The sequence below is a fragment of the Loxodonta africana genome, chromosome 18 (genome assembly GCF_030014295.1).
Source record: "Loxodonta africana isolate mLoxAfr1 chromosome 18, mLoxAfr1.hap2, whole genome shotgun sequence".
Classification (NCBI taxonomy): Eukaryota; Metazoa; Chordata; class Mammalia; order Proboscidea; family Elephantidae; genus Loxodonta; species Loxodonta africana.
The window spans coordinates 38707573-38829677 of record NC_087359.1 but is presented as its reverse complement, the minus strand read 5'-3'; the positions used below and the strand labels follow the sequence as shown (position 1 = coordinate 38829677).

The window sequence follows — 122105 nt, the reverse complement described above, 5'->3', positions numbered from 1 at the left end:
GCACAATTAAGTGTTCTGGAATTCCCATTCTTCGCAGTGTTATCCATAGTTTGTTATGATCCACACAGTCGAATGCCTTTGCATAGTCAGACACAGGTAAACATCCTTCTGGTATTCTCTGCTTTCAGCCAGGATCCATCTGACATCAGCAATGATATCCCTGGTTCCACGTCCTCTTCTGAAACCAGCCTGAATTTCTGGCAGTTCCCTGTCAATATACTGCTGCAGCCGTTTTTGAATGATCTTCAGCAAAATTTTGCTTGCGTGTGATATTAATGATATTGTTCTATAATTTCCACATCCGGTTGGATCACCTTTCTTGGGAATCGGCATAAATATGGATCTCTTCCAGTCAGTTGGCCAGGAAGCTGTCTTCCATATTTCTTGGCATAGACGAGTGAGCACCTCCAGAGTTGCATCTGTTTGTTGAACCATCTCAGTAGGTATTCCATCAATTCCTGGAGCCTTGTTTTTCGCCAATGCCTTCAGAGCAGCTTGGACTTTTTCCTTTAGTACCATCGGTTCCTGATCATATGCCACCTCTTGAAATGGTTGAATATCGACTAATTCTTTTTGGTATAATGACTCTGTGTATTCCTTCAATCTTCTTTTGATGCTTCCTGCATCATTTAATATTTTCCCCATGGAATCCTTCACTATTGCAACTCGAGGCTTGAATTTTTTCTTCAGTTCTTTCAGCTTGAGAAATGCTGAGCGTATTCTTCCTTTTTGGTTTTCCATCTCCAGCTCTTTGCACATGTCATTATAATACTTTATTTTGTCTTCTCAAGAGGCCCTTTGAAATCTTCTGTTCAGTTCTTTTACTTGATCAATTCTTCCTTTTGCTTTAGCTGCTCGACGCTCAAGAGCAAGTTTCAGAGTCTTCTCTGACATCCATCTTGGTCTTTTCTTTCCTGTCTTTTCAGTGACCTCTTGCTTTCTTCATGGATGATGTCCTTGATGTCATTCCACAACTCGTCTGGTCTTTGGTCACTAGTGTTCAATGCATCAAATCTGTTTTTGAGATGGTCTCTAAATTCAGGTGGGATATACTCAAGGTCATATTTTGGCTCTCGTGGACTTGCTCTGATTTTCTTCAGTTTCAGCTTGAACTTGCATATGAGCAATTGATGGTCTGTTCCACAGTCGGCCCCTGGCCTTGTTCTGACTGATGATATCGAGCTTTTCCGTCGTCTCTTTCCACCGATGTAGTCAATTTGATTTCTGTGTGTTCCATCTGGCGAGGTCCAATGTGTATAAAAAAAAAAAAAAAAATGTGTATAGTCGCCGTTTATGTTGGTGAAAGAAGGTATTTGCAATGAAGAAGTCGTTGGTCTTGCAAAATTCTATCATTCAATCTCTGGCATTGTTTCTGTCACCAAGGCCATATTTTCCAACTACTGATCCTTCTTCTTTGTTTCCAACTTTCGCATTCCACTCACCAGTAATTATCAATGCATCTTGATTGCATGTTTGATCAATTTCAGACTGCAGCAGCTGATAAAAATCTTCTATTTCTTCATCTTTGGCCCTAGTGGTTGGCGCATAAATTTGAATAATAGTCATATTAACTGTTCTTCCTTGTAGGCGTATGGATATTATCCTATCCCTGACAGCATTGTACTTCAGGATAGATCTCGAAACGTTCTTTTTGACAATGAATGCAACACCATTCCTCTTCGAGCTGTCATTCTCAACATAGTAGACTATATGATTGTCTGATTCAAAATGGCCAATACCAGTCCATTTCAGCTCACTAATGCCTAGGATATCAATGTTTATGCGTTCCATTTCATTTTTGACAATTTCCAATTTTCCTAGATTCATACCTTGTACATTCCCGGTTCCGATTATTAATGGATGTTTGCAGCTGTTTCTTCTCATTTTGAGTCATGCCACATCAGCAAATGAAGGTCCCAAAAGCTTTACTCCATCCACATCATTAAGGTCGACTCTACTTTGAGAAGGCAGCTCTTCCCTAGTCATCTTTTGAGTGCCTTCCAACCTGGGGAGCTCATCTTCCAGCACTATATCAGACAATGTTCCGCTGCTATTCATAAAGTTTTCACTGGCTAATGCTTTTCAGAAGTAGACTGCCGGGTCCTTCTTCCTCGTCTGTCTTAGTCTGGAAGCTGAGCTGAAACCTGTCCTCCTTGGGTGACCCTGTTGGTATCTGAATACTGGTGGCATAGCTTCCAGCATCAAAGCAACACAGAAGCCACCACAGTACAACAAACTGACAGACACGTGGGGGTATGTTCAGTTGGTTTCCTTTATCCATTCCAAAGCTACTCACAGTTAGCTGGATAGAATCTGCCTTGCTTTGTGTCCTCACACCCAGGCTAGGTGATGATAAAAAAAAAAAAAATTTTTTTTTTTTTGATACCTACTACAAATCCCCTACATTGCCTTGGGCACCCCAGTTGTGCCAGACAAGCTGTCAGCTCCTTCTTGTGTGAGGTGACAAGTGACTCCTTGAGTCTTTGAACTTGCCTCACTCAACCCCTACTGCCCAGCCCCCTGCTCTGGGCCTGGCATTTCCCACCTATGGTGGAGAAAGTGACCATTTATTATTATTATTTTTGGACAAAGTAGCATCCATGGTTTATTCTTTTCTTGAATATATTCACTTTCTTTTTTTCAAATAGTTATTTTATCCTTACAGATTATAAAGATAAAATATTTCTTACAGTAAATGTGGAAAATGCAGTAAAGTAGACAGATTTAAAAAGAACCACAATTCCGTTATCCATTTACAAGCACTTTTAGCTTTTGATGTGCTTCATTTCCTTTTTTTAAATATATTTTTACATAGCCTGTGTCACTGTATTTATAATTTTAAGTTCTGCTCTTGCACTTAACATAATAACAATATATTGCTTAAACTTTTTTTTAAAAACAGTTTTAAAAATATTTAAATGGGTAATACATGAACATAATATGAAGTTCAAAAGGTATAAAAAGCATTCACAGATAAATAAAACTTTGTGACTACCATTTTCTGTTCTTAGAGGCAACTTCTCATACTCTCCTCCTAGGGATATTTTATTCTTAAACAAATATTCATGTATATGCATACTCTGAAAAAAATCAAAACACTGTTCTGCACCTCGTTTTATTTACTTAGCGCCATTTCTTGAGAGTTGTTCCATAACAGTATGTATAAAATGTATCTCATTTTAAAATGGTATTTTATTGAAATATTATTTACATAAAGTAAAATGTACAGATCGTAACTGGAGAAATCAATGATTTTTTACAAAGGAATATATGGCTTGGCTATACCTGTATGGGAGCCCTGGTGGTACAGTGGCTAAGAGCTTGGCTACTAACTAAAAGGTCAGCAGTTCAAATCCATCAGCTGCTCATTTGAAACCCTGTGGGGCATTTCTACTCTGTCCTATAGGATGAGTTGGAACCGGCTTGGTGGCAACAGATTTGGTTTTGTGGTTTATACCTGTATAACCATCACCTAGATCAAGACTTAGGGCATTTCCATCACCCTAGAAAGTTTCCTGGTGTCCTTTTCCAGTCATTACCTACCTCTATACCTTGGAATCACTATTCTGGTTTCTATCACTATTAATTAGTTTTGCCTATTCTTCGACTTCATAAATGTAAATATATATATATATTTCACTTATATCATACAGTGTCTTTTGTGTCTGGCTTCTTTTACTCAACATAATGTTTTTGAGATTCATCCATGCCATTTTGTGTATCAGTAGTGCATTCTTTCTATTGCTGAGAAGTAGTCCACTGTATGACACACAGCTTTCCTGATTTTAAACCCTGCAGTATCCTCTTGTTCTGTTTGAACAACTGTCTCTTGTTCTATGAACAGATTCCACGTGAGCACAATGAAGTGTTCTGGAATTCCCATCGTTCATAGTCTTATCCATAATTTTTTATGATCCAAACAGTCGAATGCCTTTGCATAGTCAATGAAACACAGGTAAACATCTTTCTGGTCTTTTCTGCTTTCAGCCAGGATCCATCTGACATCAACAATGATAACTTTCATTCCACATCTTCTTTAGGTTTGTATCCTTTCACCATACTTATTCAATCTGTATGCTGAGCAGATAATCCGAGAAGCTGGACTATATGAAGAGGAGCAGAGCATCAGGATTGGAGGAAGACTCAATAGCAACCTTCATTATGCAGATGACACAACCTTGCTTACTGGAAGTGAAGAGGACTTGAAGTACTTATCGATGAAGATCGAAGACTACAGCTTTCAGTATGGGTTACACCTTAACGTAAATAAAGCAAAAATCCTCACAACTGGGCCAATAGGCAACATCATGATAAACGGAGAAAATATTGAGGTTGTCAAGGATTTCATTTTACTTGGATCCACAAGCAACGCTCATGGAAGCAGCAGTCAAGAAATCAAATGAGACAATGCATTGGGCAAATCCGTTGCAAAAGAACTTTTTAAAGTGTTAAAAAGCAAAGATGTCACTTTAAAGACTAAGGTGTGACTGACAAAAGCCATCGTGCTTCCAATTGCCTCATATGAATGTGAAAGCTGGACAATGCATACAGAAGGCAGAAGAATAATTGATGCCTTTCAGTTACGGTGTTGGCGAAGAATACTGAACATACCCATGGACTGCCAGAAGAAGGGAAACCCTGGTGGCGTAGTGGCTAAGTGCTACAGCTGCTAACCAAAGGGTTGGCAGTTCAAATCCACCAGGCGCTCCTTGGAAACTCTATGGGGCAGTTCTACTCTGTCCTGTAGGGTCGCTATGAGTCGGAATCTATGAGTTGGAATCGACTCGACAGCACTGGGTGGACCAGAAGAAGGGACAAATCTGTCTTGGAAGTACAGCCAGAATGCTCCTTAGAAATGAGGAAGTAAAGATGGCAAGACTTAGTCTCATATATTTAGATATATTATCAGTAGGGCCAGTTCCTGGTGAAGGACATCATACTTGGTAAGGCAGACCGTCAACGAAAAAGAGGAAGATCCTTAACGAGACGGACTGACAGTGGCTGCAACAATGGGCTCCAGCATAACAACAATTGTGAAGATGGTGCAGGACCAGGCAGTGTTTTGTTCTGTTGTATATCGGGTTGCTATGAGTCAGAACTGACTCTCTGGCACCTAACAGTAACAACATTCCACTGTATGAATATACCACAATGTGTTATTCCTTCTCCAATTTGGATTGTTTCCAGTTTGGGACTAATATAAATATGACAATTTTTGTACAAGCCTATTTTTGGTTTGGGGTATATACCTAAGAATGGAATTTCTGGGTCATGGGGTAAGTGTATATTTGTTTATTAGAAATTGCCAAACAGTTTTCCAGATTGGTTGTTTTCAATCCTAGCAGCATATGATTTCTTATCAGTCTGCAACGAGATGAGGAGCTTGTGCCAGAATCAAAATCAATTACATCACTAAGCAGACTGTTTTAGTTTAGCTGATATTTTTTCATGGCAAGACTTTCTCAATAAAGGAAGCAGTATGTTGATTTACGTGCTGAAGCAAAATCCTTATCTCATTGCAGATTGATAAGACATCATATACTGCTGGACCACTGTATCATACATTGTTGACCAGCACACAGAATAATAATAATCTAAGGAATTAAAAAATAAAATTTAACTGTGTTCAAAGTGTAAATATTTTACCTCAAGGGAAAATTGAAGTGAACGTAATGAATTAATAATTTTTCGTATCTTAGTTTTTCTTCTAAAATATTAAAATTAAGTCAAAATAAATTATAATTAATAAATATCACATTAAAAATCATTTAAATAATAAAAAGTTATTTAAATACAGCTATTTTAAATTTAATTTTACAAAAAAATGTTTTTATTGTGCTTTAAGTGAAAGGAAAGGTGTGTATCATACAGTGCACAACTCCTCAGCAATAGAAAGAATGTACTATTGATACACAAAATGACATGGATGAATCTCAAAGATATTATGTTGAGTAAAACTCAGTCTCTCCTACAAAAGTTTATATAAACCAAAACCAAACCAGTTGCTGTCGAGTTGATTCTGACTCATAGCAACCTTGTTATATACTCCTAGTTGTTCTCCCCCTAATGAGACAGCACACTCCTCTCCACCCTGTATTTCTGTGTCCATTCAGCCAGCTTCTGTCCCCCTCTGCCTTCTTATTTCCCCTCCAGGCAGGGGCTGCCCACATAGTCTCATGTGTCTACTTGATCCAAGAAGCTCACTTCTCACCAGTGTCATTTTCCATCTCATAGTCCAGTCCAATCCCTGTCTGAAGAGTTGACTTTGGGAATGGTTCCAGTCTTGGGCTAACAGAAGGTCTGGGGACCATGGCCTCTGAGGTCCTTCTAGTCACAGTCAGACCATTAAGTCTGATCTTTTTCCAAGAATTTGAGGTCTGCATCCCACTGCTCTTCTGCTCCATCAGGGATTGTTGTGTTCCTTGTCGGGGGAGTCATCAGTTGTAGCTCGGTACCATCCAGTTCTTCTGGTCTCAGTCTGATGTAGTCTCTGATTTATGTGGCCCCTTCTGTCTCTTGGGCTCAAAATTACCTTGTGTCTTTCGTGTTCTTCATTCTCCTTTTGCTCCAGGTGAGGTGAGACCAATTGATGCATCTTACATCGCCCTTTGCTAGCGTTTAGGACCCCAGACGCCACACTCCAAAGTGGGACGCAGAATGTTTTCTTAATAAATTTTATTATGCCAATTGACCTAGATGTCCTCTGAAACCATGGTCCCCAAATGCCTGCCCCTGCTACACTGGCCTTAGAAGCATTCGGTTTATTCAGGAAACTTTTTTGGTTTTGGTTTAGTCCAGTTGTGCTGACCACTCCTGTATTGTATGTAGTCTTTCCCTTCACCTAAAATAGTTCTTCTCTACTATCTAATTAGTGAATAGACCTCTCCCTCCCTCTAAATTTAATTTTTTTAATTAATTTTTGTTGTGCTTTAAGTGAAAGTTTACAAATCAGGTCAGTCTCTCATACAAAAATTGACATACACCTTGCCATACACTTCTAATTGCTCTCCCTCTAATGAGATAGCACAGTTTTTCCCTCCACTCTCTCTTCTCTTGTCCATTTGGGTAGCTTCTGGCCCCCTCTGCCCTCTCATCTCCCCTCCAGACAGGAGATGACAACATAGTCTCATGTGTCTACTTGATCCAAGAAGCTCGTTCTTCACCAGTATCATTTTCCATCCCATATTCCAGTCCAATACCTGTCTGAAGAGTTGGCTTTGGGAATGGTTGCTGTCTTGGGCTAACAGAAGGTCTGGGGACCATGGCCTCTGGGGTCCTTCTAGTCCCAGTCTGACCATTAAGTCTGATCTTTTTACGAGAGCTTGGGGTCTGCATCCCACTGCTCTCCTGTTCCCTCAGGGGTTCTCTGTTGTGTTCCCTGTCAGGGCAGTCATCGGTTGTGGCTGGGCATCATCTAGTTCTTCTAGTCTCTGCCTAATGTAGTCTCTGGTTTATGTGGTCCTTTCTGTCTCTTGGGCTCATAATTACCCTGTATCTTTGGTGTTCTTCATTCTCCTTTGCTCCAGGTGGGTTGAGACCAATTGATGCATTTTAGATGGCCACTTGCTAGAGTTTAAGACCCCAGACACCACTCTCCAAAGTGAGATGCAGAATGTTTTCTTAATAGATTTTATTATGCCAATTGACTTAGATCTCGCCTAAAACCATGGTCCTCAAACCCCCACCCCTGCTACGCTGGCCTTGGAAGTGTTGTTTATTCAGGAAACTTTGCTTTTGGTTTAGTCCAGTTGTGTTGACCTCTCCTGTATTGTGTATTGTCTTTCCCTTCACCTAAAATAAAATTGATACACTACCTAATTAGTGAATACCCCTCTCTCTCCCTCCCTCCCCCCCTCACAACCATCAAAGAATATTTTCTTCTCTGTTTAAACTATTTCTCGAGTTCTTATAATAGTGGTCTTTTTGCAACTGACTAATTTCACTCAGCATAATGTCTTCCAGATTTCACCATGTTATGAAATGTTTCATGGATTCATCATTGTTGTTTATCAATATGTAGTATTCCATTGAGTGAATATACCATAATTTCTTTATCCATTCATCCGCTGATGGGCACCTTGATTGGTTCCAACTTTTTGCTATTTTAAACAGTGCTGCAACGAACATGGATGTGCATATATCTGTTCATGTAAAGGCTCTTATTTCTCTAGGATATATTCCAAGGAGTGGGATTGCTGAATGGTATGGTAGTTCTATTTCTAATTTTTATTGTGCTTTAAGTGAAAGTTTACAAATCAAGCCAGTCTCTCACACAAAAACTTATATACACCTTGCTACATACTCGGAATCGACTCGAAGGCACTGGGTTTACATACTCCCAATTGCTCTCTCCTTAATAAGACAGCCCACTCCTTGCCTCCACTCTCTTTTTTCGTGTCCATTTCGCCAGTTTCTAACCCCCTCTACCCTCTCATATCCCCTCCAGGCAGGAGATGCCAGTATAGTCTCAAGTGTCCACCTGATTGAAGAAGCTCATTCCTCACCAGCATCCCTCTCCAACCCATTGTCCAGTCCAATCCCTGTCTGAAGAGTTGGCTTTGGGAATAATTCCTATCCTGGGCCAATAGAAGGTCTGGGGGCCATGAGCACCGGGGTCCTTCTAGTCTCAGTCAGACCATTAAGTCCAGTCTTTTCATGAGAATTTGGGGTCTGCATCCCACTGCTGTCCTGCTCCCTCAGGGGTTCTCTGTTGTGTTCCCTATCAGGGCAGTCATCGGTTGTAGCCAGGCACCATCTAGTTCTTCTGGTCTCAGGCTAATGTAGTCTCTGGTTTATGGGGCCCTTTCTGTCTCCTGGGCTTGTAATTACCTTGTGTCCTTGGTGTTCTTCATCCTCATTTGCTCCACATGGGTTGAGACTCATTGATGCATCTTAGATGGCCGCTTGCTAGTGTTTAAGGCCCCAGATGCCGCTCTCCAAAGTGGGATGCAGAATGTTTTCATAATAGATTTTATTATGCCAATTGACTTAGATGTCCCCTGAAACCATGGTCCCCAAACCCGTGCCCCTGCTATGCTGGCCTTCGAAGCATTCAGTTTATTCAAGAAACTTCTTTGCTTTTGGTTTAGTCCAGTTGTGCTGACCTCTCCTGTATTGTGTGTTGTCTTTCTGGTCACCTAAAGTAGTTCTTATCTACTATCTGATTCGTGAATACCCCTCTCCCACCCTCCCTCCCTTCCCACTCTCCTAACCATCAAAGAATATTTTCTTCTCTGTTTAAACTATTTCTGGAGTTATTGTAATAGTGGTCTTATACAATATTTGTCCTTTTGAAATTGACTGATTTCACTCAGCATAATGTCATCCAGATTCCTCCATGTTATGAAATATTTCACAGATTCATCACTGTTCTTTATCAATGCATAGTATTCCATTGTGTGAATATACCATAATTTATTTATCTATTCATCTGGTGAGGGGCACCTTGGTTGCTTTCATCTTTTTGCTATTGTAAACAGTGCTGCAATAAACATGGGTGTGCATATATCTGTTCATGTAAAGGCTCTTATTTCTCTAGGATATATTCCAAGGAGTGGGATTGCTGAATCGTATGGTAGTTGTATTTCTAGTTTTTTAAGGAAGCGCCAGATTGATTTCAAAAGTGATTGTGCCATTTTACATTCCCACCTTCAGTGTATAAGTGTTTCAGTCTCTCCACAACCTCGCCAACATTTATTATTATGTGTTTTTTGTATTAATGCCAGCCTTGTTGGAGTGACATGGAATCTCATTGTAGTTTTGACTTCCGTTTCTCTAATGGCTAATGATTGTGAGCATTTCCTCATGTATCTGTTAGTGGCCTGAATGTCTTCTTTAATGAAGTGCCTATTCATATTCTTTGCCCATTTTTTAATTGGGTTATTTGTCTTTTTGTGGTTGATTTTTAGCAGAATCATGTAGATTTTAGAGATCAGGCGCTAATCAGAAATGTCATAGCTAAAAACTTTTTCCCAGTCTGTAGGTATTTTATGGAAACCCTGGTGGTGTAGTGGTTAAGTGCTACAGCTGCAAACCAAAGTGTTGGCAGTTTGAATCTGCTACATGCTCCTTGGAAACTCTATGGGGCAGTTCTACCCTGTCCTATGGGATCGCTATGAGTCGGAATCAACTCGATGGCACTGGGTTTGGTTTTTTTTTTTTTTTTTGGTAGGTATTTTTACGCTTTTGGTGAAGTCTTTGGGTGAGCATAGGTGTTTGATTTTTAGGAGCTCCCAGTTACCTGGTTCCTCTTCTGCATTTTTAGTAATGTTTTGTATACTGTTTATGCCATGTATTAGGGCTCCTAGCCTTGTCCCTATTTTTTTCTTCCATGATCTTTACTGTTTTAGACTTTATGTTTAGGTCTTTGATCCATTTTGAGTTAGTTTTTGTGCACGGTGTGATGTACGGGTCTTGTTTCATTTTTTTGCAGATGGATATCCAGTTATGCCAGCACCATTTGTTAAAAAGACCATCTTTTCCCCCAGTTAACTGACTTTGGGCCCTTGTCAAATATCAGGTGTTCATATGTGGATGGATTTATGTCTGGATTCTCAATTCTGTTCCATTGGTCTATGTATCTCTTGTTGTACCAGTACCAGGCTGTTTTGACTACTGTGGCGGTATAATAGATTCTAAAATCAGGTAGAGTGAGGCCTCCCACTTTGTTCTTCTTGTTCCGTAATGCTTTACTTATCTGGGGTCTCTTGGCCTTCCATATGAAGTTGGTGATTTGTTTCTCCATATCATTAAAAAATGTTGTTGGAATTTGGATCGGAATTGCATTGTATCTATAGATGGCTTTTGGTAGAATAGACATCTTTACAATGTTAAGTCTTCCTATCCATGAGCAAGGTATGTTTTTCCACTTATGTAAGTCTCTTTTGGTTTCTTGCAGTAGTGTCTCATAGTTATCTTTGTATAGGTCTTTTATGTCTCTGGTAAGATTTATTCCTGAGTATTTTATCTTCTTGGGGGCTATTGTAAATGGTATTGATTTGGTGATTTCCTCTTCAATGTTCTTTTTGTTGGTGTAGAGGAATCCAACTGATTTTTGCATGTTTATTTTGTATCCCAATATTCTGCTGAACTCTTCTATTAGTTTCAGTAGTTTTTTTGAGGATTCTTTAGGGTTTTCTGTGTATAAGATCATGTCATCTGCAAATAGAGATACTTTTACTTCTTCCTTACCAATCTGGATGCCCTTTATTTCTTTATCTAGCCTAATTGCTCTGGCTAGGACCTCCAGTACAATGTTGAATAAGAGTGGTGATAAGGGGCATCCTTGTATGGTTCCCGTTCTCAAGGGGAATGCTTTCAGAATCCCTCCACTGAGGATAATGTTGGCTGTTGGCTTTGTATAAATGCCCTTTATTATGCTGAGGAACTGTACTTCTATTCCTATTTTGCTGAGAGTTTTTATCATGAATGGATGTTGCACTTCGTCAAATGCTTTTTCTGAATCAATTGATAAAATCATGTGGTTCTTGTCTTTTGTTTTATTTATATGGTGGATTACGTTAGTTGTTTTTCTAATGTTGAACCATCCCTGCATACCTGGCATAAATCCCACTTGGTCATGGTGAATTATTTTTTTTTGATATGTTGGTGAATTCTACTGGCTAGAATTTTGTTGAGGATATTCGCATCTAAGTTTATCCGGGATATAGGTCTGTAATTTTCTTTTTTTGTGTGGTATCTTTAGCTAGTTTTGGTATCAGGGATATGCTGGCTTCGTAGAATGAGTTAGGGAGTATTCCATCCTTTTCTATGCTCTGAAATACCTTTAGTAGTAGCGGTGTTACCTCTTCTCTGAAATCTGGTAGAACTCTGCAGTGAAGACATCAGGGCCAGGGCTTTTTTTTTTTTTGTTGAGAGTTTTTTGATTACCTTTTCAATCTCTTTTTTTTGTTATGGGTCTATTTGTGTTACTTTAGGTAAGCAGTATGTTTCTAGGAATTCGTCCAATTCTTCTAGGTTTTCAAATTTGTTAGAGTACAATTTTTTTGTAGTAATCTGATATGATTCTTTTAATTTCAGTTGGGTCTGTTGTGATATCGCCCATCTCATTTCTTATTTGGGTTATTTGTTTCCTTTCCTGTTTTTCTTTTGTCAGTGTGGCCAATAGTTTATCAATTTTGTTAATTTTTTCAAAGAACCAGCTTTTGGTCTTGTTAACTCTTTTAATTGTTTTTCTGTTCTCTAATTAATTTAATTCTGCTCTAATTTGTATTATTTGTTTTCTTCAGGTTCTGAGGGTTTCTTTTGTTGATGTTTCTATTTGTTCAAGTTGTAGGGACAGTTCTTTGATTTTGGCCCTTTCTTCTTTTTGTATGTGTGCATTTATTGATATAAATTGACCTCTGAGCACTGCTTCCGCTGTGTCCCAAAAGTTCTGATAGGAAGTGTTTTCATTCTCATTGGATTCTATCAATTTCTTTATTCCCTTCTTAATGTCTTCTGTAACCCAGTCTTTTCTGAGCAGGGTATTGTTAAGTTTCCAAGTAGTTGATTTCTTTTCCCTGGTTTTTCTGTTATTGATTTCTACTTTTATGGCCTTATGGTCTGAGAAGATGCTTTGTAATATTTCGATGTTTTGGATTCTGCAAAGACTTGCTTTATGACCTAATATGTGGTCTATACTAGAAAATGTTCCATGAGCACTAGAAAAGTATACTTTGCAGCTGTTGGGTGGAGTGTCTGTATATGTCCATGAGGTCAAGTTGGTTGATTGTGGCTTTTAGATCTTCCGTGTCTTTATTGAGCTTCTTACTGGATGTCCTGTCCTCCACCAAAAGTGGTGTGTTGAAGTCCCCTGCTATAATTGTAGAGCTGTCTATCTCACTTTTCAGTGCTGTTAGTGTTTGTTTTATATATCTTGCAGCCCTGTCATGGGGTGCATAAATATTTAATATGGTTATATCTTCCTGGTAAATTGTCCCTTTAATCATTATATAGTATCCTTCTTTATCCTTTGTGGTGGATTTAACTTTAAAGTCTTTTTTTTTTTTTTTATTAACTTTTATTGAGGTTCAAGTGAACGCTTACAAATCAAGTCAGACTGTCACAATAAGTTTATATACACCTTACTCCGTACTCCCATTTGCTCTCCCCCTAATGAGTCAGCCCTTCCAGTCTCTCCTTTCGTGACAATTATGCCAGCTTCCAACTCTCTCTATCCTCCCATCCCCCCTCCAGACAGGAGATGCCAACACAGTCTCAAGTGTCCACCTGATATAATTAGCTCACTCTTCATCAGCATCTCTCTCCTACCCACTGTCCAGTCCCTTTCATGTCTGATGAGTTGTCTTCGGGAATGGTTCCTGTCCTGTGCCAACAGAAGGTTTGGGGACCATGACCGCCAGGATTCCTCTAGTCTCAGTCAGACCACTAAGTATGGTCTTTTTATGAGAATTTGGGGTCTGCATCCCACTGATTTCCTGCTCCCTCAGGGGTTCTCTGTTGTGCTTCCTGTCCGGGCAGTCATCGATTGTGGCCGGGCACCAACTAGTTCTTCTGGTCTCAGGATGATGTAGGTCTCTGGGCTCTTAGTTATCATGTGACCTTGGTGTTCTTCATTCTCCTTTCATCCAGGTGGGTTGAGACCAATTGATGCATCTTAGATGGCCGCTTGTTAGCATTTAAGACCCCAGACACCACATTTCAAAGTGGGATGCAGAATGTTTTCATAATAGAATTATTTTGCCAATTGACTTAGAAGTCCCCTAAACCATGGTCCCCAAACCTCCGCCCTTGCTCCGCTGACCTTTGAAGCATTCCGTTTATCCCGGAAACTTCTTTGCTTTTGGTCCAGTCCAGTTGAGCTGACCTTCCATGTACTGAATATTGTCCTTCCCTTCACCTAAAGCAGTTCTTATCTACTAATTAATCAGTAAAAAACCCTCTCCCACCCTCCCTCTCTCCCCACCTCGTAACCACAAAAATATGTGTTCTTCTCAGTTTATACTATTTCTCAAGATCTTATAATAGTGGTCTTATACAATCTTTGTCCTTTTGCCTGTGACTAATTTCGCTCAGCATAATGCCTTCCAGGTTCCTCCATGTTATGAAATGTTTCACAGATTCGTCACTGTTCTTTATCGATGCGTAGTATTCCATTGTGTGAATATACCACAATTATTTACCCATTCATCCTTTGATGGACACCTTGGTTGCTTCCAGCTTTTTGCTATTGTAAACAGAGCTGCAATAAACATGGGTGTGCATATATTTGTTTGTGTGAAGGCTCTTCTTTCTCTAGGGTATATTCCGAGGAGTGGGATTTCTGGGTTGTATGGTAGTTCTATTTCTAACTGTTTAAGATAACGCCAGATAGATTTCCAAAGTGGTTGTACCATTTTACATTCCCACCAGCAGTGTATAAGAGTTCCAATCTCTCCGCAGCCTCTCCAACATTTATTATTTTGTGTTTTTTGGATTAATGCCAGCCTTGTTGGGGTGAGATGGAATCTCCTCGTAGTTTTAATTTGCATTTCTCTAATGGGTAATGATCGAGAGCATTTTCTCATGTATCTGTTAGCTGCCTGAATATCTTCTTTAGTGAAGTGTGTGTTCATATCCTTTGCCCACTTCTTGATTGGGTTGTTTGTCTTTTTGTGGTTGAGTTTTGACAGAATCATATAGATTTTAGAGATCAGGCGCTGGTCGGAGATGTCATAGCTGAAAATTCTTTCCCAATCTGTAGGTGGTCTTTTAACTCTTTTGGTGAAGTCTTTAGATGAGCATAGGTGTCTGATTTTTAGGAGCTCCCAGTTATTTGGTTTCTCTTCGTCATTTTTGGTAATGTTTTGTATTCTGTTTATGCCTTGTATTAGGGTTCTAACGTTGTCCCTATTTTTTCTTCCATGATCTTTATCGTTTTAGTCTTTATGTTTAGGTCTTTGATCCACTTGGAGTTAGTTTTTGTGCATGGTGTGAGGTATGGGTCCTGTTTCATTTTTTTGCAAATGGATATCCAGTTATGCCAGCACCATTTGTTAAAAAGACTATCTTTTCCCCAATTAACTGACACTGGGCCTTTGTCAAATATCAGCTGCTCATATGTGGATGGATTTATATCTGCGTTCTCAGTTCTGTTCCACTGGTCTATGTGTCTGTTGTTGTACCAGTACCAGGCTGTTTTGACTACTGTGGCTGTATAACAGGTTCCGAAATCAGGTAGAGTGAGGCCTCCCACTTTCTTCTTCTTTTTCAGTAATGCTTTGCTTATCCGAGGCTTCTTTCCCTTCCATATGAAGTTAGTGATTTGTTTCTCTATCACCTTAAAAAATGACATTGGAATTTGGATTGGAAGTGCATTGTATGTATAGATGGCTTTTGGTAGAATAGACATTTTTACTATGTTAAGTCTTCCTATCCATGAGCAAAGTATGTTTTTCCACTTAAGTATGTCCTTTTTAATTTCTTGTAGTAGAGCTTTGTAGTTTTCTTTGTATAGGTCTTTTCCATCCTTGGTAAGATTTATTCCTAAGTATTTTATCTTCTTGGGGGCTACTGTGAATGGTATTGATTTGGTTATTTCCTCTTCGATGTTCTTTTTGTTGATGTAGAGGGATCCAAGTGATTTTTGTATGTTTATCTTATAACCCGAGACTCTGCCAAACTCTTCTATTAGTTTCAGTAGTTTTCTGGAGGATTCTTTGGGGTTTTCTGTGTATAAAATCATATCATCTGCAAATTGAGATAATTTTACTTCCTCTTTGCCAATCCGGATGCCCTTTATTTCTTTGTCTAGCCTAATTGCCCTGGCTAGGACTTCTAGCACAATGTTGAATAAGAGTGGTGATAAAGGGCATCCTTGTCTGGTTCCTGTTCTCAAGGGAAATGCTTTCAGGCTCTCTCCATTTAGAGTGATGTTGGCTGTTGGTTTTGCATAGATGCCCTTTATTATGCTGAGGAATTTTCCTTCAATTCCTATTTTGCTGAGAGTTTTTATCATAAATGGGTGTTGGACTTTGTCAAATGCCTTTTCTGCATCAATTGATAAGATCATGTGGTTTTTGTCTTTTGTTTTATTTATATGGTGGATTACATTAATGGTGTTTCTAATATTAAACCAGCCTTGCATACCTGGTATAAATCCCACTTGGTCGTGGTGAATTATTTTTTTTATATGTTGTTGAATTCTATTGGCTAGAATTTTGTTGAGGATTTTTGCATCTATGTTCATGAGGGATATAGGTCTGTAATTTTTTTTTGTGATGTCTTTACCTGGTTTTGGTGTCAGGGAGATGGTGGCTTCATAGAATGAGTTGGGTAGTATTCTGTCATTTTCTATGCTTTGAAATACATTTAGTAGTAGTGGTGTTATCTCTTCTCTGAAAGTTTGGTAGAACTCTGCAGTATAGCCATCCGGGCCAGGGCTTTTTTTTGTTGGGAGTTTTTGGATTACCGTTTCAATCTCTTTTTTTGTTATGGGTCTATTTAGTTGTTCTACTTCTGATTGTGGTAGTTTAGGTAGGTAGTGTTTTTCTAGGAATTCATCCATTTCTTCTAGGTTTGCAAATTTGTTAGAGTACAATTTTTCGTAATAATCTGATATGATTCTTTTAATTTCAGTTGGGTCTGTTGTGATGTGGCCCTTCTCGTTTCTTATTCGGGTTATTTGTTTCCTTTCCTGTATTTCTTTAGTCAGTCTAGCCAATGGTTTATCAATTTTGTTAATTTTTTCAAAGAACTAGCTTTTGGCATTCTTAATTGTTTTTATCCAACCTGCAACTCTCTCTTTATTGGTGCATTTAGTCCATTTACATCCGCATAATTATAGATAGGTATGAGTTTAGTGCTATCATTTTGATGCCCTTTTTTTTTGCGTGTTATTGACAATTTCATTTTTCCACTTACTTTTTTGTACTGAGATGTTTTTCTTTGTAAATTGTGTGTTCCTCTTTTTCATTGTAGTTGAACTTGTTTTTGCTGAGTCTTTATGTTTATCTTGGTTTTTATTTTGAAGTGTGGGATTGTTAGTCTTCTTTGTGGTCATCTTAATATTTACCCCTATTTTTCTAAGTATAAACATAACTTGTATCGCCCTATATTGCCTTGATTTCCTCTCCATATGGAAGATCTATGCCTCCCGTATTTAGTCCCTCTTTATTATTTTCTTCTTTTACATAATGACATCAGTGATTCCCTGTTTTGAGCTTTTTTTTTTAATTAATCTTATTTTATTTTTGTGATTTCTTTATCTGAGTTGATATCAGGATGCTTTGTTCTGTGTCCTTGTGTTGTGCTGATATCTGATATTATTGATTTTCTGACCAAAGAATTTCCTTTAGTAATTTTTGTAGCTTTGGTTTGGTTTTTGCAAATTCTCTAAGCTTGTGTTTATCTGTAAATGACTTAATTTTGCCTTCATATTTGAGAGAGAGTTTTGCTGGATATATGATTCTTGGCTGGCAATTTTTCTCCTTCAATGCTCTGTATGTGTCATTCCATTGCCTTCTTGCCTGCATGGTTTCTGCCGAGTAGTCGGAACTTACTGATTCTCCTTTGTAGATGACTTTTCGTTTATCCCTGGCTGCTTTTAAAATTTTCTCTTTGTCTTTGGTTTTGGCAAGTTTGATGATAATATGTGTGGGTGATTTTCTTTTGGGACCTACCTTGTATGGGGTTCGATGAGCACCTTGGATAGATATCCTTTCATCTTTCATGATGTCAGTGAAGTTTTCTGCCAGCAAATCTTCAATAATTCTCTCTGTGTTTTCTGTTATCCCTCCCTGTTCTGGAATTCCAATCACACACAAGTTATTCTTCTTGATAGAGTCCCACATGATTCTTAGGGTTTCTTCATTTTTTTAATTCTTTTATCTGATTTTTCTTCAGATATATTGGTGCCAATTGCCTTATCCTCCATCTCCCCAATTCTGCATTCCAATTCCTCAATTCTGCTCCTCTGACTTCCTACTGAGTTTAGTTCTGTAATTTTATTGTTAATCTTTTGAATTTCTGAATGCTGTCTCTCTGTGGGGAAACCCTGGTGGCACAGCGGTTAAGTTCTACAGCTGCTAACCAAAGGGTCAGCCATTCGAATCCACCAGGTGCTCCTTGAAAACACTATGGGGCAGTTCTATTCTGTCCTGTAGGGTTGCTATGAGTCGGAATTGACTTGACAGCACTGGTTGTTTTTTTTTTTTTTTTTTTTGTCTCTCTATTTTTTATGGTTTCTTGCAGCTTATTAAATTTTTCATTATGTTCTTGAATAATCTTTTTAATTTCTTCAACTGCTTTATCTGTGTGTTCCTTGGCTTTTTTTGTACATTGCCTGATTTCTGATGTCATCCCTGATGTCTTGAAGCATTCTGTATATTAATCTTTTGTAGTCTACATCTAGCAATTCCTGGAATATATCTTCATCTGGGAGAGATCTTGATTCTCTAGGGGTTTGTAGAAGCAATCATGGTCTGCTTCTTTATGTGATTTGATAGCGACTGCTGTCTCTAAGCCATCTATAAGTTACTGTAATAATTTATTTAATATTTGCTCACTGAGGCTTATCTTCTTGTTTTGTTCTGTTTCAGTATACCCAGATGGGATACTAGAGTGAGGTAACTCGATTTTTGGATACTTTGAAGCACTAATGTCCTGTTACCAGGTGGTTAGAGCTGTTACCATGTATATGAGCCTATGAGTCCATTCACTATTTTTGAATAGAATCAGCTCAGGTGTCCTGAGTTTGTGGTGTAGACTCTCACCTACTATCTTAGAGGAGTAGTGGTGATGATTGTATGCACTAGCTTCTGGTAGCAGCAGTGGGTCGCACTCTGAGGAGGGCAGGGTGCTGACAGCCTTCCCCCAAGTGCCAGTGAGGAAGGAGCATCTGTGTTCTCTAGAGTGCTCTGGTTGGTGGGCTCTGTAGCTGTACCTAGGCACCCAATGCTTGTACCGGTAAAGACTGGTAGGCACCACTATCCTCAGACCCCTTTCACAGGTGGCTAGGTGGTGTGGATGGAGCCTCATCCCTCAGGTGCCTGCTGGGGGTAGGTGAGGGCTCTGTTTAATAGGCAGAGAGGTATCAGGCCTCCAAAACCTGACTCTCCACCACTCAGCTGAAACAATTGTAGTCAGACCTCTAACAGATATGCCTTTGCATTATAATATCCCCCTGGTCCCATGTACGGTGAAAGCCAAAGTCTGGGGATCTCTTATGCCTGGTCTGGAGCTGCTTCTGCTCTGATCTTCCAGTTTAGGGGAGTTGGGAAAGTATTTTTCCCCTGATTGTTAATTTACAGCTTTTCCCAGTCCAGGAGAATGGGTGAGAAAAAAGCAGGGCACTTCTATCTCAGGCCCAGGGAATTTGAATGTTAATGAAGCCAGCTGGGGCAGAGAGGGGAGGGATAAGGTAGATAGGAGAGAGTAGCCCGGTAAAATAGACAAAATCACCTATCTTGTGTTGTGAGCGCTGTTTTATCTGAGATTCCAGAGGCATGTGTAGCCTGTGTGCACTGGCTGGGCTACGTCCCATGCTTGCCATGTCCCAGGAAAATCCATCAGCCCCACTGCATTCGCACCAAAGAACAGCACCAAGGAATCGGTGCTGGGGTGCTGCGCTGGCTTGGCAACTAGTTGCTGCTTCTGCATGGTCTCTCATGCCCCTGTCACTCAGGTCTATTCCTTAGTTCTGTGTTTGATGGTCAGGGTTTGTAGATTGTCATACATGTAATCGATTCCCTTGTTTTTTTAGGTCTTTGTTGTGAGAGGGTTCAGCGGAAGCTTCTGCCTAGTCAGCCATCTTGGCCCTGCCCTCCAAGGCCATGCTTCTTAGTCTCCAAATTTAATTTTTGAAAATTTAATTAAATCTTCATTTTTTTTTTATGGAAACCCTGGTGGCATAGTGGCTAAGAGCTACAGCTGCTAACCAAAATGTCTGCAGTTAAAACTGGAATCGATTCGATGGCAGTGGGTTTGGTTTTTTTGGTTTAAATACTTTTTATAAAGATAACATTTACGATTTTAGCATTCAATGCCCATCTAGTTGCTAATGTAAAGAAAGAGCATCATACTTCATGCATAATATGCTTAGACCTACATATATAAAAATTAAAGAGTAATACAAATTGTTTACTATTTTTTAAATGTCCTTAAGCTACCATGGGCAATTATTGTGAATACCATGCTCAGTTTTTAGTACTTTTGGAACCATGAATTGAAATAGGAAGAAAAGCAAGAAAACACCTAATAAGTACTAGGCAAGACTCTACTGCTTTATCCTATTGGAGTGGAAGAATTTGACAAATTAAATAATTCATCTCTTCTCTTACCTAAGCACTTCTGCAGTTAAAATTTTACCTGTACTTCAAAGCTGTTCACAGACTTTACAGGTTACAGGTCATGCTGTGCTAGCATTGGGTCCTGAGTGACAGAGAGACACATCAGTGTCATTATGCGAAATGATTTTGCCTGTTAATTAAAGCTGTAAAAGCCTTTGCAATAGAATCTTTATGACATACACAATGCAGTGAGGTTACTAACAAATAATGATTGTTATGAATACAGTGTCCATTACCCTGGTTAGTGATTGGTCCATTTCTAATGACCCTTAATCTCCCATACATAATTCTATTTGAGGAGAATAAAGCATAATTGCCAGTTTATATCCATATTTGAGAAATACTGAATTAAACAAAGTTAAACAGATTTCTTTACTGCGGGATTCTCGGAACCTTTAATATGCTAATGTGAATTGTTACTTTCCAAGAGGAAGATGAAGTACGAAGTATTTCCCAAAATTATTTGACCACCAAAACATTTTTCATGAAGTTTTATTAATATCTCACAGAACACATTTTCAGAAATCCTGAACTACCCTAGGCCATCTTCAGTACGCGTCTCCAGGGACAGCCATGGTAAGTGGAAACCGTAAAGGTAAGACTAGAGGAGTTTTTGTAAAACTCACTGACTACCCGTAAACCAGAAAGTGCCTTCCTCAACAACATGTGGCAGCTCCACACTATAGATGACATGGTTCCTGAGTGGTCAGAAACTGGTGTCACGTCTCTGGAATTTTGTGACTTGCCACTGTACTTACACTGTGACTTAAGCATCAGTAATGTCTGCTCATCAAGACACCTTAGCACAGGTTCCAAGTTTAATCCGTGGCATTCTGGAATGTGTTTTTTGTTAGTCATTTACAAGAAAGCAATACAACTCAAAGTGTGCTCTGAGGTCTGGTTTTTGAGGTCTGGCCTATCACACATTTGCCCCTACCCACCAACTGGTTCAATTATGATGTTCCCCTTATCAGTAGTCCATTTTATGGCAGCCCTAACACCAGTTCCACTATTCTAGATACCCACAACCAGTCAGTCTAGTGCTTTTCCTACCTATCCCCCTGAACCTTTATGTGGAGCACTGTAGATGGTTCTTGAAGTAGTGGAGAGCCAATTTGAAATGGATCTGGTCTTCAGTGTTGTGCCGGTATGTGCTGTAGGTCTTCTCCAGGGCAGACAGCTCTGAGTCCACTTGAGAATGGGGCTGGTGACCTATAATCACTTCTGGGCAAGACCCCACAAACAGGCTCCCTAGCCCATCAATAAAAAACTCTGCAAGGAGAGGGAGAGAAGGAGAAGGAACTGTGAGTTTCTGTCAGATATCTAGATCAGCCCCGTGCAGGATCCACACCCTTAGCTCTTGGAACTTGCCAATGAGTTGAAAGGAAATAAATAAGCTCATTCAGAGATACGGGCACAGAATCAAAGAGACACAGATGAAATTTCCAAGTGGACAGAACTATGGACTCCAGGACTAGGGAAATGAGAGGGGAAAAGAGAGGACAGTTAAACAACTGCATTTAAATGGCAAAAGATTTCTGGAAAAAGAGAACATGAAGCAGGGTAGGTAAAGACAGAAGAGATAGAGGTGTAGGGAGAGGAAAGAGAAGCGTGTCTCAGACAGAGACAGTTTATGGGAGATAGAGAAGTCAAAGAGAGGGTGATGAAGGAAGCAAGAGAGACTATGAGCTCCCTAGTTTGGGGTGAAAAAGGGAACCCACTGTTGCTGGGCAAGAGACCATGATCAGTGGGGCATGGCCCTTAGAAAGAACAAATTTTTAAGATTAATTCACAGCTCAGCTCTCTTCCTCACTCTTCCAAACTCACCTGAGTGAGCCACTCGTTGCAGGCGGGGATCAAAGCCAACTCTTTGGAGTTGCTCAGTGTGGGCCAGGAAGAAGTTGACAACGCCACTTGTCACCATGCAGTTGGGGAAGCCATCCAAGCGCTGGAAAAATCCTGGTCTCCGATGAATACAATCCCCATTCTTACTCTGTTCCAGCAACAGCTTAAACTGGAACACATTTCCAAACACACTGCCGCCTACCTACCCGGTGGGTAGAGAAATCCACGTTAGAGAATGCAGACTCAATATTCTCTTGCCTCTTCCAGAAAGGCTGGACTGTACCTTAGTTATAATAAGTTATAATAAGAATTACTTATAATTCTTATTATAACTTACTCTATGGGGCAGTTCTACTCCGCCCTATACGGTCGCTATGAGTCAGAATCGACTCGACAGCACTGCGTAGTGAGAATTACACCCTTTCTGTACCTACCATTCAAATTATCCCTCAGTTACTCTCTTTTTGCTGTTGCAGCCGCAGCTTTCACCATACTAGTGAGTCCTTTGGATTTTTATTTTCTGCCTATTGCAGAAAATTTCCCTTACCACGTCTAGTTCTGTTTTTTCCAGGATATCCACCAGCACCTCGATCTTGGTCTTGTTGATGAAGAGAAAGTCATCGTCCACCCAGAGAACGTATTTGGTGGTGACCTGAGATATGGCCAGGTTCCTACCAGCAAACCAACCCTGTAGATGGGAATGAGGTTAGATCAGTACTTACCAGCCCTGGCTACATATTAGAATCACCTGAGGAGCTTTCAGAATTCCCAACACCGGGGCTGCGCCCAGGCCCATTAAATTACATCTATGGGGGGCGATGGAAGCATCAGGACTTTTTAAAGCTCCCATGTGATCCCAGTGTTCAGTGAGGTTGAGAAGCACTGGGTTAAAGGAATCCATTTCTCAATGGAAATCTGGAAGAAGGGACAGTGACTCTCTGGAAAAAAGACAGAGACAAAGAAAGGCTAGAAAGTCCTTGCCTTTATGGCCAATATGAATTGATTTAAGTCCTTTCTCAACTGACATCATTCCTGTGGCTCTCCTTCCATCTCCCTTTATGTTGCCTGGAAGATGTTGGGGTGAGCCCTCTGATATGTTTATCCATTTCCTCCTGTTTCCTTGAAGGAAGGTGTGTGTGTGTGAGAGAGTAAAACGAAGGGAGGAAGAGATACGAAGAGAAGGAAAAAATGTAAGGAGGAATGGAGGGAGGCAGGGAGAGAGAGAGAGAGAAATACTCCCCAGCTTCAGCTTGGGTGGAGTCACAGGGATGCAAGATTTCTGTGCTGCTGGATCTGATTTGTCAGGAAACTTAGAATGTCAGATACCTCAAGTCACTTACTAGGACCCCAATCAATTTCTAAACAGCAAATACGAGAGAAGCCTGAATTAACCACCCCATTAATGCAGAAATTTGAGGGTGACCTGATTTGTCTGTGAATCCGGAGACTCAGAGGGGCGCCTCACTACCTCCAGCTCCAAAACCCTGCCTTTTGGGGAAAGAGCTGAAGCGACCCCACCCAGGATAAGACCTGACTCTGTGACCCGCTTGTCCTGGGACCCAGATGTGTCCTACTCTTGGAGGAATGTACCTTCCCAAACGGCATGGTATAATACTCCACGTGGTTATCGTTAATCTTCAGGGGTTCCTTGCCGTCATCAGCCACAATCACAGTCAAGTCTGGGTAATACTCGCGTATACTGTGGAGCAGGGTCATCAGCTTATGGGGGCGGAGGAAAGTCTTGGTGGCAATGGTCACCAGGTCTTTGAGCTTTCTCTCTGGGCAAGAAAGGGGTGGATGTCAGAGTCTGTCTTGCAGGAAACTTCACTGTCTTGACTTGTTTTGGTCTGATAGCTTCTTTATGCTACAACATTTCAGAGTTTGTGGGCCTCATGCCCCTAATACACCAACCCCACCAAACCAAACCCATTGCCATTGAGTCGATTCCAATTCCTATTGGCCCTATAGGACAGGGTAGAATTGCCCCATAGGGTTTCCAAGGCTGTACTCTTTACAGGAGCCGACCAGCACACGTTTCTCCTTCGGAGTGGCTGTTGCGTTCAAACTGCCGATCTTTCAGTTAGCAGCCGAGTGATTTTAACCACTGCATCACCAGGACTCCCTCCTTGTAGGTGCTTAATAAGAGTTTGTTAGTTGGATTAGAAAATCAATATATTTAAGATGTACCCCACTGATTGAAATTTTATGTTGTTATCTCCTGAAGTTCCCTTCCCTGATTCTGTGACATTTTCCTCCTGTCTATTTGAATGTTTCATTTTACATGAGTCTGTCGGCACATTGCTTCCATTTTGCTTTCATTTTAATAGTAGGAGTTGGGACAGGCAGGGCTTTGTCCATCAAGGGGTTCAAACCTGAGCGTCACAAGGCCCAAGAAGAGGAGAAAGTTCTAAAGGACTTGAGATCTGCCCCTGCCATCACCTGCACCTCCTAGGGAGAAATCTATCTGGTCTTTATCCCCAGGAAGACGTGGTTGGAAATCAGTCTACTTGGAGACCGGAAGATCCGGATCAGATTGTCCATCTTAATGCATGTGACTTGTATAAAAGGTTGGGGAAAGAACAGCTTTTCTTTGGAAAAGACCCCATGATGAAATACCTGGAACTGCTGGTGCGTGTTTGGGATTCAGCCACCTTTTGTGGAGCCCCAGTCACTAATGGAGCCTGTGTGAAGCTTGGGTGATTATGTGGTCAGCTGGAGCCAACAGATTCTGAAAGCCACACCTTACCTATGGTTTGTGACTGAGTGCTCCATAATCTCACTGCAGAACCAATTTTTCGGAATGACAGAAATCAGAAGTCATTCCAGAACTCCCTTTTTAATACGTGTTGCCCCATAACCACAACTCCTCCTGAGTCTGAGGGAGGGAGGGGAAAAGAATCAAATAAGTTGTGTTCAAGATCTTGCCAAATGAATCCTCTCCTTCCTCTCTTTTCTTAGGTCACTGAACAAAGTGTTTGGTTCTTTTATTATAGTTAAGAGAGAAACGGGGATGAATTACCATACAACATGGTCAAGGTGGGGGACTTCTGGCCAGCTGGAGCTGGAACTTCTGCTTTGAGATTTCTTTCTTTTCCAAATACATACAATGACAGTTATAAAACATAAAAATATAAAGATATAGCCATGCCCCAAAATAGAATACATTTCTCCCAGAAAAGGAAATAAGCAGCAAGCAGAGTTGAAGCTTTGGCTTGCTGTATTCTGGCGTCAGAAGCAGGCACAAGAGGCTGGGAGGCTGATTCAGAGGGGTAACAGGAGATAAGTGTCTCATCAGGTATGTGGGTGCAGAGTTGGGTCTTTGTTAGAAACCATGGACTGGTGCAAGGCTGCACTCCCTCCATCTTCTGCCACACATTCCCCGCTATGCAAAGAGCCCCCAAATAGCTATCATATCTGCACACAGCCCTAAGTGCAAGCACAGTTGACACCACTTCACAGCCAGGGCCTGTGCCAAGCCACCCTCAGGCCCAACAACTGGATCTTCAATAACTCCAATATCACCATGGGACAGGAACCCCAAAAGTCCAGTATAAAATGGTAGATTCAGCATCCGAGAATACTGAGGGTAGCAGCAACTCTAAAGCTATGAGGTGGGAAGGAGTCAGCTGACAGCAAAAGTAAGTGAGCAAGCAAGAGAGAAGAAAACAAATGCTGCTTACTCAGGATGAGTTGAGTATTCCAAAACATTTTAAAAAACTAGTATGAAGAGCAACAGCTAGCAAATCTACCACGTGCAGATGAACCCACTCCAGATAATAGATGGAAAATAATAGAGGAATCCGAAAATGGTTTAAAACAAGAATGCTGGAGATCTTTCATTAGATACATAAAAGAATCACATACATGCAAAAGAGAAAATATGAAATGAAAACAGGCATAAACGGAACAAGAATATTTGGATATTAAAATAACAAAATTATTGAAGATAAATGTTAAGAACCAAAAAGGGGCATAACTTTAGATGTATTAAAAATTTTTTTAAAGCATAAGAGAATGCTATGAAAAACTTTATGATAATAAATTAGAAAATTTAGGTCAAATAAATAATTTTATAGAAACATTTCTAAAATTGACTTAATGTACATATAGATCAATAACCATTAAAGACATGGAGTTCATGTTTAAAAATTTTTTTCCCCTTTCTCTTGCTCCTTCTATTCACATTCTCACTTCTAGTCTCCCACTTGGACAAGAAAGAAGAAACAAGGACCACATAAGTTTTAACAAGCCTCCAACCCAGACAACCAAGGGACATACAATTCCTACCATTACAATCCATTTCAGGAAATAGTAAAAAAGGGAAAAGTACCTAAGTCATTTTATGAGACTTGTACAATAGTGATAACAACGCTGGGCAAGGATATTACAGGAAAAGGTAATCTCAATTTTAAATACAGAAACAAGGATAAATAAAATACTAGCAAATTTAATTCCTCTTTTAATCAAATAATGCATCATAAGATGGTTTATCTAGAAATGCAAGGATATTTCAATAGCAGAAAATCTACCACTGTAAATCACCACATGAACCCAATTAAAGGAGAAAAATTATTCAATAGAAGCAGGTACATTATCTGATAAAATTCAATACACATTTATAATACAAACTCTTAGCAAAGAAATAGAAAAGAGAAAGTAGAAATAGAAAGAAATTATTAGCAATAGAAATAGAAGCAAAGAAAGAAACTTTTTTACCCTAACACATCTACAGCACTTCTAGGCAGCAAACATTAATGGTGAAACATTAGAATATGCTTATTAAAGCCAGGAACAAGCAAAACTGCCTACTATAACCGCTACTACGAAGTGCTGTACCGGAGGTTCCAGCCAATGCAGTAAGAAAAAGAAACAAATTATAAGAATTGGAAGGGAAGAGACAAAAATTATCATTATTTGCCTAAGAAATTCTGTATGTTAAAAAATAGTAACCATTGATAAATGAGCCCAGCAAAGTGCTGTTTATAAGTGCAACACTCAAAAAGCACCCATATTCCTATATACCAACTATAACCAATTGCAGTAAAACCTGTGAAAGCTGGAACCTGTGTAAGGCAGAAACCTGTCAGAGAAGGAAACCTAAAATATTTTCCGCTAAAACGAGTGACAGAAAAGTGGTAAGACTGTACCCTGTCAAAGGCAGAAAATTTGTGAGACCCAGAAAAACAAGGCAGTCCCATTGAGTTCCATGTCTCACAGGTTTCTCACTAATGTGGAAGAAAAGATCCAATTCGCAATAACAATAAAAATATAAGGTACCTGAGACTAAATCCAGTAAAATATGTGCAAATCCTTTACAAATAAAATTACCAAAAAAAAAAAAAAATTATTGAGGAAACTAAAAAGAGACCAAAACATATAGAGAGGTATACAAGATTCATACCAAAAAACCTGTTGCCATCAAGTCTATTCTGACTCATAGTGACCCTACAGGACAGAGTAGAACTGCCCCTTGGGTTTCCAATGAGTGCCTGGTGGATTCGAACTGCCGACCTTTTGGTTAGCAGCCGTAGCTCTTAACCACTACGTGACCAAGGTTTCCACAAGATTCATGGCTGGGGAATATTCAATTTTATAAAGTTGTCGATTCATCTCTAATTAGTCTATAAATTCAATGCAGTTCCAATCAAAATCTTAAGGGATTTTAGAGGATCTTAACAAGCTGATCCTAAAATTCTGGTGGCAAAGAAAGAGACCAAAAAGATTTAAGAAAATTTTGCAAAGTACATAGTGAGATAGGATTTGTCCCCACCAGATATCAAAATCTGTCATAAAGCCTGGGTAATTAAAACATTATGGGATTAGTCCAAGGGTACACAAACAGATCTATGGACTCTAACAAAGCCCAAATTCAGACCCCTGCAAAAATGGGAACTTGGTATGTGACGGAAGTGGCAAGATAAGCCAGGGAGGAGGAAACGGATGGGCTATGCAATAAATGGCGTTGGGACACCCCACATGATTATCTCATGTGATTTCTTGATTAATCTAGCTTTCTCTATCTGCCCCCGCCTCCCACCCTGATTTGGACAGTACCTTTATCACAGTGAAGTTCCAACATGTATTGGATCTATTTCTGGATTTTCAATTTGATTTCATTGATATATATCTATTCATGCTCCAGTACCACTCTGTTTTTCTTACAATTCTTTATTAAAATGTTTTAATTCATTAGTTTTTTTTTCAAAAACAAGCATAAACCATATAAGTATAATTAAGCAATATTGGGGGAGTGTGTCCTAGAACTTTTTTTCCCTCCAAAGCTTGTCAGTTTAGCAATCATATCAGAACTGATATTTTTAACAACTCTCACCCCTTCATCTCTGAGATGATCCCTTCTGAATTTCACCAACAGCTCTACAGGGTCCCACCATGGAGCTCCAGGAACAAGGGCCTTACCTGGTCCAGGATCATGTAATTTGGGGATGATAGGGTGGCGGATAGTCACTGGAAACTTGGCCACCGAGGACTCAGACTCCAGACTCACTGGAAAGAGAAAGGAGATCAGAGTCTGGGCGTCATCAAACCTGGATCACCTTCCATACTGCCCCAGGAGGCTGACTTGACGGAGGAGTGAAGGTTTGGTAGATAAAGTCCTGGCTGGAATGAGATTGAGGGGCCCAGAGAGTCTGTGGATTAGACTCTAATCTCATTCTGGCTCCTGATTTGCTGTGTGTCCCTGGGGCAATCTGCTGAATGCCTCCTACACCCACATTTTTTTTTCCCTAGGAAAATCTGGTGGAGTGGAGTGAGCACTGAGCTTGGAGTCAGAGGATCTGAATTAAGTTCTGAGTTTGCTGTTTACTATCTGAAATAAATCAAATCAGTTTCTGTCAAATCCATTCCGGCTCATGGCGACCCCATGTGTTTCAGAGTAGAACTGTGCTCCACAGGGTTTTCAGTGGAAGATTCTTTGGAAGCAGATCACTAGGACTTTCTTTCAAAGTGGCTGTGAAGATTTCAGTTAGCCAAACTGCACCACCCACACGTTGCCATTGAGTGGATTTCGACTCATAGTGACCCCCTAGGAGTAGAACTGTCCCACAGGGTTTCTAAGGCTGTAATCTTTATGGAAGCAGACTGCTACATCTTTCTCCAATGGAGTGGTTGGTGGGTTCAAACCACCTTTCGGTTAGCAGCCAGGCGCTTAACCACTGCACCACTAGCACTCTTTGCTTGTACCACCCAGGGACTCAAGTATTGGGTACAACAATTGGGAAGTTAGGTGTCTGGGATTAGAGACAGGAGCAAGGGGAGAAGTTTAAATACAAGTAGGTTTCCTGGAGGAGGAAGACTTCGAGATGGCCCGTTGCTGTTTTCTGGTTCCCTAAGCATTTTGCAACCCAAAGACAGGATCTCACCTGTGTCCACCTTGTGGTGCTGGTACACTGTGCTGGTGTAAGTCACATGCTGGAGGATGAAATTCAAAAGCACCCGGCTACTGGTTGAAATGAACAGCTGCTTCTGGCCTCTGCCCTGCACCACATTGTCTGGAGTGTCAGCAAGTGTGTTCAGTGTCCCCAGAGAAGCTGTCAGGGTGACCTAAAGAGGATGAGGTAGAAAGATTTTAAATGCAGGGGCCAGAAAATGTCTGTCCTTCAGAAAAGGCACATACCGAGGATGGCCAGCAGGGACAGAACACACAGGTGAGAGGAGAAGCATCAGATACGGTGTTCCAAGAGTGGTTGTTGTCAGGTGCCCTCCAGTCAGTTCCAGCTCATGGCAACCCTATGTACAACAGAATGAAACATTGCATGGTCCTGTACCATTCTCACAATCATTGTTATGCTTGAGCCCATTGTTGCAGCCACTCAGCCACCTCACTGAGGGTCATCCTCTTTTTCGATGACCCTCTACTTTACCAAGCAAGATGTCCTTCTCCAGGGACTGATCCCTCCTGGTAACATGGCCAAAATATGTGAGACCAAATTATTGCTTCCAAGGAGCATTCTGACAAATACAGATTTGTTTTTTTTCTTTTGGCAGTCCATGGTATATTCAACAATCTTCACCAACACCATTATTCAAAGGCATCAATTCTTCTTAGGTCTTCCTTTTTCATTCTCTAGCTTTCACATGCATATGAGGCAACTGAAAACACCATGGCTTGGGTCAGGTGCAGCTCAGTCATCAAGATGACATATTTGATCTTCTTCAATAAGTGCTTTAAGTCCTCTTCATTTTCAGCAAGATCGTGTCATCTGCATAACACAGGCTGTTAATGAGTCTTCCTCCAATCCTGATACCACGTTCTTCTTCATATAGTCCAGCTTCTCGGATTATTTGCTCAGCATACAGATTGAATAAGTATGGTGAAAGGATACAACCCTGACGCACACCTTTCCTGATTTTAAACCACTCAGTATCTGCTTATTCTGTTTGAATGACTGCTTCTTGGTCTATGTACAGGTTCTGCATGAGCACAATTAAGTGTTCTGCAATTCCCACTCTTCGCAATGTTATCCATAATTTATTATGATCCATACAGTCCAGTGCCTTTGCATAGCCAATAAAACACAAGTAAACATCTTTCTGGTATTCTTTGCTTTCAGCCAAGATCCATTTGACATCAGCAATGATATCCCTCATTCCACATCTTCTGAATCTGGCTTGAATTTCTGGCAGTTTGCTGTTGATGTACTGCTGCAGCTGTTTTTGAATGATCTTCAGCAAAGTTTTACTTGTGTGTGATATTAATGATATTGTTCGATAATTTCTGCATTCTGTTGGATCACCTTTCTTTGGAATAGGCATAGATATGGATCTCTTTCAGTCAGTTGGCCAGGTAGCTGTCTTCCAAATTTCTTGACATAGGCAAATGAGCACTTCTAGCGCTGCATCCCTTTGTTGAAACATTTCAATTGATATTCCATCTATTCCTGGGGCCTTGTTTTTCGCCAATATCTTCAGTGCAGCTTTGACTTCTTCCTTCAGTACCATAGGTTCTTGACCATATGCTACCTCCTGAAATGGATGAACCAATTCTTTTTGGTACAGTGACTCCGTGTATTCCTTCCGTCTTTTCATGCTCCCTGCAACTCCAGGCTTGAATTTTTTCTTCAGTTCTTTCATCTTGAAAAATACTGATGTGTTCTTCCCTTTTGGTTTTCTACCTCCAGGTCTTTGCACATGCCATTATGATACTTTACTTTGTCTCCTTGAGCCTCCCTTTGAAATCTTCTGTTTAGCTCTTTTATTTCATCATTTCCTCCACTTGCTTTAGCTACTCGACATTCAAGACCAAGTTTCAGAGTCTCTTCTGACATCCATTTTGGTCTTTTCTTTCTTTCCTGTCTTTTTAATTACCTCTTACTTTCTTCATGCATGATGTCCTTGATGTCATTCCACAACTTGTCTGGTCTTTGGTCTTCAGTGTTCAACGCATCAAATCTATTCTTGAGATGGTCTCTAAATTCAGGTAGGATATACTCAAGGTTGTACTTTGGCTCTCATGAACTTGTTCTAATTTTCTTCAGCTTCAACTTCAAGGGTGGGGCTTCTCAAACCACTAGTATTCTTTGCTTGTAGGGCACCATTCTTCTAGATTTCTTCTTATTCTGCCAACTTCTCCCTTTGTCTTCTCTTTGCACACCTCTCCTCCTTCTCTATCCAACCCCCAAATGGAATTTTTCAGGGCTTAGTGCTGGGCACTTTCCCTTCTTACTCAACACCTTCATGCTAGGGTATTTCATCCATTCCCAGGGCTTTAAATGCTGTGTATATGCTGATAGTTTCCAAATACGCCTACTACTCACTTATTGACTATCTTGTTATCCAACATTTTGGATTTACAATAGTAAAAAATTTACTACCTGACTATTTTGCAGTATAATGACGTACGTCTGGCAGTAAGTCTTTTATGACCATTAGGACATAGAGTACCCACCTACCTTTTTCACCTCTTGGGTCCAGAAAGACATATGTGTCCCATATAATATTTTATAATCTGATGTAGTCATCCTCCATTTTCACATAATATCAATTTTTACATAATAACCTCATCTTTGGAACCTAATGAAAGAGGGGCTAGGAAGGGGACTCTTACCTCATAGAGGGAGGCATCTGGCCCTTCAAACTGGAGACCTGGAGGACACAGGGAAAAAGAGAAAAAAAAAAAAAAACCACCTTCTGAGAGGATGCCATGGGATCCTTGATCCTCTCACCTACCTGGTTAACTCCTACTCATCCTTCGAGAGTCCCTTCAAGTGTCACCTCCTAACCAGAGTGCTTGCTCACACATCCCCTCTCCCTAGGGTTCCATTAGATGTCTTCCATAGTCCTTCCCAAGCCCCAATGGTCCAAAAACCTCTGATTCCCATCCTCAGCTTCAGATGGGTGCTATGAATTCACTCTCTGCTACCAAAGGAAGCAGGCAATGGATAAATAATGAATCATCCAAAATGGCAAATCATTTAAAACTGGCTATTCAAAAACACTAACAACTCACTCCAAGTGTATTTACTTTAGAGCATATCTTTGTTCTTACAATATGACTAATTTAAGTTCTAATTCAAATACATACTCCTTTTGTGGCCTATAGATAACCTGCTAAACTATCACCTTCTGTGAAAATGGCAAAGTAATATATACCTCACGGGGTTGTTGTAAGTGTGAGGTCAGCTTAAAAGGAAGGATGCTCAGAGTGGAACCAAAGCGAGCCAGGCTCCAGTGGCAACACTAGGAGGGTGTGGGGGGTGCAAACTGCACCAGGTGACACTGTCAGAGAAGGTGACACCAAAATGATTGTCTATAAAATTTTTGTGCAGTGTTTCAGCGGGAATTTATTATTTTTTATAAAATATCCCTGTAGGGGAGGTCAGCACAACTGGACTGGACCAAAAGCAAAGAAGTTTCCTGAATAAACTGAATGCTTCAAAGGTCAGCAGAGCAGGGGCAAGGGTTTGGGGACTTTGGCTTCAGGGGACATCTAAGTCAATTGGTAAAATAAATTCTATTAAGAAAACATTTTGCATCCCACTTTGAAGTGTGGCATCTGGGGTCTTAAACACTAGCAAGCGGCCATCAAAGATGCATCGAGTCTCAACCCACCTGGATCAAAGGAGAATGAAGAACACCAAGGTCACACGATAACTATGAGCCCAAGAGACAGAAAGGGCTACATGAACTAGACACTACATCATCCTGAAAGCAGAAGAACTAGATGGTGCCCGGCCAAAACCAATGACTGCCCTGTCAGGGAACATAACAGAGAACCCCTGAGGGAGCAGGAGAACAGTGGGATGCAGACCCCAAATTCTCATAAAAAGACCAGACTTAATGGTCTAAGACTAGAAGAATCCCGGCGGTCACGGTCCCCAAACCTTCTGTTGGCCCAGGACAGGAACCATTCCTGAAGCCAACTCATCAAACATGGATTGGACTGGGCAATGGGTTGGAAACAGATGCTGATGAGGAGTGAGCTGCTTGCATCAGGTGGACCCTTGAGACTATGTTGGCATCTCCCGTCTGGAGGGGAGATGGGAGGGCAGAGGGGGTTAGAAACTGGCAAAATGGTCACGAAAGGAGAGACTGGAAAGAGGGAGCGGGCTGACTCATTAGGGGGAGAGTAAGTGGGAGTATGTAGTAAGGTGTATACAAGTTTATATGTGAGAGACTGACTTGATTTGTGAACTTTCACTTAAAGCACAATAAAAATTTTTTTTTTTTAAATCCCCGTAGTTAGTATAACACCAAAAATTTTTTTGTAAGCACAGCTTACATGTATCAATATACCTACAAGGCTAAAACTCTGTGCTAATTTACTTTTTGAACCTTTGAATGCACTGGTGGTCAGAGCTGTCATTATTACCCAAAACAACGACGCTTTGAATCACGTGATTTTGGCTGCACCTGCTACAAGCACACGCTATTGTTTTCCATTGCTGTGTGTGTTTTTATAGTCACTGATTTTGTCAAATTTTCTGGTGTTTTAGCTACAATAGTGTGGTAATTAGCATGGGGGGGTGACACCACGAGTTACTGTACTGGGTGACATCAATCCTAGTGACGCCCCTGCCAGGCTCACCCAGCTTCCTTCTACCTTCTGTCCCCTGTCTGGAATGGCCCAGCCACAGCTCTGACACTTGGATTTCCTTCTCTGTAGGTAGGGCTATCCATTGACATCCTGCATCCCTGCCTGTCTCAGGGCACGCACGCTCATCTTCACCCCATCTCACGTGTGGGTTTGTGTAATTTGGGTGTCTGTCTTGATCACTGATGCTGGACCTGAACAGAGCTCAGCTAGATCCAGGAAGTATGTCAGAGCCCCAGGCGTCACCACTGCCCAGACCCTCCTGGGTCTTTTCTGGCCCATGGCGGGGCCGTTTGTCTCAAGATGCCGTGAGCTCACAGCAGAAAAAGAGTTCACTGAACGGGTCCCCAGAGTTCCCCCTCTCAAAATTGGAGGGGAGACATTTATATCTGTGAGCTAACACCTCTGGTCTGTCTTTCCTGATAATATTCTACTTCCCTTTGATATGGGAAACAAACAAACAAAAAACAAACGAGTTGTTATAGAATCGATTTCGACTCATGGTGACCCTGTGTGTGTCAGACTAGAACTGCGCTCCACAGGGTTTTCACGGCTGATTTTTCAGGCCTCTCGCTGAGGTACCTCTGAGTGGATTTGAATGTCAACTTTTCTGTTAGTAGCCAAGTGCTTAACTATTTGTGCCACCCTTTGATATGGGAGGTGATGCTGAACTAGAGCAGTGTGTACAACTGCACCATGGAGAGGAGTGTCAGCTGATGTAAATATTCTTTTCAGAATGCACTCTCTGGAGATAGGCTTGCACTTTGCTGGCTCCCATTACGCTAGGTGACAATAAAAAGCCAATTATGTCCTAGCATTTTTTGAGGTACACAGATTTCTGTCCTTTTCTATGTTATCTCGGAACAACAGGGAGGTCGTAGCTACTAAGGGAAATTCCCAGTTGTGGAAACAGTGGGGTTAACATTCAATGAGACCATGTCAAGCTTCTTGCATTGTGCTGGATGCAGCAGGTGCTCATGAATGATTGCTGCCTTCAGCTCCATCCTTTTGCCCTGAAAGAAAATACCTGACTAAGAAGGAATAAGAAGGCTGCCTCGGCTCTCCCAGGATGGGAATGTACCTACCTGGGATGGGAACTGTGTGCAGGGGCATCACCTCCACCCCGTGGACAGGGTACCCAAAGGGAAGGTTGGGCTGAGCCAGCAAGGGCGGTGGGCGGGGCAGCCCTTCTCTGCAGGGAAACAAACACCACGTTAGCAGCCGCCCTGGTGCCAGGCCCTGGGTAGTTCTTGAAGTGGTACAGAGCCTTGACCTGCCGATAAGGAGAAAGTGAAAACACATTGCCCCTGCCTCCCCTCCCTTCCCTTTCCACTTCCTTTATTCCCATTTCCCCTACTTCAACCTCTAATTCCATAAAGGTACTAAGGCAGCTCATGACAAAGTACATAAAAAGTAAAAATCAGCACCAGCAAAAAAAGAAGAGAGGGGCCAATAAACACATGAAAAGATGTTCAGTGCCATTAGTCATTAGAGAAATGCAAATCAAAACCACAATGAGAACCTTGAGAGTATGGCCCCTGATGCCCTTTTAACTCAGTACTGAAGTCACTCCTGGGGTTTACCCTTCAGCCAAAGATTAGATAGGCCCATAAACAAAACAAGACTAAATGGGCACACCAGCCCAGGGGCAAGAACAAGAAGGCAGGAGGGAACAGGAAAGTTGGTAATGGGGAATCCAAGGTCGAGAAGGGGAATGTGTTGCCATGTTGTGGGGTTGGCAACCAATGTCAGAAAACAATATGTGTATTAATTTTTTAATCAGAAACTAATTTGCTCTGTAAACCTTCATCTAAAGTACAATTAAAAAAAAAACCACAATGAGAGACAACTTCACACCTACTAGGGTGGTTATTATCAAATAAATGGAAAATAACCATACTGGGGAGAATGTAGAGAAATTGGAACCCTCGTGCTTTGCTGGTGGAATTGTAAAATGGTGCAGCCACCGTGGAAAACACTTTTGCAGCTCCTCAAAAAGTGAAATAGAGCTACCACATGACTTAGCATTTCCATTCTCAGGTATATAAAAAGACTTGAAAGCAGGAACTCAAACAGATATGTGTACACCAATGTTCATTGTAGCACTATTCACAATAGTCAAAAGGTGAAAAAAGCCCGAGTATCCCTCAATAGATTAACGGATAAACAAAATGCAGTCTATCCATACAATGGAATATTATTCAGCCATAAAGAGAAATGAATTTCTGATACATGTTATAACATGGATGAACTTTGAAAATACTACGCTGAGTGAAATAAGTCAGGCAAAAGGACAAATATTGTATTATTACACTTACTTGAAATATCTAGAATAGGCAAATTCATAAAGACCGAAGGCTACCAGGAGCTGAGGGAGGGAAAAAGCAGAAGTTATTATTTAAGGGATACAGAGTTTCTGTTTGAGGTAATAAAAAAAAGTTGAGGAAATAGAAGTCATGGTGGTTGCACAACATCGTGGACATAATTAATGCCATTGAATTGCACACTTAAAAATAGTTGAAATTGCAAATTTTATGTTACATATATTTTACCACAATAAAACACAAATTTAAAAGAAGATGAAGGAGCAGAAAGGAAATAATCAGGCCTAGGAGCAGTAGCTGAACACCAAAGGTACATCTGAACTTCCAGATAAAGTGATTTACAATTAATACACTGTTCTTGAAGTTCTCAAGGATTTCAGTTTACTTGGATCCACAATCAACACCCATGGAAGCAGGATTCAAGAAATCAAAAGACGCGTTACATCGGGCAAATCTGCTGCAGAAGACCTCTTTAAAGTGTTAAAAAGCAAAGACGTCACCTTAAAGACTAAGGTGTGCCCAAGTCAAGCCATGGTGTTTTCAGTCGCCTCACGTTCATGTGAAAGCTGGACAATGAATAAGGAAGACTGAAGAATTGATGCCTTTGAGTGGTGGTGCTGGCGAAGAATATTGAATATACCATGAACTGCCAAAAGAACAAACAAACCCGTCTGGGAAGAAGTACAATCAGAATCCTCCTTAGAAGCAAGAATTGTGAGACTTTGTCTCATGTACTTTGGACACATTATCAGGAGGGATCTGTCCCTGGAGAAGGATATCATGCTCGGTAAAGGGCCATGAAAAAGAGGAAGACCCTCAACCAGATGGATCAGCACAGTGGCTGCAACAATGGGCTCAAAGTATAACAACGATTGTGAAGATGCCGCAGAGCCGGGCAGGGTTTTGTTCTTTTGCACATAGGGTCGCTATGAGTTGGAACTGATTCGAAGGCACCTAACAACAATACACCGTTCTTATTATCTAAAGGAGGAAACAGACCAATTCCTAAAGAGAAGTAAAACTTTTCCTAGCAATGAACTAAAAAATAAATTACATCATAAGAAACTTGATATGTGCGTGGTGGTTGTCCCAACATTTTTAGAGCAAATGCAGTGACTATTTTACATAGGTTTTTCATTTTTGTGTAACAACTTTCAGAAAATGGCAAGCACGTAACACACCTAGTGGGATTGATTCTGCAAGGGACTAAGGTAATATGGTTGAAATGCTGCCTTCAGGAATCCAGCTTAACCAAGGAAATTATTGAGATATCCTTGAAGAAAGATTAGATTACTGTATAGGGTGGCTATGAGCTGGAATTGACTGGACAGCAATGGGTTTTTGGGTAGTGGATATTCATGGGAATATGAAAAAGACAAATTTTTAAAATAGAAAATGACATATGTAAACAGGCAAATAATAGAAGAGGAAATACAAATTGCTAATAAACATGAAAAATGCTGAGCCTAACATCGATCAAGGAAATGCAAAATTTAAAAATAATGAAATACCTTTTCCATTAAAGTTTTAAAATTTCATGACAGTGCCTGTTGGTTAGGTAGGTGATACATAAGGTACTACACTTACCCACTCTTCATGAAAGTGTAAATCAATTTGGCCTTCTTGAGGGATATTTGGCAGCATGTACCAAAAGTGAAAATAAGCATATCCTGAGGTCTACTAAAGGAGCCCTTCTGATGCAGTGGTTAAGCACTCAGCTGCTAACAGAAAAGTCAATGCTTTGAACCCAACAGCCGCTCTGAGGGAGAAAGATGTAGCAATCCATTTCTGTGAAGATTACAGCCTTGGAAACCCTGTGGGAGCAGCTCTACTCTGTCCTATAGAGTAGCTATGAGTTGGTTTAAAGGGATGATCTAAAAAGTCAAATACTAAGTAAGGGAAGAAATGCTTGCATGTATAAACAATAAGACATGTATAACTCAAAAAACCAAACCCACTGCCATCGAGTTGATTCCAACTCACGGCAACCCCTCAAGGTTTCCAAGGCTGTAAATCTTTACAGAAGCTGACTGCCACATCTTTCTCCGTCGAAGTGACTGGTAGGTACAAACTGCTGATCTTTTGGTTAACAACTGAGTTCCTTAAGCACTGCACTGCCAGGGTTCCTCAAGACATGTATAAGGATGTTCATTTATCATTTGTAATAATGATAAATTTCAAATAATCTAAATACTTTTTAATAGGGGACTAAATAAAATGCAGTGTATTTATATTCATAACCGCATAGCAATTCAGAAGAATGAACTGGATGTATAGCTAGCTCTTAAGAACATATCATTGAATGAGAAAACAAATAGCAGAATGACTTGCTCTTGTGGTACCATTTACAGGAAAAGCATACGCACAAAAACCAATAGTATATGCTTAGAGAGATATATACTGTGGTGAAATGAGTTCCTTTATCCGGCCTTTTGCCTTGGTTGTTTGGAAAAATTGTTTGAGGGATTTCCTCCCTAAGACCTGAGGAGTTACCTTTGCCCTAGTTTTCTACCCCAGAGGGTTTGTTAACTTTTGTCCAAGTCGATTGCCATTTCCTGAGCGAGTTGTAAACAACTTGTAGTTTGATACTTTTTGTCTGGTCCTGGGCTGACACCTGTCATGTGACTGGTATGAACCTTGCAGGAACTGGTCAGTAGACTATACAAATGAAGTAACTATAGGCTACTAAGCAAATGAAGTGTCTGTCACCTACCAAGAGGGGATTGGTCAGTTCGTGGCCCTGGTGGGAATGCCATGCCTTGAAGGTGACAAGGAGTTGGCTTACATATACAGCCAACCCCACAGAGGTGGGCAGGCAGAAGAAGGAAGAAAGCAGCAGGAGGGGAGAAAAGGCAAGAAGAGAGAAGCAAATAAAGAAGAGGCAAGAACCTCCTAAAAGAGCAATAACAGAGGCCAAGAGCTATAACATTGAAGACAATGTGAGGCCTGGAAGACACTCCGTGCAGAGCTGGAGGCAACACGCCCAGAAGGAGCCTTGTGGCAGAGTTAGTGGTGACAGCAGAAACCTGCTGCTAGGAGCACAGCTAAGAGAGCAAACAAAACTGCTACACTGGCTATGAGCTTGGTCAGTTAGCAGTGGAGAGGCCAATGGCAGGGAGGACAAGGGCAGAGAACCTGTCCTGAGAGGGGCCGAGAGGAGGCCTGAATGGCAGAGGGAAGGGCCTGCTAGCTTGCATATCCAAGAGGAGCTGAGAGAGCTGTCCTGCACTGAAGAAGGGAGGGACTTTCCCCTCTTCAGGGGAGCCTTCCAGATTTTGCCTGCCTATTGATCTTGATCCTGAGTTATACCCTGTTGCTAACTTAAAAAACCCCTTAACTGTAAGTATGGTCTGTGAGTTCTGTGTGACCATTTCAACAGATTATTGAACCCAGAAGTAAAGTAGAGATTGCCATGGGAAGGATGGCTGGTGTCAGAACTGGTAAAAAAAAAAAAGTTTAACAGCGGAGGTAATCAGCCTTGCACTGATCTTGATTCGCATTATCCCTCCTGAAGTTAGACACGTTCTAATGCTACTACTCCTACCATCTTACATATATACACATAAATTTTGTATATATGATTATGTGTGTGTATGTAACAGTATAAAAAATAATACCTACCAAATTCATAATGGCAGTTTCCTCTACTGTGTTGGCAAGGGAACATTCATATAAGGAAGGGATGAGAACGGTGAGGGAGCAAGAGAAAACTGGTTATAGTAGACTTTTTTTTAAAAATAAAAGAATCATTATTCATGTACTATTTTTTAATTGAGCATAATATGGAGCTAACAGACAGAATCAGATTGACAAATGAATCAGAGATCTTGAACAGTATCAAGGCTTACTACAATTTCAAGGATACAGGCAGTTAAGAGGCACAGACAAAGCATACTGAGGTCTTGGATGTCCTGTGTGGACCCCCAAGTCATTCCTTTCCACATCAGACATGCACTCTCTGGCACAGGATAATAGATCTGGTCTCCAAATGAGGCTTTGCGGGATTACCTCACACAGTGGGAAGCATGTAAGTTATGGAACATCTCCATTTTATACCCCCAGAGAGTTATATAGCTTGTGAGAAATTCTCCAGGGAGCCAAAGGTTCTTGGTTATTACTATGTGTGATTTCTTTAGCTGGAGAAAACTTGCTAACAGCATTCTGTAGATAACATCACTTTCTCCTAGTAAATATCATTAGTCTATTTTTTTTTAATTTACTTTAAGGGCCAGTTGACAAGGACATTAGACCATGTCACCAGCCTTCTTTGCTTTCCCTTGGGGACATCTCCCCCCTCATAAAGGAAGTGAATAGGTCATAGGTCAGCTGCTTTAACTTCTTCCTCCTTAAATATGCAAAAGAAAAGTGAACAAATCAGAAATATACAGCTGAGTGAATCATCACAAATAAATACACTGGTGGAACACAAATAAATACGCTGGTGTAATTAGTACCCTACAAGCCCCTTCATACTTCCTCTGAAGTCACAGATAATAAGTAAACTAATGGGTATGGCTGTGTTCCAACACAACTTTATTTACACCCCTTTTCCACCAAAGCAACCAGTCTTCTAACTTCTAACACCTGATTTTGAGCTTTATGAAAATTGAATAATATTGGATGCATTCTTTCGTTCAATATTAGGTTTGTGAAAGTCATTTGTGTTGGTGTGTGTATAGCTCTACTTTACATTTTTATTGCAGCATAGTATTCCATTGTATAAATACACCGTGATTTATTTATCCATTCTACTATTATGGATATTTTGTCTCCATTTTTTTGCTATTGCAAATAATGCTGCCATGGGCATTCTTGCACATGCATATGCATTTCTATTGGGTATATGTTCCTAGGATAATTTCTGGGTCAAAGGCTATGCATATCTTCAGTGTTGGCACACAGAACTAAACAGTTTTCCAAAAGGGTTGTACCATTTTATACTCCCACCAACAGTGTATGAGAGTTCCAGTTTCTCCACAGGCTCACTAACACTTGATATTGTCAGTCTTTTTTATTCAGATCACTCTGGTGAGTGTGTAATGGTAACTCATTGTAATTCTCATTCTCCTGATTACTAATAAGGTGGAGTGCCCTTTCATTTGGTTATCATCTTTTCTGAAGTGCCTGTTCAGATCTCTTGCCCATTCTTCTATTGGGTTGTCTGTCTTTGTCTCAGTGATTCATAGGAGTTCTTTATATTTTCTGTTTACAGGTCCTTTGTTGTTATGTGTGTTGTAAATATTTCTGTTCACTCTTTGGCTTGCATTTTCACTCTTTGATGGTGTTTTTTGATGAACAAAAGTTCTTAATTTTAATGTTGATCAATTTGTCAAAAATTGCCTTTATGGTTAGTATCTTTCATATCCTGTGTAAGATAATATTTCCCTTCCTCAAAGTCATAAAGATATTATTTTATATTATCTTTCAGAAACTTTATTGTTTTATCTCTTGCATTTAGATCTCTAACCCACTTGAAATTGATTTTTGTGTATGGTACAAGGTTGAGATCAAGTTTCAATTTTTACCAAATACATATACAATCGACCCAATATCATTTACTGAAATGACTGTCCATTGCCCACTGTTTTACAATGTCACCACTGTTATAATTAAATGTCCATATACACGTGGGTCCCACTGGGCTCTATTCTGTTCCCTTGGTCTATTTGTCTATTGTGGTGCCAATTCCACACGGTCTAAATTACTATAGCTTTATATGTCTTGAGTGCTAGTATAGTAATTTTTCTTGTCTTGTTCTTCTTGGAGACTGTCCTAGCACAGTGCAGTGAATTACTTAATATGGCCCTTCTAGCCATAGTCTTTGTAAGTCCTACCAAATGACTGGATGGGAATATGAAAATGAGGTGTATGGAACACTAACAAGGGGATTGGCCAGTTTTGCCATCCTGCTAGGCTTAAAGGGAGACACTGAGAGAGAGACAGTAGGAGCTGTAACATGAAAGACAGAGAGGGACAGCTGTAATACCAGAGACAGTGCGAAACAACAGTAGAGAAACGGTGGCAACAGAACCAGGAGACCAGCAGGAAACTGAAGGATACTGGCAGGAGACTGGCAGAAGACCAGCAGACACTGTGGGATTCCCGACCCATGGAGTGAGAAAGCTGAGCATCTTTGGGTAGGTGGCTTGCTGGTAGAGTAGGGTGCCTCCAGACACTTGGTGGAGCTAGGTTTGCTGACCCACAGACCTAGAGCTGAGCACCTTTGGACTGAGGCTTACTGGTGGAGTGGGAGCCTCTGGGTACTTATCAGCAGAGCTAAAGGAGCTTTGTAACACTTGCCCAGCAGAGCAGAGGCCAGGCCAAGGGGCCAAAGGCCAGAGAGAGGCCTGACTGTGGCCATGGCTGAAAAGAGACTATCTTGATTGAAGAACTGTATCCTGAGGGTTCCTGAACCTGAATTGTAACCTGTTACTTCCTTAGTGGAGCAGTGAAGCCCCACTGGCGAAGTGGTTAAGAGCTCAGGCTGCTAACCAAAAGTTCGGCAGTTCAAATCCACTAGCTGCCCCTTGGAAACCCTAGGGGGCAGTTCTACTCTGTCCTATAGGGTTGTTACGAGTCAGAATTGACTCAGCAGCACACAATAACAACAATAACTTCCTTAATAAACCCCATAACTGTGAGTATGGTCTGCAAGTTCTGTGTGGCCATTGCAACAAACTATTGAACCAAGTAGAGAAGTGCAGAGTGCCCTGGGAAGGACTGCTGTTGTCAGAATTGGTTAAAAAAATAAAAGTTTGAGAGTAGAGTCACGTCTGACCTCTGCCTCATAGCAATCAGCCTTGGGCTATTGATCTGGCTATTCCTTCCTCTTTGTGAAGTTAGAGATCAGATGCTACTGTCCCACCATTTTTACAGTTGACATCAAAAGCCGAAATTGTTGCAATGGCTCCAGACTCATGGAAGCATGGGACTTCGTAAGAGAAAGAATGAAGGGGTGTGGGAAGTGAAACTTTCGAATCTTATATGGTTACTTTGGTTGTTATTACCTGTAATGGCTGAAAGGAAAGTAAGAGATGTTATGCAGCAGCTGAGGGAAGAAAAGCTGCATCGGAAGTGGCCTGGGGCAAAAGCCAGGTTGATTAAACAAGATGACTGATAGGGAGGCAGGGTCTACTGATTCCACCCAGGGAGAGGCCCCAGGCTGTATGCATGTGAATGGGAAGGTAGTTCAGGGGTGGAAAAGATGAAACTGGAATGTTTTAAAGATGGTTGTGTTGAGGATTATTTGCTTATTAGAATGTACTATGGATAATGAATATTTCTCCTACCTAGTGTTGTAAAACAGACCTAAATGTATGATAGAAATGAATATTGGGTACTATAGATTACAGAGAGCCTGACACTCCAGCTTCAGCCAATACTTGATTGGATCTGCTAAAAGGAGAACTAAGATTTGCCTGAAAGAAACACAGGCTTTCATTTCAATGCAGTAGCCCTGTGCTGGGGATTTAGGTTGAAAACCTGAGCTGCACCCCGAATCCTTCAGAGTCAGGAAATTTGCATTTGAAAAGACATGCACAACCACTTAGAACTGCTGAGGGAACAGGAGATTTGCATTTGAAGGAAGGATCTGCAGGAAAAAAAAAAGGAAAATGACTGTTTTGCTTTTTGAATTTGAGCAAGCAAGTGGTTTGCCTTTGAGCACAGTGAGACAGGAAAAGTCAGTGCCCATCAGAAAAACCCCTTTCCAGGACTGGAAGTTAAAGGGAGTGAGAAGCAGACAGCCTGGTATACTTGCCTGTGGTGCCCACCTGGGTCCACTCACAAATGGAAGTGGGGGAGGTGCAGCAATGAAAGGACAGGCTGAGTTTGAACATGTTCTACTGGCACCCATTGACCTAGCCCATGAAGACTATGGATGAGAGAGAGAGAGAAAGGACTGGCTGGTCAGAAGTACAGAGAGTTGTGTGGACTCCTGAGCTCATGGGTGTGGCCACTGACCTAGCTCATGGGGCTTAGGGATAAGAGAGAAAGAAGGGGCTGACTGGTCTGAAGTGCCAGGAGGTGTGTGTGAACTCTCGAGCCTACGGATGGTACCCATTATGACCTAGCTTGGATGGTTAGAGATGAGCTGACAAGAGCCCAACCGAATGAAAAGAAAGATATTTGACACCATGAGCTGGGATCCAAAACCCACAAAACCTACTGCCATCGAGTCAATTCTGACTCATAGCGACCGTACAGGACAGAGTAGAACTGCCCGATAGAGTTTCCAAGGAGCGCCTGGCGGATTCGAACTGCCGACCTCTTGGTTAGCAGCCGTAGCACTTAACCGCTACGCCACCAGGATTTGGATAGATTACTGCAATTTGACGGCTTACTCTGGACTGGAATTTGCTTATGGGTGCAGATGCTCCAAGTTCCAACCAGAACAGAAGATTCTTCAAGACAAAGGAACATGCTTGTCTCCTCAGAGTACTGGTTTGATAAAAAAACAAACCCATTGCCATCAGGTCGATTCTGACTCATAGTGACCCTATAGGACAGAGTAGAACTGCCCCATAGGGTTTCCAAGGAGCAGCTGGTGGATTCAAACTGCCAACCTTTTGATTAGTAGACATAGCTCTTAACAACTGCATCACCAGGGCTCCACTGGTTTGATAGGGATGGGCAAGGTAAACATCGGTTATCTAAAATGGGGCGGATAAAGGCATGAGGTAGCTGGCTTACACACTTTGATGGGTGTGCTTACACTCAACAAGAGGTATAAAAAGGGAGGACCCACTGAATAGATTCCTCTTTTCCTGATGGGTCTGGGGAAGAGAGAATGGGGGAAGATGCTGATGGAATTATATTATTTAGTTGTGAGTGTGGTTAACAGGGTTAATTGTGATTGTAAAAACCAATTGTAGAAGCAGTAACTGTGAAAGGGGATTAAGGGGGAAGCATGGAAGCCACCACAGTATGGCAAATTGACAACAGATGAGTGGTGGATTATCTGATATATGTAAAACAATTTTATATAGTAAAACCACATAATCTGTCCACTTACAGCACCTGAGGACATTGAGGGGAAGGTAAATCCTGGCAGACAACCCTGACTTGGGAAGCAGAGAAGCAGCAGGGGAGATCCCCCAATTTCTTGATCCCTGTTAACTCACATGTTGTTGTCATTAGGTGTCATCAAGTCGGTTCCGACTCATAGTGACCCTACGTACAACAGAAGGAAACACTGCCCAGTCCTGCGCCATCCTCACAATCGTTGTTACACTCAAGCCCACTGTTGCAGCCACTGTGTCAATCTATCTCATTGAGGGTCTTCCTCTTTTTCTCTGACCCACTACTTTACCAAGCATGATGTCCTTCTCCAGGGACTGATCCTTCCTGACATGTCCAACGTATGTGGGATGTACTCTTGCCATCTTTGCTTCTAAGGAGCATTCTGGTTGTACTTCTTCCAAGACAGATTTGTTCATTCTTTCGGCAGCCCGTGGTATATTCAATATTCTTCTCCAACACCACAATTCAAAGGCGTCAATTCTTCTTCAGTCTTCTTTATTCATGGTCCAGCTTTCACATGCATAGGAGGCGACTGAAAACACCGTGGCTTGGGTCAGGCGCACCTTAGTCTTCAAGGTGACATCTTTGCTTTTCAACATTTTAAAGAGGTCTTTTTCAGCAGTTTTCCCTGGTGCAATACAGTTTTTGATTTCTCGACTCCTGCTTCCATGGGTGTCAATTGTGGATCTAAGTAAAATGAAATCTTTGACAACTTCAATCTTTTCCTCATTTATCATGTTGTTTCTTATTGGGCCAGCTGTGAGGGTTTTTGTTTTCTTTATACTGAAGTGTAATCCATACTGAAGTCTGTAGTCTTTGATCTTCAGCAGTAAGTACTTAAAGTCCTCTTCACTTCCAGCAAGCAAGGTTGTATCACCTGAATAACGCAGGTTCTTAATGAGTCTTCCTCCAATCCTAATGACGTGTTCTTCCTCATATAGTCCAGCTTCTTGGACTTTAACTCATCTGAAGCCCATGAAATGGAGCCAACCAATGAGATGTCTACTGGAATGGCTGTTTTCTGCAAGCCTAGCTTGCTCTAGGACCCAGAATGATCACTATGGAATTTTTAACTGAAGGGGACACTGCCGCCACCAGTGGGTGCCAAGCTGCAGTGGATCCTGGAGGGATTTGGCTTGTGCTGCTTGAAAGCAGAGGATGCAGCTAGATGTGGACATGTCACTAACCTCTACAGTAACTGGACCCCAAGTTTTACATGACTAAATTTTTTGTATACCACTTTTCCTATTACGGTGAGGTTTTATTCTTTATGCTAGAAAAAAAAAACAAAAACAAAAAATCCAAACCCGTTGCCGTCGAGTCGATTCAGACTCATAGTGACCCTATAGGACAGAGCAGAACTGCCCTGTAGAGTTTCCAAGGAGCACCTGATGTGTTCTAACTGCCAACCTTTCGGTTAGCAGATGTAGCTTTTAACCACTAGGCGACCAGGTTTTCCAAGGACAAAAAAGACAAGAAGGATGTAATTGTCAGTAATGATTAACCCTACATAACGAGAAACCAAGAGTAATTGTGATTTTTCTTTTGTTTTTTTTTTTGAGTGTACTTTCTAAATTTTCTGTAATAAACAAATTGTTTTTATAATAAAAAATATAAACTTTTTTAAAAAAGAAAACATGAAGCTAAATGGGAAATGTGCTTCACTGAGGGAATAACAATTTCATAGAAAGTAGGGGATAGTCATTTGGACCCTCACAATGAGTCAAGCAGGACCGCTACTGGATGAAAATATAAAAATACGAAATTGCGAGGATTATTATTTTGATCTAGGTGTTGGCAAACATTTTTGCAAAGGGACAGATATTAAATATTTTTAAACTATGTGGGTGATTCAGTCTCCGTCACAACTACTGAATTCTGATGTCTAACAGGAAAGCAGCCACAGACACTACATAATCTAATGGGCATGGCCTGTTCCAATAAAACTTCATTTATAAAAACAGGCAGCCGGACGGACTTAACTTTGGGGCTGTAGTTTGCCAACTCCTGGTCTAGGAAATCTTGTTTCTCCCACATGTTATACCATGTCTAAGTCGGAGTCCTTTGGATTCAGTCTATTGCCATATACTGAAGGACTACTGTATTCTATTGTATGGATGTACCATAATTTAACTACCTGCCTGTGGATGGACATTTAAGTTTCTGAGATTTTGCTGTTATATACAGTGCTGCCATGAACACCCTTACACACATGTCTTCTACACAGGTGCCAGTGTATATCAGTAGGGTATATTCTTAGGAATAAAAATATTTGGTTAAATTATGTGTACTTCCAAATTTTAATAGATATTTCCAAATTATTCCAATTTACACTCCCAGCAACAGTGAATGCCATGCCTGTTCCACCCTACCCTTTCCAAGGCAGTGTACCATCAAATTTTTTATTTTTAAACTAGAGATTCTTGAGCAGCTTGGCCTTTAGGTGAATCCAGATTTCTTTTTCCAAGGAGAAAATTCATAGCTTTCATCAAATTCTGAAACGGATCTGGGATCCCAGAAAAGTTAAGAGCTTTCCCCTGACATTCGAAACACTCTCTTCCCTACTGAATCCTCTTCTTCATCTGAGCTTTAGATGGGTGATGAGCTTTAGATGAGAATGCCTGCTTGCTGAGGCCTGGCTTTAAATGTCACCTTCGTGAATGTCAATTTGTCAGTCGTCAGAGCTAGAGACTCCTCTCCCTCCTGAGACCTACCATAGCAATCTCTCTTACTGCTCTTACAACATTGAGCTTTGAGTTGAACCTGAGCTCCAACAATTTACTGAATGCATTCTATGGACCACAGACCGTGCCCGCATTCACTTGTTTATTCAACATAGGGTTCAGGCCTCTGTGTAAAAATGGTGGCACACAGAGAGTGTCATGTGGAGGATGGGCACTGGACTCTGGGGGAGGAAATGTCAATCATGTCCTCTCTATTATGCTGCAAGCTCATTGGGAGCAGGATTTGCACCACATTGTCTTTGTACCAAACACAGTACCTTTCTCAAAGCAGGTAGTCAGTGTGCTTCAGCAGCTAAATGCGAACATTGTGAAGCACTGGTAGGAGCTGAGCCTCTCCCTGCCTAGCTACTTCCTTACTGTCATGAGACTCAGTTCACATCAATCATTACAATTAGTTGTGTTTGGATTTGTTCAGACCTGTATTACCGGGTATAATCCCAAGACAGCTATCCATTTCCACCAGTGAAGGAGGGTGCAGGTATGGACTGACCAGGACCACCTCCACCTCCTTAGCCCTCCCTGTGTGGAATCAGTTCCCTCTTATAATTTCTGGAACTATGCAAATAAGGTGCTTGTGGCCCACCAAAGGAATTGGACAGCTTGCCAATAATGCAGATAAGGTACATAGCACTCTTGTGGGGTGGGGCCATGCAAATAAGGTGTACAGAACTTTAATGAGGGGATTGGCCAGTTTTGCCATCCCACTAGGCTTAAAATGAGCCATCCCAGAGGTGGAAAGGGGGCACTTCACTACCACCAAGAAGAAGAGACAGAAGTGGAGCTCGTTCTTTGGACCCAGGGTCCCTGCACTGAGAACCTCCTAGATCCAGGAGAGAGAGTGAGCTGTAAAACTAGAGACAACGCAAGATGGTGAGAAGCAATAACAGAGAAACAGGAGACCAGTGCAAGATGGCACAGTGGGCTCCCTGGCCCACAGAGTAAGGTGGTTACAGTGAGTGTGCCAACACATGGAGGAAGACAGGTGAATGCCTTCAGGCAAGAGCGCCTTTGAGCCCAGGCTTGCTGGTGGAATGGGGTGCCCCCAGGCACTTATTGGTGGAGCTAAAGAGCTTTGTAATAATTGCCTGAGCTGGGCAAAGAATGTGCTGAGGGGCTGAGAGGCCAAGAGGCCAAGAGCCAAAGAGAGACTTGCCTGCAGGAATGGCTGAGAAGAGGCTGTCCTGGAATGGGAGAACTATATTCCAAGTTGTTCCTAATCCTGAGTTGTAACCTGATACTTCCCAATAAACTCCATAACTGTGACCATCGTCTGTGAGTTCTCTGTGTGGCCCATTGCAATGAATTATCAAACCCAGCAAAGTAGAAAGTGTTGTTGGAAGGACAGCTGGTGTCAGAATTGGTGAAAAAGTTGGAGAGAGGAGGTATGTCTGACCTCTGCCTCATAGGAATTAGCCTTGGGCTGTTGATCTTGATTCTCCTTCTCCCTTGTAAAGTTAGAGGAGGTCAGACGCCCCCACTACCACACCATTTTTTACATATGTGCACCTGTCTTTCTAAATGGCATGATTCCCTAAGAATGATCTGGTTTGAATGCACAGTAGCTAGTTTGATATAAATTGGTCTATTTGAAAAGTACACTGAAAAAAGGATGGACTGTGTATTTTGATTGGTATAGCAAAGCCTTAAAAAGACAAAAATTATTCTAATTTGCTTCTCTAAAAGATTCTTCAAAGCACACAAAAGACAGTGTTATGAACATGGAATATTTTGCTACCTCTGGATGGTATTATTAAATTAGATTATAATATTCTTTCAAAGAGCTTTGTTCTGATTGGTTTCATGATAAATAAGCACTTATATAAATTGAATAGTCCTAGTATTCCCAGAAATTAATGAAAATGAATTTGTTCTGACAAAAGTTTTTATGTTTTATAGTATGTTAACTTTACACAGACCAAGAGGCAGTTATTCAGACAGAACAAGGGGATACTGATTGGTTTAAAGTCAGGAAGGGTGTACGTCAGGGTTGTATCCTTTCACCATATCTATTCAACCTGTAATCTGAGCAAATAATCCAAGAAGCTGGACTATATGAAGAAGAACGGGGCATCAGGATTGGAGGAAGACTCATTAACAACCTGCATTATGCAGATGACACAACCTTGCTTGCTGAAAGTGAAAAGGACTTGAAGCACTTACTAATGAAGATCAAGGACCACAGCCTTCAGTATGGATTGCACCTCAACATAAAGAAAACAAAAATCTTCACAACTGGACCAATAAGAAACATCATGATAAACGGAAAAAAATTGAAGTTGTCAAGGATTTCATTTTACTTGGATCCACAATCAACAGCCATGGAAGCAGCAGTCAAGAAATCGAAAGATGCATTGCATTGGGTAAATCTACCGCAAAGGACCTCTTTAAAGTGTTGAAGAGCAAGATGTCGCCTTAAAAACTAAGGTGCGCCTGACCCAAGCCATGGTATTTTCAATCGCGTCATATGCATGTGAAAGCTGGACAATGAATAAGGAAGACCGAAGAAGAGTTGATGCCTTTGAATTGTGGTGTTGGCGAAGAATAATGAATATACCATGGACTGCCAAAAGAACGAACAAATCTGTCTTAGAAGAAGTACAACCAGAATGTTCCTTAGAAGCAAGGATGGCAAGACTGCGTCTTACATATTTTGGACATGTCGTCAGGAGGGATCAGTCTCTGGAGAAGGCAAAGTGCAGGGTCAGCGGAAAAGAGGAAGACCCTCAACGAGGTGGATTGACACAGTGGCTGCAACAATGAGCTCAAGCATAACAACGATTGTAAGCATGGCTCAAGACCGGGCAGTGTTTCGTTCTGTTGTGCATAGGGTCGCTATAAGTCGGAACCGACTTGACGGCACCTAACAACAACAGTATGTCAACTTAAAAGCAGTTTCCAAGGTCTTATCTTTTTAAGTAACTTAGGCTATATTGAGTATATGGAAAGTGTTTTGTTAAAGGAAAAGATAATAATTTTGTCCTAAAGTGGAAAAGACTGGGTGTTCCAAGATGAGAAAGAGAAAAGCATAGAAAAAGAATTTGGATGGATATGGAAGTTTGTGAAAGGTTAGAATAAGGTTAAGTAGAAAGTTATGGGTTTATCTACAAGATTATTAAAGAAAATGTTATGCTAAAGAAGGAGGGCGAAACTGCTTTCCAAGAGAACAGTAAAGAAAAAAAAGTCAAAGAACCCCTCCCAACAGACTGGAGATCTTTAAAGATACTAAAAAATGGGATAAATAAGGTGGACACTGAAGTCAAAGCAGAAACCCTGTGGCATACTGGTTAAGAACTATGCTGCTAATCAAAAGTTCGGCAGTTTGAATCCACCAGGTGCTCCTTGAAAACTCTATGGGGCGGTTCTACTCTGTCCTATAGGGTCGCTATGGGTCGGAATCAACTGGCCAGCAATGGTTTTGAGGTTAAAGCAGGACAAAGGCTGTCTTTACACAGTTATCAGAAATTGAATGGATCCCAACATTAAAGAACAAGTCCTGTCTATTGTAGAGGAATTTTTTTAAAAAATAAAAAATAAAAATCACAAAGAAAACCTGAAATGGGGAAATGTTCCATGCCAGCCAGAGACTTAAGGTTATATCCATATCAGTGATTTGGTTGGGCTGAGCAGAGACTTTGTGATTTCCAAAAACCAGTTGATGAAATCTTGGAAAGGCTAAGGTTAAATCAGGTAAAAAATGAGACAAGGTAAAAGGCTGAATGAAGACTTAAAATATTTAAATGATATGGGACAAGCAATAACACATGTGAGGAACGTGCTTCATAGTTCAATCACATATACGAGACAAAATGGGCATAGCAGCCCAAAAGCAAGGACAAGAGGGCAGGAAGGGACAGGAATACTGGACTAATGAAAACATGGAGCCCAGAGTGGAGAAGGGGAGGGTGCTGACACATCGCAGGGTTGGCAACCAACGTCACAAAACAATTTGAGTATAGTTTAATGAGAAAATAATTTGCTCTGTAAACTTTCACCTAAAGCACAATAAATTAAAAAAAAAAAAGGAGGGGGTAGAAAAAAATTCAATGAACTTTATTTAAACAATTATGTTTTGTGGTATATAGATTTAAAAATCATTTCAAGATCTTTAGGTAATTTATTGATATTAAATTAATGGATATTTGTTATAATTTAAGTTTATAAACTTTTTCCTTTTTATGCCACAGAGAAAGGATATATATATTTGGGTCTGTTAATAAATGTGTTCATTTTGCCACTTAAAAGATTGTACTATAAAGGATATAATGACAAAGACAAAGTTTAAAAGGTTTATGAAAAAAGGGGGAGTTTCTATTTGATGTGGTCAAAGTTTTCATCTGTCGTGGCTAAAGTTTGATGAGTTAATTTATGATATTTTGAAGAGGTTTATTGTCAAAGGGTATATAAAAATTGGATTTCTCACTGATAAAATGACAAAATTTTCTTTAACTAGTGGACCGAAGGGTTAACTTTATCTTCTGTGTAATCTGCCTAGAAGGCAAGGGTTCAGTGTCTCATTAGAATAAACTGAGTTTCTACTGGGTTCTATGTCCTTGACTAAGAAAACTAAGCCTCATGGCCTTTGAAAAAGCTAAGCTTTTTACTTTTAAAAATATTTTATTGTCATTTTGGTTAAATAGCTATCTAAATAAGTATTGTTAAATCCACAAAAGATTTGTTCCTGCTTTGTAAGGGCAAAAGTGCTAGAAAAAAATAAGACTTATTTAATGTGTTGTGAGTTACATGAAACATTGTCAGATCAGGAGAAATGCCTAATTTTCTTTGGGTTAAAAATTTATGTGTCAGTGTCTTATGTTTTGCGTGACAACAAGAGCATAATATTATCAGTCACAATTTTAGTTGTTTTAATCGCTAATGTGGTGACAGCTTTATTTCTTTAATTTAGCTTGAGCATCATGGGTTTCAACTGAGGATTTACTCCACTTACCTACAGAGTTTTATTAATATTCAAATGTTTAGAAACTTGATAATTTGGTGTATTCTTGGTATGTCCTAACTGTATGCTTTATATTCATATTATCGTATGTCCCAGGATTACTTTATGTTATATCTAAGGTTCTTTTCTCACTAAGGATTGTGGTCATCCATTTTCATAAAGTAGTTTTTTTTTAATTGACTTTATTTTGCTTTGTATTATTTTATAATGAATTCTCAGCAGTTTTTTTTTTTTTAATTGTTATTAGTGATAAGTTAACCATGGCCATTTTTAAAGTTGTCATCTGCAGATAGTTTTTACTTTGCTAACTCCCTGAGAGTGCTTGGCCAGAGTATTTCCGCAAAAGACGGACTATATCAGACTTACGAAAAGGGCTGTGATATTTAGAATGTAGATACTACTGGACTGAAGCAAGATTTCCAGAACTCTTATATAGAAGCTGACAGGTTCACAGATTGCTACTGATCTGTAATCTCATGGAACAGAAATCAATTACGTAGGACAGAATAATAATAAAATACATAACAAAAGATTATTATGGGTTTTATGTGGGAAATATTGCCGATGCTTTGATGTTCTATTTTCTGAATGTAAAAAATCATTTTCTCCTTTCTCTTAAACTATCTAATGGTTTTTTGTTTTTTTACCTGCAGATTAAACTGGTTCTTGTTATGCTGTGTTTATATATAATTAATTAACCAAAAGGGAAAATAAGAAATATGAGAGAAACATAAAACTAAGACCAGAAAAGAAACTTCAAAAGGACTGAAAGAAGAATTAGGAGATGAGAAAAGCCTTTACCACAGGATACTCTATAGTCAGCATAAAAAACCAACCCACTGCCGTCGAGTCTATTCCGACTCACAGCAACCCTGTAGGACAGAGTAGAACTGCCAGCATAGTGCTATTAATTACTGAAATAGCCAATTCTTGCATTAAAAAGAAATAATCAGACTTGAAATGGTTTTAGATATTGGGACCCTTGGTGGTACAGTGCTTAAGAGCTTGCCTGCTATCTTAGGCTGTGTTCTCTAGAGAAGCAAAACCAACAAAGCATATAAATATATATATAGATCTATATCAAGAAAATGGCTCACGCAGATGTAGAGGCACAAATGTCCCAAGTCCATGGGCCAGGATAGAGGCTTCTGATTCGTGTAGCCACAGGGGCTGGCGAACCCAAGATTGGCAGGTCAGAGAGCAGGGCTCTTCCTCACAGGCTGTGAAGATCGACAAATCTCAAGATCGGCAGGGAAGACTGTAGATAAACTGCTAGCTCGAGTCCCAAGAAGTGGAGGTCAGATGAACAGGATCCAGCTGCAGGATCCAGAGACAGCAAAAAGCCACAAGCCTTGCCAGAATGTCCACTTATATTCGATGCAGGCCACATGCCCAAGGAAATGCCCTTTCAACTGATTGGCTACTCATAGCAGATCCCATCATGGAGGTGATCACATTATATCAAAGCTCATCATGGAAGTGATTACATTATACGAGTGCCAAACCACTGAGAATCGTGGCCCAGCCATGTTGACAAACAACCTTAACCATCACACATCCTAACCAAAAGGTTGGCAGTTGGAATTCAGCAGAAACTCCTTGGAAGCCCTATGGGGCAGTTCTATTCTGTCCTATAGGGTCACTATGATTCAGAATTGACTTGATGGCAGGGGGTTTTGTCTTTTTTGGTTTTAACCTTTGAATTAGAAATTTTCGTTGATAAACTTAGAAAAGCCATAAAGACCATAACTAGAGAAGTATCTGAAGTTCAAGCTATGACTTTATACAATAGACTAGCATTAGATTTCCCGTTAGTCTCCCAAGGAGGAGTTTGTGCCTTAATAAGTGAAAGTTGCTGTGTCTATATTAATAACACTCAATTTGAGTTTTCCAGAATGTAGTTTCTGCTGAGGTATATGAAAAGCAGTTACTGATGCTGCTTATGTATAACCAAACACTTCATGGGATTTGTTTTCTTGGTTCAAAGGCTTAGGGTCATGGCTTCATGAGTCATTTTAGTCAATTGGCCTAATATTGTTCTTAATGTTTCTGTTCAAGCTCCTAGGTCATTGTGTAGTGTCTTGTGTCTTAAAAGTTTACAAACAGCCATTCAAGGTGCAACAATCAATCTCTGTTCATCTGGAGCAGCAGAGGAAAAGGAGACCCAGGCGAAGGAGGAACTACGATGGCCTCCATTAATAACTCTCCCCTTTGCAATGTGACCAGAAGAAATTGGATGATGCCCAGCTACTATTGTTGAGCATTTTGATCAAAGATTCTCTATCAGAATCCTGATCAAAAGGGGAGAGCAGAGAAAGAGTTATAATTCTCCTGGAATCCAGATTTCTGGGATCCATGGAGTTGGGGCTACCCACCAAGGCCATTGCTCTGAGATCTTCTTTTTAACCTTGAGCCTTGAGACAGCCTGCATAGCCAACAACAACGTGGGGACCATATTGTTTGTAGCCTCCTTAACCTTTTGGTGCTCCCTTGGCCATCCTACCAGCTATGGATCCAGTGAGGCCCCAGCAACATTCTTCTAATAAGTTCCCTTTTGATAATGTTGTTGTTTCTTGTTTCCTTGAATGCTTCGAAGGCCAGCGTAGCAGGGGCAGGGATCTGGGGACCATGGTTTCAGGGGACATCTAAGTCAATTGGCATAATGAAATCTATTAAGGAAACATTCTGCATCCCATTTGAAGAGTGGTGTCTGGGGTCTTAAATGCTAGCAAGTGGCCATCTAAGATGCATCAATGAGTCTCAACCCACCTGGATCAAAGGAGAATGAAGACACCAAGGACACAAGGTAATTATGAGCCCAAGAGACAGAAAGGGCCACATGAACCAGAGACTTACATCATCCTGAGACCAGAAGAACTAGATGGTGCCCAGCTACAACTGATGACTGCGCTGACAGGGAGCACAACAGAGAACCCCTGAAGGAGCAGCAGAGCAGTGGGATGCAGACCCCAAATTCTCATAAAAAGACCAGACTTAATGGTCTGACTGAGACTAGAAGGACCTTGGTGGTCATGGCCCCCAGACCTTCTGTTGGCCCAGGACAGGAACCATTCCCAAAGTGAACTCTTCAGACATGGATTGGACAGGACAATGGGTTGGAGAGGGATGCTGGTGAGGAGTGAGCTTCTTGAATTAGGTGGACACTCGAGACTATGTTGGCATCTCCTCCCTGGAGGGGAGATGAGAGGGTAGCGGGGGTTAGAAGCTGACGAAATGGATATGGAAAGAGAGAGTGGAGGGAGGGAGCAGGCTGTATCATTAGGGGGAGAGTAATTGGGAGTATGTAGCAAGGTGTATATGAGTTTTTGTGTGAGAGATTGACTTAATTTGTAAACTTGCACTTAAAACACAATAAAACTTATATATAAAAAAAAGAAACCTAGCTTCCTGAAGTCACCTTTAAGTCACACAATACTCTAGTAAGTAGTTTGGTAAGACCATTTTGCCTTAGACATTGGGTTCTTTTGAAGAACTATCTATATGCTGTCAGTTTCCAGAAACAGAAGCTCCAGGGTTGGACTGGAAGCTGTACTTTAGGGTAAAATCGTTATTATATAAATACTGTTCTGACCCTTTTCCACAACGATGTTGATAAGATGGGGTATAAGAATTTTGGAAGTTCTTTCATCTTTGAAACACCTTGACTCACTAGTCAGAAGTGTTGCCCAATGTGCAGATTGTATATTAAATAAACTTCAGATCAATTTATATTATTAGCTGAATACAATTTTTTGTTTAACAGTGTTGATAAATATTTACCATTACAACTTCAAACCTGGTACAATTTTAAACCCTTCCCATATATCATCTCATTATATCTTCACAACAATAGGAGTTAGAAACTATTATTATCCCCATTATACACAGGAGGAAACTGAGGTACAGAGAAATTAAACAGCTTGCCCAAGGTTTACATAGCTGAGGTGGAGGATGCAGGAACCGAACACAGTAGGCTCCCTTCCACAGCAGCACTGTTAACTACCGAGGCCTACTGCTTCCCACACAGCTAGGATATGGTGGAGCCAGGGTTCAAATCCACGCCAGAATCACATGTGTATTCCACTGGCTGTCCAGCTCTCAACATCCTCTTCCTTTTGGTATCCCATTTCTCTTTGGGCGACTTCCATATGTACATAGTTTCAGGGGTAGTGGTTGACTTCCAAGTCAAACTTGGAGGGGCCCATCTCACCCTCTTCCTGCCCCAACTCTTGACTTAGGCTCAGTCAACTGAAGTCTAAGGCAATGATCCAGAGACAGCCTGCATAGCCAACAACAACGTGGGGACCATATTGTTTGTAGCCTCCTTAACCTTTTGGTGCTCCCTTGGCCATCCTACCAGCTATGGATCCAGTGAGGCCCCAGCAACACTCTTCTAATAAGTTCCCTTTTGATAATGTTGTTGTTTCTTGTTAGGTGCCATTGAGTCAGTTCCGGCTCATAGCAGCCCTGTGTACAACAGAACAAAACACTGCCAGATTCTGAGCCATCCTCACTATCATTGTTATTCTTGAGGCCATTGTTGCAGCCACTGTGTCAATCCATCTCATTGAGGGTCTTCCTCTTTTTTGATGACCATCGACTCTACCAAGCATTATGTCCTTCTGCAGGGACTGGTCCCTCCTGATAACATGTTCAAAGTATGTGAGAAGAAGTCTCAACATCCTTGCTTTTAAGAGGCATTCTGGCTGTATTTCTTCCAAGATGGATTTGTTCATTCTTCTGGCAGTTCATGGTACATTCAAAATTCTTCACCAAAACCATAATTCAAAGGCCTCAATTCTTCTTCAGTCTTCCTCATTCATTGTCCAGCTTTCACATGCATATAAAGCAACTGAAAATATCATGGCTTGAGTCAGACACACCTTAGTCCTTAAAGTGACATCTTTGCTTTTTACCACTTTAAAGAGGTCCTTTGTAGCAGATTTGCCCAATGCAATAAGTCACTTGATTTCTTAACGCTGCTTCCATGGGTGTTGATTGTGAATCCGATAAAATCAAATCCTTGACAACTTCAATGTTTTCTCCGCTTATCCTGATGTTGCTTATTGGTCCAGTTGTGAGGATTTTTGTCTTCTTTATGTTGAGGTGTAATCCAAACTGAAGGTTGTGATCTTTTTTTTTCTTTCAATTGTTATTGTGCTTTAAGTGAAAGTTTACAAATCAAGTCAGTCTCTCACACAAAACCTTATATACACCTTGCTACATACTCCCAATTACTCTCCCCCTAATGATACAGCCCGCTCCCTCCCTCCACTCTCTCTTTCCATATCCATTTCGTCAGCTTCTAACCCCCGCTACCCTCTCATCTCCCCTCCAGGGAGGAGATGCCAACATAGTCTCGAGTGTCCACCTGATTCAAGAAGCTCACTCCTCACCAGCATCCCTCTCCAACCCATTGTCCTGTCCAATCCATGTCTGAAGAGTTCACTTTGGGAATGGTTCCTGTCCTGGGCCAACAGAAGGTCTGGGGGCCATGACCACCGGCATTCCTCTAGTCTCAGTCAGACCATTAAGTCTGGTCTTTTTATGAGAATTTGGGGTCTGCATCCCACTGATCTCCTGCTCCCTCAGGGGTTCTCTGTTGTGCTCCCTGTCAGCGCAGTCATCGGTTGTAGCTGGGCACCATCTAGTTCTTCTGGTCTCAGGATGATGTAGTCTCTGGTTTATGTGGCCCCTTCTGTCTCTTCGACTCGTAATTACCTTGTGTCCTTGGTGTCTTCATTCTCCTTTGATCCAGGTGGGTTGAGACTCATTGATGCATCTTAGATGGCCGCTTGCTAGCGTTTAAGACCCCAGACACCACTCTTCAAATGGGATGCAGAATGTTTTCTTAATAGATTTCATTATGCCAATTGACTTCGATGTTCCCTGAAACCATGGTCCCCAGACCCCTGCCCCTGCTACGCTGGCCTTCAAAGCATTCGGTTTATTCTGGCAACTTCTTTGCTTTTGTTTTAGTCCAGTTGTACTGACCTCTCCTGTATTGTTTATTGTCTTTCCCATCACCTAAAGTAGTTCTTATCTACTATCTAATTAGTGAATACTCCTCTCCCACCCACCTTCCCTCCCCCCTCTCATAACCATCAAAGAATATTTTCTTCTCTGTTTAAACTATTTCTCGAGTTCTTACAATAGCGGTCTTATAAATATCCTTTTGCAATTGACTAATTTCACTCAGCATAATGTATTCCAGATTCCTCCATGTTATGAAATATTTCACAGATTGATCACTGTTCTTTGTCAATGTGTAGTATTCCATTCTGTGAATATACCATAATTTATTTATCCATTCATCAATTGATGGGCACCTTGGTTGCTTCCATGTTTTTGCTATTGTAAACAGTGCTGCAATGAACACGGGTGTGTATATATCTGTTTGGGTAAAGGCTCTTATTTCTCTAGGATATATTCCAAGGAGTAGGATTGCTGGATCGTACGGTAGTTCTATTTCTAGCTTTTTAAGTGCCAAATCGATTTCCAAAATGGTTGTACCATTTGACATTCCCACCAGCAGTGAATAAGTGTTCCAATCTCTCCACAACCTCTCCAACATTTATTATTTTGTGTTTTTTGGATTAATGCCAGCCTTGCTGGAGTGAGATGGAATCTCATTGTAGTTTCAATTTGCATTTCTCTAATGGCTAATGATTGTGAGCATTTTCTCATGTATCTGTTAGCTACCTGAATGTCTTCTTTAGTGAAGTGTCTGTTCATATCTTTTGCCCGTTTTTTAATTGGGTTATTTGTCTTTTTGTAGTTGAGTTTTTACAGTATCATGTAGATTTTAGAGATCAGGCACTGATCAGAAATGTCATAGCTAAAAACTTTTTCCCAGTCTGTAGGTAGTCTTTTTACTCTTTTGGTGAAGTCTTTGGATGAGCATAGGTGTTTGATTTTTAGGAGCTCCCAGTTATCTAGTTTTTTTTTTTTTCTGCATTGTTAGTAATGTTTTGTATACTCTTTATGCCATGTATTAAGGTTCCTAACATTGTCCCTATTTTTTCTTTCATGATCTTCATTGTTTTAGATTTTATATTTAGGTCTTTGATTCATTTTGAGCTTGTTTTTGTGCATGGAGTGAGGTATGGGTCTTGTTTCATTTTTTTGCAGATGGTTATCCAGTTATGCCAGCACCATTTGTTCAAAAGACTGTCTTTTCCCCATTTAACTGTTTTGGGGCCTTTTTCAAATATCAATTGCTCATATGTGGATGGATTTATGTCTGGATTCTCAGTTCTGTTCCATTGGTCAATGTATCTCTTATTGTACCAGTACCAGGCTGTTTTGACTACTGTGGTGGTATAATAGGTTCTAAAATCAGGTAGAGTAAGGCCTTCCACTTTGTTCTTCTTTCTCAGTAATGCTTTACTTATCCAGGGCCTCTTTGCCATCCATATGAAGTTGGTGATTTGTTTCTCCATCTCATTAAAGAATGTCATTGGAATTTGGATCAGAATTGCATTAAATGTATAGATCACTTTTGGTAGAATAGACATTTTTATAATGTTAAGTCTTTCTATCCATGAGCAAGGTATGTTTTTCCACTTATGTAGGTCTCCTTTGGTTTCTTGCAGAAGTGTATTGTAGTTTTCTTGGCATAAGTCTTTTACATCTCTGGTAAAATTTATTCCTAAGTATTTTATCTTCTTGGGGGCTATTGTAAATGGTATTGATTTGGTGATTTCCTCTTCGATGTTCTTTTTGTCGGTGTACAGGAATCCAACTGATTTTTGTATGTTTATCTTGTATCCCAATACTCTGCTGAACTCTTCTATCAGTTTCAGTCGTTTTCTTGAGGATTCCTTAGGGTTTTCTGTGTATAAGATCATGTCATCTGCAAATAGAGATACTTTACTTCTTCCTTACCAATCTGAATGCTCTTTATTTCTTTATCTAGCCTAATTGCTCTGGCTAGGACCTCCAGCACAATGTTGAATAAGAGCAGTGATAAAGGGCATCCTTGTCTGGTTCCCGTTCTCAAGCAGAATGCTTTCAGGCTCTCTCCATTTAGAATGATGTTGGCTGTTGGCTTTGTATAAATGGCCTTTATTATATTGAGGAATTTTCCTTCTATTCTTATTTTGCTGAGAGTTTTTATCATGAATGGGTGTTGAACTTTGTCAAATGCTTTTTCTGAATCAATTGATAAAATCATGTGATTCTTGTCTTTTGTTTTATTTATGTGATGGATTACATTAATTGTTTTTCTAATGTTGAACCATCCCTGCATACCTGGTATGAATCCCACTTGGTCATGGTGATTCTTTTTTTTGATACATTGTTGAATTCTCTTGGCTAGAATTTTGTTGAGGATTTTTGCATCTAAGTTCATGAGGGATATAGGTCTGTAATTTTCTTTTTTTGTGGTGTCTTTACATGGTTTTGGTATCAGGAATATGCTGGCTTCATAGAATGAGTTTGGGAGGATTCCATCCTTTTCTATGCCCTGAAATACCTTTAGTAGTGGTGGTGTTAACTCTTCTCTGAAGGTTTCGTAGAACTCTGCAGGGAAGCTGTTGGAGCCAGGGCTTTTTTTTTGTTGGGAGTTTTTTGATTACCTTTTCAATCTCTTCTTTTATTATGGGTGTATTTAGTTGTTCTTCCTCTGTTTGTGTTAATTTAGGTACGTAGTGTGTTTCTAGGAAATCATCCATTTCTTCTGGGTTTTCAAATTTGTTAGAGTACAATTTTTCATAGTAATCTGATATAATTCTTTTAATTTCAATTGGGTCTGTTGTAATATCGCCCATGTCATTTCTTATTTGGGTTATTTGCTTCCTCTCCTGTTTTTGTTTTGTCAGTTTGGCCAATGGTTTATCAATTTTGTTGATTTTTTCAAAGAAACATCTTTTGGTCTTGTTAATTCTTTCAATTGTTTTTCTGTTTTCTATTTCATTTAGTTCAGCTCTAATTTTTATTATTTGTTTTCTTCTGGTGCCTGTGGGTTTCTTTTGTTGCTCTCTTTCTATTTGTTCAAGTTGTAGGGATAATTCTTTGATTTTGGCCCTTTCTTCTTTTTGTACGTGTGCATTTATTGATAAAAACTGACCTCTGAGCACTGCTTTCGCTGTGTCCCAAAAGTTCTGATAGGAAGTGTTTTCATTCTCACTGGATTCTATGAATTTCTTTATTCTCTTCTTAATGTCTTCTATAACCCAGTCTTTTTTGAGCAGGGTATTGTTCAGTTTCCAAGTGTCTGATTTCTTTTCTCTGATTTTTCTGTTGTTGATTTCCACTTTTATGGCCTTATGGTCAGAGAAGATGTTTTGTAATATTTCAGTGTTTTGGATTCTGCTAAGGCTTGCTTTATGACCTAATATATGATCTATTCTAGAGGATGTTCCATGTGCACTAGAAAAGAAAGTATACTTGGCTGCTGTGGGGTGGACTGTTCTGTATATGTTTACGAGGTCAAGTTGGTTGATTGTGGCATTTAGATCTTCCGTGTCTTTATTGAGCTTCTTTCTGGATGTCCTGTCCTTCACCGAAAGTGGTGTGTTGAAGTCTCCTACTATTATTGTGGAGCTGTCTATCTAACTTTTCAATTCTGATTGAGTTTGTTTCATGTATCTTGCAGCCCTGTCATTGGGTGCATAAGTATTTAATATGGTTATATCTTCTAGTATAAAACTAAAAAAAAAAAATTTTTTTTTTATATATTGTCCCTTTAATCATTATATAATGTCCTTCCTTATCCTTTATGATGGATTTAACTTTAAAGTCTATTTTGTCAGAAATTAATATTGCCACTCCTGCTCTTTTTTGATTGTTGGTTGCTTGATATATTTTTTTCCATCCTTTGAGTTTTAGTTCATTTGTGTCTCTAAGTCTAAGGTCTGTCTCTTGTAGGCAGCATATAGATGGATCGTGTTTTGTAATCCATTCTGCCACTCTCTGTCTCTTTACTGGTGCATTTAGTCCATTTACATTCAGCATAATTATGGGTAGGTATGAATTTAGTGCTATCGTTTTAATATCCTTCTCTTGTGTGTTGTTGACAGTTTCTTTTTCCCACTTAATTTTATGTGATGAATAGATTACCTTTATATATTGTCCTTTCCTCATATTTGTTGTTGTTGATTTTGTTTCTGCTGAGTCTGTATTTTTCCCTTGTATTTTATTTTGATGAGTAGGATAGTTTGTCTCCTTTGTGATTACCTTATTATTTACCCCAATTTTTCTAAATTTAAACCTAACTTTTATTTCTTTGTACAGCTATATCTTCCCCTCCATATCAAAGGTCTATGATTACATTTCTTAGTCCCTCTTTATTGTTTTAATGTTGTCTTTTTTATATAATAACATCACTGTACCCTGTTTTCAGCATTTTTTTTTTTTTTTTTTTTAGTCTTGCTTTGTTTTTTTCTTTTTTTTTTTTTTATTTCCCTGTTTGGGATGACTTCTGATTGCTCTGCCCAGTGTTCTAGTCTTGGGTTGATACCTGATATTGTTGATTTTCTAACCAAAGAACTCCCTTTAGTATTTCTTGTAGTTTTGGTTTGGTCTTTACAAATTCCCTAAACTTCTGTTTATCTGGAAATGTCCTAATTTCACCTTCATATTTAAGAGATGGTTTTGCTGGATTCTTGGCTGGCAATTTTTTTCTTTCAATTTTTTAAATAAGTCATCCCATTGCCTTCTTGCCTGCATGGTTTCTGCCAAGTAGTCTGAGCTTATTCTTATTGGCTCTCCTTTGTAGGTGACTTTTTGTTTATCTGTAGCTGCTCTTAAAATTCTCTATGTTTGGTTTTGGCAAGTTTGATTATAGTATGTCTTGGTGACTTTCTTTTAACATCTACCTTATGTGGAGTTCGATGAGCATCTTGGACAGATATCTTTCACAATATCAGGGAAGTTTTCTGCCAACAAATCTTCAACAATTCTCTCTGCATTTTCTGTTATCCCTCCCTGTTCTGGTACTCCAATCACTCGTGGGTTATTTCTCTTGATAGAGTCCCACATGATTTTTAAGGTTTCTTCATTTTTTTTAAATTCTTTTATCTGATTTTTATTCTGATATATTAGTGCCAAGTGATTTATTTTCAAGCTCAGAAATTCTGGCTTCTACTTGCTCAATTCTGCTCCTCTGACTTTCTATTGAGTTGTCTACTTCTGTAATTTTATTGTTAATCTTCTGAATTTCTGATTGCTGTCTCTCTGTGGATTTTCCAACTTATTAAATTTTTCATTATGTTCCTGAATAATCTTTCTAATTTCTTCAATTGCTTTATCTGTGTGTTCCTTGGCTTGTTCTGCGTATTGCCTCATTTCCTTCCTGATGTCTTCAAGCATTCTGTATATTAAACTTTTGTATTCTGCCCCTGGTAATTCCAGAAATGCACTTTCATCTAGAAGATCCCTGGATTCTTTGTTTTGAGAGCTTGTTGAGGTGATCATGGTCTGTTTCTTTATTTTACTTGATATTGACTGTTGTCTCCGAGCCATCTATAAGTTATTGTATGAGTTTATGTTTGCTTACTGTGTCGTAGCTTCTTGCTTTGTTTTGTTTTTATTTGCCCAAATGGGTTGCTTGAGTGAGCTAGATTATTTTCACCTTTGGAGTTCTGACGTCCTGTCCCCAGATAGCTAGAGCTGTTATCACGTATATCAGTCTAAGAGTCCACTCACTTTTCTTGTATGAATTCAGCTCAGGTGTCCAGGTAGCTGATCATCAGGTACGTGGTACAGTCTCTGTCCTTCTGTCCTACAGTCTTAGAGGGGTGGGGGTGATCGGTATAGGTACCGGTATCTGGTTGCAGCAGTGGGTCACGCTACGAATAAGGCAGGGGGTTGAGAACCGATCCGAGTGTCTCTGAGGAAAGCACGTCCCTGTTCCCTAGAGCGTGCAGGTGGGTGGATTCTGCAGACGGACCATGGGCACCCATTGTTTTTGGTTGTAAGGACTGGGAGGTACCAGTTATCCTTGGACCCCTGTCGTGGGTGGCTGGGTGACCTGAGTGGAGCTACCAGTCCTTAGGCCCCTGATGTGGGTAGGTGAGGACCCTGTTTAATAGGCAAAGCAATGTCAAACATCAAACACCCAACTCTCTGCGGCACAGCTGAAACAGTTGGAGTCTGCCAACGAGGGCCTATTCTTCTGAAATAGGCTCACACAGGTCCATGCAGAGGGGAAAGGGACTCAAAGTCCACAGACTGTTTATGCCTGGACAGGAGCTGCTTCTGTCCTGAACTCCCCTGGTTGGTGGAGCTGGCAAATTATCTTTTCCCCCAAATGCAATTTTTTTTCCTTCTCCAAGGCCAGAAGGATGGCTCTAGGCACACAATACTGCCTATCTCAGGCCCAGGGAATTCAGCCGCTGAAGCCAGCTTGGGAGTGGGGGAACACAGTAAAATATACGCAAGTACTTAGCTTTTGCCAAGAGCGCCGTTCTTCTCTGATTCTGAAGGTGTGAGTAGGCTGTGTGGCTTGCTGCTTCTCCCTGAGAAAACTGCAGCAAAACACTAGTACCAGCCCACCAGTGCTGCTCCTGGGAATGGTGCCTAAGGGCTCCCAGCAATTCAGGTCCAATAACTCCTCTCTGCTTCTGAATCATCTCCTCCTCCCGCTGCCCCTCTGTTTGTTTTCTAAGTTTGCCTTTGATGCTCAGGGCTCCTAGCTTGTCATAAATATATTCATTTCACTTGTTTTTTCAGGTCCTTGTTGTAAAGAGGGCTCGCTGGAAGCGTCTGTCTATTCTGCAATCTTGGCTCTGCCTCCCAAGGCTGTGGTCTTTGATCTTCATCAATAAGTGCTTCAAGTGGTTTTCACTTTCAGCGACCAAGTCTATCATCTGCAAATCACAGATTGTTAATGAGTCTTCCTCCAATTCTGATGCCTCATTCTTCTTCATATAGTCCAGCTTCTTGGATTATTTGCTCAGCATACAGACTGAAAAACTAAGGTGAAAAGATACAACCCTGGTGCATACCTGTCCTGATTTGAAACCACATAGTATCCCTTCACTCTGTTCAAACAACTGCCTCTTGTTCTATGTACAGGTTCTGCATGAGCACAATTAAGTGTTCTGGAATTCCCCTTCTTTGCAATGTTATCCATAATTTGTTATAATCCACACAGTTGAATGCCTTTGCATAGTCAATAAAACTCTGGTAAACGTCTTTCTGGTATTCTCTGCTTTCAGCCAAGATCGTCTGACATCAGCAATGTTATCCTTTGTTCCATGTCCTCTTCTGAATCCAACTTGAATTTCTGGCAGTTTCCTGTTGATGTACTGCTGTGTCTGCTTTTGATGATCTTCAGCAAAATTTTACTTGCATGTGATATTAATGATATCATTCCATAGTTTCTGCATTCTGCTGAATTATCTTTCTTTGGAATGGGCACAATTATGAATCTCTTCCAGTTGGTTGACCAGGTAGCTGTCTTCCAAATTTCTTGGCATAGATGAGTGAGCACCTCCAGCTCTGCACGAGTTTGTTGAAACATGTCAATTGGTATTCTATCAATTCCTGGGGACTTGTTTTCAACAATGCCTTCAGTGCAGCTTGGACCTCTTCCTTCAGTACTGTCAGTTGTTGATCAGATGCTACCTCCTGAAATGAGTGAACATCGACTGATTCTTTTTGGTACAGCGACTGTGTCTGTTCTTCCCATCTTCTTTTGATGCTTCCTGTGTCATTCAGTATTTTCCCTGTAGTATTTTTTATCCTTCAGTATTGCAACTTAAGACTTCAATTTTATTCTTCAGTTCTTTCAGCTTGAGAAATGCTGACCATGTTCTTTCCTTTTGGCTTTCTAACTCCAGATCCTTGCATATATCACTATAATACTTTGTCTTCTTGAGCTGCCCTTTGAGAAATCTGTTCAGTTCCCTTACTTCATCATTTCTTCAGTTTCATTTAGCTATTCAAGGCTCAAGAACAAGTTTCAGAGTCTCTTCTGACATCCATTTTGGTCTTTTCTTTCCTTCCTGTCTTTTTAATGACCTCTTGCTTTCTTTACGTATGATATCCTTGATGTTATTCCACAGCTCTTCTGGTCTTCAGTCATTCGTATTCAATGAGTCGAATCTATTCTTGAGATGGTCTTTAAATTCAAGTGCAATGTACTCAAGGTCATACTCTCATAAACTTGTTCTCATTTTCTTCAGCTTTAACTTCAACTTGCATATGAGCGATAGATGGTTTGTTCTGCAGTCGGCCCTTGGCTTTGTTTTGACTGATGATATTGAGCTTTTCTATCATCTCTACACAGATGTAGTCAATATGATTCCTGTGCATTCCATCTGGTGAGGTGCACATGTGTAGTTGCCATTTATGTTGTTGAAAAAATATATTTGCAATAAGGAAGTCGTTGGTCTTGCAAAATTCTATAATGCGATCTCTGGCATCGTTTCTATCACCAAGGCCATATTTTCCAACTACCATTCCTTCTTTTTTGTTCCCAACTTTCACAGTTCAAACACCAGTAATTATCAATGCATGTTGATTGCATATTTGATCAATTTCAGACTGCAGAAGTTAGTAAAAGTTTTCAATTTCTTCATCTTTGGCCTTAGTGGTTAGTGCACGAATTTGAATAATAGTCGTATAGCTGGTCATCCTTGTAGGTGTATGGATATTACCCTATCACTGACAGTGTCGTACTTCAGAATAGATCTTGAAATGGTCTTTTTGACAATGAATGCAACGCCGTATCTCTTCAATTTGTCATTCCCAGCATAGCAGACCATATGATTTTCTGATTCAAAATGGCCAATACAAGCCCATTGCTGCTCATTAATGCCTAGGATACTGATGTTTATGTGTTCCATTTCATTTTTGACTATTTCCAATTTTCCTAGATTCATATTTTGGAATTCCACATTCCTATTATTAATGGATGTTTGCAGCTCTTTCTTCTCATTTTGAGTCTTGGCACATCAGCAAATGAAGGTCCCGAGAGCTTGACTCCATCCACGGCATTAAGGTCGACTCCACTTTGAAGAGGCAACTCCTCCCCAGTCGTCTTGAGTGCCTTCCAACCTGAGGGGCTCATCTTCCGGCACTATACCAAACAATGTTCTGTTGCTATTCACAAGGTTTTCACTGGCTAATTTTTTTCAAAAGTAGACAGCCAGGTCCTTCTTCCTAGTCTGTCTTAGCCTGGAAGCTCAGCTGAAACCCATCCACCATGGGTCACCCTGCTGGTAGTTGAAATACCAGTGGCATAGCTTCTAGCATCACAGCAAAACACAAGCTACCATAGTACTTATAGGTGTGTGGGGCCTTTTGATATCAGCAGCTCAAATCGGTTTTTGCTATATTCAACCAACGATCTGGTCGACAAACCCTGAGAGTTTAATTCTGGTACTGTACATGGCAGAGGGATATGTTTTCAACAGATAAATGAATAGTGTTACTGAGTGATGGCTGTGAAGTCCCCTGACTATGACGGCGTGGGTGCATTGAGGCAGGGCCACCACCACACTGATACAAACTATCTTCATTCCTTTCTTATTTTTTATTATGAAATGGTTTATACATGCAAAGTATTATAGTCTTCATTTCTAAGGAGTTTTCCCCATATTTTCTTCCCTTAGTATTTCCCAGGAGCCCCTGGTGGCACAATGGTTAAGTTCTCAGCTGCTAACCAAAAGGTTGGTGGTTCAAACCCACCCAGTACCTTCCCTGGAAGAAGATCTAGAGATCTGCTTCTGTGAAGATTACAGCCTTGAAAATCCTATGAGGCAGTTCTCTTCTGTCACATGGGCCAGCATGAGTCAAAATCAACTTGACTGCACCCAACAACAGCAGTTTCTTCATAAGAGTTTCTCCCATGAACTTCTGCAACAGAGGAAGCTGCTACAGAACCAGGGAGATGGGAATCAGAGATGTAGGAATCCTCCTGGTCCCTACAGTATGGCAGATTGGCACAGTGGCCGCAACAATGGACTCCATCTCACTGAGTATCTCCCTTGCCCTCTTTGGATCCTTTACCTCATCACACATGATGTACGCTTCTAGCAATTGATCCTCTCAGTGAGATTACAGAATAGTAAAACAGGTAAGAAAAATAGAGAAAGAGCCATAACTCAATGTGATAAGCTGTCACACCAAGCAGTACCTTGTGCTCTGGCTCTGTGCTCCTATAACCCCCTCTGCCTGCCTCCAGCCAGGATGGTCTCCACTTTTTGCCAGTTTTCTGTTTTCCTTTTGCCACTATTTTATGAAGTCCCTCAAGTGTCTGCCACGAGGAATGTCTGTAGCATAAGTGAATGGTGTGAGAGGAAGCACAGGGGACATGTTTACAAGGAAGATGGCTTCAGTCTCTGCCCTGGGCAGTATGGGGATTGCAGAGGGAAAGGAGTCATGATTGTCTCCACTAGGCAAGGCCTCGGTGTGCAAATTGCAGAGGGGTGTGGTGAAGGAAGAGGGAATAGGGAAGTAGAGAGAAGGCTGAGAGATGGAGAGATTGAGATGGGGGCGGGCAAGGGAGGATTAGGAAGACAATAGGCTGGTGATGGTTAGGGGAGGGGCTTGTCCAGAGGGAGCTGGGGAGAAGGAATTATAAGAAGGAACTGATTACCCACAGGGAGGGCTAAGGAGGTGGAGGTGGTCCTGGTTAGTTCTCACCTACACCCTCCCCTCCTTCACCTGTGGAAATGACCAGCTCTCTTGAGATTATACTTCTCAGTAGGGGTCTGAACAAAACCAAACACAACTAATAGTAATGACTGATGTGAACTGGGTCTCATGCCAGTGAGGAAGTCGTTGGACAAGGAGATGCTCAGCTCCTACCAGTATTTCACAATGTTCCCAATTAGCTGCTAAAGTACACTGACTACCGGCTTTGAGAAAGGCACAGTGTTTGGTACAAAGATACTCTGGTGCAGATCCTGCTCCCAATGAGCTTACAGTATGGATTGGCACAGTGGCCACAACAATGTACTTTATCTCACCGAAGCTCTCCCTTGCCCTCACTGGCCCTCTACTTCACCACACATGATGTCCTCCCCTAGCCATTAATCCTCTCAATGAGATTATATTTTTATTATATGTTTATCAACAACATCATCATGATTATCTCGAACATGCTGGCGATTGTGAGGATGATGCAGCACTGGTCAATGTTGCATTCTGTTGTACACAAGGTCGCCGTGCATCAGAGTCAACTGGATGGTAGCTAACAACAAGTAAAGTCCCTAGTACAGTACCTTGCACACGTGTTAATAGAAATCCCTTAGGACCCACACCATCAGGACAGAGTAGAGAGAGCTTTGCTGCTACTTCAGGACCCAAGCACCCCCATAGTCTGCATTACCTCCTCTGAAAGTGTTCATATTCAGCCTGTCTCCTTGCTTTCACCGCTGGGAGGTCACTCTTGCCATAGACATCCTGAAAGTTATAGCCTATCTGCTGTTTCGTGGTTTCACATTTGCACTGATTTTTCGGGAACAACCTAAAACAAGTAAGAGGACTATAAACATAGATTGAACGGGTGGGCTGGTGAGTGAGAGGGAACCTGGGGCCTAACCAGTGTGTTGTTCACCCTGAGGATCCCCGTTTCCACACCTGGGCTGTACTGATTGGGTTGAGACCCTGGAAACCCAGCAGAGGTCCCGCCAAGGGTCCCAGGGAGGCTTGAGGCTGGAGGTAGGACATGGAATAAAGGTCAAAGACTCTCACTCTCTTGAATTATCCCTCACGCTTGATGTCCTTAAACCTGAAAGCCCACATGAATGTCAGTGGCATCTCTGCTCCACCAGAAGGGGCAGAAAAGGCAGAATTTTTCCTGTAGTTTTGGTCAAACAGGCCCTCCAGAGTTTGAATGAATTTCACTGGGTGCTACTACAGACCAAGCCCTTTCCTGGTCCCTCTAGTGATCACTCTAGTGATCAGCACAGGTTCAGAAAAGTAGGCAACCATCTGTAAAATGGGCACAATAGAGCATAGTAAACCTTAGGAAGAACAAGGGAGATGTCAGGCCAAGGTGGAAGAGGGTGGCAGAGAGAGTACACTCAATATCTCACCAAATTCCATCATAGGTAAAGAGGTTCCTGAGACGTTCCTCAGGTAAAAGCTTCAGCATCTGTGCTACTGGAGCCAGACGTGGGAGCTCTGGTTTGAGGCTACTGGACTCTGTGTGAAGGAATGTACTCCCAAAGAAAAATAAAATAATTCCAAGTCCAAATATTAAGAGGAACCTCTTGAGGAACCCCAGAAACCTAGAGCAGTGGGAGACAAAAGAACAAGTTACCTTATGATCCTTTTTCTTGATTATGTAATAATGGGCTTGATTATGTAATATATATGGGAATTGTAACTTGATGGAAAATCTAAGTTAAACCTATATCTTATACTATTACCAATATAAATGTCTGATGAATAGAAGAGTTAAATGTAAAGAACCAAGTTGCAACAAAGGAACTCAGAAAAATCAAAAGTAAAAACATAAAAAATCCCCAAAAAATGAAAAAAAAAAAAAACTAAGGTTTGTAATATTAATATCAGCATAGTTCTAGTCAAGGCAAAAAATTAATATTAAATATGATAAAAGGACCACTTTATAATGATCAAATGCATGATCCACAAAACACATATAGTGGTTATGAACTTTATCCACCAAATAAAAGCATTAAAACACTGAAAGCAAAAAACAGGAGGAAATGAAAGGAGAAAGGACAAGAAATACAATAGTAGTCACAGATTCAAAATGCCTCTTTCAACCCTTGACAGATCAAGTCTCGAAATTATACTATATATTAATCTAATTCATAGTCTGTTAAGGAGCTCAAGAACAATTACAAAAAAAAAAAAACTGTCCATATATTAGGACACAAAGAAAACTGTAATAAAATAGAAATCATTCAGTTCATATACTCTGACTGTGCAATTAATACGTAACCTAAAAACAACACCTCCCCAACAGTGTGTAAATTTTACGAAAGCTCTCCAAAGCAACTCTTGAATCAAAACTACATCAGAACAAGAATATAAAGAGAATTAAAACACTATATACCATAACTATGAAACACACTAAGACTATATTGAGAGGGAAGTTTGTAGCTTTAAACACGTATTTTTTTTTCTTTTTTTAATAATTTTTATTGAGCTTTAAGTGAACGTTTACAAATCGAGTCAGTCTGTCACATATAAGCTTATCTACACCTTACTCCATACTCCCACTTACTCTCCCAATGAGTCAGCCCTTCCAGTCTCTCCTTTCGTGACAATTTTGCCAGTTTCTAACGCTCTTTACCCTTCTATCTCCGCTCCAGACAGGAGATGCCAACACAGTCTCAAGTGTCCATCTGATACAAGTAGCTCACTCTTCATCAGCATCTCTCTCCAACGCACTGTCCAGTCCCTTCCATGTCTGATGAGTTGTCTTTGGGAATGGTTCCTGTCCTGGGCCAACAGAAGGTTTGGGGACCACGACCGCTGGGATTCCTCTAGTCTCAGTCAGACCATTAAGTCTGGTCTTTTTATGAGCATTTGGGGTCTGCATCCCACTGATCTCCTGCTCCCTCAGGGGTTCTCTGTTGTGCTCCCTGTCAGGGCAGTCATTGGTTGTGACCGGGCACCATCTAGTTCTTCTGGTCTCAGGATGATGTAAGTCTCTGGTTCATGTGGCCCTTTCTGTCTCTTGGGCTCGTAGTTATCGTGTGACCTTGGTGTTCTTCATTCTCCTTTGATCCTGGTGGGTTGAGACCAATTGATGCATCTTAGATGGCCGCTTGTTAGCATTTAAGACCCCAGACGCCACATTTCAAAGTGGGATGCAGAATGTTTTCATAATAGAATTATTTTGCCAATTGACTTAGAAGTCCCCTTAAGCCATAGTCCCCAAACCCCCGCCCTTGCTCCGCTGACCTTTGAAGCATTCAGTTTATCCTGGAAACTTGTTTGCTTTTGGTCCAGTCCAGTTGAGCTGACCTTCCATAAACACGTATTTCTAATCACAAAACATATCCAAATAATGTTTGAAAAAGATCAACAAAATGAATCTAAGAAATGCAGAAACCAGAATTCAGTAACTACTGAAGTGGCAAATGCTGTACAGGTAGCCCCAACTTACAACCTCTTCCAGATAGGAAGAACGGCACTTACGACCATCTCTTTATTTTATTTTTTCTACCTCCCAATACGACAGCTGTGACTCAGCCTATGGATCAAGGAGCAATTGCCACTTTCAAGGCATACTACCTGTGGACTACGTTTGCTCAGGCAATAGCTGCAACAGATGGAGTTATGATAACATACATGATTTCTGGAAGAATTAATATTCTTCAGTGCGTCTGGAACATTGCATCTTCCTGGGAGAAAGTTATGGAAAAGTGCATACAGGAGATTTAGAAAAAATTGCTGAGTTATGTGAACACACTCCAAGCATTTCATCAGGATAATATGATGAAAGAAATTGGTGGGAAAATCGCCCATGTGGCAACAATGCTGAATTTAGAACTTGGTATCACTCATGCGGAACAGGTCATAGATCACAAAGAAGGGAAATTGACAGATTAGGACTTAATGGAATTTGAAGAGGAAAGAAATGCTAAAGTAGAAAGAAATAAAGCGGAAGAGGAAGGAGAGAAGTTGTCAAAAAATTTTACAGTAAAAGATTAGCAGGAGTTTTTTCTAAACTAAATCAAGGGCTTCAGTTGCTTGAAAACATGGACCCAAATGTTGATCGCTTTGCTAACGTCAACAGGCAGATTCCAGAAGCAGTGAGATGTTACCTCAAAATATATGGAAAAAAAGAAAGAAAAGGACCATACAGACAGCTTTCAGTAATTTTCTGACTGGAAATGCTATCCCCATTCCCAGGGATAATCCAGATGATCCAGAACCTTCCGTCCACAAGTGGAGTTATAAGCACAATTGATAAAATGCCAGCATTGTCCAACTCTACTTAATTGTTGGAGTAAATTTTTATGATTTGTGTATTTTTAATGTATGTATGTATTGAAATATATCTTTAAGTTTATATTGCCACATCAAAGACAAAGATCTTTTATAAAAAAAAAAAAAAGATACTGATAATAGAATGAAAACTAAAAAAAGAGGTATTCGATTTACATTAGAGCCAATTTACAACAGAGTTATCTTGGAACAGAACCCTACTGTAAGTCGGGGACTACCTGTTAATTTTTACAAGAATTAAAAAAATGAACTTAATAATAATGTTGCCGGGAACTCCAGGTTCTGCTCTGGGTGACTTCATCCAGGGCCAAAATGACAGAGACCAAGTTGGGGAGAACGAAACGCAACTTTATATGTGGGCCAAGCAAGGAGACAGTCGGGGCTGCATGCCATCCAAGACTGCCTCCCCGAAGGGTCTTAGGGAAAGGGTTTTATGAGATAAAGGGCGTACATCTGTATCTCATGCTGAGGTTCTATAAATTTTGATTTAAAGGGCCAGGTCAATTTTTATTCTCTGCGTAGGCACACCGGATGGGGAAGGTGGTTTAGTGCTGGTCAGACTTCTTGTTCTCTAATTAGGTCTGTGCTGCCCTTTTTTTTTGTGAGACAGTTTCTGTGTTCTTCCAGATGGAACAGAAGGTCACCTAAGGTATTAAGATTGCGTCATGAACTGGTTCAGGCTGGTTACTTTTGTCACCTAGTTCAAGGAAATCTCTCCAAAGAAAACAGCTTCAGAAAATAGGGTGGAGACAGAGTAGGAACTATCTTGTACAAGTAGAAAGTGATGAATTAGGGAAAATGGAATAACTGATAAATCTAAGAGCTAACCAAGTAGACAACCTGTGTAGTTGCCTGCCTGGTTTATAATCTCCTTTCTCTGGGAATTTTCCTCCTGACCCACAGAGGTGGTACCAAGTAACCTAATTTGTATTACCTGACACTCCCTGGCCATGGTTGATTGGATCAACGGTAAACATGGTGTCCAAACTGGGCCAATCGGCCAGAATTTCTTTACCAGGAACTGGGAATTGGGAATCAGAGAGAGCAATCAGTTATCAGATATCTATCAGTTATCTCAGTCCCCTCAGGGGGAGAACAGAAGAAGGAGAAATATACAAAGAGAAGACTAGATTTTGAATATTTGGATGAAAGGGATAGCTTCCTAGAAAAATACACATGACCTAAACAGGCCCCCAGAAGTGAAAAAACTGAGGCCGTGTACTTCTTTCAAAAATCCCAAATCCATATGTTTCACAAGTAAAACAATTCCAGACTAATCTATGAAAACAGCTTTTCAGTGATACAAATATAGATACTTATGAATAATGATGCAAATATGCTAAATAAATATCAGCAAATAAAAAGCAATGACATGTTAAATGAACAATTTACCATCAACAAGTAGATTGTTTCTAGAAGTGAAAGGATGATTCAATATTATACAATCTATTTATTTTACCAAGTGACAATTCAGGTCGGAAAAAACACAGTATATTGACAGATGATAAAAATTTATTTAATAAAATTTAACATCTATTTTTAACTCCCTCATTTAAGAAAGGACCTAGAAGAAATGATACCACACTAATAATGAGCATACCTAACACTTGAGTCTTGGTTTCTAAACATTATTCTCCAGGGATCCATGGAGAAATGGCTGGTTCTGGGGCTTGGGGTAAGAGAGTTTAAAGTGAACCTGAGACATCTCATGGTGCCAGAAAACAGGAGTGCTATCAAAGATGACCACCATCATGTCCAAAGAAAGAGAATCAGTATAAAGGAACTTTTACCAGTCATACTTGGGACAAAGGGAGACTCAACAAGAATAACCAATTACAACATGTTGAATAAAATAAAACCCATGGGTCTAATGATACCTGATTTAGGAGATAATATTGGAACCATTATTCCCTGTCCTAGGATGTGACTCAGCTGGAGCTGGACTCACAATGACACATCAACTGGGCCCTGAGGTATGAAGACAATAGCTAGGACAATCTTGAAAAACATCTTTTAGGGAACCTTTCACGTAAACTAAAAAAACAGCACAAAAGACCCACATACTTTCCACTCATCTTTTTTCTGTTAGCATTTAGTGAATAGAAGATTTGCTGGACCAATGAAGATCCTTCTGACTGTCGCGTAGTTCCTGAAACCTGTACCAGTGATTGTTCAGAAAGACAATTCAAAATGGAGAATCACAGTGACTTAACAGTTTCCAGCCAATCTGTGAAAAGGTGAGGGTTTCAGTGATTTTGCCCATTTGCAATATTAATATATACTGATGATTCTGTAACTTTTCTTGGACTTGGGAAGACATGGCTCTGGCAGCATGCTTGTCTGCTTCCCACTTTTGCCTCTTTGAATATATGCCAAATAAAACCTTTCTTTTTGCTTTGCTAAACTTTGTGATGTTTTTACCCTAGAACATACCCCAAAGGGAAAAAATGCAGAAGGGGTGGAATAGATGGAATAGGACAGAAAATATAGTTTTAGCATTACTTATTTATTTAACTTTTTATTGTTGAAAATTCCAAACATAGACTAGTAAAATGAGCCTCTGTGTATCCATCACCTACCACTTCCCTAAATCATTTTGAAGCAAATGCTGATATCATATCATTTCATCAATAAATATTCAATATATATCTCTGGAAGGTGATGAGGTGGTTTGTACTCAATTTAACTGAGCTGGAACCATGTTTCCTAGAGTTCCCTTCCCTGTATGGTGCTTGGTTAGGGGTGGCAAAAAGAGAAATTTGCATGAGATTTTGGGGGCAGAAGTAAAGCAGCAGTCATGCTGTGAAGGTCGTTCTTAGATAGAGGTCATGAGGGACAGCAGAGGTACTAGCAAGTTCAATCCACTTTGTTCTCTTCTCCACCCCCAGCCCCCACTCTCTGTCCAGGTCTCCTTCCCAACTGCCGGCCCTGCTGACTGACCGACACTCCCAGGCTCACTACCAGAATTTTATCTGTGAACTGACAGTGCCAGTAGCCATGAAGAACCAACAACCTTCCATAGGTTTGTTTCTCCATCAGCTCCCTTTGGAGTTCCATACCAGCAAATGCGTGCTTCTGGATTCCTGCAAGTTCCAACACATTCTCACCTGAGCTGAGGCTAATGAGTGACTTTTCTCTGATCCTTTCTGGAGCTTTACTTCCCCAGCTTATTCCATAATTGTGTTAATTTCTATAATAAATTTCTTATTCCATAATACTCATAGTAGTTCTGCTTCCTTGATTAAAGGTTAACTTATACAGAGAAGGGCTCTTTAAATACACACACACACATAGACAATACCGTTATCACAGCTAAAAAATGAATAATCATTCCTTAATATCATCAAATATGCACAGTGTTTAAATTTCCCCGTTTCCTTTTCTTTCCTTTTTTTTTTTTAAGGATGAAATCAGAGTCCAAGTAAGTTCCATACATTGACTGATACATCCCTTATGTTCCTTTTAATATATAGATTCCCTTGCATCTGTCTTTTATTTTTTCCTGCAATCTATCTGTTGAAGGAACCACGTCATTTTATCCTATAGAGTTTGGATTTTTCACATCTGAATTTTGCTGATTTTAACCACCTAAAGTCGTATTCCTTTGTCCTTTGTATTTTCCATGAATTGACAGATCAAGGGGTTTCATCAGATTTGGATTTGATTTTCTGACAAAACTACATCATAGCTGAAGATATGTGTACCTCACAGGCACATAATATCTCATCATCTCTCTTTTTTGTGATATTAACAGCCATTTGTGATGATTTGTAAAGTTGCTGTTATTTGAAGTATGATACTGATTCAGGAATAAGCAGATAGGTGACTGGGACAAATCATAGTCCAAAAAGACTAGCATATATATAGAAATTTTATGTGGAGTTTTCATTACCTTTGTTACATATTTCTGTATTACCTGAATTTTTAAAATGGTATTCAGGAAAAAAAATAGATACATTTAACCTAATTAAGATATAAAAACACTGGCAGAAAATAGACTTTGTACTTCTTCTTAGGCAAGTTCAACCATCTCATCAGACCTATCTCAGCTTGGAGTTGTGATTAGTCAAACGTGGTTCCAGATAGGATAGCATTTTGTGATGTAGTCCTTAACAGAGATTGTGTGGTAGGAAATTACCAATAAAATGCCCAACAGGTGAATTTTTATCAGATAATGAAAAATATTCTACTTTGTTAAAATTGCATTGCATACATGCTAAGTGAGTACTGGTTAAAATTATAATTGTGTGGGTCTGCAATTCAGGCTGAACTATATTTTTTTAAAAATTCAAGAATGGGCCAACAAACAGTTTATAAAGTCACTGACAAATAAGGGAATGAACCACTGAAAAATAAGGAAATGAACCAGTCATCCTTAGCAGCTGATGGCAACATATCCCTTCAGGCCAGATGAAGCTGTTAATCCTGCCAAAACCAAATACACACCAAACCTGCTGCCATGGAGTTGATTCGGACTCATAGCGCACTATACAGGACAGAATAGAACTGCCCCACAGGGTTTTCTAGGCTGTAAATCTTTATAGAAGCAAACTACCATATCTTTCTCTCTCGAAGCTACTGGTGAGTTTTAACTGCCAACCTTTCAGTTAGCAGATGAGCACTTAAACCCTGCCAACCAAATCTCATATTCCAGATACAGAGCTTTGCATGTGGGCAGAAACTGGAGGGGCAGTCTGAGTCCTGAGTCTGTGGATGATGCTCCTCACTGTCCTGAGGGGCTGTTGTTCCCTATGCAGGATCGTAATATTGATGTCAAGCTGTACCTGTGCACATAATGGCAGCTAGTTAGAAAAAATTTTTTCCTTTTTCATTAGAAAGTAACTCCACAATTTCTGTGTGCTCTATTACTCTAATAGCTTTGTGAACCAAAACACTTTGACATCTTAGAAACAGCAAAAAGGGAAAAGATTAACAGATTTTAATATGCATCGAAAGTTTTTTTAACATCTGTCCAGTGAAAAACAACAACACTGAAATAAAAATGGCAGTGTTAGACTACTAACATTCCTAACAAATGTGAGAGCAAAGACTTAATCATCTTAAACTGCTTATGAGGAAAACATAAAAACATTAATAAATAAACTGACAAGGAGTATGAAGAAACAACTGACCCAAGAGTAAATATAAACCAAAACCAAACCCACCGCCGTTGAGTCGATTCCAACTTATAGCGACCCTATAGGACAAACTGCCCCCAACGAGTTTCCACGGAGTGCCTGGTGGATTTGAACTGCTGACCTCTTAGTTAGTAGCTGTAGCACTTAACCACTCCGCCACCAGGGTTTCCAGAGTAGATATAGGTAGCAGGCAAACACACAGGAAAATATTTATACTCATTTGTGAGTTAAAAATATTAAAATTAAAAATAACTTTGAGGTTATTTTATGCCTATTAAAGTAGTATTTTATGCCTATTAAGGTAAGATGAGATTGTGGGCAAAAGTGGTACATACACACTACTTTTGGGTATTTTAGTTAGGAATTTTTGGTTGCAAGTAACAGAAACTCATGCAAATTACATGCATAAAAACCATGAATTATTATGTAATAACTAGAATTATTTCACAACACTGAGTATAAATAATATGCCCTTTATTTTCTTGAACTAAATTAAAATTGACTCAGGCCCATCCTTACTGTGATTGTTGGAAAGTCCAAAAAACAGCCACTTGGGGCTTTCATCTCTTACACTGGCTCACTTTAGAGCCTTAATGGCAAAAAAGACTCCTGCCTCCAATAATTGTGGACTAGGCAATTCAGACCAACCTTCCCACTGATGACAGCTAGAAAAGCTAGACCTCAAAAAAATCTGCTCGAAAGCAGCAAGGGACTACCAAGATAGTGAAGAATTACTGGGCTAGGATCTAAGGGATAAGGGAGTCTACTTTTCCTCTGGATGAGTTTGATAATTCCTGAGGGGGGCAACTGAGAGGGTGAGCATGCTTTTCTCAGCCTCTTGGGGCTGAGAGAATAGAAATTGGAGTCCAAAGTCCACAATTGAGTGGTGGCGGGGGGGCGGGGAGGGGGCGGAGAATGTCCCCTGGTGAATCTCCCTTGCTTTGCATTGGGATTCCAAAGGGCTACACCTAGGAGAAGGAGTAAATCAGAATTAGACAAGCACTCCAAGTTATGGTCACTCACTTCAGATAATCTCTTAAAACTGATTCCACATTGCTAGTGCTCCCAGTGCCTAGAAAAACCAAACATAAATCCTCTCAGGAAGAAGATACCCTAGACCTCAGATTATTTCTACAAACTATTTCATAAATATAATGTTTGGCCCATGTGGAGATAAGCTAACATTTTAAAAATGAGGAAAATAAAGCAATAAAAATGGATGCATAGAGCTTCAGGTATTAGACCTATCAGACATATAACGAAAAGTAAATACCCTAATTGTGCTAAGGAACTATTTGATGTGATGAAAATTTTAACTCACAACTAGCAAATATAAAAACAACCAAACAGAAATTTTAGAACTAAAAAATATGATAACAATATTGAAAGATCAGTGGATAAATTTAACAGCCAAATAGATGTGGCTGAAAGACAGGTCCAAAGATAACATCCAAAATGAAGGATGGAGGGGGAAACAATTAATAACGTATTAAAAAGAGGTAAGAGACAGTGAGTAGTGGAGCTACTGTGAGTACTTGGAGAACTGGAGGAGAGAGCGGGACGGAAGCTACACCTGATGGAAAAACAAATGATTGACAACTTTCAAAACTAATGAAAGACATCAACCCATGGTTTCAAGATACTCTATAAACCACAGCAGGAAAAGTAAATAAGTCCACACCAAAAAAAAAAAAAAACACAGCAAAAATGCTGAAAATTAAAGACAAAGAAGCCATATTAAAATCAGCCAGAAAAGAAAAGATAACCTTCAAAAGAGATTGACAGCTAATGTTTCCACAGAATATATGGGAAGCCTGAACACACTAATATGATATCTCTTATACCAGCAAAAATATTCTGGAATGAAGGTAAAATAAAGACAAAAAATATTTGAGGAAATTCGTCACCAGGACACTTGCATTAATGAGCTACTAAAGTATATTTTTCAGGCACAAGGTAAATTACCTCAGAAGAAGGGCATAAGGAAAGAATGAAGAGCAATAAAAATGGCAAATAAGTGAGTAGATCTAAATAAATATTCTCCGTAAAAAACAGTAATGCTGTCATGCTTTGTTTAAAATAACACAGCACTAAATAGGGCAAAAGTGTTCTAAGGTCTTTGCATTGTCCAGGAAAAAGGTTAAAAATTATAAGTAATTTTAGAATTTGATAAGTCAAGAATGTATGTTATAATAAAGTGTAACTACTACAGAAATAGTAAAAATAGAGAATAGCTTTCAGGCTAATAGACAGGGACATGGAAGAGTAAGAAATACACAATCAACAGTAAAAGTACAAGAAAGGAGAGAAAGAAGAATATAAAGCAGGCAGAACAAATACAAAGTACTCAATAAGATGTTACATTTAAACCAACTATATCAATAATCGTATAATCGTAAATGTAAGTGGGTTAAATGCTACAATAAAAGACAAAGATAGATTGGATGGGAAAAGGAAACCCAATTATATGCTGTTTGCAAGAGATACATCTAAAACATGTCCTTGTCATTAGTTGTTGTCAGTTGATTTCAACTCATAGTGATCCTATCTAAAACATAAAGCTATAGAAAGACTGAGAGAAAAAATAAATATAACCGAGATAAAATTGGCATTTCTGTATTAATATCAACGAAGTAGACTTTTAGGCAAAAAGCCAAAATCATAAATAAAGAGGAATACTTCAAAGCTGTAAAAGATTCAGTTCACAAAACGATATAACAATTCTTTATTCCAGTAACATAGCCTCAAAACATATAAAGGAAACTATTGAAATTAGTACAAGAAAGAAATCCACAATCCTAGTGAGAGATTTTAACATACTACTTTCAGTAACTGACAGAGCAAGCAAAATAAAAACGAGTAAGCATTTCAATTATTTGAACCACGCAATCACCAAGCTTGATATAATGGACATATACAGAACACTGTGTGCGGTAACTACAGAATACACTTCTGAAAAGCTTCCAAAGGGACTTGTGGGCATGGGATGTGTAAAAGTAGTGAAAATAAAACACACCCTGACAAACTAGTTTCATCTCTGAGATTAACTCACAGTTCCAGAACTTTTTACCAGTCCTCAGGTTAATGGGCAGTAGAGAGTGGTTAAATTCTCCAAATTCCATATCAAGCTCCCAATAGAAAATCTACTTGGACAACCCTGGTAAAGAATCCATTACTGATTCAATCAGCTATGGTCAGCAGTCATGGATAAGTGAAAGAAGCAGCAGCTCTCAGGGAAAGAAGGTCACATGCTGGACAGAATCCTGCCACCATTACAGAAGTGTCTTGGCAGGTAAACAAGAAAGTAGAATGGCAATTCCAGCAAAAACCATGAAGATGGTTGTAAATGCAGCCCTAGCAACTTCAATAAAAGAAATAAAATACTGCAGGCATGAAGACATTCACTGCAACCTTAGCAACCTGGAACACAACTGAAATGTGTAACAATAGAGGGACTACTTTAGGAAAATTTTATGAATCAACATGATGGTATATTTTACAGCTATTAAAAATAAATTGTGCATCTGTAAGTTTGTCATATGTGGGGGATTGCATGTTGTTGTGATGCTGGAAGCTATGCCACCTGTATCAAAAAACCAGGAGGGTCATTCATGGTGGACAGGTTTCAGCTGAGCTTCCAGACAAAGACAGACTAGAAAGAAAGACCTGGCAGTCTACTTCTGAAAAGAATTAGCCAGCAGAACGCTGTCTGATATAGTGCCAGAAGATGAGCTCCCCAGGTTGGAAGGCACTCAAAATACAACTGAGGAAGTGCTGCCTCCTCAAAGTAGAGTCAACCTTAATGACGTGGATGGAGTCAAGTTTTCAGGACCTTCATTTCCTGATGTGGAACAACTCAAAATGAGAAGAAACAGGTGCAAACATCCGTTAATAATTGGAACGTGGGATGTATGAAGTATGAATCTAGGAAAATTGGGAATCATCAAAAATGAAATGGAACACATGAACATTGACATCCTAGGCATTAGTGAGCTGAAATGGACTGGCACTGGCCATTTGGAGTCAGATAATCATATGGTTTACTCTGCCGGGAATGACAAATTGAAGAGGAATGGTGTTGCATTATTGCCAAAAAGAACATTTCAAGATCTATCCTGAAGTAAAACACTGTCAGTGATAGGATAAGATCCATATGCCTACAAAGAAGATTCAAATTTTATTCAAATTTACATACCAACCACTGAGGCCAAAAATGAAGAAATTGAAGATTTTCACCAACTTCTGCAGTCTGAAATTGATCGAACATGCGATCAGGATGCACTGATAATTACTGGTGATTGGAATGCGAAAGTTGGAAACAAAGAAGGAAAATATGGCCTTGGTAATAGAAACGATGGCAGAGATGGCATGATAAAATTTTGCAAGACGAACAACCTCTTCATTGCAAATGCCTTTTCTCACCATTATAAACAGTGACTATACACATAGACCTCGCCAGGTGGAACAAGCAGGAATCAAATCGACTACATCTGTGGAAAGAGATGAGGGGAAAGCTCAGTATCATCGGTCAGAACAAAGCCGGGGTCAACTGTGGAACAGACCACCAATTACTCAAATGCAAGTTCAAGTGAAAAATTGAAGAAAATTAGAACCAGTCCATGAGAGCCAAAGTAGGACCTTGAGAATATGCCATCTAAATTTAGAGAACATTTCAAAAATAGATTTGATGCATTGAATGTAATGACCAAAGACCAGAAGAGTTGTAGAATGATATCTTAGTCATCTAGTGCTGCTATAACAGAAATATCACAAGTAGATGGCTTTAACAAAGAGAAGTTTATTCCCTCACAACCCAGTAGGCTAGAAGTCTGAATTCAGGGCACCAGCTCCATGGGAAGGCTTTCTCTCACTGTAGGCTCTGGAGAAAGGTCGTTGCCATCAGTCCTCCCTTGGTCGGGGAGCATCTCAGCACAGGAACCTCAGGTCCACAGGATGCACACTCTGCTCCCGTTGTTGCTTTTTTGCTGGTATGAGGTTCCCATGTCTCTCTGCTCATTTCTCTCTTTTATATCTCAAAAGAGATTGGCTTAAGACACTACTTAATCTTGTAGGCCTCATCAGTATAACTGCCAGTAATCCATCTTATTACATCATAGTGATAGGATTTACAACACATAGGGAAATCGCATCAGAAGATAAAATTGTAGACAATCATACAATCATATGAGGGAGTCATAACCTAGCCACATTGACAGATGTTTTGGGGGGATACAATTCAATCCATGACGAAGGACATCATATATGAAGAAAGCAAGAGGTCATTAAAAAGACAGGAAATAGGACTTCCAGTCAACATGGCAGCACAGACAGAAGCACCACGCTGTCCCACCACAGCAAAGACCTGGAAAACTGAGTAACTCAGAGACAAATGTTGCTCCTGGAAGCCAAAGTGTCAAATGAAGAGATAAAGAACTCAGCCAAGCACGGGATGGAATAAGAAACCAACAGAGACAGAGAGCTAGGAGGGATATGTGTGGAGGTTCCCCATCAGCTAACACAGAACGGATCCACCATCTTGGACTCCTGTCAGATATCGATGGACAGGGAGCATGGGAAAGCAGCTTCACAGAGCTCCCAGCAGGAGACAGAGCACCCGGTAACCAGCGATACGCGTTCCCACCCCCCATCCTTTCCCCGCTGCTCTACCTCCATGTTTCCTGGCTGGCAGCTATGGCTCCGCCGGCTGGAAGTGCAGTGTCTGGGTGGCTTGGATTCACCTTGCCCACATTGGAGATCGGTGGACAGGGAATATGGAAAAGTAGCTTCACGAGGTTCCCAGCAGGAGACAGGAGAACCAAGAAGCAGGGATATACACTTTCCTAACCCCACACTAACCCCACCCTTCTTCCTCCACCCCCTCAGCCTCCTCTTCTTCCCACTGGCCACAGTCTCTTGGCCCATGTGACTGCTTGGATTCGCCCCACTCACATGGGCTGGCTACCTGAGTGCCATTTGTCTGTTACTGATGTTGCTTTTTTCCATTTCTTTTGGTTTCTTCCGTGCCTCCCAATGCCTCCTCCCCCTTGTCTCAAACATCTGGCTTACTGTGCCATCTTTGCTTCTTGAAAAGCTGTGAAGCACCACTCGACTGGGGAACCACTCCCCCGGCCTGTGACACCACACTGGTGGGATCCCCAGGGCTTTTCAATTATTTATTTATTTTTGCTTTCTTTTGTTTTGCTTTATTTGCTTTTTTCTTTTCTTTTCTTTTGTGGGTTGGGAGCCCCTTCTAGCTGGGCTGCACTGCATGGCTAAGGAGCCACTTCCCCAGTTGGTGGAACTCCTGGGCGCATTTTCTTTTTCTTTCTTTTTCTCTTTTTTCTTTTCTTTCTTCATTTCTCTGTTCCTTTCTCTCTATACTTACCTTCTTTTCCTGTCTCCTGAATACCTGGCACTGTGACATCTGTACCCCCTCTAGCCAAGCTATACTGAGCAGCATGGTAGCCACTCCCTGGTCTTTGCAGCCATACTGGTGGGACTCCTAGGGGCTTTTCTTTTGTTTTTTCTTTCTTCAAATTTTACCCAGCTATCTTTTTATTTCTTTTTCCCTTTTTGTTTTTCTCCATTTCTTGGTTTCTCATCTCTCCATTCCAACAACAAGCTCCTTTAGCACACTTTTTTTCTTTTTGGTTTGTTTGTTTTTGGCTCCTCTCTCTCTCTCTGCTGTCTCCTTTTTCTCATACCCATATTAGCTCCACACATTGCAATCTCCCCCCTCCTTCCTACTTAGCGCACTGTGTGCTGAATATTACAACCCCAAGCAGCACAGACACAGCCTACCAGAACCTTTCCAGCACTGATTCCCAGCCTGCCCTGTCAGCCCTAGTATGTGACACAAACAACCCTTCCCAGCTCCTCTCCTTCAGCTGGATCTGCCCTGCTTCACCACAGCTGAACGACTGGCCCTGCCCATTGGACAAGGAGGTGAAAAGTATCATGACCACAAATGAGCAAACAACAAAGAATGCACAGCCCACCAGCTCAGACATAACTAAATAAAACACAAAGCAGAACAAAACAAACAGATCTACAATCAATATACAAATAAATTAATTACTGAATGTCCCTAAGGCAGCAGACAATATCAAAACATATTTAAAAAAAAAAAAAAAGGACAGGATGGTTCCAGTAGCTGTCCAAAATAAAACACCTGATGACTTTCCAGTAGAAGAAAATGCACTAGAACTACCTGACAGGGAATTCAAATCTCTAATATTCAGAGCAATCCAAGAGTTGAAGCAAAAAGCAGACAAAAATGTGGAAAAAATAGACAACCTCACGGAAAAGGCAGACAAATTCAAGGAAAATACAGGCCAAAAAAATGGAAGAATTCAGGAAAATAATACAGGAACAAAATGCCAAAATAAATTCACAACTAGAAATCATACAAAAACAACAATTGGGAATCCTAAAGGTAAACAACAAGATTTCAGAAATGGACAGTGTCATAGAAGGGCCGAGGAGAAGGTTTGAAATGATGGAAGACAGGATCAGCAAAATTGAATACAAACACTTGGCTACAACTCTGTTTGAGGGAAAATCAGACAAAAAAAAAAAGGAAAATGAAGAAACCCTGAGAGTTATGTGGGATACAATCAAAAGCAAAAATTTGTGAGTGATCGAAGTCCCAGAACAGGGGGAGAAAACAGAGAGGATCACTGAAAAATTGCTGACAGAAAACTTCCCTAATATCATGAATGATGAAAAGCTGACCATCCAACAAGCTCAGCAAATCCCGTATAGGATATGCCCCAAAAGAAAATCATCAAGGCATATCATAATCACACTCACTAAAACCAAAGACAAAGAAAAAATCCTGTGAGCAGCTTGAGAAAAACAAAGTCACATACAGAGGAGAAGCAATAAGACTAAGCTCTGATTATTCCGCAGAAACCACGCAGGCAAGAAGGCGGTGGGATGCCATATATAAAACCTTGAAAGAGTTGAGCCATATATAAAACCTTGAAAGAAAAAAATTGCCAACCAAGAATACTATATCCTTCAAAACTTTCATTCAAATATGATGGTGAAATTAGGACATTTACAGATAAACAGAAATTAAGGGGATATGTAAAAACCAAACCAAACTTACGAGAATTATTAAAGGGAATCCTTTTTCAGTCTGAGAACAAACAACATCGGACCACAGCCTGAATCTAGGGCACAAGATTGTACTAGCCAAATACCAACCTAGGAAATTAACCCTCAAGGACTATCCAAAACCAAAAGAATTACAACAAGGAACCAGAGAGGTTAATGTATAAATGACAACAATGTCAGAACAATAAAAGAGGGAATAAATGGTGTGGGTGTAGAACTTTCTAATGGAGAGGAAGGCAAGGCGATACCAAGTAATAATAGACTGGTTCAAACCTAGGAACATAAGGGTAAATTTCAAGGTAACCACAAAGAAAGTTAACAAACTCACACCTATCAATAATTACCCTGAATGTAAATGGCCTAAATGTACCTATAAAGAGGCTGAGAGTGGCAGAATGGATTAAAAAAAAACAGGATCCATCAACATGCTGTCTACAAGAGACACAGCTTAGAAACAAAGATGTAAATTTATTAAAAACAAAAGGATGGAAAAAATATATCAAGCAAACAGCTACCACAAAAGAGCAGAAGTGGCAAATATAATCTCAGATAAAATAGACTTTAAAAGAAAATCCACCATAAAAGACAAAGAAAGGCACTATATAATGATTAAAGGCACGATCATGAAGACTTAACCATAATAAACATCTATGCACCCAATGTGACAGTGTTCCAAAGTACATAAAACAAACTCTAACAGCACTGAAAACAGAAGTTGACAGTTCCACAGTAATAGGAGACTTCAACACACCGTTCTCGGTAAAGGACAGAACATCTAGAAAGAAACTCAACAAAGATACAGAATAGCTAAAGGGCACAATCAGCCAACTTGACCTCATAGTCATATATAGAACACTCTACCCAACAGCTGCAAAGTACACATTCTTTTCCAATGCACACAGAACGTTCTCCAGAATAGACCACATCTTAGGCCAGAGAGCAACCCTCAACAAAATCCAAAACATTGAGATAATACAAAGTATCTTCTCTGACCACGATACCATCAAAGTAGAAACTAACAACAGGAAGAGCAAGGAAAAAAATAGTAAATTACATGGAAACTGAATAACACCCAGCTTAAAAACCACTGGATATAGAAGATATCAGAGATGGAATCAAAATTTCTTACAATCAAAGAAGAATGAAAACACATCATACCGAAACCTTTGGGACACAGCAAAGACAGTGCTCAGAGGTCAATTTATAGCAATAGATGCACACATCAAAAAAGAAGGGACAAAATCAAAACATCAGCTACACAACTCCAACAACAACAAAAAAAGAGAACAGCAAAAGAAGCCCACAGCCACCAGAAGAAAGGAAATAATAAAGATCAGAGCAGAAATAAATGAAATAGAGAATAGAAAAACAATAGAAAGAATCAACAAAACCAAAAGCTGGTTCTTTGAAAGGATCAACAAAATCGACACACCACTGACCAAACTGACAAAAGAAAAAGACGAGAGGACGCAAATAACCCAAATAAGAAATGAAATGGGGGACATTACAACAGACCCAACTGAAATAGAAAGGATCATAACAGAGTATTATGAAAAACTATATTCCACCAAATTTGAAATCCTAGAGGAAATGAACACATTTCTAGAAAACACATTACCTACCCAAACTAGCACAAAATTATGTTGAAAATCTGAACAGGCCCATAACAGAAGAGATTGAAAAGGTTAAAAAAAAAAAAAAAAAACTCCCAACAACAACAACAACAAAAAAGCCCTGGCCCAGATGGTTTCACTGGAGAACTCTACCAAACATTCAGAGAAGAGCTTACACCAATATTACTCAAACTATTTCAGAACATAGAAAAGGAAGTGATACTTCCGAATTCATTCTATGAAGCCAGCATAACCCTGATACCAAAACCTGGCAAAGACACCACAAAAAAAGAAAATTATAGACTGATGTCTCTCATGAATATAGACACAAAAATTCTCAACAAAATTCTAGCCAATCGAATTCAGCATCATATCTAAAAAAAAAAGTACACCATGACTGTCATGGATTGAATCGTGTCCCCTAAAAATATATGTCAACTTGGTTAGGTCATGATTTTCAGCATTGTGTGGTTGTCCTCCATTTTCTGATTGTAATTTTATGTTAAAGAGGATTAGGATGGAATTGTAACACCCTTACCCAGGTCATGTCCCTGATCCAATGTAAAGGGAGTTTCTTTGGGGTGTGGCTTGCACCACATTTTATCTCTCAAGAGATAAAAAAGAAAAGGAAGCAAGCAGAGAGGGGGGCCCTCATACCACCAACAAAGCAGTGCTGGGAGCAGAGCGTGTCCTTTGGACCCGGGCTCCCTGGTCAGAGAAGCTCCTCGACCAGGGGAAGATTGAGGACAAGGACCTTCCTCCAGACCCGACAGAGAGAGAGAAAGCCTCCCCTGGAGCTGATATCCTGAATTTGGACTTGTAGCCTATTAGACAATGAGAAAATAAATTTCTCTTTGTTAAAGGCATCCACTTGCAGTATTTCTGTTATAGCAGCACTAGATGACTAAGACAACCACCAAGGAGGATTCATACCAGGTATGCAAGGATGGTTCAACATTCGAAAACCAATCAAGGTAATCCACCACATAAATAAAAGGAAAGAAAAGAATCGCATGATCATCTCAATCAATGCAGAAAAGAGATTTGACAAAGTCCAACATATTCCTGATAAAAACTCTTAATAAAATAGGTATAGAGGGGAAATTTCTCAACATAATAAAGGGCATCTATGCAAAACCATCTGCCAACATCATTCTTAATGGAGAGAGGCTGAAAACATTCCCCTTGAGAACAGGAACAAGACAAGGATGCCCTTTATCAACACTCCTATTTAACATTGTGCTGGAAGTTCTAGCTAGAGCAACGAGGCAAGAAAAAGAAATAAAGGGCATCCAAATTGGTAATGAAGAAGTTAAACTGTCCCTGTTTGTGTATAATATGATACTATACATAGACAATCCAAAAGACTCCATGAGAAAACTACTGGAACTAATAGAAAGATTCAGCAGAGTAGCAGGATACAAGATATACATACAAAAATCAGTTGGATTCCTATACATCAATAAAGAGAACGATGAAAAGGAAATCAGGAGAACAGTACCATTTATAATAGTCCCTACAAAAAAAAAAAAAAACACTTGGGAATAAATCTAACCAGGGATGTAAAAGACCTATACAAAGCGCTACTGCAAGAAACCAAAAGAGATCTACATAAATGGAAAAACATAGCATGTTCATGATAGACTCAACATTGTGACAATGACAATTCTACCCAAAGCAATTTACAAATACAATGCAATCCCAATCCAAATACCAACAACATTCTTTAAAGAGATGGAAAAACTTATCATTAACTTTATATGGAAAGGGAAGAAGCCCCGAATAAGTAAAGCACTACTGAAGAAGAGTAAAGTAGGAGGACTCGCACTACCTGACCTCAGAACCTACTATACAGCTATGGTAGTCAAAGCAGCCTGGTACTGGTACAACGACAGATACATTGATCAATGGAACAGAATTCAGAACCCACATGTAAATCCATCCACCTATGGTCACCTGATCTTCCACAAGGGCCCAAAATCCATCAAATAGGGAAAAGACAGTCTTTTTAACAAATGGTGCTAGCAAAACTGGGTGTCCATCTGCAAAAAAAATGAAACAGGACCCATAACTCACACCATATACAAAAGCTAATTCAAAATGGATCAAAAACCTAAATATAAAGCCAAAAACTATAAAGTTCATAGAAGAAAAAATAGGATCAACACTAGAGGCCCTAATACACGGCATTAACAAGATACAAACCACAACCCACAGCACACAAACTCTAGAAGAGAAGCTAGATAACTGGGATAATCTAAAAATTAAACACTTATGCTCATCAAAAGACTTCACCAAAAGAGTAAAAAGAGAACCTAAAGACTGGGGAAAAAAATTTGACTATTACAAATCAGACAAAGATCTAATCTCTAAAATCTGCAAGAAAATCTAACACCTCTACAACAAAAAGACAACCCAATTAAAAAATGGGCAAAGGAAATGAACAGACACTTCACCAAAGAAGACATTTAAGTGGCCAACAGACACATGAGGAAATGCTTGAGATCACTAGCCATTAATCAAAACCACAGTGAGGTACAATCTCACCCCCTGCATTACTGGTACGAATCAAAAAAACAGGAAATAACAAATGCTGAGGAGGCTACTAAGAGATCAGCACTCTTATGCACTGTTGGTGGGAATACAAAATGATACAACCATTTTGGAAAACAATATGGTGCTTCCTTAGAAAGGTAAAAATAGAAATACCATATGATCCAGCAATCCCATTCCTTGGAATATATCCTAGAAAAATAAGAGTCATCACACGAATAGACATATGCACACCCATGTTCATTGCAGCATTGTTCACAATAGCAAAAAGATGGAACCAACCTAGATGCCCATCAACAGATGAATGGATAAACAAATTGTGGTACATACACACAATGGAGCATTTCACAATGATAAAGAAAAACGACGAATCTGTGAAGCATCTCATAACATGGATGAATCCAGAGGACATTATGCTGGGTGAAATGAGTCAACCACAAAAGGACAAATATTGTATGAAACCACCACTCATGAAAAGGTTTACACACAGAAAGAAACAATCTTTGATGGTTACAAGGGAGGGGATGGGTGGGGATGGAAAAACAATAAATAGACAATAGGTAAGTGATAACTTTGGTGAAGGGTAAGACAGTACACAATACTGGCGAAGCCAGCACAACTTGTACGAGGCAAGGTCAAGGAAGCTCCATAGATACATCCAAACTCCCTGAGGGACTGAACTGCTGAGCCGAGGGCTGTGGGGACCATGGTCTCAGGAAACATCTACCTCAACTGACATAACATAGTTTATAAAGAAAATGTTCTACATTCTACTGTGATGAGTAGCATCTGGGGTCTTAAAAGCCTGTGAGCGGCCATAAAGGATACTCCACTGGTCTTACCCCTTCGGGAGCAAGGAAGACACAAGAGAAAGATTGTCCAAAGGACTAATGGACCACATCTACCACAGCCTCCACCAGACTGAGTCCAGTCCTACTAGATGGTGCCTGGCTACCACAACAAAATGCTGTGACATGGATCACAATAGAGGGTCCCAGACAGAGCTGGAGAAAAAAACGTAGAACAAAATTCTAACTCAGGAAGAAAGACCAGACTTGCTGGCCTGACAGAGACTGGAGACTCCCTGATAGTGTGGCCCCCAGACACCCTATCAGCTCAGTAATGAAGTCACTCCTGAGGTTCGCCCTTCAGCCAAAGATTGGACAGGCCCATAAAACAAAATTAGACTAAAGGGGCACACTAGCCCAGGGGCAAGGACTAGAAGGCAGGAGGGGACAGGAAAGCTGGTAATAGGGAACCTAAGGTTGAGAAGGGAGAATGTTGATATGTCATGGGGTTGTTAACCAATGCCATAAAACAATGTGTACTAACTGTTTAATGAGAAACTAGTTTGTTCTGTAATCTTTCATCTAAAGTACAACAAAAAAAAAGACAGGAAATAAAGAAAAGACTAAAATCAATGTCAGAAGAGACTCCGAAACTTGCTCTTAAAATGATGAAGTCAAAGAGCTGAACTCGTATGCATGCAAAAGCTGGACAATGAATAAGGAAGACCAAAGAAGAACTGATGCCTTTGAATTGTGGCGTTAGTGAAGAATAGTGAATATACCACAGACTGTCAAAAGAACAAACAAATCTGTCTTGGAAGAAGTACAGTCAGAACGCTCCTTAGAAGCAAGGATGGAAAGACTTTGTCTCACATACTTTGGGCATGTTATCAGGAGGGATCAGTCCCTGGAGAAGGACATCATGCTTGGTAAAGTAGAGGGTCAGAAAAAAAGAGGAAGACCCTCAATGACATGGATTGACATAATGGCCACAACAATGGGCTCAAGCATAACGTTTATGAGGATGATGCAGGACTGGGCAGAGTTTCATTCTGTTGTACATAGGGTCTCTATGAGTTGGAACGACGGCACCTAACAATAACAAAAATAAATTATACAAAACATTATGTTGAATGTTTTGCTATATATATTCTCAACGACAAAATAAATAAAACTTAGAAAAATAAATAAATTATACAGAGGAAGAAAAAGACCCAGGAATCAGAGAAGGAAATGGACTGCAGGTTTAAATTGCCTCCATAAACTACCTCCATTACCATGAGACTAGGAGAAACGGATGCTGCCTGACTGCCATTGCTGGACGCTTTGATCAGGAACCCAAAAGATGGCTCTTCAGGCCAACGTGGCATCATAGACAGAAACACCACGCCATCCCTCCACAGCAAAGACCCAAAAAACTAAGTAAAACAGAGACAGTAGTCATTCCTGGAACCTGAAGTGTCAAATGAAGAGATAAAGAACTCAGTCAAGTACCAAATGGAATAAGAAACTGACAGATGACAGAGAGCGATTAGAGATACGTGCTGAAGGACCCATCAGCTAACACCGCATGGATCCGCCATCTTGGGCTCCTGTTGGGGATCCGTCAACAAGGAGCAAGGGAAAGCAGCTTTGCATAACTCCCAGAAGGAGACAGAGCATCGATAAGCAGCGATACACGCTTTCACACACACACACACACCCATTCTCTCCCCACTGCTCTATCTCCAAGCTTGCTGGCTGGCTGCAGTGGCTTGGCCGGCCAGGAAGTGCAGCTTCTGTGCCGCCTGGATTCGACCCACCCATGTCAGAGATCGGCGGACAGGGAGTATGGGAAAGCAGCTTCACGAAGTTCCCAGCAGGAGACAGAGCACCCGATATACACTTTCCTAACCACCTCCTTCCTCCCCCCGACCCCCCGCCAACCTCCTCTGCTTCTCAGCAGCAGCAGTGTCTTGGCCGGGAGGCAACTGCATTGGCCTCAGGCTGCTTGGATTCGCCCTGCTCAGTACCTGAGCTGCTGTTGGTTCTCTTCTCTTTCGGTTTCTTCTGTGCCTCCTACCACTTCCCCCTCCTTTCTGTGGAACACCTGGCTCCATGTGCCATTTTTGCTTCTTCTTGAAAGGCTATGAAGCCATACTCAACTGGGGAACCACGCCCCCTGCCTGAGACACCACGCTGGTGGGAGGCCTGGGGCTTTTTTTTTCTTCTTCTTCTTTGTTTTGCTTTCTTTGTTTTCTTTTTCTTTTCACAGCTTGGGAGCCCCTTCTAGCCAGGCTGCACTTCATAGCTTAGGAGCCACTCCCCCAATCTGCACAGCCACCTAGGTGGGATCCCTGGGGGCATTTTTTTTTCTCTTTCCCCCTTCTTTCTTTCTTTCTCTCTGGTTTTCCCTGTCTTTCTCCATTTCTCAGTTCTCATCTCTCTATACTTATCTTCTTTTCCAGTCTCCTGAATACCTGCTGTGTGACATCTATACCTCCTCTAGCCAGGCTATACTGCACAGCCTGGGAGTCACTTCCCCAGTCTTAGCAGCCCCACCGGTGGGACTCTGGGACTCCTGGGGGGTTTTCTTTCCTTTTTTTCTTTTCCAAATTTTTATCTAGTTATTTTTTGTTTCTTTTCCCCCTTTTTTTCTTTTTCCTTTTCTCCATTTCTCAGTTTCTCATCTATCCACTGCAACAGCAAACTCCCTTAGCACTCTTTTTTTCTTTTCATGTTTGTTTTGGGCTCCTGTTTCTCTCTCCTCTCTCTCCTCTTTCGCATACCCCTATTAGCTCCACACATTACAACCTCCTCCCTCTCTTGCCAACCTACACCGTGCACTGAGCATCACACCCCCAAGCAGCACAGGTGTGGTCTACTGGAAACTGCCCAGCACTGATACCTGGCCTGCCCTGTTGGCCCTAGTATGTGCCACAAATGACCCATTCCAGCCCCTCCCCTTCAGCTGGATCTGCTCTGTTGCACCATAGCTGAATGACTGGCCCTGCTCTTTGGACAAGGAGGTGAAAAGTACCATGACTACAGATGACCAAACAACAAAGAATGCACATCCTGTCTGCTCAGACACAACCAAATAAAACAAAAAAGCAGGATGAAACAAACAAATCTACAATCAAGAGATGAAGAAAATGACTACTGAATGTCCCAAAGACAGCAGACAATATCAAAACATATTTTAAAAAAAAAAAAAGGACAGGGTGGTTCCAGTAGGTGTCCAGAATAACACACCTGATGACTTTCCAGTAGAAGAAAAGGCATTAGAACTACCTGACAGGGAATTCAAATCTCTAATATTCAGAGCAATCCAAGAGTTGAAGGAAGAAGCAGACAAAAATGAGGAAAAAATAGACAAACTCATGGAAAAGGCAGACAAATTCATGGAAAAATACAGACAAAAAAATGGAAGAATTCAGGAAAATAATACAGAAACAAAATGCCAAAATAAATTCACAACTAGAAATCATACAAAAACAACAATTAGAAATCCAAAAGATAAACAACAAGATTTCAGAAGCAGACAGTGTCATTGAAGGGGCAGGTTTGAAATGATGGAAGACATAATCAGTGAAATTAAAGACAAACACTTGGCTACAACTCTGAGGGGAAATCAGAAAAAAGAACAAAGAAAAGTGAAGAAACCCTGAGAGTTATGTGGGATGCAATCAAAAGCAAAAATTTGTGAGTGATCGAAGTTCCAGAACAGGGGGAGAAAACAGAAAACAGAGAGGATCATTGAAGAATTGCTGACAGAAAACTTCCCTAATATCATGAATGATGAAAAGCTGACCATCCAACAAGCTCAGCAAATCCCGTATAGGATAGACCCCAAAAGAAAATCATCAAGGCATATCATAATCACACTCACTAAAACCAAAGACAAAGAAAAAATCCTGTGAGCAGCTTGAGAAAAACAAAAAGTCACATACAGAGGAGAAACAATAAGACTAAGCTCTGATTATTCCGCAGAAACCATGCAAGCAAGAAGGTGGTGGGATGATGTATATAAAACCTTGAAAGAAAAAAATTGCCAACCAAGAATACTATATTCTTCAAAACTTTCATTCAAATATGATGGTGAAACTAGGACATTTACAGATAAACAGAAATTAAGGGGATATGTAAAAACCAAACCAAACTTACAAGAATTATTATCAATCTGAGAACAAACAACATCAGACCACAGCCTGAATCTAGGATGCAAGATTGTAGCAGGTAGATACCAGCCTAAGAAATGAACTCTCAAGGACTATCCAAAACCAAAACAATTGCAGCAGGGATCCAGAGAGATTAATCTGTAAATGACAACAATATCAAAACAATAAAAGAGGGAATACACTTTGAAGTTTGGCATCTGGGGTCTTAAATGCTAACAAGCGGCCATCTAAGATGCATCAATTGGTCTCAACCCACCTGGATCAAACGAGAATGAAGAACACCAAGGTCACACGATAACTATGAGCCCAAGAGACAGAAAGGGCCACATGAACCAGAGACTTACATCATCCTGAGACCAGAAGAACTAGATGGTGCCCGGCCACAACCGATGACTGCCCTGACAGGGAGCACAACAGAGAACCCCTGAGGGAGCAGGAGATCAGTGGGATGCAGACCCCAAATTCTCATAAAAACATCAGACTTAATGGTCTGACTGAGACTAGAGGAATGCCGATGGTCATGGTCCCCAAACCTTCTGTTGGCCCAGGACAGGAACCATTCCCGAAGACAACTCATCAGACATGGAAGGGAATGGACAATGGATAGGAGAGAGATGCTGATGAAGAGTGAGCTACTTGTATCAGGTGGACACTTGAGACTGTGTTGGCATCTCCTGTCTGGAGGGGAGATGGAAGGGTAGAGAGGGTTAGAAACTGGCAAAACCGGCACGAAAGGAGAGACTGGAAGGAGGGAGCGGGCTGACTCATTAGGGAGAGAGTAAGTGGGAGTATGGAGTAAGGTGTATATAAGCTTATATGTGACAGACTGACTTGACTTATAAACTTTCACTTAAAGCACAATAAAAATTATTTTTTTTAAAAAAGGGAATAAACGGTATAGGTATAGAACTCTCTAATGGAGAGGAAGGCAAGGCGATACCAAGTAATAACAGACTGGTTCAAACCTAAGAAGATAAGTGTAAATTTCAAGGTAACCACAAAGAAAGTTAACACAGCTTGTCTTCAAAATAAAGAAGAAAAACATAAAGTCTCAATAAAAACAAAATCTACAAAAACAGAAGAACTCCACAAACAAAAGGAACTCAGCACAAAGAAAATGTTAGCACCACAAAAAAAAAAAAAAAAAAGCACTATAAAATGACAGGAATAAACTCACACTTATCGGTAACTACACTGAATGTAAATGGCCTAAATGCACCCATAAAGAGACACAGAGTGACAGAATGGATAAAAAAAAAAAAAAACAGGATTCATCAATATGCTGTCTACAAGAGACACACCTTCGAAACAAAGATGTAAATTTATTAAAAATCAAAGGATGGAAAAAAATACATCAACCAGATAACTACCAAAAAAGAGCAGGAGCGGCAATGCTAATCTCAGGTAAGAGAGACATTAAAACAAAATCCATCATAAAAGACAAAGAAGGGCACTATATAATGATTAAAGGAACGATCCATCATGAAGACTTAACCATAATAAACATCTACATACCCAATGACAGGGCTCCAAAATACATAAAACAAACTCTAACAGCACTGAAAACAGAAATTGACAGTTCCACAATAATAGTAGGAGGATTCAACACACCACTGTCAATAAAGGACAGAATATCTAGAAAGAAACTCAATAAAAATACAGAAGCACTAAAGAACACAATCAGCCAACTTGATCTCATAGACATATATAGAACACTCCATCCAACAGCTGCAAAGTACACATTCTTTTCCAATGAACATGGAACGTTCTCCAGAATAGACCACATCTTAGGCCACAGAGCAACCCTCAACAACAATACCAAAAAAAAAATAATAACCCAATAGATGGATCCTGATCAAAAAGAGGAAAAGCATGGAACAGAACTTCAAACTCATATAGAAATCAGACTTACTGGATCCATTGAGATTGAGGGAACCGTGAAACAAATGCCCCAAAATAATCTTTAAACCTTGAACCAAAACTGTCCCACATTTGAGTAATGATTCAATAGAAGAATCTGGATCAAAAGGGGGAAATGCAGAACAGAATTCCAGACTGTCATGGAATCCAGAATTTCTGGAACCATGGAGGCTGGATGAACCCCTGAAACTATTGTCCTGAGATAATCTTTAAACTTTAAACATTTGTCATAGGGAAAAAGAGACAAATTTAATCAAAAGAGATTTTTATTAAGCCAAGACAAAGACAATCATTTGAATGAGTGACCTACCAACATACACTGGGCACAAGAGACTAGCAGAATCCACTGAATCACAATCAGGGAGTCTCTAATATATTGTTTACAGAAGGGAGTGAAGTTTAAAAAATTCTGATTGGTTATTTATTAATACATCATTGTTAAAGGCAGAGAAACATGAGAATACATGATTGGTTTAAAGAGTCTTTGTTGGCTAGATACCATTTAGTTACTATGGGGAGATTTCCTTAGGAACAACTCATGAACATTTGTTCTTCGCTTAGTGACCTACAGCGAGTTCTCAGGTCAGTCACAAGGAAATTGCAATATGCTCCATTGTGAAAGCATAACTTCCCTGTAGCATAGCCTATTTGTTTGTTAAGATGAAGTATCTTTCATGAAACATTCCTCCCCTAGGTAGTGGAAACAATGAGTTTCAGCATGTACTTTCATTTCTTCCTGTAACTTTTCATAATAATTAACTATAGCTTTTAACAAACACACAAAATGGATTCTAGCATTGCCTATAATCTTAAACAAATTCTCACATGAAATGGATTCTAGACCTGAACCTGCTTTAGCTTCCCTTACTCTGGTCAAGACCTCATATAATTTTAGGGTTTCTGTATCATTACCTCCTTTTGATCAAGGAATTCAAAGATCATCCTTTGATCACACTTGTGGGCACACTTCCTTCTGCATGGGTTGCTCCTAGATGGCAGCTCAACCTTCATGGTTATGCCAGTCTTATTTTTGGTGTTGAGTCTTTTTCTCCATAGTTGAGGACCACCAGTACCTTAGTTCCCAGGCAGCTCTGGGTTTCTTGACCATGCTATGATTGAGCAGCCGTCTTCAATAATCTTAATATGGGATCTCCGTAGCATGGTCTCTATATCCTAGATGATGGCCCGTCCTGCTTCAGGGCTTTAAACTCACGACATAGCTATTTAGTCAGATACCATCTGTTTCTTCGCTATGTACCTCATCCAGATATTGTTATCTGGGAGGGTAATGACTCAGACACCTAGGCCAAATTGGAGGAATACCTGACCTTCTCACTGAATCTAAAATAGGTTGCAGGATCCATCTACCATGTTACAAAAGTCAGCAGAGTCAATGTACATAAGTTGTTTTGGTGGTGTTGAAATTCTTAATTTGGATTTGCAATTTAAAACACATTTAACAATTCTAGTAACAGTCACAATGAATATTAGGATAATCAATCCAGTTTGTAACAGTGTTTTCAGCCATGACTCTATTCCTTGTGGTAACTAACTGAATAAATCAGAAAAAGAAGGTATAGCCATAGGAGGAATGGAGTGAATTCAAACAACTTTTTGATGTATTTTGATGTTGTCACCCCAGATTTTATCTGTTTCCCATCCTGGTGATTTTTCAATTTTAGTTTGAGTCCTTTAGTTGGTTGAACTGTCCAAGTAGAAGCAGTAGATTTTTTCAGTTGAGAGAGGTGTATCCAGGTCTTAACTCTCTGTAATTTTGTAGCACAAGGGTTAGCTAGGAGAACTACATATGGTCCTTTTCAATGAGGTGACAGGGAACCTTTTAACTGATGTCTTTTCTAATATAAATATATTTAGTTCTCTGGAACAGTATTAGGCAGATTGGGGGTTATGGGTTATTGGTTGTCAAAAGCTCCTTTAACCTGTGAAAACATTCTTGGAGTATTGGATTAAAATTTGGTGAAACTTAACAATATTAGAGTCAGTATAAATAACATAAAAACAAAACAAAACAAAACAAAAAAAATCTGTTGCCTTCAAGTCAATTCCAACTCATAGCAACCCTACTGGACAGAGTAGAACTGCCTCATAGGATTTTCAAGGAGCAGCTGGTGGATTCAAACTGCTGACTTTTTGGTTAGCAGCCAAGCTCTTAACCACTGCACCACCAGGGCTCCATAAACAACATGAGGGAGGGCCATGAGGTTTTGAAGAGCCACTTTTCTTATTATAGTCATTTTAGCATTCATTTCTTGGAGTCTATGGGCAAATCATTTAAAATACTCCGAATTTTTGACATGTGCTATGACATCTTCTAACCCTATTTAAAGTACATAAAAAATAGAACTTAAATGATTACACTATTGAAATACAGATCTGGACTAACATGGGAAAGAAATGAAAAAAATCATTTTTTATATCTAGATAATAGAACATTGAACATAGCAACATTCTTATATAAATTTTATAATAATTCTTTTAGTTTATTCAGACCCACGTAGTCAGTTTTGGTTCCATGTTACTCTGGATTAGCAGCAACTTGAAAAACTCTGTCAGTTTCTACATAAGAGTTTTAAAATCTTGATTTAGTCCAATGGCATCTATGTTAAAAATACTATAAATCTTTTTATGAGTCTGATACAATCCATTCTGTTGCATTTCTAGTGAATTAGCAACATAAAACTTATCTGTGAATGACAAATATGAAAATCGCTATGGTGAACTTATAATGTTGTTTGGTGCCATTGAGTTGGTTCCGACTCATATTAACCTTATGTACAAGAGGAAACACTACCCAGTCCTGTGCCATCCTCACATTGTTGTTATGCTTGAGCCCATTGATACAGTCACTGTGTCAATCCGTCTCGTTGAGGGTCTTCCTGTTTTTCATTGATCCTCTGCTTTCCCCAGCATGATGTTCTTCTCCAGGGACTGGTGCCTCCTGATAACATGTCCAAAGTATGTGAGACAAAGTCTCGCCATCCTTGCTTCTGAGGAGCATTCTGGCTGTATTTCTTCCAAGGGAGATTTGTTCATTCTTCTGGCAGTCCATGGTATAGTCAATATTCTTTGCCAAAACTATAATTCAAAGGCATCAATTCTTCTTCAGTCTTCCTTATTCATTGTCAAGCTTTCACATGCATCTGAAGCAATTGAAAACACCATGGCTTGGGTCAAGGGCACCTTAGTCCTTAAAGTGACATCTTTGTTTTCTGACACTTTAAAAAGATCTTCTGCAGATGTGCCCAATGCTATGCATCATTTGATTTCTTGACTGCTGCTTTCATGGGCGTTGATTGTGGATCCAAGTAAAATGAAATCCTTTACAAACAGTCTTTCCTCTGTTTATCATGATGTTGCTTATTGGTCCAGTTGTGATGATTTTTGTTTTCTTTATGTTGGGATGTAATCCATACTGAAGGCTGTGGTCTTTGATCTTCATGAGTAAGTGCTTCAAGTCCTCTTCACTTGCAGCAAGCAACGTTGTGTCATCAGCATATTACAGGTTCTTAATGAGTCTTCCTCCAATTTTGATGCCCCATTCTTCTTCATAGAGTCCAGATTCTCAGATTGTTTGCTCAGCATATAGATTGAGTAGGTATGGCAAAAGGATACAACACTGACCCACACCTTTCCTAACTTTAAACCATGCAGTATCCCCCTCATTCTGGTCAAACAACTGACTCTTGATCTATGTACAGGTTCCTCATGAGCACAATTAAGTGTTCTGGAATTCCAGTTCTTCACAATTGTCATGGATCGAATTGTGTTCCCCCAAAAATACGTGTCAGCTTGGTTAGGGCATGATTCCCAGTATTCTGTGGTTGTTCCCCATTGTACGATTCTAATTTTATGTTAAAGAGGATTAGGGTGGGATTGTAACACTACCTTTACCCAGGTCACATCCCTGATTCAATGTAAAGGGAGTTTCCATGGGTTGTGGCCTGCACCACCTTTTATCTCTCAAGAGATAAAAGAAAAGGAAGGCAAGCAGAGAGTTGGGAACCTCATACCAACAAGAAGCACTGCCGGGAACAGAGCGTATCCTTTGGACCTGGGGTTGCTGTGCCTGAAAATCTCCTTGACCAGGAGAAGATTGATGAGAAGACCGACAGAGAGAGAAAGCCTTCCCCTGGAGCTGACATCCTGAATTTGTACTTTTAGCTTACTTTACAGTGAAGAAATAAATTTCTTTTTGTTAAATCCACCCACTTGTGGCATTTCTGTTATAGCAGCACTAGATAACTAAGACAACAATATTATCCATAATTTGTTATGATCCACACCATCAAATGCCTTTGCATAGTCAATAAAACACAGGTAAACATCTTTCTGGTATTCTCTGCTTTCAGCTAGGATCCAATGGACATCAGCAATGATATCCCTCATTCCACATCCTCTTCTGAATCTTGTTTGAATTTCTGGCAATTCCCTGTCAATGTACTGCTGCATTCATGTTGATGATCTTCAGCAAAATTTTACTTGTGTGTGATATTAATGATATTGTTCAATAATTTCCATATTCTGTTGGATCACTTTTCTTTGGAATGGTACAAATATGGATCTCTTCTAGTCAGTTGGCATGGTAGCTGTCTTCAAAATTTGTCGGCATAGGTAGATAAACGAGCACCTCCAGTGGTGCATCTGTTTGTTGAAACATCTCAACTGGTATTTTGTCAGTTTCTGGGGCCTTGTTTTTTGCCAATGCCTTCAGTGGAGCTTGGACCTCTTCCTTCAGTACCATCAGTTCTTGATCATATACTGCCTCCTGAATGGTTGAATGTTGACCAGTTTTGTTTTGTTTTGTTTTTTTGGTATGGTAACTCTGTTTATTTCTTCCATCTTCTTTTGATACTGTCTGCATCGCTTAGTATTTTCCCCATAGAATCCTTCAATATCGCAGCTTGAGGCTTGAATTTTTTCTTCAGTTCCTTCAGCTTGAGAAACATCAAGAGTGTCCTTCCTTTTTGGTTTTCTAACTCCAGGTCTTTGCACATGTCATTATAATACTTTACTTTGTCTTCTCCAGCCACCCTTTGAAATCTTCTGTTCAGCTCTTTGACTTCATTATTTCTGCTGTTCACTTTAGCTACTCTATGTTCAAGAGCAACTTTCTAAAATTTTTCAATTCTCTTCTGACATTGATTTTGGTCTTTTCTTTCTTTCCTGTCTTTTTAATGACCTCTTGCTTTCTTCATGTATGATGTCCCTGATGTCATTCCACAACTCTCATGGACTTGTTCTAATTTTCTTCAGCTTCAACTTGAACTTGCATGTGAGCAATTGATGGTCTGCTCCCCAGTCAGCCCCTGGCCTTGTTCTACTTGTTGATATTGAGCTTTTCCATCATCTCTTTCCACAGATATAGACGATTTGATTCCTGTGTATTCCATCTGGTGAGGTCCACTTGTACAGTCGCCATTTATGTTGTTGAAAAAAGGTATTTGCAATGGAGAAGTCATTGGCCTTGCAAAATTCTATCATGCGATCTCTGGCATTGTTTTTATCACCAAGGTCATATTTTCCAACTACCAATCCTTCTTCGTTTCCAGCTTTCACATTCCAATCATCAGTAATTGCCAATGCATCCTGGTAGCATGTTTGATCAATATCAGACTGCAGAAGTTGGTAAAAATCTTCAATTTCTTCATCTTTGGCCTTAATGGTTGGTGCATAAATTTGAAAAATAGTCATATCAATTGGTCTTTGTTGTAGGTGTATGGATATTTTCCTATCACTGACAGTGTTGTACTTCAGGATAGATCTTGAAATGGTCTTTTTGACAATGAACATGATGCCATTCCTCTTCAATTTGCCATTCCCAGCATAGTAGACCACATGATTTTCCAATTCCAAATGGCCAACACCAGTCCATTTCAGCTCACTAATGTCTACAATACTGATGTTTATACATTCTTTTTCATTTTTGACAACATCCAATTTTCCTAGATTCATACTTGGTACATTCCATGTTCCTATTATTAGTGGATGTTTGCAGCTGTTTCTTCTCATTTTGAGTCATGCCACATCAGCAAATGAAGGTCCAGAAAGCTTGACTTCATCCACATCTTTTAGGTTGACTTTGAGGGGCAGCTCTTCTCTAGTCATGTTTTGAGTGCCTTCCAACCTGAAGGGCTCATCTTCCAGCACTATATCAGACAATGTTCTGCTGCTATTCATAAGGTTTTCACTGGCCAATTTTTTCAGATGTAGGCTGCCAGGTCCCTCTTCCTAGTCTGTCTTAGTGTGGAAGCTCCGCGGAAACCTGTCCACCAAGGGTGAACCTGCTGGTGTTTAAAATACTGATGGTAAAGCTTCCAGTAACACAGCAATATGCAAGCCACCACAGTACAACAAACTGACAAGTCATGGTAACTTATAACAATAATTCTTAAACATGAAAAGACTTAATAAGCCTTCATTACAAAAGTAATGCAAAGCCAACTAAACCAAATTAAAACTTTAGACAAAAAAAATCTTTAAACTTAATGATTATTCTCATATCCAAAAAGCTTCAGATATAACACGTAAAAATCTTGACACGTGGTACCATATACTCAGAATATATCAAGAATATATTAAGCTAAACATTTGAAAGGTAATAAAAACTTTATGGGTAAATGGTGTGAATTCATTAGTTGAAACCATTGACTTTGATAATGCTAGATTTAAAAGAAACAAAATAGTAACCAAGTCAGCAACTGAATTAATAAAATTATGACATAATATCATGTGCTTGTGTTCATAAAACAGAAACAAATCTTTTGTGGCTTCTACTTTCAAAGTTGTAACTTTCAAAGTTGTCAGAAGTTTATTATAGATTACTGAGAAAAAATACTTTGTTATTTAAAGTAAATATTTTAAAAGTAAAAACCTTAGGTTTTTTTTTTTTTTTTTTTTTAGCTACCCATCTTTTTGATTCAGGAATTTATTTTGTTGAACCTGTGCCTTCAAGGCAGGTTGTATAAAGAGTGAAATTAACACTTTAGCCTAGTAATTAAGGAAAGTTTCATTACCTTAACAGTGGGAAATCCAATTCTTTGTTTTATATGCTATTTGACTTTAAGCTCTTAAAAATTCTTGTGAATTAACTCAATAAACCTTCAGTTGCAATAAACCAGAACCTTGATTACATTAAACAAAACTCTTCAATAAGTTTCTCAAATTTGTTGCCTTTGTCCCATATTGCTTAGACTATAACACTTTTTTTTTTATATATAACACTTCAAGTGTCATAAAATGAACATATTTGTCTTCAGGTCTAAATATATATATATATATATATATATATATATATATATATATATATATACATATACATATTCAGAGCCCCGGTGGTGCAGTGGTTAAGAGCTCAGCTGCTAATCAAAAGGTCGGCAGTTTGAATCCACCAGCCACTGCTTGGAAACCCTGTGGAACAGTTCCACTCTGTTCATAGGGTCACTATGAGTCAGAATTGACTTGATGGCAATTCCAGAGCAGAGTGGAGGAGCCCATCACCACCAAAGTAGGAGAGACAAGCAGAAGAGACCCAGCAGCAGAGACCTGGAAACAGGAGAAGGTGTGGTGGGCGTTTCAGCCCACGGAGGAAGCTGAGAGATTGAAGGCCAGGGAGAGGCATGCTTGTGAGCACAGCTGGGGAGAGCCTATTCTGGTGGAAGAACTGTATCTTGAGTGTTCTTGAGCCTGAATTGTAACTGGTACTTCCTAAATAAACCCCGTAATTGTGAATATGGTCTGTGAGTTCTGTGTGGCCATTGCAATGAATTATTGAACCCAGCAGAGAAGCAGAGAGTGCTGTGTGAGAGATGGTGTGTGTCAGAATTAGTAAAGATAGCGGAGAGAGGAGGCTTGTCTGGCTTCCACCTCGTGGGAATCAGCCTTGCACTGTTGATTTTGGTTCTTCTTCCCCCTTGTGGGGTTGGAGGAGATCAGACACTGCCCCCAAGCCATTTTTACAATATATATGCACACATATGCATATATATACATATGTACACATATGTGTATATATATACTTTTTCTGTGGCATACAAGTAAGAGTCTTTAAGTTTTAATTATAATGAATATCCATTAATTTAGCCTAATATTAGTAAGTTACCTTATATGGTACAAAATATAATTACTGTAATCAGTTGAACTTTCTTCTTATTCTGGAATTAATAAAATTATTCTTTTTCCTGAAATAAAACGTAGTTCATACAATAAAATTATCTAAAATTACTAGGAAAGATTTTGCTTTTAAAATTGACATATTACAAAACATAAAAATCTTTATCAGGACAAACTCATCTTTATTAATTCCTGGAAATATTTGGAATATTAAACTTATACAACCACTTGTTATTAAAGCAATTGGAGCACTTTCTTTAAGGAAATATTAAAACTTAATTTAATAATACTATCTGGAGGTAAGAAATTATTGTATTTTCGTAATTCTGGTTTTTGCATGCTTCATAGGATACTTTAGCGAAATAACAGAATAATTTGTTTCTTTTCAAGCTTTGTTATCTCAATCAAAATAAATGATTTATCTTTTTTAGTGCACTTTTTAAATAGACTATCAAAGTTTCTCAAAATGTATACAGCAATTCTTGGGTAAATGTGAGTTATTTTAACAGAAAACGAGTTCTAGCATTTTGTTTAACTAGTTTTAAATTGATTGTAAACAACAGACAAACTAATTAAAATAGGCATATTTGCAGAACTATTAACCTGCACATGCTAGCAAAAAAAAAAAAAAAACACAGAGAAAACAACAGTCACCTCCCCCTGTGAATTTGAATGTGTTAAAACATTTAGAGAGTGAACTGAAAAATGAAAGTAAAAAAGGCAAAACACACAAACAGATAAATGAATTTGACCAGCTCAAAATCCCAGTAAAAAATGTAGAATATGTTCAGAAAAATGATCTACTTAAGTAGAAATAATATTTTAAAGGAATTTCTTGGCTACAAAAACAGCAGCAGCACTCTGGCAGGGAAAAGTGCCAACTTAAGGGAAAAACTCACAAATTATCACTAATATAAACTTACAATTATTTGGGGGTAGAAGCTGAATGAAATCCATCTGCCATTTAAGCATTGATCCTGAAGGCAGAGGAAATCTCCAGGTGAAACTTTAAATGGGAGCCCTCATGCAGATATCGAATCATGGGAACATGTTAATATTTAGGTAAAACTAATTTGCTGTTTGGCTGTGTTAATAGTTTTGTATCAGGGTCTTGATAACAGCCCCCCTCTTCCTAGTCTTTTTATTTATTAATTTGAGCTACTTGCTGATGTTTCTTAAGGCTATCCAGAGTTATTTCAGTAAGGTTGTAAGTGCTCAGAAATAAATTAGGATAGACTCTATTACAGTTTTTATAAGAGTAACAATCAATTTTGAGGCAGTTATCTTAGTTATCTAGTGCTGCTATAGCAGAAATACCACAAGTGGATGGCTTTAATAAACAGAAATTTATTCTCTTACAGTCAAGGAGGCTAGAAGTCAGAATTCAGGTTGTCAGCTCCAGGGGAAGGCTTTCTCTCTCTATCAGCTCTGGGGGAAAGTCCTTGTCATCAATCTTCCCTGGCTGAGGAGCTTCTCAGCACAGGGACCCCAGGTCCAAAGGACACACTCTTCTCCTGGCTCTTGTTTCTTGGTGGTATGAGGTCCCCTGTCTCTCCACTTGCTTCTCTCTTTTATATCTAAAAAGAGACTGACTTAAAACACAACATAATCTTATAGATTGAGTCCTACCTCATGAACATAATTGCCTCTAATCTTGCCTCATTAACATCATAGAGGCAGGATTTACAACACATAGGAAAATCGTATCAGATGACAAAATGGACAATCACACAATACCAGGAATTATGGCCTAGCCAAGTTGACATATATTTTTGGGGAACACAATTCAATCCATGACAACAGTTTTATTGTCTTTTTCATTCATTTAGTAAAAATTATTTTTGCTTTATTCATCTCATTTCTTGGCACTCAGAACAATGAGAAATTACATAGTTGGTAGGTTTTTACCAGTATTTTTCTAATAAGAGAATTATTTATCTCTTCCTAAATGCAAGGATAAAAGTAAATTCTGAATTATAGGAAGATGAAACAATTTCTTTTTTCCCTTTGTTTGAAGTTTTGAACTTTTGCACAATTAATTCTTCTTGAGAAAGATTTATGGGTGGCACCTAAAAGGACCTTAGCTTACTATTGATGTATGCTTTATTTAAACAGTCTAATACCAACTACAAGCCCTGGTGGCACAGTGGTTAAGAGCTCAGTTTCTAACCAAAAGGTCGGCAGCTCAACTCCACCAGCAGCTCCACGGAAACCCTATGAGGCAGTTCTACCCTGTTCTATAGGGTCATTATGAGTCAGAATCAACTCAGTGGCAACAGGTAATACCATCTAGAAGCAGGAAATTATTACATTTTTATGAAATTTTCAATAAATTTCTGAGGATTTAGTAAATCTATATCCACTGTGTCTGGCTCCATTTCTGGGGATTTTTTTAACCTGCTGTTTCTATTTAAGCTTTTGCTTTTCTTGGCTTTATAAGCATGTATCTTTTTCTTTTTTCTGGGTCTTTTAAAGTATTTCTTCAGCCTTCTTGCTCTAAAGCAAGACTGGCCTGGGCATCTTTTCAGCCAGTGTGTAATTTCTCACTTGGCTGGTTTTGTAGTTACTTGTCTTTTTTGTTTCTATGGTTTGAGGTAGTTTATGAGCCAACCTGTTAGTCTTGGCAGCAGGAGTGATTTTTTCAGTAAGTCTTTTTTTTTTTTAATTAAGGATGAAAGTTCAGAATTAAGGGTGTTTTTAGTTTCAAGTAGAGACAGGTTGGGGGCAGAGGGAATGGCAGACAAAGAAGCAGAGAAATTTTTAATTAGATGCCTGAAAACTTAACTTTGCTGATTATTTAGAGCTTCCTTTTTCCAGTCCACTGTGCAGAAAAGTGAATTTTTACTGAGCTCAAACATTTCCTAGGCCAGCCACTGGTCTGAAACTTTATCTCTGGCAAGGACATGGCATTTTAATGTGGTCCATAAGCGTCATTTCCTCATCTTACCAGAACTTCAGCACATGCAAATCAGAATTCAGAAATCCGCAGATACAACCACTCATCACTAGATGGCAGGCAAACTTCACCTTTGAGCAATCTTAGAGACAAGCCACCTATACAGAGAATTACTTTCAGCTTTTCCCGAACTACAAAGAAATACTCCTTGAAAATACATTTACCTCTGTACTGACTGAGATGTTCAAATTTAAACAACACAAACAAGTAAAAGCTTACCAAGATGTCTGAGAGAATCCAACAGAAAAATACAACAAAATGCTTAATAAAAGATCTTGGAAAACTGCATTGTAAATTATGAGGTTCAAATCCAAGAGCACTTACCTCCACAGGGTCCCTGGGGTCTGTGGAAACAGTAGGACACAAGGGATCCTGTCAGTGGGACCTGTTCCAGTCCTCAGCCCCTCAAGTGTCCCAACAAAAAAAGATGGCTTTGGATTCTGCCACTCCCAACAAAATGTCATAGGGAAAAAGACCCCAATCTCAAATTTAGTCAAAAGAGATTTTTATTAAGCCAAGCCAAAGACAATCATTCAGATAAGGGACCTGCCTGTGAGCACTGAGCACAGAGACTAGCAGAATCCACTGAATCACAATCAGGGAATCTAACATACTGTTACAGAAAGAAGTGAAGTTTAAAAAACTCCTGATTATTTATTCATTAACATATCACTGTCAAAGGTAGGGAAACATAACATACAGGAATACATGATTGGTTTAAAGAGTTTTTGTTAGCTAGGTACCATTTAGTTACTATTAGGAGGGTTCCTTGGGAATGGCCTGGCAACATTTGTTCTTGGCTTAGTGATTTGCAATGGATTCTGAGGTCAGTCACAAGGAAATTGTAATACGCTCTTTTGTGAAACCATAGCTTCCCTGGAGCATAGCCTCCTTGTTGGTTAAATCAAAAAAAAAAAAGAAAAAAACCAAACCCATTGCCATCAAGTCAATTCCGACTCATAGTGACCCTATAGGACAGAGTAGGACTGCCCCATACGGTTTCCAAGAAGCACCTGGTGGATTCAAACTGCCGACCTTTTGATTAGCAGCCATAGCTCTTAACCATTATGCCACCAGAGTTTCCCTTTGTTGGTTACGATAAAGAACATTCCTCCCCTAAGTAGGGGAAACAATGACTTTCAGCTTGTACTCTAATTTCTTCCTGAAACTTTTCATAATGATTAACTATAACTATTAACAAACACTCATACAAAACAGATTCTAGCATTACCTATAACCTTAAACAAATTCTCACATAAAATGAATTCTAGGCCCGAACCCTGCTTTAGCTTCTCTTACTCTAGTCAAGACCCCATATAATTTTAGGGTCTCCACATCACCTTAAATCAAAAATATCACCTGAAGTCTTCTTAAAACCAAACAATAGTTTAATAAAAAATGTCTGCCTTGACAGGGCCACGGTAGCTGCAAAGACACACCCAAACTCCTTGAGGGACCGAATTGTTGGGCGGAGGACTATGCGAACCATGGTCTCAGGGAACATCTAGCTCGATTGGCATAACAGAGTTTATAAAGAAAATGTTCTACATTCTACTTTGGTGAGTAGCGTCTGGGTCTTAAAAGCTTGTGAGCAGCCACCTAGAACACTCCATCTGTCTCACTGCTTCGGGAGCAAGGAAGAAAGAAGAAAACTAAAGACACAAGAGAAACATTAGTCCAAAGGACTGATGGACCACATCTAACACAGCTCCATCAGACTGAATCCAGTACAACAAGATGGTGCCCAGCTACCACCACCTTCTCTAACAGAGATCACAATAGAGGATCCCGGATAGAGCTGGAGAAAAATGTAAAACAAAATTCTAACTCAAAAATAAAGACCAGACCTGCTGGTCTGACAGAGACCGGAGAAACCCTGAGAGTATGGATCCCGGACACCTTTTCAGCTCAGTAATGAGGTCACTCCTGAGGTTCACACTTCAGCCAAAGATTGAACAGATCCATGGTACAAAACAAGACTAAAGGGATGCACCAGCCCTGGGCTGGGGACTGGAAAGTAGGAGGGAACAGGAAAGCTGGTAATAGGGAACCAAGGGTTCAGAAGGGAGAACGCTAACATGTCGTGGGGTTGTTAACCAATGTCATACAACAATGTGTGTACTGTTTGATGAGACACTAGTTTATTCTGTAAACCTTTATCTAAAGTTCAATTAAAAAAAGAAAAAGAAAAAAAATATCTGTCTTCAGCATTGTTCTCTTTTAAGATCTATATGGGATTGAATTGACAACAGCAACTCGAAAGATTAGACAGGAAACTTAATGAGGGAGGCACAACTCAGAAAAGTAGGTTAAGAATGGTTGCACAACTCCAAGAATGTAATCAATGTCACTGAATTTTACATGTATAAATTGTTGTATTTTTGATGTTCTGCTGTATATCCTGAACAACAAACACAAAATAAATTGTATATTTTAAAAAAACTATCCCTTGAAGCCATCCTTAAACTAAACAATTTCGCACCAATTAATGAAAAATGTTTTTGCTGAGCATAGCATTCTTATAAAAAATTATATATATGAGCTTAATTTGACAATTAATCTAAAGCACAAAGGAGAACTTTAAGGGGTAGAAAGCCTAAATTAATGGTGATGAAATAATATGGGTAGAAAGAGTGAGAATGGTGACACAATGTAAAGTATGTAACCAATATTATTGAAGTACTCATGTAGAAATTGTGAATGGATGTATGTTTGGTTGTGTATATTGCCACCAAAAATAAGTAAAATACTGTTGTTAGGTGCCATTGAGTCAGTTCCAACTCATGGCAACACTATATACAATAGAAAAAAACACTGCAAGGTCCTGTGCCATCCTCAGAATCGTTGCTATGTTTGATTCTGTTGTTGTAGCCACTGTGTCAATACATCTCGTTGGTCTTCCTCTTTTTCACTGAGCCTCTACCTTACCAAGCATGATGTCCTTCTTCAAGGACTGGTCCCTTCTGATAACATGTCGAAAGTATTTGAGACGAAGTCTCACCATCACTCCTTCCAAGGAGTATTCTGGTTGTACTTCTTCCAAGACAGACTTGTTCATTTTTCTGGCAGTCCATGGTATATTCAACATTCTTCGCTAACACCGTAATTCAAATGAATCAATTCTTCTTCGATCTTCCTTATTCATTGCCCAACTTTTGCATGCATATAAGGCGATTGAAAATACCATGGCTTGGGTCAGGCACACCTTAGTACTCAAAGTGATATCTTTGTTTTTGAACACTTTAAAAAGGTCTTTTGCAGCAGATTTGCCCAATGCAATGCGTCATTTGATTTCTTAACTGCTGCTTCCATGGGTGTTGATTGTGGATCCAAGTAAAATGAAATCCTCGACAACTTCAATTATTTTCTCTGTTTACCATGATGTTGCTTATTGGTCCAGTTGTGAGCATTTTTGTTTTCTTTATGCTGAAGTGTAATCCACGCTGAAAGCTGTACGCTCTTTGGTTTTTAATAATAAAATATTAAATAAATAATAATGATGGTGGAAAAATTCTTGCTACAAATGCAGGTGAAAACATCAAAATGCTAAATGGCTCGTATAGTATAATTATTGCCCCTATATAAAAATATGCATGAAATGGACTAGGACTAAGAAGGAGATTTGCAGAAGTGTTAACAGTTATATTATGAATGGGATTATGGAGGTCTTTTTTTTTTTTTAAATCAAAATGTTCTCTTGATGGTGGTATATCATGTTTTTAATAACAAAATTTTAAAATAAAAGATCATCTAGTAACGCTAGATGATAAAAAGTGGGTGGCTTTAATAAAAAGAAGGAAACCCTGGTGGCATAGTGGTTGAGTGCTACGGCTGCTAACCAAAAGGTGGGCAGTTCAAATCCTCCAGGTGCTCCTTGGAAGCTCTATGGTGCAGTTCTACTCTGTCCTATAGGGTCGCTATGAGTTGGAATCGACTCAACGGCACTGGGTTTGGTTAATAAAAAGAAATTTATTTTCTCACAATTAGGAGGCTAGAAGTCCAAATTCAGGGTGCTGGCTGTAGGGCAAGGCTTCCTCTCTCTGGAGGAATGTCCTTGTCTCTTTTGAGCTTCTGCTCCTGGTGATCTTCTTGTAGCTTGGCATCTCCCTTCCCCCATCTCTGCTTCCTTAAACTCCTCCTTTTATATTTTGTAAGAGATTGACTCAAAACGCACCCTACACTAATCCTGTCTCATTAACATAACAAAGACAAACCAATTCCAAATGGGAATATAACCACCGGCATAGAGGTTAGGATTTACAACACATATTTTGGGGGGACACAATTCAATCCATGTCACTCTTCCTCTTTCTAATTATCACTCATGAAGGAATCTTTAATAAAGCAACTAGTTGTGTTGGGCTTGAGGACATTAAGTAACACAGACTCCATCCCTAATCCAAGTCACTTTAGTCCAAGCCTAACCATGCAGACACACCTGTAGACAATAGCAACTTATTTTTTACCCACCCAACCTGATCTGGGTCAACGTCGCATCCTTCAATCTCTCCTTCTCCCACATTCCCATCTTCCCTCTCCTTGGCTTGTCTCAGAAGCAAAACTCCTATTAGTTTATCCAGTTGATTTCAGCTAAAATATCACAAGAAAATTATGTGACTGAAAATTTTCTCCAAAAGGTATAAATGCTACAAGCCCCTTTTGTTGTCACCGCAAGACACATGAAGTCTCTAGTTCATTAACTGTCAAAGTAAAGAAATTAGGTCATTTTTCTGGAAGTGTTTTTTACCAGTAGAACTTGACACCAACCAACATCTCCTCCCCTGCCCACTAAATCCCACTAAATGAAAGAGATACTGTCTGTTTTCTCATCTAATACATTTCTGCTTATTAATTCTTTTTTCCTGGTTCAGTTTCCTTGTGGTCAGAGACAAGTAGAACAATCAGCCTTTGAACTAGGTGGGAGATTGTAATCTGAGAGGCTAAAATCCATTCACTGTTAAAAACTCTAATCAATTACTGTGGTTACTGTTAAGTTTTAATAATATACACGAGCTTCAAATTAGCACATTTTTACTAACCAAAGCTAGTGCCGTCGAGTTGATTCCGACTCATAGCGACCCTATAGGACAGAGTAGAACTGCCCCATAGAGTTTCCAAGGAGCACCTGGCAGACTTGAACTGCCGACCCTTTGGTTAGCAGCCGTAGCACTTAACCACTACTCCACCAGGGTTTCCACATTTTTACTACATATCTTTTAATAAAAATTGTACTCTATACGGAAGTTAATTTGAAGAACTCAGTTATACGTAGTTGGCTCCCAACACACACCTGACTCAGCTACAAGGGCTCCTTTCAAAAGTAAATTTGTATCCAGAGGAAACTGATAACATTCACAATTTTTCAAGATTGCTTAGGGAATGTGGTTTGTGTCTCCCACCCTTGTGGCATTATACGTTGTTGTTGTTCTTAAGTACCCTCAAGTCAGTTCCCACTCATAGCAACCCTAGGCACCACACAGAATGAAACACTGCCCAGTCCTGCACCATCCTTACAATCCTTGTTATGCTTGACCCCATTGTTGCGGCCACTGTGTCAATCCATCTCATTGAGGGTCTTCCTCTTTTTCGCTGACCCTCTACTTTACCAAGCATGATGTCCTTCTCCAGGGACTGATCCCTCCTAATAACATGTCCAAAGTATGTAAGACACAGTCTCGCCATCCTTGCTTCTAAGAGGCATTCTGGTTGTACTTCTTCCAAGACAGGCTTGTTCATTCTTTTGGCAGTCCATGATATATTCAATATTCTTCATCAACACCACAATTCAAAGGCGTCAATTCTTCTTCGGTCTTCCTTATTCATTGTCCAGCTTTCACATGCATATGAGGCGATTGAAAATACCATGGCTTGGGTCAGGCACACCTTAGTCTTCAAGGCGATATCTTTGCTTTTCAACACTTGAAAGAGGTCCTTTGCAGCAGATTTGCCCAATGCAATGAGTATTTTGATTTCTTGATTGTTGATCCAAGTAAAATGAAATCCTTGGCAACTTCAATCTTTTCTCTGTTTAACATGATGTGGCTTATTGGTCCAGTTGTGAGGATTTTTATTTTATGTTGAAGCTGTGGTCTTTGATCTTCATTAGTGAGTGCTTCAAGTCCTTTTCACTTTCAGCAAGCAAGGTTATGTCATCTGCATAACGCAGGTTATTAATGAGTCTTCCTCAAATCCTGATGCCAGGTTCTTCTTCGTATAGTCCAGCTTCTTGGATTATTTGCTCAGCATACAGATTGAATAGGTATGGTGAAAGGATACAATCCTGACGCACACCTTTCCTGACTTTAAACCAATCAGTATCCCCTTGTTCCGTCCAAACAACCGCCTCTTGATCTGTGTACAGGTTCCTCATGAGCACAATTAAGTGTTCTGGAAATCCCATTCTTCACAGTGTTATCCATAATTTGTTATGATCCACACAGTTGAATGCCTTTGAATAGTCAATAAAACACAGGTAAACATCCTCTGGTATTCTCTGCTTTCAGCCAGGATCCATCTGACATCAGCATTGATATCCCTGGATCCACATCCTCTTCTGAGGTGTTACATGGTATTACATATTTCTCCATTTATGCAATAGATGTGAAATAAATACCAATAGCACAGTGATTTTAATGACGAAGAAATCAAACTTGAGTTACCTCAATTTCATCATCTGTGTGAACCACTTTGAGGTGTTAATTTGTTGAGTCTTTAATCTTAAAATTTTAAAGTGCCAGGTGTAATATTTTTGTTTGGCAAGTGTGAATTTTAATTCATACATAAAATGTTTTTCTAAATTTGAATATCTTTAAATTGTAATTTATTTTCAATTATTTTTAAACTAAAGAAAGAAAAAAAATTGAAGCAAGAGAATAATAATTTGTTACCGATGGTTATTATTGAAAATAATTCTGTCCTGTAGAGGCGCTGTGTTTTAAAAATGATCCGCTGATATGTCACATGTTGTAGGGTTGCCACTGTTCCAGGAGGCCAGGAAGGCTGATTTCCAGGACCTTGTACAGTCTGGAGAAAAGACTGAAATTGTCAAGGAATTTATTTTACTTAGATCCACAATCAACACCCATGGAAGCAGCAGTCAAGAAATCAAAAGACGCATTGCTTTGGGCAAATCTGTTGCAAAATACCTCTTTAAAAGGCTGAAAAATAAAGACGTCACCTTGAAGACTAAGGCGCACCTGACCCAAGCCACAGTGTTTTCAATCGCCTCATATGGATGTAAAAGCTGGACAATGAATAAGGAAGACTGAAGAAGACCTGACACCTTTGAATTGTGGTGTTGGCAAAGAATATTGACTATATACCATGAACTTACAAAAAAATGAACAAATCTGTCTTGGAAGAAGTACAACACCAGAATGCTCCTTAGAAGCAAGAATGGCAAGACTTTGTCTCACATACTTTGGGCATATTATTAGGAGGGATCAGTCCCTGGAGAAGGACATCTGCTTGGTAGAGGATCAGCAAAAAAGAGGAAGACCCTTAAAGAGATGGATTGACACCGTGGCTACAATGGGCCCAAACATAACAATGACTGTGAGGATGATGCAGAACCGGGGAGTGTTTCATTCTGTTATACATAGAAGCCAGGATGGTGAGGCTTCATCTCAGGTGCTTTGGACATGTTATCAGGAGGGACCAGTCCCTGGAGAAAGACATCATGCTTGGTAAAGTAGCGGGTGAGCAAAGAAGAGGAAGACCCTCAAGGAGATGGAGTGGCTGCAGCAATGTGCTCAAGCATACGGATTGTGAGGATGGCACAGGACCATACTGTTGTATGTAGGGTCGCTGTAAGTCAGAACTGACTCCATGGCACTTCACAATAACAACAGTACAATGCATGGCACATAGTAGGATTATCAAACATTTGTTGGATGAAATATTTTGAATAAAACGTCCCCAAAAATCAAAAAGCATAGGCTTTAGCCTCAGATGGAGATGAATTCCAATGCGCTCCTTTCAGTATCGTCCTTGGGCAATGTCCTTCCTCAGCTTCCACCACTGTAGGGTGCAGATAATAAGAATACATTCTTCAAAGGTGCTGTGAGGACTACCAATACAATCTAGAACAGGGCCTATGCATAACAAGTGTTCTGTAGTGTATGAAGTCAAATTGAAACAGGCAGGCTAGAACAAGAACCCGGCAGCATCTGACTATGTCCAAACTGTTTCCTGGAACAACTGGGAAAAACAACTCCATAAAACTGTTAGAGTTTCAGATAACCTAAAATACCTTTCCCTAAAGTTGTTTTTCAGAAGCAGCCGGATGGAACCAGTCCTAGGGACATGGGTAGAACCTGCGACCGCTATGAGACCTTCTACCAGAGGCAGTAAGGAGCTGCAGCCTTAGTTGGGAATCGAACCCGGGGGTGCGGGGGCGCGGGGGTAAGGGGACAGGTGACCGCGTAGGCGCTACACCCCTTTAGTAAGTGCTGCCAACCTTCCTAGAAGCCTCTGGCAGAGACTCCATCTTACTAGCGGAGTGCCCGTGCAGATGTAAGGAACTAAAGAGCCACCTCCAACTGCTCATACCAAAAAGGGAGTTGTCTGAAGCCCTAGCTGCTGATGTCGCTATTACCCCACTTCCTTTTCCTAGCGAAAAATGAAAGCTGGAGACAAAGACTTGAAAACTCGTGCGGGGGAGTACACTGCGCAGTGCTTTCATTTTCTAAATACAAGCTTTCCTTTCAAAAGTCAGCCCAGTCTCCCCGAGTAATTCTTTTCTCCTGGGCAAGACAAGGCCTCACTTTTGGGGGTTCGGTGGGTTCCAGGCTGTAACAAAATGAATTTAACCAACTAACATTTATGGAGTTTAGTGTATGCCATCATGATGATCATTTCCTGGGTTGATAGGGAGTGTTGGGGTGAACTACTTACCTTAGACAAAATCAGGAATGGTGGTCACACAGACCAGCATCCTTAAAATCTTAAAGATATAAAGATAGCTGTTGTTGCTAGCTGCCCTGGAGTCAGTCCCCATTCAAGGTGACTCCATGTGTTTCAGAGCAGAACTGCTCCACAGGATCTTCCAGGCTGTGTGACCTTTCAGAAGCAGATCCCAGGCCTGCCATCTGAGGCACCTTTGGGTGGGTTCCACTGGTAGTTAGGCACTTAACCTTTTGCACCACTGAGGGACCAGTTAAAACCACAGATGCTTTCAGCATGATTCCCAAATGCCCATAGTGAGGGAAAAGTCAAGTTTGCCTGAGACTTGACAGCTTTAAACTGGCACCATTTTAGACGCCAGGATCCCCAGCTTCCTTCTCCCCCCGTCACGCATTTAAGCAGGTAGGGTGGGGGCCAGGGAAAGAGAAAGCTGGAATGAAAGCCTTAGCTGGGACATCCAAGGGGCTCAACAACGGCCTTTCTTTCTCACACTCCTCCACATCCTCTGTACAACGTGTGCCTCATTTTAATGCCTGTAAAATGTCATCTCACCATGTTTTTGCATTTTCCTGCAATGGTTTCTTGTCAATGTTTAATCATTGCCCTAGAATTTTGAAGAATACAAAGAAAAAAACACTGGGGATAAAAAAGCACAAGATATATTTCTAATCCTTCTTTGCTGTTGATAAAACATTAAATTAGCCCACAAGCCGATTTTTTCCAGGTTGTTTTTCTTTCCAGGCTCCCTAACGCGCAGGGACTCTCCCCTGAGAACGTGCGTCTGGACCTGAAAACCAGCTTTCACGAATCCCGGTCCGTCTGGAGGTTTTCTGAAGCTGAGCAAGGGGTGAAGCCTCAACTCCACCGACTGTCTCGAGCCCGCGGACCTCGCGCCCTGACGCCCAGATCCCCGAGGTGCCCCGCTGCACTTTGCCTGACTGCGGTCTGTTTGGGGCACAGGAAAGAGGCGCCCTGGCCAGAGCCGCCGGGGACCAAGCCCCGAGCCCGGAAGGCCGAATCCCATGCGCCGGACGTTCACACTTCACAACCTTGGCCACGCGTGGCAATCCCACGTCGAACTGTCCAACCGAAAAACCTGTATTCCTGGGGGGGCAGAGCTGCGGACCGAGCCGGGAACTCCAAACTCGGTCCCCAGGCGCCACCCCCCTCCCGCCGTCCCCACCAATGCAGGGGACAGGCTGGACTTCATTTAGAGACGACCTGCCCCCTCCCCTCGGCCCGGGTGTCTGCGGTCTCTGCACCTGTCCTCTCGGTAGGCGCGCCCGGTTGGCAAAGTTTGACCCTCCTTTCTCTGCTCCGGGCACACTCACCCGCGCGACGTCATCCCGACCCCGCGCCTTCGGAAAGCCAGAGCTCGTCGAGTGGGGCAGCGACCCGGTGTTCTGTCCAGCCCTGGCACAGTCCAGGGCCAACTAACCTGGAGCAGAAAAGGTGGACGACGCCACAAGGGCGCCAGTCAGGTCCTCGCCACCCCGCCCCTATCTCTGCCCACGCCCAGGAAGACACAAGAATGTGACCACAAAATGATCACGGCCCCTGCTTACTGAGAGCCTACTAGGTATGGAAGGTTAAACGTTTTACCTGCATTTTATCTTTTTTTTTTTTTTTTTTTGGTCACAATAGCCTTAAGAGGTGACTACAGTTATTGGTCCCACTTTTCAGCCAGGAAATAAGCAAACTGAGGTAGTCAGCTAGTAAGTGGTGGAGCTGGGTGGGACCCAGTCTGAGTCACTCCGACTCGGTCTCGGGCCATGAGAATGCGAGACGCCTCCCTCACTCCCCAAGCCCAGCCAGACTCCACCAGCCGAGCTGAGAGTCGGACCTCTCGGTGGAAGGCCAGGAGACCAAGCCCGGGATCACTGAAATGCCGACTTTTCCCAAAACCCCGAAAGGAAAAGGTCTGGGAGAGGCTGGACACGGAATACGAGCACGCCCCTCATCCCTGCCCAGAAGCCTGCAGCATCACCTGCGCTGCCCTGCTCCCTCCTAGTCACCTCTCCAAGCTTCAGGGACAAGTCCTCACACTAGTCCTGGCACTGTGCTTGGAGCCAGCAGCCTGCCTTTCCTGGGCGAAAGGCGCACCCTGCCCAGGACTGGGATTCCCGCTCCGGCGCTTGTCTCCTGACCCCCAAATCTGCCTTGGACCTCTTCTCTGCCTCTAATCGGGCTTCTGTCTCCACTTTAAAAAAAAAAAAAAACGAGAGACAAAATCCCCCGCGCAACTCTCTTCTAATCACCGCGGCCCCGTCCTTACCTTCCAGGTGAAGTTTGGGCCACACGCCCACGCCCCTCACTGTCTCTCCTGCAGCTCACACTTGGTTTCGCCCAGTTCGGCCTTTACTCTGCCTTCACCCTCAAATTCATCCCTCACTCCACCTGAACTACCCTGGCAAAGACTGGAGGCGAGGCGGGGCGAGGCGGGGCGGGCCGGGGCGGGCCGGGGCTGGGGGCGGGGGGGCGGTGCTGCTGCATGTGATTGAATCTCTCTGACAGGAACCTATACAGCCACTTAATACCTCTAGGCCTGGAAGTGTCTGGTGAATTTCAGATGACATTAGCATTTGTTGGACCCTTTTCATAAGCCAGAGTCCCTGGATGGGGCAAACGGTTAATGCACTTGGCTGTTGAAGGAAGGTTGGCATTTGGATTCACCTACAGGTGCCTCAGAAGAAAGACTGGGCAATCTACTTCTGAAAAATTAGCAATTGAAAATTTTATGAAGCACAGTTCTACGCTGACACTCATGGAGTCGCCAAGGCAACTGGTTTTGACGTCTTCATAAACCAGGCAAGATGCTGAGAGCCTCCTGTGGCTCATGTAAAGTGTAATTGTATTGTAGTAAACCTCCAAGCTAAGTTTCAAACATAATTTTTTTTAAGTAGACATAACAATGGCATCCAAAATGGGCAGAATATGTTTCCATATGTATACAGTATATACTAATTATACCCTGCTGTGCCCCAAAAAGGATTCAAGGCAAGCAGGGATACATAAAATACAAACTCGTGTAAATCTAAGAGAAAATGACAACAAACAAACAAAATGAGCCCGGAAAGAACACAGAAGTAGAACAAAAGTCAAACTCACAAAAAAAGATCAGACTTACTGCTCTGACAGAGACTGGAGGAACCTTTGAGACTATGGCCCCCAACACACTGCTTACTCAAAAATGAAGCCACTCCTGAAGCCCAATTTTCAGACAAAGAGAAGTTTCCATTTTTAGACAAAGATTATCCTTTACCATCGAGTCGATTCCATCTCATAGAGACCCTATAGGGCAGAGTAGAAATGCCCCATAGGTTTTTTAAGGGCAGGCTGGTAGATTCCAACGGTCGACCTTTTATTTAGCAGCCAAGCTCTTATCACTATGACACCAGAGCTACCAAAGATGAGACTGGCCTATAAATCAAACAATAACACCCATGACGAATGTGGTTCTTTGTTCAATCAAATATATGAGACAAAATGGGCAACTTCTGCCCAAAAACAAGACAAGAAGGCAAGAAGGGACAGGAAAACTGGACAATGGACGCAGGGAACCTGGGTGGAAAGGGAGCGAGTGCTGATACATTGCGGGGATTGCAACCAATGTCACAAAACAATTTGTGTATAATATTTTTTGAATGAGAAACTAATGTACTCTGTAAACTTTCACCTAAAGCACAATAAAATTATTTAATTAAACAAAAC

General features: G+C 40.2%; 1 protein-coding gene across 3 annotated transcripts; it reads right to left on the bottom strand.

Annotated features, from left to right (window-relative positions):
* Positions 1–20260: 20260 nt before the first annotated feature.
* Positions 20261–119908, bottom strand: B4GALNT2 (beta-1,4-N-acetyl-galactosaminyltransferase 2 (SID blood group)). Of its 3 annotated transcripts, XM_010594350.3 has the most exons (12): positions 119726–119908; positions 71219–71413; positions 70510–70647; positions 35268–35374; positions 32197–32234; positions 29513–29693; positions 28551–28637; positions 23724–23911; positions 22681–22821; positions 22116–22335; positions 21342–21560; positions 20261–20370 (listed from the first exon to the last, which is right to left on the bottom strand). In XM_010594350.3, exons 1-11 carry the CDS (start codon positions 119737–119739, stop codon positions 21358–21360), a joined length of 1512 nt encoding a protein of 503 aa, XP_010592652.2. In that variant the 5' UTR covers positions 119740–119908; the 3' UTR covers positions 20261–20370; positions 21342–21357. The 3 variants fall into 3 exon arrangements, with proteins under 3 accessions (XP_010592652.2, XP_064127254.1, XP_023409383.1); XM_023553615.2 differs by lacking the exon at positions 20261–20370 and having other exon boundaries at positions 20411–21560; XM_064271184.1 differs by lacking the exons at positions 20261–20370; positions 70510–70647; positions 71219–71413 and having other exon boundaries at positions 20410–21560.
* Positions 119909–122105: the final 2197 nt, after the last annotated feature.

Coding starts and splice junctions, on each gene's coding strand:
- B4GALNT2 (XM_010594350.3), bottom strand. Junction 32,235..35,267: donor GCACACAGTTCCCATCCCAG/GTAGGTACATTC, acceptor TGTGTCCTCCAG/GTCTCCAGTTTGAAGGGCCA. Junction 22,336..22,680: donor AAAAAACAGAACTAGACGTG/GTAAGGGAAATT, acceptor CCCACCGGGTAG/GTAGGCGGCAGTGTGTTTGG.